At 44.9% G+C, this 116,128-nt stretch overlaps 1 protein-coding gene across 1 annotated transcript; it reads right to left on the minus strand.

The window, feature by feature from the left end:
- Positions 1 to 27,421: 27,421 nt before the first annotated feature.
- Positions 27,422 to 108,674, minus strand: PROC (protein C, inactivator of coagulation factors Va and VIIIa). The gene is made up of 9 exons (XM_040348873.1): positions 108,499 to 108,674; positions 106,656 to 106,745; positions 59,776 to 59,936; positions 59,661 to 59,685; positions 59,462 to 59,572; positions 56,866 to 57,006; positions 48,619 to 48,716; positions 29,533 to 29,656; positions 27,422 to 28,152 (listed from the first exon to the last, which is right to left on the minus strand). The coding sequence occupies exons 2-9, from the start codon at positions 106,741 to 106,743 to the stop codon at positions 27,551 to 27,553; spliced, it is 1,350 nt and encodes a 449-aa protein (XP_040204807.1). The 5' UTR covers positions 106,744 to 106,745; positions 108,499 to 108,674; the 3' UTR covers positions 27,422 to 27,550.
- Between the last annotated feature and the right edge of the window lie 7,454 nt (positions 108,675 to 116,128).

Consider the following 116,128-nt stretch of genomic DNA (forward strand, 5'->3'; position numbering starts at 1 on the left):
TTATCTCCAGCTCTATGGTGATTACGGTACCCAATGACCCATCTCTCACTCCCAAGACAGTCGCCATTGAGCCTCTCTTTACTATGGGAAATAGTCTGGATACCCGGATTGAAAACCACCTGCCACCAGGTACACCCGATCCCTCATAGAGGCTGCACCCTTTCTCCCTCCTCTATCAATTCAGTAATTAGACCATGTTATCCTTCACCCCTACAAAACAAACTGCCCTCACCCTTCAGACAGGACTCCCATGAAAGACAGGAGTCTAGTGCCACCCTGGGGCACTGATATTCTTGGCATGCAAGTCACAGACCACCAGTTAAGGTACCCAAGTAATCTAGGACAGGGAGGACACCTATGGATATTAACTGAGGAGAATACTGCATGCCCACATATATATCGGAAGTGAGGGCCTCTGGAACAGCCAAGAGCTGATATCACCTCATACAATCTTCCTGCACACCTTTTCTCCAGACTCAACCCAAAAACTATACAATACGAGGCCATACCTATGCACTTTCAACTCGTATGCCACCAGGCAGGCCCTCGTACTACATGTCTGCCGTTAACTCTAAAAGAAATTGGAAATCAAGAATTGCATAATGTGTATCCAGCTCAAGGCAACGGGTGCTGACCAATAGACTAAGAAAATTCCCTTGTAGCACTGAGGCAATGCAACCTTGTACAGCCAGGCTTAACAGCGGGGGGGGGGAGTTTAAGAAGTCCTAAAAACACAAGTCTGGCCAAAGTAACATTAGGATTTTACCTATTGGATCTATGGAACTACACATGTCAGCATGGCTGATCTTGGGTAAATAAGAAAACCATATGCCACGGATCTATGGCCGATCCATTTCAACCGCTGGAGAATACCCCAAAACCCTTGTAACACTAAGTGTGGTACCCCTGAATGCTACTTAGCCTAATATATGTGTTAGAGTGCCAATTATCCCTTGCAGTCTTACTCAATTTTTCATAAAAAACTAATACACGGACCTCAGTTAGTTGGTTCTGCTATTCAGTGGATCAGCACATGTAACCCCCACTAGGTGGTCCAAAAACATAGCCAAATGGACTGACCACTAGACGTTCCAACTAGATAATGGTCATGCAAACCTAAACCTTGTGAAACCCGACCGACTAACCAACCTAAAGATTTCCTCTTATTCTGAAATCCTGAAAAACACAGTTATCGATTCTGAGGGATAAAACACAAAATAAAAGTTTAGTAATAAACATTCAATTTTTTCTTAACCTGGAAACAAAAAACAATGGTTATATATCTGTAACAAGACATTATCATATAAAACACAAATATACATTACATTATATTACATAAACCGTGCACTTTCTTTTAAAATACCAAAAATTGTTGAGCTCAACGTTTCATTAATATGTATTACTATAATACATATTAATGCCATATGGATTTTTGTTCTATGGTATACCAATAATTCCCCCCTAAAAAATGTATTCACCATGGTTAAAAATGAGCAGTTTTAAAACAAACACATTTTTTATACGTTTCCCTTTTGTCTTGCAAGACAGTCCTACTTCATCACAACGTTTTCGCAGAACCTTCTGTAAAGAAAAACAAACAAATTTTTGTAATTGCCCTTTTCAATTCACCATTACAGAATGCAGGTCATTTGCAAGTCAATAAGCTCTCTTTTTCCACTCTCCCAGACCTAGAGAAAAAAAGGAGACCTGGAGAAAAAAAAAAAAAGGAGACCTGGAGAAAAAAAAAAAGAGACCTGGAGAAAAAAAGGAGGGGGGGTAAGTTGGGCTGTCAGCAGCAGAGAACACACGTCACACACTCTCACAGAATAGAAGGATCTCACACATTTCCGCAAAACCTGTTTAGCTAGGTCAAATATGACCTCAAGACCTTACACAGATCCACATGTTCTATATCCTACTTAAACCCATAACCTCTGTTTATCACTTCAAGTTTTAGGCTCTCTGGGAATGTGGATTCTCTATTAAAAATACTCACCTCATCAGTTCTGATATCCTACCATCCCTGCCCTCCAAGCATCTCGCATTTCTCTTAAAAATACAGTTTCCAGTCTAGCGATTCCCATCATTTATATATTTTACAGCCCAAGGTCCATATTTATCTATCATTTCTTCCCTCGGAGTCACGTGGTAAGGTTCCCCACAGTAACTCTGTTTTGAAGCGATTCGATTTCCCATCTTTTTACGAATGTAGGACTTTGAGCTGATCCCGCAACCCTTAGAGGGCGCTTATATTCCAAAGCTAGCTACACTTTGACATGATTGGGTCGGCGGGTACCTCCCCCGTCCACCTTTACCGATTTTTTTTCACTACTTGCCAGAACAATCCATGTACTGATTATAGTCCTTCAAAAAATTAGCACCGGAGATTTTCCAAACCAAACGGTTCAACCTCCCCGCAGACGTTCCAAAGTATTCTAAAAGAAATGCTTACTGTACAACAGGGCTTCCCAAGCGTTAAGCATGATTAGACCCTATTGGCTTGTACTACAGGAGGCAATTTTAACTGACGAACCCCTAATTACACTATGATTTTTTTTTTTAGTTACAATATAGCCAGTGTTTCCAGATTCAATTACACCGCTTACAATCCCCAGTTATTTGTTTAAACAGAGGAATAGATTCACATACATCCAGATAATTCAGTGTGATTTTAGTCTCCGCTTCCACTGATGCGATTTGCCATGCGACTTTGGACCCAAAGTCGCATTACAACTCGCAGCCCCTTGATTTCAATAGCACCCATTCCAATCTATGTGGCTCAATCCTGCAGCGACCGATAAAGGTACCTGCACCATTTTGATGCGACTTCTGGATCAAAAAAACGCATTCAAAGCCACACCACAGTCGCACTAAAGCTGCATTTCCAAATCGCACCCTGAATCAGGCCACATTGGAGTTGCACCAGTGGAAACGCAGCCCAAAAGCATAGGTGCTGACAACAACTGAAAATTAACATTTGTGAGATGGATAGGGAAGCTTTGCTCAACAAGAAAAAGCTTCATTAAGCAGCTACCATGGATCTGGCCTTTATCACAGTATACAGCAACCAATACCAACAATTGGAAAAGATCTTCAAATAGTATTGGCCCATTTTGCGAGAGCACAGAACTTTAGCAGCGGTATTGCCATCACGACCCAGACTCACCCACCGCAGAGCACCAACACCACTAACACACCCCGTCCACAATGCACTCGATCCCCCCAGGGAAGCGAACACCTGTCCAGAACCTGAAGGACTCCACGGATGCCAGAGATACCCACCGTGCAAAACAAATAAACCCCAGCCTCGGAGAAAAACAACATTCAAGTCCCATGTACCCAATAGAGAATTCCAGACAAAATAACATATTACTTGTAATAGCACCCATGTGACCTACGTCATAGAGTGCCGCTGCCGACTCCAGTATGTGGGCCGTATCACCAGACCCTTACGTGTAAGAACACGTGAGCACATCCAAAACATACGTAATGGATTCCCAAAACATAGTCTCTCTAGACATTTTGAGGAAAAACATCATAAGGATCCATCTTGCCTCACGTTCTATGGGGTTCACATTATTAAAGACCACTGGCGGGGGCAACAAGAAGATCCAGGTCTCACAAAATGAGACCCGTTGGATACACAGGTTGGGGTCTCTAGTTCCTAGAGGCCTCAACCTGGATATTCATTTGAACTGCTTTATTTCTAATTTTAAATGTTTTTTTTATCACAAGTCACTTCTCTTTGCTGGCCTGCACAGGGTCCTGACTTTATTCATTCATCTATTTCTCCTACTATCGTGGAGGTTTCTTGGACACCAACTATTGGTGGAGGTTCACCAACTGAGTCACATAGGTTTAATAACCACTACACCCACACCTTATTGAATATTAATCATTATAGCGGCGCCATCGCCCCACTGTTTATTTACAAAAGCATAGGTGTGTTTCACTCACAAAGATTGGCCTAATCTTATTCAAAGGGTCAACTGCATAGACGCACACAGGCCCAGATTCACAGTCAGCGGGGTAAATTTGTGCGGGTGTAACGTATCCGCTCTACGCTACGCCTCTGCAACCCAGACGGGCAAGCGCTGTATTCTCAAAGCACTAGCTCTGTAAGTTGCGGCGGCGTAGCGCAAATCAGCTGGCGCAAGCCCGCCTAATTCAAATCTGGATCAGGGGCGTGTTTTTTTTTTTTTTTTTTTTTTTTTTAAATCTACTGTGACTCGACGTGATAGGCGTTTTTACCGAACGGCGCATGCGCCGTCCGTGGAATTTCCCAGTGTACATTGCTCCAAAGTATGCTGCAAGGACGTCATTGATTTTGACGTGAACGTAGATGACGTCCAGCCCCATTCACGGATGACTTACGCAAACTACGTAACTTTTTCAAATTTCGACGCGGGAACGACAGCCATACTTATGCTTCATATACCAGGGGCAACTATACGCCGGGAAAAGCCTAACGTAACTTTACTGCGTCGGCCGGGCGTACTTTCGGGAATTCGCGTATCTAGCTAATTTGCATACTCAACGCGGAATTCGACGGAAGCGCCACCTAGTGGTCAGAAAAAAAAAAAAAAAAATAATATGCAGTTACGATCCGACGGTGTAAGAGACCTGCGCCTGTCGGATCTTATGGATATCTATGCGTGAGCGATTCTAAGAATCAGGCGCATAGATACGACGGCTCGGATTAGGACCCACGGCTGCGCACCTGGCGTTGCGCCGTTTTAAGTCCTTTCTGAACCTGGGCCACTGTCTCCAAGATTCCAAACAGAAATCCCTGCTACAATTTCATTCTATATATATATATCTACATTATTCAAAATCAGTCTCATCAACCCATTCGCATAGACAAAAAGAAAAGGTTAAGTTCTGAAGAGTAAGTTTGTTAGGTATTCAGACAGGTTAAAACAAAATAGACCTAAACCAGTTCTGTCTACCATACAATAAATCATATCTATCCAAACTTTAAACCCTCCTCACTACACGGGGCACCATCTTGTCATAGAAAAATTAATAACGCACGTACATAATCAATAATCAGAGAAATATTAATATCGCACGTGAATAATTAAGATAAGCTATAAAAATCTTTTTGTCTATATAAAAATTAAAACAAAGAATAGCGCTGCGAAAAAGAGAAAAGTATTACATTTATTGATACAGAGAAGAAACTTGTATTACTCTAATATTTACAACTATAACATAAAGGATATCACTTGTTAAAACAGAGAGGATATTGCTGAATGCTGATACAACATACATTTATGGCTATAGAGAATTCAACAATAAGTAATACTAAGTGGTAGAGAGAGACAGAGAGACAGAGGGAGAGAGAGAGAGAGAGAGAGACAGAGGGAGAGAGAGAGAGAGAGAGAGAGAGACAGAGGGAGAGAGAGAGAGAGAGAGAGAGACAGAGAGAGAGACAGAGACAGAGAGACAGACAGAGAGAGAGAGAGAGAGAGAGAGACAGAGGGAGAGAGAGAGAGAGAGAGAGAGAGACAGAGGGAGAGAGAGAGAGAGAGAGAGAGAGAGACAGAGAGAGATTACATCACCAGACTTTTAGGTCAGCTCCTTCATCATGCTTCAGTCTGCTTGGTCAAGGCATCATACACTGAACTCTGTCAAGCTGACTTGACTGGCTTTATACCCTTCAGACTACACCTTTTCCCTCAAGTTCCCGAGGATTCGATTGGTTGCCTCTATGAGTCTTTTCAGTAATGACCCCCAACCGGTAACCTCCTCTTGACACCTACCAACTTCCCTTGTGATCACCCACTCACATATTTCCCACACTTAGTATCTCACAAGGACATCATTGGACATGTTCAATTAACACAGGGAGACCTATTGTGTTCCTTAATCAGACAGAAGATGAAAGTAACCTCTCTTAATATACACACACACCTGGTATTATTATCTAAATAACACAGTTCAACTAAATGTGGTCTTCATACAGGAGGTTGCAGGAAATTCTCTTAATTCAATGAGGGACAATTCCTATCAGATTCCACCCCCCCATTGAGATAACATCCTTATGCTAACGTAGGTTCAAAAGCCTTTTGTTTGGTGAACTTTAACACTGGGTCACGCTGTTGACAAAAAAAACCTGTCCCAGTCACATTAATAAAAAACCTTGTAACCGAACGACATATACCTCTTCATACAGATTTTTCATATGGATATGAAAAATCTCTACCACAGGCCACAGTCCTTTATTGGGGGTTAAAAGCATACAAGTAAAATCATGAAAATGTCTTTAACCTTTATAACCATAAGTAAATAAATACTGCAACTGTTTGAAATAAATATCAAACAGCAAAGATCAATTAAAGAGACTCCAGGTGAATGTAACAGGCCAATAAAGTTTTTATCCACACTGTCCACCCACAATAGTGGATGACAATACCCCCCCCCCCCAAAAAAGGAAAGCAGCGACAAAGGGAGGGGAGGGTGGGACAGCTGGACATGATTTAAAGGGGTTGTAAAGACAAAAATATTTTCCTCTTAAATTAAAGTCTGACAGTAGCTGATAAAGTAAAAAGTAATGTTTTGCATTATAACTAGTTTGATACCTGTTGAAATCGAGCTGTTTTATTCACCTCCGTCACTCTTGAATCATTATTCTCACTGACTTCCTGGTTTGCGGTGCGCATTCATTCTTGCTACATCATGGCCTAATGAGAACTACAGTTCCCATTAGGCTTAGCCTCCATGCCTGTGAGGGATAAGAGAGCATCTTTATGCAGGGCTGTAGTCATAGGGAGGGGGTGAGCACATTCTGCTTTCCACCATGCAAAACAGCTCAGATGCTGGTGGAAAGCAAGAAGAGGAGTGACAGGAAATGGCATTTTCAAACCTGGATTACTGCATTTTGGAGGTCAAAAGGAAAAACGAGGTAAGTGATATTTAAATGCTCTAGCTTACAGCAATCAATTGATCTAATAAAAAACGAACCTTTAGTGTTCCTTTAAGCTCTATCTGCTGACTAACAACTCAGGGATATGTGAAGCAGTTGATAGCTGAAATTCTGACTGGATACAGCAGGGGGGGGGGGACTAAAACAGACAAAGGGAAAGCCTGTGGATTGCCTGCAATTCCAGAATATTGATGGGTACCAACCCCTCCTGCAGAGACCAAGTGCCCTGCACCAAAAAGTGATACAGAACTAACCCCCACCCCATTAAGCTGGAATCCTTCGTCAGTGCCTTCTGAGAGAGGGGGAGAAAGACTTCCCTGTCTCCAACCACTGGAAAAACATCCACCAGTCCAGAGACTGTAGTGTGCTGGCATGTTAAGGCCATCGGAGAGTCTAACCTTAAAAACATTCGGCAGCAGAAGTCTGGAATAAAACTCAGCAAAGGTAGTGGCATAGCATGGGTTGTCAGCACTCTGGGCAAGTTATTTGCGCCCCTAACCCGTGGACTTTTAGCACTACCTGAGTCCCTTTCACTAGTACAGTAATAAACTGTGGTTATGGAAACGCAAAGGGTTCCTCCACTCACATTCTGAGACGCTAATTGGCTTCCCACAGCATTTATTATTGGTTGGTGGGCAGCCAATCAGAGGCACAGGGCACAAGCTATGAATAATATCCGTATCCCCCACCCCCCATACACAAGTGACAGAAAGGGAAGGGGGAGAAGGAGGGATGGAGGAGGTTGTGTTCCTTTAGGTACTACAGAGGTCTGTACTCTCTCTATACCTGGGTTTATGATGTGTTTGCTTTTTGTACATCGATCTGGTCTGCACTACATGAAGTTTACAGTAAGGGCTTATTCACACTATCGGTTGGAGGGTGGTAAGACCCTGCAGTTGAGTCGCACTTTTACCAAACCCCAACCACTACTCCCTTTAGCTAAACCCCCCGTGTGTCCATTTGGGGCACAGTGTGATCGAGAACTCTAGTTGGGTCTGCCTAACCCAATTTACTATACAACCACTCCGAAATTAGCATTTCCTTTTGACACTGTTTTCTGGATTCTGTGTGTGTGGTTTGTGCTGAAGAAGTGAAGGGGCTCTTTTCACTTGGGACATTAATGTTTGTGATCAATATCCTTCAACTTTAAGACTGCTAGACTTTAGTAAGAGTATTTCACAGACCATTGCTAGATAGTTTGAGGTGGGAGTTGTTATGTGCTTGTATGGGACTATTTCTGGGTATATTTGCCTGATGTGCCCTGGTCATTCCTTGTGACACTGACATTGGATATAACACTGTTTTCACTGATCATACAGCACTTTGTTACCCAGATTTAAGTGTGATTGCTTTCCCATGTCTCTAAGTTACCAGGCAGTCATACTTCTCCCAGCCAGGCTTGTGGAACTATTATTGGCCACCATTGCTACCATGCCCAGCTCCTTTGTATTGTTTGTATTATGTGTATCTTGCAGGAAGACTGGGGGCATGGCAGAGAGGGGAGGGGAAATTCCTCCAACAGCCTCTCCTGCTGATAAGGTGGTCTATTGTTCAAATGTTTGATTTACCTGCGTGTCCCTTATTTTTTTTAGATTTAATTTCTCTTTATTGTTTTCCGTTTTCTTTTTATACAAAAAAGTGGAACAAATTACAAGTAGATGATGCACATTATCTAATACACCATATACATGAATAAAGCAATCGTGTAATTTATAAATCAGCTAGTTTCATGTGTTCCCTCCCTCCCCCCTTCCCTCCCCCCCCTTCCACCCCCCTATTAACATTATAGGAATTTAAAGGAGAAGAGAGAAAAAGAGAAAAAAAAAAGAAAGAGAAAGGAAAAGGAAAAAAAATCCTAGTAGGAGGTATCCTCGTCTGGGCTGTCGAATGATCAAGCACAGGAGAGTAGATTAAGGGGAGGGCAGGAGAAAGAAAGCCCAAGGGGTATTGCCAATAAGCAAGCCAAGAGTGTTGGAGAGTGAGGAGGCCTTGCTTTTCCTCAACAACAGTCCACAGCTATGAAGAAGTTTTGGCACCCAGTGGGGAAAAAGGATTTTCAGACCCCCTGTACCGGTTATCTATCCAAGGGGAATCCCATTTCTCTTAGCCACGGCCCCCACACTCTTCTAAATCTACCATAATTTCCCTGCTTAATAAAGGCCACCCTTTCACACCATATCAGAGCATTGATTGTTTCAACCCAGTTTTCAACAGATGGCGGGGCATGCGCTTGCCATCTCTGAGCTATCAGCTTCCGAGCTTGGAATAAGCACCTAAGTACACTTTCCATAGCTCCTGGAGGAATTCTATGGGCTTCCATACCTCCTAACAAGCAGGTTATAGCCTCCGGCTCTAAGGAGGTTTTAAAAATTTTGTTAATCCTGTTTATCACTTCTGTCCAGTATCTAAAAAGCTTCGGGCATCTCCAGAACATATGAATAAGATCCCCAGATGTCTTGCACCTGGGGCATTCATCACTCTGGTTCCAACCTAGAAAAAACATTTTTTTAGGGGTGTGGTAAACCCGGTGCAATAGAAATAAATGGGACAATCTCTGTGCTGGAGCGATTGACACCAATGTCCCTCTATATAAAATATCGTTCCATTGCTCCGAGGTTAGCAACCCAATATCTTTTTCCCATCTTTCTCGGCTCTTAGACGCCCCACTTTGGCTTATAGATTTAGTGCCGAGTTGGTCATATAGTACCGAGATTTGGCCTTTCGTGATATTCGTTTGAATTGTCTTAAGAAGCGCGGGAATATGTGTCCTAATCATTGGGTAAGCCTTAAACTGGGTCTGGAGGGCATGTCTGATCTGTAAATAACTAAAAAAAGTTTTGTTTGGTACATCATATTCTTCTCTCAGTTTCGAAAACGTTTTAATAAGGTTGCCCTCATACATATGTAGTAGCCGTGTTATTCCTTGAATCTCCCAAATTCTGGGGATTTCTAAATCTTTAAGTTCCGTTAAGTTCTTATTGTGCGAAAGGGGAGCAAACTCAGTTATCCCAATATAGCCCAACAAAGCTTTCGTAGTCTGCCACACTTTGTTAATTAGCCTTATAGTCGGGCATTGGTAGACAAATGAGTTTGCCTCCAGGGCTTCTATTAGAATTTTATGTGGGGCCCTTAATAGCATTAACCTAAAGCAGTTATTACCAAAATTTAGGTTACCACAGCCCGCTAATTGCTGTAGCTGAGCCGCCAGGAAATATGATCTTGGGTGTGGAACCGCCATCCCCCCTTCCTTCACCGGGAGCTGCATCGTCTGCAATCTGATTCTGGACTGGCCTCCCTTCCACATTAACTCCCTAAATAATGTTTCAAGTCGTTTAAACCATATTTGGTTTAACCAAATTGGAGAGTTGTGTAGCACATATAGTATCTGGGGGAGCCAGATCATTTTTATCAGGTTGCATCTCCCAGCTACAGAGAGGGGGAGCCGGTTCCAAATGTCTTTTTTTAATTTCAGTTTTAACAATAGTGGAGCTATATTGTTACTGGTGTACTCCTTAGCCTCGCTAGTAATCCAAACCCCTAAATACTTCAGTTTTGTTGTAATTCTCAGCTGGGGTATCTCGGCAGTTGTCTGTTCCCCTATTGGATCTATTGGAAGTAGAGCCGATTTATCCCAGTTGACAATTAGTCCCGAAAACCTTCCAAATTCCTTTACCATTCGGACCACTGGAGCCAGCGATCTATCCACATCTCCTAAGAAAAACAGGACATCGTCCGCATAGAGCGATATCCTGTCTTCCTCCGCGCCCCTTCTAAACCCCAGTATATCTTTGTTTAGTCTAGCTTTAATAGCAAGAGGTTCCATTGCCAATGCAAACAAGAGTGGGGAGAGGGGACAACCCTGTCTCGTTCCTCTTTCAAGTTTGAATATATCTGAGGCTTCACCGTTTATTTTTATTTTTGCTCTTGGTTCGTTATATAAGAGTTTGACCCACTTGGTAAATATTGGACCAAATCCAAAACTTTCCAATACCTTCCATAGGTATGGCCATTCGATGCTGTCAAACGCTTTGGCGGCATCCAAAGCCAACAGAGCTCTAGGCCTATCGATGTCAGTGGGGATCTGGATATTTAGGAAGGCCCTTCTGATGTTTATGCTAGTTGACCTGTTCGGGATGAACCCTGATTGGTCAGAATGGATAAGGCTCTCTATGCACCCTTTTAAACGATTTGCCAATACCTTGGCAAGGATTTTTGCATCTGTACAGAGCAATGAGATTGGGCGATAAGAGGAAGGGTCTAATTTATCTTTTCCCTCCTTATGGATTACCACAACCGTTGCCTCCATCATAGAGGACGGTAGCTGTCCCTCCTGAAACGCGCTTTCCAATGTCTGAAGCAGTTCTGGTAGCAAAATTGCACCATACCGCTTATAGATCTCTATTGGGAGACCGTCAGGGCCAGGCGATTTATGGTTAGACATCCCCTCCATCACCAGCCGGAGTTCCTCCAATGTAACAGGGGACTCCAGTTTCTCCCTATCGTCGTCTGACAGAGTTGGAACCGGAGTTCCACGAAAAAAGGACTCCATACCTTCACTTCCTCCCTTGGACTTGTAAAGAGATTTATCTGCGTGTCCCTTATTGTTGATTGGACAGTTGTCCCCTCCCTGAATCAAAGGGAGGGGGAGTCGTTTCCTGAGTGTAAACCTTTGTTTGAATAAACAGTTTTGATGTTTTTCACCCTACACCGAGTTACGACTAGTGACTGGGTGGGCTAAAGGGTCTTGGATCGTGTGGTATCGGACAGAGGAAGCGTTTATGGTGGACATAGTCCCGTTGAGGATCGGGGTCCATCACAAGGTCATTTTCTTTTCCTCTGTGTGGATTTCTGTAATAATTTCTGTCTCCTCCTACAAGACACACAATGGGCTAGAAAAAGCCACCACTCCTGTCTGACCGCCCAAGGAGTATCAAACAGTCTCTTTGGATTTTTTATTTTTTTAAGTCAGCAACTACAAACACTGTAGCTGCTGACTTTTAAGAAATAGCACTTACCTGTCTAGGGATCCAGTGCTGTCCTCGCCTGGGCCAGTTCTTTGCCGGTTTAGGGTTTAGGGTGCTGGGGCACAGCCATGTTTACTCTGGAAAGCCGATTGTGACTCCCTGTGGCTTCACAGCCGGCTCCCCACCTCGCATGCACAAGTCGCAATGCACTGTGTGAATAGACCCGCCAAAAGAAAAGTCATGAAGAGAATCAAACTCATACTAGAAAAATCCATATTTATAAAAGTATGTTTGAAAAGCAGATCACATGTGTACTTTCCATGTAGGTAGGCTCTGTTGTGTCCCTTCTTACATGCCTTAAACCCCAGGCCATATACTAGATCCGGGGCTGTGTGCAGCAGTGTTGATGTACTTCCTTGATACCAATTGGTGAATTTTTGGTGTAATCAACTTTCTTATGTACCCAAGGCTAAAATGCCAAAGTGTGCTCACTTGGCCAAGCTTTGATGGATGATTGGATCCACGGGCCTTACTGTATATAGTATCTGTGATGCATTTGCCTATATGTCTCAGTTTAATTCTCCCTGCTTGCCATGTGTGATTCAGTCCTCGGCTAACAGGTTATTGACGTGCTAATGTCCCCTCACTATTTCTAAAGGTTAATTGATCTATTGTGTTGTGTGAAGGAGATCTGTGTTTAAGTGGCTTGTGTTAAATATTCTGATTGCTCCATTGTGGTAATTATCTCTCTATATGCGGGGTCGAACTGTCTAGTTAATGTATTCAGTACAACTAGTAATCAGCGTCACTGATCGGCTCCGTCGTGTCTGCCTAATCATCTGTATGGAAGCCCCAGTGTGAGGGGGCGGAGATTTGTCATTGTAACAGTTTTGGAAATTACATATAAGCTGTGTGTTATAACATTAAAGTCTGTCTTGTTCTAGCAGTAAGCCTGGACTCATGTGTGGCTTAATGGGCGATCTCAGGAATATTCCTCCTAGTGGAATATTGGGTGATGTTCTTATGGAAGAAGGGAATCTTTGACGGGGATATCATACCAATACCGTCACAATTGGTGGCAGCAGTGGGATTTTCCCTTCTATTCCCCTTTACACCCGGATTCCAAGCAGACACTGGAAGAACTACTGGAAGTTCGTGGAAGGATTGCTAGCAACAAAACCAAGCGGGTCATCATAGCAGAATTAATGGAGCTAGACCAGGAGAACGGGATTGCAGCAACGCCAGCAGTACAAGAGATGGAGAGACCAGTGATTCAGGAGGAGTCACCAACCAACAAGCTAATGAGAGAGAAGCTAGCTTGGTTCGGTCCGAACCCAACGCCGGATGTGGTGCTGAAAGTGATGGACCTGTTAGTAAACGCAGAGCTACAGAAGGCTAAAGAAATAAGAGACGCAGAGCTACAGTTAAAACTGGCAGCAGTCCAACAAGCAGCCGCACATTCTCCAAACAGTGAGTACAGCACAGCAGACGCAAGGAAGATTCCGTTTAGCGCTTTTAAAGCTTTTGATGAAAAGGACTGTGAGATTGATAACTACCTGGCAGACTTTGAGCGACAATGTAACCTGCACCGAATAGCTAGAAGAGAGTGGGTTGCAATATTGTCAGGCAAACTGTCAGGCAAAGCTTCTGATGCTTTCCGGACCGTGCCAGATCAGGATATCCATAGCTACGCCAGGGTTAAAGAAGCGCTCCTGGCTCGTTATGCAGTAACCCCAGTGTCCCACCGACAGAAGTTCAGGGACTCACGCAAAACCACGAAAGACTCTTACGCGGAATGGGCATGCCAGTTGTCCCTGTCGGCCTCTAACTGGGTTAACAGCAGCCAGGCCACCACCGCAGAGGACATTTTGCAACTAATGCTCCTGGAGCAATTTTACAATCACATCCAGATGGACGTCAAAGATTGGGTGAGAGATCGCAGGCCCATGACTCTACCAGAGGCCGCAAAATTGGTGGATGAATATGCGGATACTCGCAAGACAAACCAGGTCACACCATGGGTACAACCTCCACGACCAACGGCGCCCTCACACCCACCAGCCGCTAGATACCAACCTCCTAACAGACCGGTGACATCTAGCCCTCGCTATCCACGCCAGCAGGACAACGAACAACGCTGCTTCCGGTGCAAACAGCTGGGTCACTTCAAGCAGAATTGCCCCCTGAATGACAACACCAGGTCAAATTGGTCTCAACCTGGGTACCGCCCACCAGCAGCAGCCCATTGTGTAGACTCAGCTTGGGATCTCCAGGAGCTGGGTCCGGAAGAACCATTGGACACCATTTACGAAGTCCTCACGGTACAATCTGGTATTACGGTCAACAGGGAACACCATTGTCAGCTGGTCATGGGCGACAGCCATGAGCCGGAGGGGCCCTGGAGGGAGCTGGGCAGAAAGAGGCACCCACCAAGAAGAAGAGGTCCTGGAAGCCGTATAACAAGCTGACCTGGGAGGAGAAGAAGCGACTGGAGGAGAGGGAGTCGCAGCGGGCGTCCCAGATGCGGGCCGAGATGTTCGCCAAGGGCCCACCGGTGGCCCCTTACACCACCACCCAGTTCCTGATGATGAAGGACCACGTGGAGAGCCTGCAGGACATGAGCAAGCAGGAGCTGATCCGTGAGTACATAGAGCTGGAGGAGTGCATAAGCCGCATGGAGGAGGAGAACAACCACCTGAGGTCACAGCAGGCTGACCCCCCCAGGCTTCATGAACTGGAGATGGAGCTGGAGAAGCTCAAAGAGGAGAACTGGGGGCTGCGGAGGGAGCAGAGGGTGGCTGACCCTATTGGGCCCTGATTCCCCCCCCCCGAACTCTGAGCACCAGTGCTACAGCATTTCAACAAATATAACTTTTTCTTTTTTTTTTTATCTCCTGTGATTGTCACTTCAGAGCCATAACCTGCCCCTCCCATAGCGGAACACCTAGATGGCGGCGCACAGACCCATTCGTCGTCTTCACACTGACTTCTGGTGACTCTGCAGATCACACAAAGACTTGGGGACTGAACGGCGTGTGATCTGACGACCCGGTGGCATACCTGAGTCGGAAGCAGTTGCCAAGGGAGGTCAGTCATGCCAAACGGAGTTAACCTTGGACTAAAAGCTCTGAACCCGTCAACCCTACTGGACCAGGAAAGGTCCAACCGGGTTTGCCGTAGCAGGGAGAAAAAGGGGGGCCATTGTAATGCATTTGCCTATATGTCTCAGTTTAATTCTCCCTGCTTGCCATGTGTGATTCAGTCCTCGGCTAACAGGTTATTGACGTGCTAATGTCCCCTCACTATTTCTAAAGGTTAATTGATCTATTGTGTTGTGTGAAGGAGATCTGTGTTTAAGTGGCTTGTGTTAATTATTCTGATTGCTCCATTGTGGTAATTATCTCTCTATATGCGGGGTCGAACTGTCTAGTTAATGTATTCAGTACAACTAGTAATCAGCGTCACTGATCGGCTCCGTCGTGTCTGCCTAATCATCTGTATGGAAGCCCCAGTGTGAGGGGGCGGAGATTTGTCATTGTAACAGTTTTGGAAATTACATATAAGCTGTGTGTTATAACATTAAAGTCTGTCTTGTTCTAGCAGTAAGCCTGGACTCATGTGTGGCTTAATGGGCGATCTCAGCAGTGGCGTCCCGTCCATAGGGGGCGCATGGGCGCCGCCCCCCCTCTCCCCAAAGCCAGTAAAAAAAAAAAAAAAAAAAAAATGAAAAAAAAAATTTTTTTTTGGGCCCTTTAAGAAAAAAAAAAGGTCCTTTAAGACGGTGCATGTTCAGGGTGAGCGCCGGTCAAAGACTCAGAGCACTGCTATAGCATCATTGAAGCGTCATGCCAATGCAGCAGGCAAGACGCTTCATTTGCAGTTTTTTTTTAAGCTCTGTGGCTATGTGCTGTGCGCCATGAGCCAATCACTCTCCAGTGTCTCCACTCTCCTCTCTAATTGGGTCCTGCTGCTTCCTCACTGCAGAAGGAAATGGGCGGTGCTTTCCCCAGGGCAGTGTTACTTCGGTTTTGACTCCAGGAGGACTCCAAGGTAATTAACTTTATTAAAATACTTTATTTGTCTCATTGTCTGTCCTGTCCAGTGTCCCTGTCCAGCACCTTATGCTGTATGCTCAGCCTGTACTGTGATCGGACTGAGAGAGGACAGGAGGGAGGGGGAGGGTGCCGTGCTTCACATCTCCTGTCTGTGTGTGAGGGCTTAGAGTACCTGCGTCCTGCAGCTGTGCTTTACAAATCTCTTATCTCTGTCTGTCTATCTAATCTATCTGACTGTCCTGCCTCTCTCTCTCTCTCTCTCTCTCTCTCTCTCTCTCTCTCTCTCTCTCTCTCTCTCTCTCTCTCTCTCTCTCTCTCTCTCTCTCTTTAATTATCTATCTATCTCTCTATCTATCTATAGCCATATCTATCTATCTATAGCCATATCTATCTATCTATCTATCTCTCTATCTATCTATAGCCATATCTATCTATCTATAGCCATATCTATCTATCTATCTATCTATCTATCTATCTATCTATCTATCTATCTATCTATCTATCTATCTATCTATAGCCATATCTATCTATCTATCTATCTATCTATCTATCTATCTATCTATCTCTCTTTCTATAGATCTATCTATCTATCTATCTATAGCTCTATCTATAGCTCTATCTATCTATCTCTCGATCTATAGATCTATCTATCTCTCTCTATCTATCTATCTCTCTATCTATAGCTCTATGTCTCTATCTATCTATGTCTCTATCTATCTATAGCTCTATCTATAGCTCTATCTATCTATCTCTCGATCTATAGATCTATCTATCTCTCTCTATCTATCTATCTATCTCTCTATCTATAGCTCTATGTCTCTATCTATCTATCTATAGCTCTATCTATCTCTCTCTCTCTCTATAGATCTATCTCTCTCTCTCTCTCTATAGATCTATGTCTCTATCTATCTATCTATCTATCTATCTATCTATCTATCTATCTATCTATCTATCTATCTATCTATCTATCTATTAGCTACCTCTGTCTAATTATCTATCTATTTATCTATCTAATTATCTGTCTGTCTATCTATATCTATCTGTCTGTTTAATTATCTATCTATCTATCTATCTATCTATCTATCTATCTATCTATCTATCTATCTATCTATCTATAGCTACCTGCCTAATTATCTATTTATCTATCTAATTATCTATCTATATCTATATGTCTGTCTGTTTAATTATCTATCTATCTATCTATATCTCTATGTCTCTATCTATCTATCTATCTATCTATCTATTTGTCTGTCTATCTAATTATCTATAGCTAGCTGTCTGTCTGATTATCTATCTATCTATCTATCTATCTATCTATCTATATCCATCTAATTATCTATCTATATCTATATATCTGTCTGTTTAATTATCTATCTACAGCTCTATCTCTTTATCTATCTACAGCTCTATCTATCTATCTATCTATCTATCTATCTATCTATCTATCTATCTATCTATCTATCTATCTATCTATCTATCGCTCTCCCTCTCTCTCTCTCTCTCTTTCTCTGTCTCTCTCTATCTGTTTAATTGTCTGTCTATCTATCTATCTATCTATCTATCGCTCTCTATCTAATTATCTATCTATATCTGTCTGTCTGATTATCTATCTATCTATCTATCTATCGATCTATCTATCGATCTATCTAATTATCTATATCTATATGTCTGTCTAATTATCTATCTATCTAATTATCTATAGCTCTATCTCTCTCCCCCTCCCTCCCTCCATCTATCTATCTGTTTAATTATCTATTTATCTATAGCTCTATCTAGCTATGTCTCTCTATCTATCTATCTGTCTGTCTGTCTATCTAATTATCTATCTAATTATATATAGCTCTATCTCTCGCTCCCTCCCCCTCCCTCTATCTATCCATCTATCTATCTATAGCTATCTGCCTAATTATCTATTTATCTATCTAATTATCTATCTATCTATCTATCTATCTATCTATCTATCTATCTATTTGTTTTATTATCTGTCTGTCTATCTATCTATCTGTCTCTCTGTCTGTCTGCAGGTCCCATTGTCTGCGAGTGGCGGGGGGGGGGGGGGTTGACTGGGGTTTTGTTTGCGCCCCCCCAAAAAAATAGAGCACCAGCCGCCACTGGGAATATTCCTCCTAGTGGAATATTGGGTGATGTTCTTATGGAAGAAGGGAATCTTTGACGGGGATATCATACCAATACCGTCACAGTATCCTCCAGAGAATATGGAAGAATGGATTCCCAGGCTAATAATCTCTTAAACATGAGAAAACAGAAGGCCACACCTGCTTCTCCCGAAGATCCCCCAAAAAAACGGTCCAGTGGAAGCCCGTCTACTGGGTGGTATCCATAGCGGGGTTTTCGCTCTAGTAAAAATCCTGCGCAGTGCACTTTTACAACCCTCCACAGCCACACCTGGAGATTCAAGTACAGCTCACCCAGTACCTTTTTTTTCTACCCACCGAGAACCCAAAATATAGGGGAGAAGACAGAAAATTTCTATCAGGTTTGTACAGGAGACAAAACAGCAAAGGAGAGTAACATCGGCTCCAGAATCAGAAGATTTTTGGTGGTTTTGTATCCCAAAACACACATGGCTGTATTGGAGTGAGAGTAGTCGATCTCGGGCCTAAGGCATTTGAATTATACCCATCAGGCTTGAACACTACAAGAGGGAATCTCTAAATATGGTATTCCTGACAATTTGACCAAATGACTAGGTGGTCTCTATAGCCCTCAAAACGCTCATGTCTTCCAGCCTTTTCTACTAGAGACCCTCATCTACAGTACCATATACAGTACCAAAGCCTACTCTTTGGCACATCATCCCCCCAGAAACTTTTCAAAGGAGCTAGTTGCAATTTTTGGCTTTGGGAGAAGGGGTTACATATCCTGCACTAACAAGACGATACATTATTCCTGCCTCATCACAATGAAGCGCTCCAGACTCACCTACAGGGAATAGTGGGCACTTTGGTGAACTACGGTTGCCGAGTGGACTACCAGCAAAGAAAATTATATACCTTTGGGCCTTGTTTGGTACCCATAAAAAGGGGTTGTCTCCCCTTTCGGAAGAAATCACTCTAATCATGGCCTAAATATGGTGGCAAGCAGAACCTTGTCAGCAGCAGAATACCCGAGTCTCCTGGAGTTATTCTCCTCCCGCAACTCAATGGTGCAGGGATCATGATAGCATCTCCCCACTTTTCAGCAGGGGATTCCCTCTCCACGAGAAGGATGGAATTCTTGTCACAGAAGACTCTGATTTATGATGGTAGGTAAGTCCTCATAACCTATGAAATCACTGCCAGCTTGGTTCCATCTCTTGTCTCACTCTTGCATCAGAAGGCAAGCCATCTGGATTGGGGTGCCCACTTCCAAAGTCGGTTGTTCCAGGGCACATGGCAGTTCAATACAGAGAACTTAAAATCCAACGTTCAGTAGTTAGGCAATGTCTCGCCTACGCATCCTCTGAGAGGCAAATCCATTTCGCATGTGTGGCACTGTACAGGTCAGTCATTAATTCATTCAAGAGGGGGACACACATCTCAGATCATCATCCAAGGAAGTAGCCCTGATAATACTCAGGCCGGAAGAAGCTTCACCAGCCTCAGAGCATCTGACAGTCCAGTTCTCCGGAATTATCTGACAGATAACCTATCAGAATTTTTTAACACCACCAACGTTTGGTCCTTAGTCCAGCAAACTTTCCAATGGTCTGTCCCCAATAAGATAGTCCTTAGATAAAGTTTATTTTTTTCCTGGTATATTTCCTCTTAATACCAAAGCACCTCGCTTTTTCGCAAAATTTTCCAGTCTGGGGATAGGCGGGGATGGAGGCCCCTTTCTGACTAGGCGCCATCGCCTAGCAGAAAGACAAATATCCGTCTGAGCGGTAATTCCTTCTTTTTCAAAAAGGTCTGTGTTCATCCTACTGTTCAAGTTGTCCCTTGGCGGTCCTTTCAGTTTCACACAATCGTAAGTTCGGGGAAGGCCTCTTCCATCCACATCCAGAGAGTCGGGAGTTGAGCATCCGGAAAACTAAGCGGAGGAAGCGATTACAATTCAGTTGCTTCCACGGAATGGTACAACATGCTTCAAGCCAGAAAATTCCACCAATAACACCTACGACAGGATTTGGAAGAAGTTTTGAAATTCCACAAAACTAGCTGTGGTAATTCGGTAATTCCCGACTAGATTTAGTTCTGGGGTTTAGCTCCCTGGAAGTTCTGGTCTCAGCCTTTTTTAGCCTTGACAGACATCAAATGGGTTTTGGATCTGCTGTTAGAGCGTTTCCTAAAGACAATTCTTTGTTTATCTGGAGCCATTACGTCCAAAGGAAGATCGACCTTTGGTATTTAGTGCGTTTGCAGCTTTTCTACTTGCATAGGCACAAGATCGCTCTCTAGAAGACATTACTCTCAAAGCAAATTTCTTTTTCTTAAGTCACCATCATCGTTGGCTAAAGAGTCTCGGAAATCCAGACTCTAAAGGAGAAGGTCTCCGGTATTACGTTCTTCCAAGCAAGGTGCTCCTCTGATAATTTTCACCAGTTCGTGTCTAAGAATTCCCTCTACAGACCACCTTGGCCAGGAATGGGTGCTTCCAGCTTTTAGGGAAAGATTCGACAACCCCGAAGCTGGACATGGCATGGTCACTCAGACTTTGCAGTAGTCTGACACAACACTTCTCATAAGATCAGCAGGCTTCCTCTTGGATCCTTAACGACATTAAAAAATATAAACACGAAGGACAACTTTGGCAAGTTCGATCATTCATCTCATTCGGTGGATATATCAAGCTAGTGGTCCTCCGGTTCCAAAATCAATGAGTGTTCACTCTACGCAGGGAATGCCTTTTTCCTGGGTGGCAAAATGGTCGTCTTTTACCTCATTCATATCCTACTATGGTCTAGTCCTGGTTGCAATTGCTCCCCAAGACTTACATAAAAAAAGAAGCAAAGGGGCTTCATAGCTGTCTGATCTATAATCAAAAGTAAAAATATTTTGGGCAGCTACCCTCCCTGTAAGCGAGTTACATACCATATGTATGCTACCATGAAAGGCACCAGGAAAATGGAGAATTGAATACTTACCTTTCCGTAATTTTCCTTTCCTGGTGCCTATCCATGGCAGCATACGCCCTCCCTTTTTATAATCCTTAAATGTTTGAGTCTAGTTACAAGAATGGTGTATGGGGGGGCAGACATTCTTTTAAAGAGTTATAATTGGTCCTGTGGGTTGGTTGGGGGCGGAGTAACCAACCATATGTATGCTGCCATGGATAGGCACCAGGAAAGGAAAATTACGGAAAGGTAGGTATTCAATTTTCCGTTTTCTTTCACTCATGGTTAGTGTTTGGCTGAAGCCATTTATTATTAATCAACTGTGTTTACTCCTTTTTTTTAAATCATAATCACAACAGAAACGACCCAAATGACCCTGATCAAAAGTTTACATACCCTGGTAATTTTGGCCTGATAACATGCACACAAGTTGACACAAAGGGGTTAGAATGGCTATTAAAGGTAACCATCCTCACCTGTGATCTGTTTGCTTGTAATTAGTGTGTGTGTGTGTGTGTGTGTGTGTGTGTGTGTGTGTATAAAAGGTCAATGAGTTTCTGAAATCCTGATAGACCCTTGCATCTTTCATCCAGTGCTGCACTGACATTTCTGGATTCTGAGTTATGGGGAAAGCAAAAGAATTGTCGAAGGATCTGCGGGAAAAGGTAGTTGAACTGTATAAAACAGGAAAGGGATATAAAAATATATCCAAGGAATTAAGAATGTCAATCAGCAGTCCTCACACTCTAATCAAGAAGTGGAAAAAACAATAAAGTCATTAAGCGCTAAAAATGGCAGTCATTGAGGGATATATATATAGTCTTGTCATAAATGTAAGAAAATGACCGGACCCCAGTGCAGCTGCCAACTTCTGGAGAAAAGTAAACAAAAATGAGCAACAAAAGTAGCTGGTCTGGTCCCATCGAGCGCAGCCATTGGCTTGCGCTGCTGTCAATCACATCCAATGAGGCGGGGCTGAGTAGTTCTTGCGGGGGGGAGCCGAGACAGCTGCCGAGGGACCCCAGAAGACCAGGATCAGGGCCACTGTGTGCAAAACGAGCTACACAGTGAGTGAGTGAGTGAGTGAGTGAGAAACTTGTAAAGCGCAACACATGCGAACTGAATCGCCTCTGGGCGCTGTATCCATTTCCAGTGGAGGTAAGTATAACCTGTTTGTTATTTTGTTTTTAAATAACGGGAACCTTTAGTGTCCCTTTAAGAACTGGGGTATGTAAACTTTTGATTAGGGGTATTTGAGTAGTTTCTGTTCTAGTTGATTTAAAAATAGTAAACACATTTGATTGCTAATAAATGGCTTCAGCCAAACACTAACCTTGAGTAAAAGAAAGAAAAGTTTGTTTTATTCATATTCTCTGAAAAATGGCCAAGAAATCATACATTCTGCCAGGGTTGGTAAACTTATGAGCTCAACTGTATATTGAGTTTACCAAATGTTAGATGTGATGGCTGTATTGGTTTTCTTTTTTAGGATTTATTTTCTTTATGTTCACCTGGGGATCCTGTCAGTAAGTCTGTTGTTTATCAGCAGAACAGGCTCTCTTGCAGATGTAGCAGTTAGAGGAATGAAACAACCCATTTACCACTGACAGGGATGCAGATTTTATTCATACCTATAAAACCTTTATCTCAAAAGAAAAACAACTTTTGTTGTAATTGTTTGTGTAACTGCAATGTGAGCTGGAGTGTGGTTTCAATTTGTTAGTGTATCTAAATCTGCTAGTACATCTAACACTCCCCTCCCCCAGACTGACAATGCTGCTGTCCAAAGGTGCCCCTGTGCTCCTTCATCCAGAGTGGTGGCACGTTAATACAGGAGGTGTGTCACTGGCCAGATCACCAGGTGAAAACAGAGGGCAAAAAGCCTGAAAAGAGAAAACAAATACAGCCATCTAAAGATTGGTAAGCTGCAATATATTACATTTTTGGTTTTGGGTTTAACCACTTGACCACTGGGCACTTAAACCCACTTAACAACCAGACCAATTTTCAGCTTTCGGTGCTCTCACATTTTGAATGACAATTACTCAGTCATACAACACTGTACCCAAATGAAATTTTTGTCCTTTTTTTCACACAAATAGAGCTTTATTTTGGTGGTATTTGATCACCTCTGCGGTTTTTTTTTCCACTATAAATGAAAAAAGAATGAAAATGTTGTAAAAAAAAAAAGAATTTTTCTTCATTTCTATTATAAAATGTTGTAAAAAGTACTTTTTCTTCATAATAGGTGGTACTGGTGGGCACAGGCGGCACTGGTGGGTACAGACGGCACTGATGTGGCACTGCAGTGGCGCAGATGAGCACTGATGGGCACTGGTGTGGCACAGATGTGGAACTGCTGGGCACTAAAACTTCATGTCCAGCAGATGAATGGCTCACACATAAGGAATTTCCCCTACTCGGCTCAGTGTCTGGCTCACTTCCACAATCATTAACGCAGCACATAGGGAGGTGTGTACATTTGTGATCACGCCATCATTGGATGGCGCGATCACGTGGTAAAGAGCCGCATTCATTGGCCCTTTACCGCGATCCTTGTTGCTGCGGGTCCCGTGGACCCGGCGAGCACAGACGATCGCGTGTGCGCGCCCAAAGGGGGGCGCGCGGGAGCGGTTCTCTGGGAGGACTTCCATGGACGTCCTCCCAGAGTTAAGGAACCGCCTTGTAGCCGTAATTCGGCTATGGGGCGGTGATTAAGTGGTTAATATCACTTTAATTAACATTATGGTAACCAAAATTGTTCTTCGATCTAGGAGGTAGATTATAACACATCCATAGTGTGAATTTTATTGTGCAAGTTTTCCTTTAATAATGACACTAAAAAAAAATTCTAATATAAAATAAATGCAGTGCTACAAAAAGAAAGGGCCTGTTTACTAGTGTTGCTCACGAATATTCGCATTGCGAATATTCGACTCGAATATAGCATATTCGAGAAATCGCGCTATATTTCGAATTTCGCGGTGAATATTCGCAATTCCGAATATTCGCATTTTTTCAATTTGATTTTTAAAACAGATCACATCCTATCGACGTCTAAAAGCATTGCTGGTATGATTAGAGACCCTGGGCCGAGTAGCTAAGCTGAGGCGATCCTATTATGTTGCCAAATTGAAAAAAAAAAAATTGCGATTTTTCGCTATTGCGAATGCGAAAATGATTGCGAATTTTCGATAACTGTGGTAGGAGAACTCTGATTGTCTCTGATGCAAAAGGGGGGTGCTTTGTGTATGTGTATGTTATGAATATTTGTATGTTTGATATTATTATTTTTTGTAAGAAGGAAAAAATTGCGCATACCTTAAAAAAGGGGAGAATACAGCAGCAACTCAAAAATGTTATACAACATAAATTAATACAAGACAGAAAATGGAGTCGCTCTACAAGAATAAAAAATATGTCTAGTGACAAGACATGTGGGCAAATTATAAAATAAGCAAGCGCAAATAACTTGTGAAATACACAGTGAAACAAATATATAAAGAAATATAGTCCCAATAATAGAAAAATAATCTTTCATAAAAATGTCTTTGATATGTGAAGTGAAAAAAAGTCCAAAGCATGCAGCATGAACGTGTTCAATCTTCAAGGTGTTTGATTGACAAACGGCTGTGACAGATGGATAGAGTAAAGAATCACCACCAATGCAAAACACTTTTTATTTTCTATTGTAAAATATCAAGAATATTCTGAGCCAATCAGAGTGCTCCTTCCGCATTTGCCGAATATTCGCAATTATTTTGTATTGTAAAATATCAAGAATATTCTGAGCCAATCAGAGTGCTCCTTCTGCATTTGCCGAATATTCGCAATTATTTTGTATTGTAAAATATCAAGAATATTCTGAGCCAATCAGAGTGCTCCTTCTGCATTTGCCGAATATTCGCAATTATTTTGTATTGTAAAATATCAAGAATATTCTGAGCCAATCAGAGTGCTCCTTCCGCATTTGCCGAATATTCGCAATTATTTTGTATTGTAAAATATCACGAATATTCTGAGCCAATCAGAGTGCTCCTACAGCATTTCTCGAAATTGCGCAATAAATATCGCATTCGCATGTTGCGATATTTCGATAAAATATCACGAATATTCTGAGCCAATCAGAGCGCTCCTCCAGCATTTCTCGAAATTGCGCAATAAATATCGCATTCGCATGTTGCGATATTTCGATAAAATATCACGAATATTCTGAGCCAATCAGAGTGCTCCTACCGCAGTTATCAAAAAATCGCAATTATTTTCGCATTCGCAATAGCGAAAAATCGCAATCATTTACTTTCGATAAAATATCACGAATATTCGAATTTAGCGAATATATCTCGAATATTCGAATATATATTCGAGATATATCGCGAAATCGAATATGGCATATTCTGCTCAACACTACTGTTTACATTTGTGTTAACCGTCTGAAGTGCAATCCACTGTGGACCATTCTTCAGAGGGTGTTTGTCAGGTGGTGTTATGTCACAGCCTCACTGCCTGTTTTAGCCTCCAAATGATCAAACCACCACGCCGCAACCACATGCATTTTACATGGTTGCGTCATGGCCCTGTTCACTTGAATGTGTGGCATTTGGCAAAAGGTATTGCCTGCCAGATGCAACAGTGTGGATCATTTTTGCTGTGTTGCAGGATTGTGTGTATATCCCCATGTTGCTGCCTTTTCAGCATATGGGGAGCGTTTGGGGGAGTAAAAAAGCCCCTTAACCGCATATTTTTATCACCTCTTCCTCCCTCCCAACCACAAGTGTAGACTATAAACACTATTTTTATAAGTTTCATATAAATGATAAATATTAATCCCTAAGTTTAGCCTAAAATACAAACATAAACATCAGAACAAGGGACATAACTCACACTTAATATAATGTGTCTCTTGTGCTGATTCTTCTTGGTTTAGAAGAAGTTTTGCACTTTCCTACCCACCCGCCATAATATTTAGATGCAGCAGGGGTTAATACAACTAAAGGGCTGTCAGGAGCTTTCTGCCTTGTCATTCATTGAAGCTGTACAATAGCTTCTATAGATGACACAGGATCTCTGAATGGGGGGACTGGCGGGTGATTGAGAGGTCTGGCTCTTCCATTAAGAGATCCTTCGTCAGTCATGTCTGTAGGGTTGGCATCTATGAATGGCACAGTGGGGAGTAAGGTGTGGGAATTGTCAAGTTTCACAGGAAGATTACAGCATCGGGGGGGGCTTGGGTGGTTTTATGGGGGATAGGAAAGAGGAAAATTTCTCCTAAATCAAGAAGAATCAGCATAAGGGACACATACTAGGCTATCAAAAAATATAGCTAAAAATTCACCGTTAACTGCTTGCAGACCAGCGCACCACTATATACGTCGACAGCATGGCACGGACAGGCAGAAGTACGTATATATATATGTCCCCTTTAAGAAGCCGGCATTGTGGGCTTGCGTGCCCGCCGGGAACTCAGTGACTCTGACCGCAGGTCCCGCGGACTCGATGTCCGCGGGCATACCTGCGATCATGTCATGGTGAGGAAGAATGGGGAAATGCTTTTGTAAACAAGCATTTCCCCAGCCTTCCTAGTGACAGGACAGTGTACACAGCTTCCTGTAATCGGAAGCTGTGATCACTGTAGTGTCACAGTAAGCCCATCCCCCCTACAGTTAGAACATGTCCCTAGGCATTCTTAACCCCTTCAGCGCCACCTAGTGGTTAACCCCTTCACTGCCAGTGTAATTTTCACAGTAATCAGTGCATTTTTATAGCACTGATGGCTGTTAAAATGACAATGGTCCTAAAAATGTGTCAAAAGTGTCCGATGAGTCCGCCATAATGTCGCAGTCATGATAAAAATCGCTGATCGCCGCCATTACTAGTAAAAAAAATAAAATATTAATAAAAATGCCATAAAACTATTTTGTAGACGCTATAACTTTTGCACAAACCGATCAATAAACGCATATCAAAAATATGTAGAAAAATACATATCGGCCTAAACTGAGGAAAACAAAAATGTTTCTTTTATTTCTTTTTTGGGGATATTTATTATGGCAAAATTGTCACTCTTTTTTTTGTTTATAGTGCAAACAATTAAAATTGCAGAGGTGATCAAATACCACCAAAAGAAAGCTCTATTTGTGGGAAAAAAGGATGTAAATTTTGTTTGGAAACAACATCGCATGACCGCGCAATTGTCAGTTAAAGCGACGCAGTGCCGAATCGTAAAAAGTGGCCCGGTCATTGACCAGCAAGCAAAATGGTCCGGGGCTTAAGTGGTTAATTGATGGCAAATAAGGGTTAAACAGACATAACACTAAATTGTGAATGAAGGCCCCCTGACCACAGTGTCCAGCCCTGGTTTGCAATTAACAATTATTGACACCCAAGTCTCTAATCTTTTACAATAATACAGAAAAAGTATGGCATTGATTATGATCTTTATTGCATTTCTTTATAAAATGCTGGCAAATAGTTAAAACAATGTTTTTCATGAGAATTATCGCACTTGTCTTTAAATGAGTTGCAGTAGTTGTTTTCTAATAGACGATTATCTTTCAGTTTTTTTTTTGTGACTCGGCTTCACTTTTTTCAACTCAGTCTCATAGTTTGCCATGGTCTGATCTATCCAGTCAAGGTAATAATGAACTTTAGTGTAAACTCCAAAATTATCCAGCCGTCCACAACCCTCTCCCCAACTCACCAGCCCAGCAAGAAACCAGGTATCACCAAATCTAATCACCATGGGCCCCCCACTGTCCCCACTGCATGCATCCTGACTGTCTCCCAGGGTTCCTGCACATAGCATATTACCTGTTATTCTGCCACGCATAACATCTGAACAGTTGTTTTGGGAGACTATAGGGACCTGTATATAGCTAAGGATCGTTGTGCGGTTGCGATAGGTTTGATCCTGGTACCCCCAGCCAGTTACAATTGTCTCTGTGCCCTCTAATGTCAGGTTTCTTTCAGCAAGTCCATAGCTTGGTAGACAAATGGGCAGCACATATTTGTTATACACAGCAGCCTGGTTAAGACGCATAAGAGCAATGTCATTATTGACTTCCGCAGGGTCAAACTTGGGATGAGGGAAAAGCTTGGTGACTGCAATTTGCTGCTCTGTGTCTTCCAGAATCCGGCGGTCGTATTCACCTGTAATAAAATGTGTTTCAAGAATGAATAAGAGAGGGTAGGTATCAAAAATTACTTTTTCTGCAGGAATATAGCAGAGATATATGATACATTAATAATGACTACAACAAATCAAATATAGAATTTTATTTTATTTTATTTACAGTCTTTAAAGGAAGGCCAGAGTTTTGTTAAAAAGTATCCACAAGTAAATTATGTAAATCCTTTCAAGACTTTAATTCAATTAATTTAAGCTGATCCGTTTGGAATGGGGAGTACACTTTTGAGTAGAGTGTCCACTAGCCAAAAACCGAAGTATAACAGTTAGAACAATATCCTCGGGGCATTATATTTAGTATGCACTAAGTTTGTAAAAATTTGTGAAGTGGTTTAATGACAAATTATTCTCCATCATTTAGTAATTTCAAATTCAATGCGCTCTAAAACATTTTTTTTTTTTATTACTCTTTATTTAAAGAAAGACATAGTTTGACAAACCCAACCCTGGATCAAAACACCTCAGATGAAGCTGAGTGACATATTTGTAAATGAACACAAATGACTGTTAGACCAGCCATACATGGTTCAAATCTTGGTTTAGCAGGAACCATCCGAGATTCGAACGGTTAATGAGCAGACTGAATGTATCAAGTTGATCAAGCAATCAATTTGGGTACAACCAGCCTGCCGGATTCTCTTGTGATTATCGCTAGCGGCTGCTACATCCGCTAAAGTGATAATCACTGTCTTCTCCCTGAGGGGATGTCTTCCACCGCTCACCCCTGCCAAGAGAAGACAATTGCTGATTTCCCTGTCAAAACTGCCTGTGTTGATGGGGGAATCGTGTGGCTTTCTTTCCTGCAACTCATGGTGTATGGCCTGCCTTACAATAATTTTGTGAAGGCAAGCAACCTCTCGTTGGATATACAGAACGCAATGCAAGGAAATAAAATAAAATAAAGAATAAGACTTGCGCCCAAACATGTATATAAAGCCTCTAAGGCCTGTTGCTGTTTCCTGGTGCCTTCTAAATTTTTTTTAATGGATTTAATCAAAAGGGGAGAAAACTGAAGAAAAAAAAAGGGGGGGGTGGGGAGAGAGGGGAAATGTGTCAAAGGGAGGGACAAATCAGAAGACACCTAACCAAGGCGTATGGTACAGAACCAACAATAACTCTACTGTATCTAGCCAGTAACGCAGAGCCATGAGGTAAAATCTTCTATAGCATTTATTTTGTCTGTCAAATTGGTCTAAATGGAGGCTGTTCTAATCAAATTTTTTTTATGAGGGGGAAGTTAAAATTCGACAGGGTGTCACAAGAACATATCTGAGTCCATGTTGCCATAATTCTTAGACAAGTAATAAGCACAACACAAAAAGGTAGAATAAACAGGTACATACCGAGCCGTACATAGAACTTTGCATCATTTGGAGCTCCTTTGAAGCAGTGTGCTGCCGTGAGGACCCAGTATGGGTGAATAAGAACTCCGCCACAGAAAAACTTCTTACCATGAACAAGTAAAGCCTGAAATCACAAGAAAAAGCAGACAGTGCAAATTTCAACCGTAGTGCTAAATCAATGGAGATGATAGCACAAACCCCCTGTTGAAGAGAGTAGGAAGCATCTGTAGTAATGAATACATCTCAACTTTGGGCCCTTTCACGCAAACATGTCCGTGTACAGGCTCCACTTTGCTCAGCGGGGATCGCTCTGTCGATCCCCGCTGAGCAGGCAGATGACAGGTCTGTCTCTGCACACTGTGCGGGCACTGACCTGTCAGAGTGCTGCTCTCCCCTATGGGGGATCGGGTGAAGACGGACCGTAGAGTCCATTTTCATCTGATCCGATCAGCCAGACGGATGGAAAATAGGTTTTCCATCTGTCACACTTTAGCAGATCGGAGCGGGTCAGATGTCAGCGGGCATGACACCGCTCCATATAGGTGCACGGAGCGTCCGTTTATGTCCGCCTACAAAACTGACAGGCGGTCAGATTAGAAAGAGGGGCACCATTTAGCACAAAGTAGGAAGGCAAAGGCTACACCCCCGATAAGCTCCCTGGTACTTAAAAATGATTGGGTGAACCTACAAGTGATACTTTTCACCAGTACCTTTTGTCACTATTGCAACAATTAGTGCATTAATAGTTGGTTGGATAAAAGTCTAGTATAGTAAAAAAAATAAAAAATTAAACGGTCTATACATCAGACCACAAAGAGGGGCAACTGAGGAGGAAAGAGAGACATTTGGGAGCTATGTTAATAAAATGGTGGGTATTCCAGCAGAGATTACATAAATAGCGTTCTAGTGATAAAACAGAGTACAGTGCAGTCAAGCATATCCATCAAATCTGCAATTCCGTTATAGACACATCAGCCATGGAGGCAGGGCCGTCTTTAATATGGTTTGTGCCCTGGGCAAGAATTTTTTTTGGGCCCCCCTCCAGCTTATTTTGGGCCTGGCTGGTTCACATGTATAATTTGGCGGTTCTCATTTGTGCAGGTACAGCAGCCCATTGATTTGAATGGGCTGCCATGCCTTCGTTTCCTGCAGAAAAAAAGGTGCATTCAGCATTTTAAAAATACAGTTGCCTTGAAATCCATTCTGCTTTTGCACCATGCTACTTACCTGCAGTTCTTGCACACACAAACGCACTGTGTTTTTAAAAGCGTGAACTAAACGTCTAAAAATGCAGCAAGTTTGACAGTGCGGGAACTGCAGATAAGTCACAGCAGACAGCAGAATGGACAGACAGTGCTGTATTTCAGTGCTTGATGGGCATAGGCGTGAGGCATGAGGCATGCGCTTTTCTTTGCAGGAAAATACATGTGAACCAGCCAGGCCCAAAATAAGCCCATCAAGCAGTTAAATACAGACATTAATGCCATGTGCTCTGAGGCCTTACTCAGCATGGACTGCAGGTCTGGTCTGTGATTTAAAGAGTTCCTCTATTTTACACATGGCATGGCATGGGGTCCCATGGTGCTAAAGCAGAATGGACAGACGGTGCTGTGACCCCATCCCATGCCATGTGTAAAATAGAGGAACTTTTTTAAAACACTGACTAGACCTGCAGTGAATCATCAAATATTATAAAGACTTTGGGCACACTCTACAGAAAACTTCTATTTACAATATAGATTAGCAAACAGTGACATACCTTGAGGAGCAGGAAGAAGTTAGCCTCGGGAAGAGCAAACTGGGGATGTTATAAAATCACATTCTAATTCACTTTTATATACAAGCAGCACCCAGTGGCAGGAAGGGAGAAGTGCACGTCTAAAGGGAAGCCAGGGGTGCTGTACATTTTAAAACACCGGGAAGGGAAGCAGTACTGTCACTGGCTGCGTGCCGCTGATGATTTTCAGCCTGATTTGTGGGCAGCACAGGGGTTTAACGGGCGGCAGGGCCGCCATCAGGAATTATGGGGCCACTTACACAGCTTCAGGCATGGGCCCCCTGGAGCAGAGAACCGGGGGGGGGGGTGCTGCCGCCTGAAATTGAGAAGCAGGGGGGGCTGCCACGAATTTAGAAGCGGGGGGCCCTTTACAAAAAAGAAATAAAGAAAGAAATAAAGAAAAATATATAAAAAAAAGGGGTGTAGCCATGTGGGGCCCTGGGGACCTCTGGGCCCTTTAATAAAAAGAAAAAATATATATATATATATATATATATATATATATATATATTTTTTTTTTTTTTTTTTTAAAGGGGGTTGCCATCTGGGGCCCTGGGGACCTCTGGGCGCTTTAATAATTTTTTTTATAAAAATAAATTAAAAAAAAAGGGGGGTTGCCATCCGGGACCTCTGGGCCCTTTAATAAAAAATAAAATATATATTTAATATAAAAAAGAAACATTTATAAAAAAAAGGGGGGGTTGCCATCCAGGGCCCTGGGGACCTTTGGGCCCTTTAATAATAATAATAACATATATATATATATATATATATATATATATATATATATATATATATATATATATATATATAAAAATAAAAGAAATAATGAGATATATATAAAAAGATTTTTTTTATAAAAAAAAGGGGGGTTGTCATCCGGGGCCCTGGGGAACTACGGGCCCCTGGGGACCCCAGACCTCTAAAAAAAAATTGTCCCTTTAATAAAAAAATATATATTAAATTTTTTTTTATTTAAATATAAATAAAAAAAAGGGGGGGTTGCCATCTGGGGCCCTGGGGGCCTCCGGACCCCTAAAAAAAAAAAAATTTTTCAAAGGGGGTTGCTTTGGGCCCCCAACATTGACAGGGCCCTGGGCAGCTGCCCCATTTGCCCTGTGGTAAAGACGGCCCTGCATGGAGGTGTGTCCTAGGCTGCCCCTAAAAATTTTTGAAGATTGCAGAATGTACACTGAGCTGCACATGTGCAGGCCATTTTACATTCCCTCATGCTGCCTGGGTGCTAGGGTGACTGCACTACTGCGCATGTGTGGGAGTGACATCATCCCACACTGGCCAATCAAGATGGCCGAAGATCGGCAGCTGGAAGAAGTCGGGGAGAAGATGCTGGCGGAGGGAATGGACTTTCTGTGTGTCGGACCGTCTGCACTTATGTAAGCATTTTTACCTTATATTCTGCTTTAAATCTATATGCACTCTTTACACTCTTTGTTCTACTTCACCATGCTTTTGAGCCATAAAAGTTAGAGATGAAGTATCTAATGAACTTCCAGTCTGACACTGGTAGAGTTGCTATCTTTTCTGGAAAATATACTAGCCTTACCATATTTTTAAGTATTATTTTCTTAATAATATTGCCAGCAAGTCACATTTTTACTGTCCAGGGTGGTAAAATACTGGTCAGCTACTAGGTTAAATGGGAGGAATTAATAAAAAGACTCTCAGACAAGATCAATCTTAACTGGTGCCGCTGTCCTTAAAAACCAATCAGCTACTAACTTTCATTTTTTTCCACACAGCTTAGAAAATTAATATTCTGCATGCCAGTTGAAACAAAATAGAGACAAAATAGAGACATGTGTCACTGTTCTCACAGTGCAGCTTGACTCCCCTAGATAAAAGCAACTGGTGTATCAGTCCTCCCAAAGGCACTGCTTAGCATAAAAAAAAACAGGCAGCCTGAAAGACATCCCAGGCATGTTCCCAATATACAGTTAAAGGGCTTTGCAATGCCACCAAACTTATCCCATTTCTTGCTGGCAAGGATGACAACTAATTTAATTAGAAGGATATTACATTATACATTATAGGGTATATGTCGAGATTTATTTCTAGGAGGGCCATGGCAGGGGTGAGATCCATCAAAATGCCAGTGAGATCTGCTAAAAACACAGAGACCGTATTCCAGAAACTGTATACATTTTTACAACTTCATAGGGTATGGTGAAGATTTCCTATTTGATCATTGCATCTCCAACAATTTGGCGAAGCTGTGGGATATATCCTTGATAGCCTATATGGCATCATATACCATCTGTTTAAATTTTTTGGTGAGTTATCCCAGTGATCAGTACAAGAGGAAGCCTTCCTGAATATTAAAATAACTTTCCTCCATTGGGTACCTGTGAAAGTCTGACATAAATCTTTTTCCCACTTGAGCATATGGGGGTTCTTGTAGTCTGTGGGGTATGTGGTGAGAAGGTTGTAAAATAAAGAGATACCTCTCACTCTTTGGTCTCTATAGTTTGTTAAGTATTGCCAAATTGTGGTCGGGATAGTTATGTTATTATGGGGAAGGAAGTTTTTTGGTCTAGAACGTTTTTCTATTTTACCTAATACCAATTCTTTATATCTTACAGGTAGCTCATTATAGAAGTTGTATCCCTGTTTGACCCATTCTGTTGATGTAATGCGGATTTTGCAGTAGTCTATTATTTTTACTGGCATTTGTACTGTAACATTGTCCTAAATTTTTGATTTGGATAAAACGTGTTTCCACGCTATCAATGTGGCTCTAATACTGGTTAAATTGGGGATGTTGATTTTTTTAAGTAAGTGGCTGGCCATAGAAAGTGCATACATGTCATGTCCTAGTGTTGCCTCCCTTTCAATAGTTGCCCATAAATTGCAAATAATCCCAATCCTCCCACTATTTTGTTGGAAGACAGTATAGAAAATGCTACTCTGGGTTTTTTCCCATTCCAGATAAAAAATGTAAGTTTCTTATTAATTTGTGTGAAAAATTAGTTACGCTTACCGGTAACGTCTTTTCCAGTAGTATTTCAGGACAGCCACAATTGAGAGATAGGCTCCGGTCAGCTGGGGAGACACAAGAACACATTAATAACCTACTATTATATAACATTATCATGTTGCGTCCTGGTCATTTATGAGACTTCCCAATTTTTCGGGTGGGTAACTAGGGCTGTCCTAAAAGACTACTGGAAAAGACGTTACCGGTAAGCGTAACTCTAATTTTCCCCTTTCGTCTTTCAGGACAGTCACAATTGAGAGCATAGACAGGCACTTACCAGCTAGGGTGGGACTACAGCTTGCAGAACCTTTCGCCCAAAGGCTTGCTCACCTGCCGACACCAGGTCCACTCTGTAGTGTTTTACGAAAGTGGCATAGCTGGACCATGTTGCTGCCTTGCATATCTGTTCTGGTGTTGCTCCAGCCTTTTCTGCCTGAGAAGCTGCCAAAGCTTGGGTAGAGTGTGCCTTTATCCCTGCAGGGATCTCTTTACCAGCCAAAGTATATGCCTGTCCAATGGTTACTCTGAGCCATCTGGCAATTGTGCGTCGAGACGCTTTGTATCCTTTTCTGGCACCAGAAAATAAAATAAACAATGAGTCTGACTTTCTAAATGCTTTTGTCAGCTCTAGGTAGTGCAGGATGCATCCCCTGACATCCAAAGTACTGAACCGTAATTCCCCTTCACCTGAGGGATTGGGATAAATGGAAGGTAGAAATACCTCCTGACTTCTATGGAATTTCGAGGTCACCTTTGGTAAAAATGCTGGATCGGTCTTAAAAATGACCCAATCTGGAAAAATAACGCAAAAAGGGGGTCTAACAGATAGGGTCTCCATCTCGCTGACCCTCCTAGCAGTGGTCACTGCAACCAAAAATACTGTTTTCAAGGTCAGCTCCTTTAGTAGACACTTGTTTAAGGGCTCAAAGGGAGTACCCGTGAGGGTCTGTAACACTAAGGATAGGTCCCAACTGGGGAAGGGAGGGCCCTGAGTTGGTCTCTGTCTAGAAAGTGCCCTGAAAAAACTGACTACCCAGGGGTTGGAGGCCAAGGGTTTTTCTAAATATGCACTAAGTGCTGAAATCTGACCTTTGAGGGTACTTACGGAAAGTCCCTTATCTGCTCCACACTGTAGGAATTCTAGAATGGCTGTGGGGCTCTGCACTGAACAGGAGCATCCTATGCACCACTTGTTAAAGCGAAGCCAAACTTTCCTGTAAATTCTGCAAGTCTTCTTTTTCCTGCTATTAAGGAGGGTGGCAATCAATCCTTCTGAAAACCCTTTGGATTTTAGCTTCCACTTGTGTACCTGCGGGCAGAGGACTGGGCCTTGTGAGAGGAGATCCTCTCGCGGTGGTAGGAATAAGGGAGGTCCCACAGCCAGCTGTTAGAGGATCGGGAACCAAGCTCTCTTGTACCAGGAACCAAGCTCTCTTGGGCCAATGTGGTGCCACTAGGATCAGGGAAGTGTTTTCCATCTGAAAATTCCTCAGAACTGCGGGTAATAGTACCGGTGGCGGGAATGCGTAACACATTCTGAACTGCCCATTTTGGGTCAGTGCATCTACCCCCCCTGTGCTCCCTCTCCTTTGTTTAGAGAGAAAAAACAGGGGGCTTTTCGCGTTTTCTTTGGACGCGAAGAGGTCCACCTCCGGTGGTCCCCATCTCTTGGCTAAGAGACAGAAGACCTCCTGATTGAGGGCCCATTCGCTCTCCCTCAGTTGTCTTCGACTGAGAAAGTCTGCCATCACATTTTTCTCTCCTCTCAGAAAGACTGCTGAGAGTGAGAGAGTGTTGATCTCGGCCCAGCCCAGAATGTCTGCTGCTAGGGCTGACAGAACTCCGCTCGGAGCCGCCACGGCCGAAGAATTGTCCGACCTTACCTGAGTGTGGTGTCCCCGGAGTTCTTCCTGGAAAAACCTGAGGGCTAGACCAACTGCCCTCAGCTCCTTCCAATTGGACGATCTCTTTAGTTCTTCGCACTTCCAGATGCCCTGTGCTAAAAGGGATCCCAGGTGTGCCCCCCAGCCCTTGCCACTTGCGTGGTTACCACCTGAGACAACGGGATAAGCCACAGACGTCCCTGCGACAGGTTTGTAACCTTCCTCCACCACCAGAGGGATCTTTTTACCTGATCTGATACCTGGACTAAGGTGTCTAGGACCTCTAGACTGTGATCCCAGACCCTAAGAACATAGGCCTGCAGGGGGCGAAAGTGAAAGCCTGCCCATTGGACTGCTGAGAGGGTAAACGTCAACAGTCCTAATGTTGACATCAGAGATCTTATCAAGACCTGTTGACTGCCCTGGATGGAGGCCACTCCATCGGGAGGAATACTCTTAAAAGGGTTGAGTCCAACAGGTACCCCAGGTAAGTGATACGTTGTGACGGGATCAGGCTGGATTTCTCCAAGTTCAGTAGCCACCCCAGGTCTGCTAGGACCTTTTTTGTAATATCCAGGTCTCTGGATAGCTGCTCTGGGGACGCGGCAAATAGAAGCAGGTCGTCCAGGTAAGCTATAATGGACACTCCCTGGAGTCGCAGAAATGCCATGGGTTCTGCTAGGACTTTGGTAAATATACGGGGAGATGAGGGTAGCCGAATGGCAGGGCTTGGAAATGTAGATGTACTACTGTTCCATCTAGGTCCACCACTAGTCGCAGAAAACTCAGAGCTTTCTGCGATCGGGACGTGTAAGTACACGTCTCTGAGGTCCAGAGATACCATAAAGCAGTTGTGGGGGAGAAGGGCTCTGACTGTGAATATCGACTCCATGCAGAATTTTTTGTACGCAATGGATCTGTTCAGAGGTTTCAAATTCAGAATTAGTCTGTATTTTCCTGAGGGTTTCTTCACAACGAAAATGTGTGAATAAAATCCCTTCCCTTCCTCCGTCTCTGGAACTCTGAGGACTACACTTTGATCCTCTAGCTCTCTTAAGGCCCCCAGCAAGGCTTCAGATTTTTCCTTGCCTCTGTGTAGCTGTGTGACTAGGTATATCTGGGGGGGGGGGTGGTCTTGCAAATTCCAGATGGTACCCCCTTCTTATGACTGCCAGGATGAACCGGTTGGGGGAAATTGCCTCCCACTGTGGGAGAAAGGCCCCCAGTCTTCCTCCCACCCTGACTGGGGAGTCATGGGTTTTTAGGGGGCTGGTCAGGAGGGCGAAAAATTGCCCCTCCTCTGCCCCTGCCTCTAGGGGTCCAAGCCTTCTTCTGCCCTTCAGGCTTGGGAGCCCCTTTTGTCTTTGCGGACGAAACCCCTTCCTTGCCTGCACCAGGGCCTTCCGTTTAGGAGGAAAGGACTTATTTTTGTCTGCCGTGCGGTCTAGAACTGTCTCTAGACCTGGGCCAAAGAGTACGTCTCCCGTAAGGGGTATCCCACATAGCTTGGTTTTAGAGGTGCTGTCCCCTGGCCAAGTTTTGAGCCAGAGGGCTCTTCTGGCAGAGTTAGCCAGGGAGGCCGACATGTGGACTGATTCCACTGAGGCGTCTGCTATGAAAGCGATTCCTCGCAGGATTGTAGGGAAGGAGGATAAGATGGTTTCCTTAGCCGTTCCTGCCTCAATGTGCTCTTGTATCTTAGAGAGCCAATGCTCTAAGTTGCGGGCCACAACTGTAACAGCCAGTTCAGGTTTTAGATTCCCCATTGTAGAGTCCCATGTCTTTTTCAAGAGGGAATCTATCCTCTTGTCCATGACATTGGCCAGGGTTTCCATGTCCTCAAACGCTAAATCGTTGTTTCTGGAAACCTGGGAGAAGGCCGAGTCTAATTTGGGGGTCTTGTTCCAAATAGACGTGGGATCATCCGAAAAGTGGAATCTCCTTTTTAGGGATCTAGAAAAAAAAAGTGTTTTTTCTATTCGGGATCCTGCCACTCCTCCTTAATTGTGTCAATCAGTACCTTGTGTACTGGGAAGACCTTTTTCTTCTGTTCCCCCAGACCCTTGTACATTTGGTCATGGAGGGTCAGAGTTTTTTTGTCAGCCTGAATGCCGAGGGTTGTGTAAATTGCCCCCAAGAGGTCCTCTACCTCGTCCAGTGACAATTTATATCTGGAGGATTTCCTGGACTCCCCGTCCCGGTCCTCTCCTTCTGACACTTCCTGGGAATCAGAGGTGGCACTATCTGGAAGGGCATGGTCCACCTGGGAAGGGCCTGCAGGATCATCTGTCGTAACTGTAGTAGCAGGTATGGCAGGTGCAGAGCCCTGGGCCTGTGGCTGGGTTGTAACCTGGGTAGGAACAGTGGGAAGCTGCAACTTTTCAAAAAGGGATTTAAAGGATGAAAAGGTAGATGAGAGCTCCTTAACTGAGGCTGCTAATCCAGACTCCTGTTCTAAATCCCTTTCCCCGACAAAAGTCTGTATGCATTCTCTACATAAAACCTTGGTTCAAGACTCTGCTAGAGTGTCCCTACAGGTGGCACATTTCTTTTTAGAGCTATGTGTCCTTCCACCACCCGCTTTTTCAACGGCTTTCTGAAATACAGGAAAAAAGGCAGAAAAAAACAGCACATTTAAAACATGGTTACAACCCTGGGAGTGCGCTAGTCACCTAAAAAATGCTGGAACTAGGGCCTCCCCCCCCCTGACCAGCCAGGGGGTTTGCCTCCCCATAGAATGAACCACATATGGGGGGGCAATCCTAAGATAGAGAGGACCCTCCCCAGGGTGCTTCTTCCTTAGGGCTGGCTGGAGGTAGCGTCCGTTGTCTGGGCTTGCTCCGGAGATGCTGCCGACATGACTGCAGGTGGCTGCTTGCTGCAGAGTCTCACATCGCCTGTGTGAGTTCACGACTTTCCTCAAGCGTGCCTGAACCAGAAGTCGTGGGTCAAAGGGGAAGCATCCGCCCTTTCGCCGGAGAGGACGTCACCCGCCGTCCGGCCCGCCTGGCTCAAAAAAATGCGGCCTGTAGAATGTACAGTGCAAGCTGAGCTGCTTCCCCTGCTGCGGCCCTGTGGACGTGATAGGGGTCCCCCGCAACCTACTGCCTACTGGTGGCTTTAAAACCGGTGGGTATGTACCACACCTCTAATACCCTGGAAGTCCCTGCTTCCCTTTAGGTATCTGAATGGCCTCAGTCCCCTGACTGCTCAGCCTGGTTCCTTGCACAGTGTCTCCCCACCGGAGGAAACACTAACAACTGAGGTCTGGCAGGGGGAAGTGAGAATTTATGTGCTGGCGCAGTGTTTTCTAAAGGAAGAGGAGGCTATCTCTCAATTGTGGCTGTCCTGAAAGACGAAAGGGGAAAATTTATTAGGAATAATTGTAGGGAGGAAGTGGAAATAATATAATATTTTGGGTAGTGTTTGCATTTTAAAGGCTGCTATTCTCCCTACCCATGTGAGTTGTGTTTTTTGAATATTTTGAAGATCTTTTTGCACTAATTCTAGGAGTGTGGGGAAGTTGATTTCATACAATTTGGAGGGAGGAAACGTAAGTTTAATCCCTAAATATGATAAAGAAGTTGTGTCCCAGTTAAAACCGTATTTGTCTTGCAGTTTTTTAATTTGGTCAGAGGTTAGGTTCATTGTTAATACATTACATTTGTTTTTGTTAATTTTGTAGTAGGATATTTTGCCATAAAGGTCTAGTATACTTTGTGCAGCAGGTAATCAGGGCCGGACTGGGAGTAAAAACCAGCCCTGGAAAACATTTCATACCAGCCCCATAGCATTATTATACCAGCCCAACATCATAACGTCATTATTTTTTTGTTCATAAAAGAGAAAACCATACATTTTAAAGAAACATTTAAAGAGTGTATTATATAAAGATAAGACAGATATGAAAGCACATAGGGCTAGGGAGATTATATAATGTTACACAGTGGAACCTCGGATTACGAGCATAATCCGTTCCAGGAGAAGCTCGTAATCCAAATTACCCACATATCAAAGTGAGTTTCCGCATTGAAGTTAATGGAAACGAAAATAATTTGTTCCGCATTGACTTCAATTGCATGCAATACCGCATGTGGCCAGAGGTGGGGGGCGCCGGAGAGCATCGGAGACACTCGGAAATGTCACTTGCCACTTGTCACCAGATTCAGCATGTCACTTGCCACTTATCCCCTCACCAGATTCAGCATGTCACTTGTCACTTGGACTGGGTGACAGCAGGGGGACTGGGCGACAGCAGGGGGACTGGGCGACAGCAGAGGACTGGGCGACAGCAAGGGGACTGGGCGACAGCAAGGGGACTGGGCGACAGAGGACTTGGCGACAGCAGGGGACTGGGTTACAGAGGACTGGGTGACAGAGGACTGGGTGACAGCAGGCTGGGTGACAGCAGGGGACTGGGTGACAGAGGGGGGACTTGGACTGGGTGACAGCAGGGGGACTGGGCGACAACAGGGGGACTGGGCGACAGCAGGGGGACTGGCTGACAGCAGTGGACTGGGCGACAGCAAGGGGACTGGGTGACAGAGGACTTAGCGACAGCAGGGGACTGGGTGACAGCAGGCTGGGTGACAGCAGGGGACTGGGTGACAGAGGGCTGGGTGACAGAGGACTGGGTGACAAAGGACTGGGTGACAAAGGACTGGGTGACAGCAGGGGACTGGGTGACAGCAGGGGACTGGGTGACAGCAGGGGACTGGGTGACAGCAGGGGACTGGGTGACAGAGGACTGGGTGACAGCAGGGGACTGGGTGACAGAGGTCTGGGTGACAGTGGGCTGGGTGACAGCAGGGGGCTGGGTAACAGAGGGCTGGGTGACAGGGACAGAGGGCTGGGTGACAGAGGGCTGGGTGACAGAGGGCTCGGTGACAGAGGGCTGGGTGACAGAGGGCTGGGTGACAGGGGACTGGGTGACAGGGTGACAGAGGGCTGGGTGACAGGGGACTGGGTGACAGAGGCTGGGTGACAGGGGGCTGGGTGACAGGGGGCTGGGTGACAGGGGGCTGGGTGACAGAGGGCTGGGTGACAGAGGCTGGGTGACAGGGACTGGGTGACAGGGACTGGGTGACAGGGACTGGGTGACAGGGACTGGGTGACAGAGGCTGGGTGACAGAGGCTGGGAGACAGAGAGGCTGGGTGACAGAGGGACTGGGTGACAGAGGGACTGGGTGACAGAGGCTGGGTGACAGAGGGACTGGGTGACAGAGGGACTGGGTGACAGAGGGACTGGGTGACAGGGACTGGGTGACAGGGGACTGGGTGACAGAGGCTGGGTGACAGGGACTGGGTGACAGAGGCTGGGTGACAGAGGACTGGGTGACAGAGGACTGGGTGACAGAGGACTGGGTGACAGAGGCTGGGTGACAGAGGCTGGGTGACAGAGGACTGGGTGACAGAGGCTGGGTGACAGGGACTGGGTGACAGAGGCTGGGTGACAGGGACTGGGTGACAGAGGCTGGGTGACAGGGACTGGGTGACAGAGGCTGGGTGACAGGGGACTGGGTGACAGGGACTGGGTGACAGAGGCTGGGTGACAGGGGACTGGGTGACAGAGGCTGGGTGACAGAGGCTGGGTGACAGAGGCTGGGTGACAGGGACTGGGTGACAGGGACTGGGTGACAGAGGCTGGGTGACAGAGGCTGGGTGACAGGGACTGGGTGACAGAGGCTGGGTGACAGAGGCTGGGTGACAGGGACTGGGTGACAGAGGCTGGGTGACAGGGACTGGGTGACAGAGACTGGGTGACAGGGACTGGGTGACAGAGACTGGGTGACAGGGACTGGGTGACAGGTACTGGGTGACAGAGACTGGGTGACAGAGACTGGGTGACAGAGGCTGGGTGACAGGGACTGGGTGACAGGGACTGGGTGACAGAGGCTGGGTGACAGAGGCTGGGTGACAGGGACTGGGTGACAGGGACTGGGTGACAGAGGCTGGGTGACAGGGACTGGGTGACAGAGGCTGGGTGACAGGGACTGGGTGACAGGGACTGGGTGACAGAGGCTGGGTGACAGAGGCTGGGTGACAGGGGACTGGGTGACAGAGGCTGGGTGACAGGGACTGGGTGACAGGGACTGGGTCACAGAGGCTGGGTGACAGCGGCTGGATGACAGGGGCTGGGTGACAGAGGCTGGGTGACAGAGGCTGGGTGACAGAGGCTGGGTGACAGGGACTGGGTGACAGAGGCTGGGTGACAGGGACTGGGTGACAGGGACTGGGTGACAGGGACTGGGTGACAGAGGCTGGGTGACAGGGACTGGGTGACGGAGGCTGGGTGACGGAGGCTGGGTGACGGAGGCTGGGTGACGGAGGCTGGGTGACAGGGACTGGGTGACAGAGGCTGGGTGACAGGGACTGGGTGACAGAGGCTGGGTGACGGAGGCTGGGTGACGGAGGCTGGGTGACGGAGGCTGGGTGACGGAGGCTGGGTGACAGGGACTGGGTGACAGAGACTGGGTGACAGAGGCTGGGTGACAGAGACTGGGTGACAGAGGCTGGGTGACAGAGGCTGGGTGACAGAGGCTGGGTGACAGGGACTGGGTGACAGGGACTGGGTGACAGAGGCTGGGTGACAGGGACTGGGTGACAGAGACTGGGTGACAGAGGCTGGGTGACAGAGACTGGGTGACAGAGGATGGGTGACGGAGGCAGGGTGACAGAGGCTGGGTGACAGAGGCTGGGTGACAGAGGCTGGGTGACAGGGACTGGGTGACAGAGGCTGGGTGACAGAGGCTGGGTGACAGAGGCTGGGTGACAGGGACTGGGTGACAGAGACTGGGTGACGGAGGCTGGGTGACGGAGGCTGGGTGACGGAGGCTGGGTGACGGAGGCTGGGTGACAGGGACTGGGTGACAGAGGCTGGGTGACAGGGACTGGGTGACAGAGGCTGGGTGACAGGGACTGGGTGACAGAGGCTGGGTGACAGGGACTGGGTGACAGAGGCTGGGTGACAGGGACTGGGTGACGGAGGCTGGGTGACAGAGGCTGGGTGACGGAGGCTGGGTGACGGAGGCTGGGTGACGGAGGCTGGGTGACGGAGGCTGGGTGACGGAGGCTGGGTGACAGGGACTGGGTGACAGAGGCTGGGTGACAGAGGCTGGGTGACAGGGACTGGGTGACAGAGACTGGGTGACAGGGACTGGGTGACAGGGACTGGGTGACAGAGGCTGGGTGACAGAGGCTGGGTGACAGAGGCTGGGTGACAGAGGCTGGGTGACAGAGGCTGGGTGACAGGGACTGGGTGACAGAGGCTGGGTGACAGGGACTGGGTGACAGAGGCTGGGTGACAGGGACTGGGTGACAGAGGCTGGGTGACAGGGACTGGGTGACAGGGACTGGGTGACAGAGACTGGGTGACAGAGGCTGGGTGACAGAGGCTGGGTGACAGAGACTGGGTGACAGAGGCTGGGTGACAGGGACTGGGTGACAGGGACTGGGTGACAGAGACTGGGTGACAGAGGCTGGGTGACAGAGACTGGGTGACAGAGACTGGGTGACAGAGGCTGGGTGACAGAGACTGGGTGACAGAGGCTGGGTGACAGAGACTGGGTGACAGAGGCTGGGTGACAGAGACTGGGTGACAGAGGCTGGGTGACGGAGGCAGGGTGACAGAGGCTGGGTGACAGAGGCTGGGTGACAGAGGCTGGGTGACAGGGGCTGGGTGACAGAGGCTGGGTGACAGGGACTGGGTGACAGAGACTGGGTGACAGAGGCTGGGTGACAGAGGCTGGGTGACAGAGGCTGGGTGACAGGGACTGGGTGACAGGGACTGGGTGACGGAGGCTGGGTGACGGAGGCAGGGTGACGGAGGCAGGGTGACGGAGGCAGGGTGACGGAGGCAGGGTGACGGAGGCAGGGTGACGGAGGCTGGGTGACAGAGGCTGGGTGACAGGGACTGGGTGACAGAGACTGGGTGACAGAGGCTGGGTGACAGAGGCTGGGTGACAGAGGCTGGGTGACAGGGACTGGGTGACAGGGACTGGGTGACGGAGGCTGGGTGACAGAGGCTGGGTGACAGAGACTGGGTGACAGAGGCTGGGTGACAGAGGCTGGGTGACAGAGGCTGGGTGACAGAGGCTGGGTGACAGAGGCTGGGTGACAGGGACTGGGTGACAGGGACTGGGTGACAGGGACTGGGTGACGGAGGCTGGGTGACGGAGGCAGGGTGACGGAGGCAGGGTGACGGAGGCAGGGTGACGGAGGCAGGGTGACGGAGGCTGGGTGACAGAGGCTGGGTGACAGGGACTGGGTGACAGAGACTGGGTGACAGAGGCTGGGTGACAGGGACTGGGTGACAGGGACTGGGTGACAGGGACTGGGTGACGGAGGCTGGGTGACGGAGGCAGGGTGACGGAGGCAGGGTGACGGAGGCAGGGTGACGGAGGCTGGGTGACAGAGGCTGGGTGACAGGGACTGGGTGACAGGGACTGGGTGACAGAGGCTGGGTGACAGGGACTGGGTGACAGAGGCTGGGTGACAGGGACTGGGTGACGGAGGCTGGGTGACAGGGACTGGGTGACAGAGGCTGGGTGACAGGGACTGGGTGACAGAGACTGGGTGACAGAGACTGGGTGACAGAGGCTGGGTGACAGAGACTGGGTGACAGAGGCTGGGTGACGGAGGCAGGGTGACAGAGGCTGGGTGACAGAGGCTGGGTGACAGAGGCTGGGTGACAGGGGCTGGGTGACAGAGGCTGGGTGACAGGGACTGGGTGACAGAGACTGGGTGACAGAGGCTGGGTGACAGAGGCTGGGTGACAGAGGCTGGGTGACAGGGACTGGGTGACAGGGACTGGGTGACGGAGGCTGGGTGACGGAGGCAGGGTGACGGAGGCAGGGTGACGGAGGCAGGGTGACGGAGGCTGGGTGACAGAGGCTGGGTGACAGGGGCTGGGTGACAGAGGCTGGGTGACAGGGGCTGGGTGACAGAGGCTGGGTGACAGGGACTGGGTGACAGGGACTGGGTGACAGAGGCTGGGTGACAGAGACTGGGTGACAGAGACTGGGTGACAGAGACTGGGTGACAGAGGCTGGGTGACGGAGGCAGGGTGACAGAGGCTGGGTGACAGAGACTGGGTGACAGAGACTGGGTGACAGAGACTGGGTGACAGAGACTGGGTGACAGAGGCTGGGTGACGGAGGCTGGGTGACGGAGGCTGGGTGACGGAGGCTGGGTGACAGGGACTGGGTGACGGAGACTGGGTGACGGAGGCTGGGTGACGGAGGCTGGGTGACGGAGGCTGGGTGACGGAGGCTGGGTGACGGAGGCTGGGTGACGGAGGCTGGGTGACAGAGGCTGGGTGACGGAGGCTGGGTGACGGAGGCTGGGTGACAGAGGCTGGGTGACGGAGGCTGGGTGACGGAGGCTGGGTGACGGAGGCTGGGTGACAGGGTAGAGAGAGATTATACAGTCCAGATTACAATTTGCAGGGGCAGCAAAGGTGACAGAGAAAGGGGGGTGCACCATGCAACCCCCCCCCCCTTTCTCTGTCACCTTTGCTGCCCCTTCAAATTGTAATCTGGACTGTATAATCTCTCTGACCATTGCATGGTCAAACCCCCCCTCTGCACCTACCTTTTCTGCCTTCTGCTCCAAGGGTGGCCAGCGCCGTTCACATCTTCTCCTCTGCGGCTCTGCCTTCACACGTGTAGAAACATAGTGGGCGGTGCTGGCGCCGCACAGGACGATGGGACGTTCAGTTCTCCTGCTCGGCTCCTCCCCTCCCTCCATCAGCATGATCGCTCCAGTCATTTCACACAGCGGCGCGGGAAGGAACGTGTCAGTGAAGCGGCGAGCATGGCGGCCGCAACCCGCCGGCGGCCGGCCCGCCGCTGCTTATAGACATCACACTGGAGTGGCTAATCATATCGCACGCAGGGGTACAATTGTAAAGTGCGGCCGCGATGGTGGCCGCGGCCCACAGCTGACGCTGACCTGATAAATTTGACTGACACAGCAGGCGGCCTACCGGGAATTTTCCCGCTATCCCGGTAGGCCAGTCCGGCCCTGCAGGTAATGATGCGTCTGGGTTAGTTAATGATAATATAATATCATCCGCAAATAGTCAGATTTTGTGTTCGTATTGTTCTATTTTTATACCTTTTTAATGTACGGGTTTATTCGTATGGATTCTGCCAAAGGTTCAATTGCTAATGAAAATATCAGGGGGGATAGAGGGCACCCTTGTCTAGTTCCATTAGTGAGAATATTTTTGAGATTGTGCCTGATGTAGATACTCTGGCCGAAGGTTGCGTATAGAGTGACATAATAGCAGTATGAATAAATCCCTTGAATCCAAATTTTGTTAATGCCTTAGATATGTAGTCCCAGTGCATTCGAACTTGCCAGGCTTTTATACCATTACCTGCTATAAGGTTCAGATGACGCCTAACTGCAGGAGGAGATATCTGCTCCATACTGTCAGGATCCACCCTCTGAGGGACGCCAGTACTGCGGCCCAAAGATCACATAACACCAGCAGAGAAAGGCTCTCCTAAGGCCTTGTACACACGAGCGGATCTGTCCGATGAAAACGGTCCACGGACCGTTTTCATCGGACATGTCCGCTAGCAGATTTTGGTCTGATGGTTGTACACACCATCAAACCAAAATCCCCGCGGACAGAGAACGCGGTGGCGTATACGACACCGACGTTCTCTGACGCGGAAGTTCAATGCTTCCGCTCATGCGTCGAATCACTTCGACGTCATGCACGGGTTCTCGGGCGAGCGGATGAGTCATACTGACCATCGGACATGGTTCCAGCGGACATGTTTCTTAGCATGCTAAGAAACATTTGTCCGCTGGAAACCTGTCCGATCCGCCGGAAAATTGTCCGGTCGGCCGTACAGACGACCGAACATGTCCGCGGAAACTGGTCCGCGGACCAGTTTCAGCAGACATGTTCGGTCGTGTGTACGAGGCCTGACAGTTCCAAACTGCCAGGAGACACCTGCTGGTGGACATCAGTACTGCATGCCAAATATCATATAGTATTACCAGCGGGTGGAACCTTTTCTGACAGTGTGTGTGTGTGTGTGTGTGTGTGTGTGTATGTGTGTATATATGTGTGTATATATATATATATATATTTATTTATTTATTTTTCCCCCCCAAGAGGTGCAAAGCCTAGGAGCTTCTATTTTACATCTCTTCGAACAACTGACCAGCATAGGTTCAAACCAACAGGACCTTTACCATTTGCTTCAGGTTGAAGTCTGTAATATTGAATTGTTATGGTTAAAAGAAGAAACCATTTCAAGACACCACGTGATAGAGGGAAATCTTACAGACTATTTGACAAAATATGATAAATGCATGATATAAATTAAGGATTGAAAAAAAAAGATTAATACAATTAAAAATGAAAATTTCACTGCAGTGAAAGTGTCTCATAGGGGTTGATTTACTAAAACTGGGGAGTGCAAAATCTAGTTTAGCTCTGCATAGAGAGCAGCTTTTCAGTTTTATTGTCAAAGTTTATTTAACCACTTAAGGACCGCCTAACGTCGATATACGTTGGCAGAATGGCACGGCTGGGCATAAGCACTTACAGGTATGTCCCCTTTAAGATGCCCAGCCGTGGGTCCCGTGTGCACCGTGGACCCGATCGCCGCCATAGGTAAGGGGATAGGTAAGTGTAAACAAACCTTTCCCTGTTCTTCCTAGTGAGAGTGTCACTGATCGTCTGTTCCCTGTGATAGGGAACGACGATCAATAACATCACACGCCAAGCCACGCCCCCACACAGTAAGAATCACTCACTAGGAAACACTTAACCCCTTTAGCGTCCCCTACAGGTTAACCCCTTCACTGCCAGTGTCATTTTCACAGTAACAGTGCATTTTTATAGCACTGATCACTGTAAAAATGACAATGGTCTTAAAAATGTGTCAAAAGTGTCCGCTATAATATTGCAGTCACGATAAAAATCACAGATCGCCGCCATTGCTAGCAAAAAAAAATTATTAATAAAAATGCCCAAAAAAATATCCTATTTTGTAGACACTAACTTTTGCTCAAACCAATCAATAAACGCTTATTGCATTTTTTTTTACCAAAAATATGTAGAAGAATATGTATCGCTCTAAACGGAGGAAAAAAAATTGTTATATATATTTTTTGGGGATATTTATTTTTGTTGATAGCGCATAAAATAAAAACCGCAGAGGTGATCAAATACCACCAAAAGAAAGCTCTATTTGTGGTAAAAAAAAAGGACGTCAATTTTGTTTAAAACGACGCAGTGCCGAATCGCAAAAAGGTACCTGGTCCTTTAGCAACAAAATGGTCCGGGGCTTAAGTGGTTAAACAAGCTGAAGTTAGAAGCGGATTGGTATTTACCACAAGGTGCAGAATGAACCATTTTGTTTTGTAGACAATGCCAATTTATAATAAATATTAAGATTACGAACCTGCCATGGACTGTCCCCCTTGCGCCCTTTCTTTGCTCCTGTGAGACGGGCTGAGTAGTCATAGTCAATGATTTTACTTCTGCCACAAGGAAAATCCCCTGTAAGATATCAGATATATGTATTCTGTTTAGCACAACATGCACCTAATGTATAACATTTTTTTATTTCTTCCCCATAGTTCCGTTATATGTATTTATGCTCCGATTGCTGCAGTTCAAGGAGTTATTCTGTTAGTGCTGGGAAATCTGGTCTGGGATTAGGACAAGTCAAAATAGAAGAGATTTGATTGTGGTGCTCCTGACACAAGGCAATACGAGTATAAAGCAGAAGAGGTGGTCTTAAATTTAAGTTTAAAAGGTAAACTCATTTTAGTGACTAAGAGTTCTTAGGCTGGTGGAGAACTATGGAAGCTGAATCCAAAAAAGGCAAGCAGAGGGCATTTCAATCCATGTATGACCCGCTTAACCACTACGCAGTCCCTAAATATCCTTCCACTCCTGTACATAGTTCTCACTGTCATACTCTCCACACTCCTCTCCTGTACATAGTGCCCACTGTCATACTCTCCACACTTCTCTCCTATACATAGTGCACACTGTCATACCCTTCACACTCCTCTCCTTTACATAGTGCCTGCTGTCATACACTTCTCTTCTGTACATAATGCCAACTGTTGCACCCTCCACACTCCTCTCCTATACATAGTGCCCACTATCATACCGTCCACATTCCTCTCCTGTACATACTGCCCACTGTTATACCCTCCACACTCCTCTCCTGTATATACTGCCCCATCATACCCTTTACACTTCTCTCTGTTACATACTACCCCCTGTCATACCCCCACACTCCTCCTGTACACACTGCCCACTGTCATCCCCTCCACACTTCTCTCCTGTACATACTGCCCACTGTCATACCCTTCACACGCCTCTCCTGTACATAGTGTCTTTTGCCGTACCCTTTGCACTCCTCTCCTGTACATAATGCCTACTGTTAGACCCTCCACATTCCTCTCCCTCACCTGCACATACTTCCCACTTATATACCGTCAATACTCCTCCCCTATGTCGCTTACCCACAAAAACAGTTCTTTAAAATTATACTGAATACCCTCAATGTTACCAGCTCTAAAATGGGCACACTTTTGTTAGTTCAACTAAAGGAAATCTCAGTTCTCATATTTGTTCTGCCCCATTATTAGTACTCATTTAATTTTGTGATTACTACTATGATGTATAGAGGAACATAGGGGATCTCAGCTACTCTAAATATAGCACTTGTATAAAAAAGTGTCCCTGAAAATATTTTTTAAATGTTGGCAACTATGCACTTAGGCACTGCCCAAGGGCCACCACCCACTGGGTCAGTAGGAGCCCCATGAGAGGCTCCTAGGATCCTGTGATATTAAAGCGGTAGTAAACTTTCCTGACATTACTACTTTTTAGAGGCCCTGGGGTAGGTTATGCCACAATGTACAAGTATACAGAGCATATTAGCACATTAGGGTACACTTAAATTTTCAAACTGAGCCCTCCAGTGCTGCGCTGTGATGAATAAGGCGGGGCCCGGGCACTTCCATCTTCACCCGATCTTCCTTCTGGGTTCTGTGCCTTTGGTCACTTGCCTTGGCCGGGCTGCGTTGATGTAATTTCCACGCATTTATTTATTATTTATAAAAGGCCCCACCAAAATCCTCAGCACCAGGCCCATGATGTTCTTAATCTGGCCCTGCCTATGCTTAGCAGTTGTACAGTTCGGCTGTCACCAGAGACATGATGTGAGAGCAAGTATCCATCTTTAGGCGATACAGAATAAATAGCTATGTATCACTTCTGTCTCTGCGTGTTTGATGATGGCGGATTACTGTGCACTCCATTTGTCTCTCTTTTATTGATTTCGTTTTTATTCATGATTATTCATTGCAATTTTGATTGAATTTTTCTTTTCTTATTTCTACCTTATTATTTTTTTGGTATGTTTCTAGTTGCCTGAAATCCAATAGTGTTATTATTTTGTGGACCGATCATCATCTGAGCGGTGTTCACATTTCTTTCTGGCTCACATGTTAAACATGTTTGAGAAAAAACCTTGAAACCTTTAAGCTGGGAAAATAACCCTTTGGGATAACCATCCCTGAATGGATGAAAAGAGGTGCATCCAATGATAAAGAGACTGTTGCTTTTCCAATCAACATCTAAGCCAGAGTGTCTTGCAGATTTGGACAGAAGACAAGGTTACATGAGACATAACTCAGCTGTAATCCAGTGCTGCATTGCACAGAAAAATGTATATTACAATCATTTGGACAATGTCATGAAAAACTGAGTGGCAATGCCAGTAGCGAACAGATCCATGCTTAGGGAGTTTAACTAGTCAGCCAAAAGCTGGGAAAGAAGTGCATGGGTTAAAAGGCAGAGCCCACCAAGAAGTGAAATGAGAAATTGTTTCTAATTTCTTGTCAGTAGGGTCCCTAAAAGAAAGCAGCATTTTCTATGACAATGGTCAAAGCTTTTTAAGGCGAGACACAAGAGGAGTGGACCATTTAGTAACAAATTCCTTCACAAAGAAATAGACTGCATAGAACCAAATAGGGCTAAGACGTTGTTTGTCGGGGTATTTCCAATCTTTGTAGATAAAATCATTTAGGTCTATAAGAAATGACCCTAGACATCATGTTGGAGGAAGGAGCAGTAGAGTCTTCTAATTTTAGAGTGGAATGTACTGCCTGGATTAAAACGGTTTCCTTCCATTTTGGTAAAAAATGCGGACTAAAATTCAGCTATCAGAATCTCATCTGCTACTAGGGAATTGAAGGGTTCAGCATCCAAAAATGAGTCCTCTGGAGGATCTCTGAAAGAATCAGAGATATTAGGCACCTCTGTTTCAGACTCCCCAAAGAGGGTATAATGTCAGCACTGTGTGTGAGAGTCACTGACAGTCTGTCACTTGGTGCCACAACCTGGGAACACTGGTGTGCAGGAGGCTGTCATTAGATTAGGGTGATTAAATAGAACCTATGCCCCCTTATATCAGATGTCCATATATCAGATGTCCCAATCAGAGTTCCCCTTTACATCAGGAGTCCTTATGAGAGTCCCTCTTTACATGTTGAGTACTTATCAGAGTCTCCCTTTATGTCACATTCCAATCAGAGTGCCCCCTTACATCAGGGTTCCCATCTGAGTGCCTCTTTACATCAGGTTTTCCTATCAGAGTGTCCCTTACATCAGGTTCTTCATCAGAGTGCCCCTTTACATCAGAGTCACCATCAGAGTGCCCCGTTACTACAGATTTCCCCATCAGTTCCTCCCCATACATCAGGTGTCCTCATCACTGTGCCCCCTTACAGTGTCCCCATCAGAGAACCCCCATAAATCAGTGCCCCCTTCAGAGTGCCCTCTTACTTCAGATTTCCCCATCTGAAGCCCCTTACATCAGTCTCCCCATCAGAAACCCCCTCTTATATGATCAGTTATGCCCATCAGCGTGCCCCTATACATCAGGTGTCCCCATTAGAGTGCCCCTTTACATCAGATGTCCCCATTAAAGTGTCTCCTTACATCAGGTGTCACCATCAGAGAGTCCCCTTACAACAGGTGTCCCCATCAAAGTGCTCCCTTACATGGATTGTCCCCATCAGTGTGCCTCCTTACATGAACTTTCTGGTGACTGACTGGTTCGTGGATCAGTGGATGCACTCTCAGAGACTTGGGGGCACAACTGAAATCTGGGAGGCATAGCCCACCCCAGCATCCTCCTCCAGCCAGCCCTGTAGCATAAGAGAAATAAATATTTGGTCTCTTAAGGACACTAAATTATTCTGAGCAGATATGAGGGCTTTTAGCCTCAAGGGCATGGACTTCAGTTTTGAATAGTGTCCATTTATCCTGTGGGCTGCAGAATAACCATAGGTTTCTTGCTATCAAGCTGCATCATCCAGTGCATTATCCAGTGGACAATAGAGGAAAACCTGTTTGCTGGACATACACTTTATGTGTTCGAGGGAGGTGGAGGGTTACGTCTTAAGAGGTTGCTTAGAGTTTCACAATACGATGGCATGCTGTTTATACAGACATTGGCACAACAACCATTCTCATACATTATATTGTTGATTAGCAGTTGTGTCACTGGATGTCAATATTATGTTTAATGTAATGTTACATAGTTAGTCATGTTGAAAAAAGACACATCCAGTTCAACCATGTTCTTTTTTGTGGAACAACATGGTTATGTTGTAATTTCCTGTTGTATCTAATAAAAGCAAGAAGGGCTCCCTCCATGTCACCAGCAACATCTAATTAGTCTAAAACATATCTGCAGCAGCTTTCCAAAAATATGCATACCAACCAAGGGGAGTGGCTCATCACAGGCTCCACTGCAAAGTCCCCAGGTTCTGGTGCAGCTTTTTACATTCCAACAAATCAATCAGAAAAAAAATGAATCACTGCACCAATGTTTTTTAATAGATAGTAGAAGGTGATCACTTATAACATGTATCACCCTGAAAAGCACTTTGTCACAGACAGAAATGTCTCGGTTGAACCCTTGCTACGAACCAATAAATAAGAAAAGGTGCTGCAGCCGCAGTGCCTTGATTCTTTTATTTTTTTGACTGAAGCTGCTTTAGGGCAGTGGTTCACAACCTTTCTAGTGCAAAAACGGAGTGACGACTAATTTTGGGATGTCAACCGTCGCACCGCAGTTCGAAGAGTCTGCAGCTTCTCCCCCGGGAGAAACACCCTTGCCACTGAGAAGTTCAGAATCAACCCCAGATATTCTAGGCGTTGAGTCGGTACCAATACTGACTTCTGAGTGTTTAGCACCCAACCAAAGTCTTGGAGGGTCTGACAGGTTATCGACACGCCCTCCTTTAATTCTGAGCTTGAAGTGACCCTCAGAAGAAGGTCATCCAAGTAGCCCATGATAGCGATGCCACGCTGTCTTAGAAGGGCCAGAATCGGGGTGAGCACCTTGTTGAACACCCTCGATGCTAATGCCAGGCCAAAAGGGAGAGCCACAAATTGATAGTGGTCCTCCCCGACCGCAAAACGCAGAAATCTCTGATGCCTGGTGCATATGGGGACATGCGTCTAAGGACGCCAGAAAATCCCCCGGATGGAGAGCAGCGACAACAGAGGGAACCAACTCCATCCGGAATCTTTGTACTTTCACAAAGCAATTGAGGGCCTTGAGATCCAGGATTGGACGAACCCCATCCTTCTTTGGTACTACGAACAGATTTAAATAAAACCCCTGAAACCGTTCCTGCACTGGGACAGGTATGATCACCCCGCGTACCAGGAGATCCTGAACCGCACCCAACAGGGCATCCCGACGAGTCGGATGAAGCTGGAGGTTGGAGGGAAAAAATCTGTTCAGTGGGCAAGAGAGAAACTGTCTTGTACCCTGTAGAAATTATTTTGCAAACCCACCGGTCGGAGAGCAGAGACATCCACCGGGCCGTGAATTCGCAAAGCCGTCCCCCCACCTGAGAGACTGGCAGGGCAGACCTTCATGCAGACGCAGATTTATCTGCAGGCTTGTTGGGCTTGCGAAACCAGGGATGCTTCTGTCTTTCAGAAGGCACTTTATTGGCCTGGGATCGTTTGCCTGCCACACTGGGCGGACGAAAAAAACATTTGTGTGAAGGATGCTCCTTACCCTTTTTGGAGTGTGGGAGCAGCGTGCTCTTACCTCCTGTGGCATCCTTTATAATGTCATCCAGAGAGGCTCCAAAAACTCTGTCGCCCTTAAAGGGCAAATCCATCAGGGCTTTCTTGGAAGATTGGTCCGCAGACCAACGCTTTAGCCAGATCAAGCGGTGTAACACCACCGCATAGATCGAGGCTCTAGACAGCAAGGGAATCGTATCCAAGGCTGATTTACAGACTAATTTAAGACCCTGTACCAACTTGTCGGCCAGAGCCACCTCGTCCGAGGGGGTCTGTCTTTCCTTTAACCCATGGTGCAGCAATTTTGCCCATTCAGTGAGAGTCTGAGACACCAGGGCCCTAACCACAGTCGGACACACTGCTGAGCCCTCCACCGTGTACAGGTAGTGCGTGACTGCCTCAGCCTTCTTGTCCGCAGGGTCCTTGAAAGCAGGAGCCCCTTCCACCGGAATCGTGGTTACCTTGTTTAATCTGGACACAGGGGGGTCCACTATCGGGGGAGAGGTCCATTTTTTCAGGAAACTCTCCTCAAAGTGGTAACGAACCGCCAAACTTTTAGGGACCGAAAAAACCTTCTGTGGTTTGTCCCACTCCTTGTATAAAAGTTTGTCTAGATAAGCCACACAAGGAAACACCTTAGTATTGCGGGTCGGCTTACGGAACCCGAAAGGGACCAACAACTCTGCTGCTTCCACAGACTCCTACATCTTTAGAGTATCTCGCACTGCAGTGATAAGATCACCTACCAGAGCCCTGTCGCGTGCTGACTTGGACCTGGAGTCATCCTCACTGTTCGACCGGTCGCGGTCCACATCCTCAGACATGTCAGAACCAGGGCCATGAGCCAGAGCTGGGCCCGGTTACACATCAGAGTTTTCCCCTGGAAGATATCCCCTCCTAGCTGCCACAGATCCAAGGGGCCCCCCAGAGAACTCGCCACCCTAGAATGGACACCGCACAGCTGCCGTCTGCCTCCCGCCTGAGATTGCTCTCTCCACAGCTGCCCGTGTCAGTCTGACCCTCCGCGGGGTGTATCTGCTAGTTCGCACCATTCAAATGAACGATAGAGGCCAAAAGACCTCAACAAAATGGCCGCCGAGCAGCCACACTGTAGCAAGGCGCGCGGCACAAGAAAATGGCCACTGAGCGGCAAATAGAGGCAAAAACAGCGGCCGCATGGAGGGAGAAGACACACAGGTATGTAAACAATCCTTACAATGGCCACCCATTAGCACCCCAGTAAACGGCCCCACAGCGCAGTTCCCCACCACAGATGGAGCCCCCCAGTCGGACCCCCAGCCACCAGCAGCTAGCCTAGCTCACAGAGCCCAGGGAGGAGGGAAGGGAGGGAGGAAAGAAAAGAAGGGTGGGACCCTCTACTCTACCTCCCCGGGAATGCCCAGCTATGTCTTTTTGCCGGAGCAGGGTGAATGCTACTTACCCATCCTGCGTGGATTACGCTGGAAGCATCCCAGACAGACCATCTTCCGCGCGGTTATGGAGGTGACTGTCGGTCTGGCACGCTGTGACTCGGACAGATAGCCTGGTCATATGCATGCCCCGAAGCGTATAGCTCACCGGCCACCCCTGGAGTGACGAGGTATGTCGTGGACGACCCAGTGCATAGCTAAGGTCGGCACATGCTCGATGGCCGAAACTGGGGAGACTACAAGGATCTGGGATTCAGCCTGTCACCCAGTCGGCAGTTGATCACAGATCACAGGAAAAAAAATAGAAATAAACCTCCAGGCCTCTGGGCCCGAAGGGAGCCATGTCCTTCTCCTTTTCTAGGCAGATGCAGGGAGAGGGGTTGTACCCAGAGGTACCGCCCCTTGGGCGGTACTGTACAGTGTTTAATGCGATAAACACTTTCTAACAAGTTTTATGCCTAGTCCACTCCTAATTGAAGGCTAATACCCACAAGTCAAGAATGCTGCTGTGTCCGTCCATGAATGGAAGAGAAAATAGGTTTGGGTGGGCTACCAGGGAAGGAAGGGGCAGTAACATAGGACAGGTTAGACCTTGTCTCAATAAACCCCCCCCCCCCCCAACAATTAAAGCCATCCTACTAGCAAAAGACAGCAGTCTTACGTGGCCTCACTTAATATTGCACAGCCACAGTCCCCATCATAGGTTCATGCACACAATTTTCTAATTCATGGTTACAATATTGCTGGAAACTGTATTCCAAGAGGCTTGCACTTTATCACAGCCCCAGAACCATCTTAACTATGGCTCCAATGTCAAATACTGCCATCTTGCCAAGGGGCAGATGTTTACAAGCCTACATACTGCCACCACCCTCTGCTACCATATTTCTTATAGTGATTACCCTGTTAATGGTCAGTGTAGGTTGTATAAGCTGCTTATTGGAGGGGGCAGCTGCTGCACCCCATTACTCCCTGGGTGTGCCATGAATTACAGTCATTGGACTTAACCTCAACCTATCCATCATATTAGAGGGGGTTACATTCCTTTATGAAGCAGTCACATTTTTTTTTACTTCATTAGAGCAAATGGAACATGTGAATGTAGCATGCCAACTTATGTTTTTGGTGTGATGGGAACTTACCATTTGGCTTACAGCTGCGACCATCATCCTGCAGCTGGTACCCAGTGGCACAGCTGCATGTCCGAGATGTGTCATTTGCAATCTCTGTACAGAAGTGTGTGCAGCCTCCATTATTCAATGAGCAGCTGTGATGGGTCACCTCTAAGAGTGGAAAGAATAGGTTATGCTGTTAGTAAACACTTAAGTTAGTGCAAATCCTCTTAATGCTGCTGAACGCTACTGTGCAGGTCAAAGTTGAGGGCTGTTAATCACTAAATGACTTCAACCTGAGCCTGTGATTAAGTGGAATGCAGTAATTTAAGAATACTTTCAGAAATAGAAGTGTTAATGGTTTATTTTTATCAATTAACAAAATGGTAAGTAAATGAACAGAAGAGAAATCCAAATCAAATCAATATTTGGTGTGATCACCCTTTGCCCTTTCTTCTTGATAGACTTGCACACAGTTTTGAAAGGTACTTGGCAGGCAGATATTCTGTAGATGTAGGCTGCCTCAAATACTTCTGTCTCTTCATGTAATCCCAGACAGACTCGATGTTGAAATCCAGGTTCCAGGATGCCTTGTTCTTTACGCTGAAGATAGTTCCTAATGCCATTGGCTATATGTTTGTGGTTGATGCCCCACTTTAAAATAAACTTGGGGCCAATCAAACACCTCCCTGGTGGAATGGCATGATGGATAAGTATCTGCCTGTAATTCTCAGTATTGAGGACACCATTGATCAGGAAGAGTTGGGGAGCGTAGACACAGTGGTTAACCAAGGAAACCTAATGCAGCATATGAAAGACAATCTTGCTTACTTCCCTTCAATAACAGAAGATGTTCAGCAGTGTCATCAACACAGAACTGGTTGGACCCAGGTACACCCATCTCCTGTCTGGAAGAAGTCTGGCCAGAAGTGGTCTTCATGGAAGAATTGTGGCCAAAAAGCCATACTGCCTACATAGAAACAAGGCTAAGCGACTCAACTGTCCACAAAATGTGTCTGTAGCCAAAGGCAGTTTGATTGCCAAGGGATGGATAGCAAAACAATCATGAGTGTCTGCAGGCAAAAGTGAAGCATGGTGAAGGTTCCTTGCAAGTTCGGGGCTGCATTTCTGCAAATGGAGTTGGAGATTTGGTCAGGATCAATGGTGTTCTCAATGCTGAGCCATACCATCAGGGAGGCATGTGATTGGCCCCAAATTTATTCTGCAGCAGGACAATGACCCCAAACATACAGCCAATGTCATTAAGAACTATCTTCAGCGTAAAGATGATAAAGAAGTCCTGGAAGTGATGGTTTGGCCCCACAGAGCCCTGATCTCAACATCATCGAGTCCGTCTGGGATCACATAAAGAAACAGAAGGATTTGAGACAGCCTACATCCACAGAAGATCTGTGGTTAGTCCTCCAAGATGTTTGGAACATCTTACCTACTGAGTTCCTTTAAAATCTGTGGATCTAGAGGAATTGATGCTGTTTTGAAGGAAAAGGGTGGTCACACCAAATATTGATTTGATTTTCTTTCTACACACACAATGGTATATACAGTATATATATTTTTTTGTTCTCATGTTCAACAATCTCCAATTTAGCATATTATACTATATGTCAGAGTGGTTGTTTGTTTTTGAGCTGGTATGGAGATACAGTCTACTACAGGAAAATGTGGCTGAAGCTTTAAAGTTTAAATGTGGCCAGGGATAATAACTCCTCACCTCAAAGAATGTCCTCACCCCCTTTACCTAATCACTGCACTAATTTAAATAATACAACCTAATCTAAATGCCCCATGACGTGCCTTGTCTGAAATCTCCTCTTTTATGAGCTTGTAGAGTGGGATGTCCTTCTACCAGGACTTTCCCATTATCTGTCCATCGGCTGGGTAGTGACATAACCACAATGGGCAGCTACAAGACCAATGCAGTGGTGGATCACCAGTCTAAATGTAGAAGAGGTGCTACGATGAGTAGAAAACCTTATCATTTTTTTTATATATATTATGAATGGGCAGGAGGGGAGTTGGAAGGAGTGACGGAGGAATGGGGTGAGCAACAAATTTGTCCAGAGATGGGTTTAAAAAAATATACTGTAATGCCATGTACACACGGTCAGAATTTCTGACAAGAAGAGTTTGTTGTGAGGTTTTTTTCGTAAATTCTGACCGTTTGTAGGCTCCATCTGACTTTTTCTGTTGGAATTTCCGACAGTAAAAATTTGAGAGCTGGTTATCAATTTTTCCGACGCGCAAAAAAACATGCATGCTCGGAATCAATTCGATGCATGCTCCGAATCATTGAACTTCATTTTTCTCGGCTAGTTGTAGTGTTGTACGTCACCGTGTTCTTGACGGTCTAAATTTTGTGTGACCGTGTATGCAACACAAGTTTGAGCCAAAATTCTGTCGGAAAAGAATCCACGGTTTTCTTGTCGGAATTTCCGATCGTGTGTTCGTGGCATAAGGATTCAGTAAGCTCACTCGGGGCTTTATAGAGTCAACCAATTGTTGTCCTCACCTTAGGCTGCTTTCTTATGAATATAGGTTCATCTTCTCCACAGTAGCTTTAACAGCTAAATGAAGCGTCAGTCAGTAAGTTGCTCCAAGTACTCACCATAAGCACAGAATTTTCCTTCCCAGCCCCCATTGCAAGTACAGTCAAATTTTCCTATGCCATCCTTACAGACAGCATTTACACATGGATTGGAAAGGCACTGATCCCCATCTGTAACAACAAGATGTTTAAACCTGAGATTCTTTGTAAGTTCCTATACATGCTTTATTTTAGCTAACTTCTTCAGACTGTAACTTACCAAAGTACTTTGACCAAAAGTTAAGCTAGAAATAAAAAATAAAAAAATGTTACCAATAAGTACGATATATCAGCAATAAGTATTACGATAAGAGCCAAATAAAAAAATCTCTTACAGTTTCCTCCCGGGTCTCAAATATCTCATTTGCTTCTTCTAGGTCACATCTTTCCTCGTAGCATTCTCTCTCCAGTGACCCAGGTTTCATCTCTTCAAAGAAACCATTTGCTCTTTTCCGAACTTTGAGCACACGATTCGCATCCTGACTATTGTAAAAGACTGGAAAGTAAATAAGAGTCAGTTCGTTGAATTCTGTAACACTTCACATTTAATTTTAGGTAAAAAAAAAAGAGATCTTTTAGAATCGCTTAAACCAGTTAACTCCCCCGACCCCAACTTAACTATTACTAAACTCCAACAACAAAAATAATATATATTGATGTGGTGGCTGCATTTGTTTTTCCAGGCTAAGAACAAAGAAAGTACAGAAAATGCCTATTGTTCTTGCTAGAAATGCACTGTTCTTGTAAACTGGCAATCTTGCCTTCTCCCCATGTAAATGGCCTAATGGCCTGGGTGGCCACCAAAAGACAGGAAATGTGTTATGCATAAGATTACCAGGTAAAAAAAGAAAGGAGAATGCCTGAAAGAAAAAAGAATACAGTCATTTCATCTAACTAAGAGGAGACTAATCGAGGAAGGTTCAAAAGGCTAAGTTCACCCTTGGTAACATGTTATATGTTACACCTGTATTTAGGGTGTAACATGTAATATATGTTACTATTAAGCACCCGCCACCCCCCCTCACCCCGGCTGTGATAGCGGGCATAGGATCCTTGCACTCATTGTCACATTTAAAAAATGGAGCAGTTGTGGGGTGTTCCGTTGACACATCTGCGCCATTCACTCACAGGGATCTGTAAATGATAAAACTACAAGTCCCATCTTCCACGGATTTGAGGCTTCAATTGACTTTCAATAAACTGATCTGCACGCTCGTAGTTCATTCATTCTTCCTCTAGCTTTTTAAACAGAAATGATGTACAGGCACAAAGCAGGAGAAAGACTTTGCATGAGCCTCACCTTGCACCTGCAAAATCATATGGATTGATAATTTTTATATTATAGGTGAACTTACCCTTTAAATGGTTTGGCAATTGCAATTTTTATCACTGAAGTCATAGGCGATAGGTCTGACTGTTTTAAGTGTGTTTTAGCATATAGGGGAGAAAATTATTTTTTCATCCCCTGTAGATTTTGTAAGTTTGTCCACTATAAAATAAAATACAATACAAATACAAATAAATTAAGGGTCCATCTTTTTTATCATAATGAATGAATGATGTCTTCACAAATTCTGAGCAAATTTTCAATATACAGGGATAGTAATGCAAAAGTCCCAGTGCTGCAAATTCCCAAACAGTGCCACACAATGGTGATCAACCTCAGTGTAATATATATGCCCTCACCTTGGATCATGGACCTACAGTGGGGAAAATGATTATTTAATCCCCTGCAGATTTTGTAAGTTTGTCCACTTACAAAGAAATGAAGGGTCAACAAACTAGACACCTTTTTGGCCTTGGCATTGAGAAAGACCAAATATACCCCAAAACATATCCGTTAAAATAACTACAGATGTCTGTAGAATTAAAAATTCTTAATGTATTCCATAAAAAACCTTTCTGAACTATACAAGGATACTAATACATATTAGATCAATCTCATCGAACTACACTTTTATCCACTGATCATCTTCCTTCAATCTCCCCATCCCAGCAGGAAACTCAAGAATATCCCATCATTGAAATAGAACTGCAAGCCGCTATAAAATCACTCAAGCTACAAAAACTTACTATAAAAGTTTCATACTCCTACTATCTCCTCTCACTGCCTTTATTTCTATGACCCACAAATCTAACACAGATGATACATCTTAGGCCCCATACACACGATAGAATCCATCCGCTGAAAAATCCCAGCGAATGGGTTTCAGCGGATAGATCCTATGGTGTGTACACTCCAGCGGATCTGTTTCCGCGGATATTTATCCCCTGGGATGGATTTCCAGCGGATAAATATTTGATGACATGCTATCAAATCTATCCGCTGGAATCCATCCCAACGGATGGATCCGCTGGTCTGTACAGACTCACCGGATCCATCCGTCCGAAGGGATCCCCCGCATGCGTCGTAATGATTCGACGCATGCGTGGAATTCCTTATATGACAGCGTCGCGCACGTCGCCGCGTCATAATCGCGGCGACGGCGCGACACGTCATCGCCAGAGGATTTCGGCGCGGATTTCGATTCGATGGTGAGTACACTCCATCGCATCAAAATCCGCGCAAATCCTCGAGAGGATTTATCCGAGGATACGGTCCGCTGGACCGTATACGCGGATAAATCCTTTCGTGTGTATGGGGCCCAAGTCTAATTATAGACCAATATCAATCCTTAATAGGGATGAGCTTCGTGTTCGAGTCGAACGTGAGTATGTTACATCGTCTGTTCGACCGTTCGTCGAAATACGAGCGTTACGGGCCGTTCGCGCCAAATTCGAGTGGCGTGTCACGGCCCATAATTCACTGCGGCATCACAGTGCATTGCTGGCTGATGATTGGCCAAGCGTGCACTATGACCCGCATGCTTGGCCAATCACAGCTTGCAAAAAACGGAGAGCCAAAATTGGCCAAAGCCAGGGTGGCTTTGGACAATTATGTCTCAGGGGGTTTAGTACACGCCCCACACTATAAAAGGCCGCCTGCAGGTCGGTCTTGTGTAGTGTGTTGCGGCGGTGGTTAGAGACAGAGAGAGAAAGAGAGAGAGAGTGTCATTTTTTTCTAGGTAGATAGAGCAGGCAGGCTAGTCAGTTAAAGTTACAGTGTGGGAAGAGCGCATGCGCGGGCGGCGGGAGCGGATGCATTCCTAGACGGCTCCGCACACTCCCGGCACTTTGTGCTTTTTTTAGCAGCCCTCCTAACCTGTTCACCCTCGGACGATATCGGGCAGTTAGAGCTTTCCACGGAGACCCGCTCCATGTCCACCCGGTCGGCAGGGAAGATCGGCGATTCCTGCTGTCAGTCTCGTGGGTCCTGGAAGGATTCCAAGATGACGACCAGCACTAGCGCCATGCGGGCGGACAAGAAACAGACGCAGCAACAGCCACAGATATAGAAGCAGGGGAATAAAGGGAAGCCCCCTAACTCAGGGGCTCGCAACATGCTCCCAGCTACAGTCCCTCAGACTTCAGGTAAGCTGACCGATCCTCCTTGTGCTTCATCCAGTCCTGCCAAATCTCCTTCATAGGCTCCTCTGTCATCTCCAAGCCATGCTTCCCACACTTCCTCTGACATCTTCCACAGCCAGACCAGTGATCAGGATGTAGACATTGACAATATACAGCCTGGTAGCCAGGATGCAGATCCTGGTAGTCCTGAAGGATCCCTAGCTTCTTTACCTGCACCGCTGCCATATTCTCCTGACACTATTCTTCTTGCACGCTTTGCAGATATGCTGCAAAGAGAGTTGGGGAAAGCTACCACTAAACTGGCTGCCGACATAAAGCGAGATTTTCAGGAGCTGGGCTGTCGCCTAGACAGCATTGAATCCAAGGTTGATGACAGTGTTAATAGAGTGGCGCAAAATTCCACCATGATTACTGAACTTGATCGCCTAGAAGACGCTTACGCTAAAATTGATGATCTTGAAAACCGCGCCAGGCGATATAACTCCTGTATCCGTGGTCTGCCAGAAACGGTTAAAGATTTCTCTTCTGTCGCTTATTCTTTAATGCGATCTGCTATCCCAGATATTGATAAATCCACTTGGAAATTTACCGTATTCACAGGGCCCTAGTTCCTATGAAACCTGACAGGCCTCCCAGAGATGTGATTGTGAAACCTCACTTCTTCAGGGTCAAAGATTGGTCTTGAGGTATGCCAGGGAACACCCGGATTTGGAAATTGAAGGTAACAAAATCCAGATCATTGCGGACATTTCCCAAGCTACCATTCAAAAACGAAGAGCGTTTAAACCTTTGCTTTCGTCTTTGGTTCAATGTGACATTCGCTATCGATGGAATTATCCTTTCCGTTTACAATTTACCTACAACAATAGATCATACTCCTTTACCACGTTTGCGGAAGAACCTTATGGGGATGTTGGGAACCTGGTCGTTAAGTAAAGAGTATCTGTATCCAATGGGATTACCTCTGAACAAATCTGTTTGTAGATTTGATTTTGGGCCTAAGTATGTGGGAGAGTTGCACGCTTCCTCAGCTATGTGTTAGAGTGAACTAAATGTGTTCACCTTTCTTTGATCACACCTGGTAGGAAAGCCATTCATTACGATTCTGCCTAGAGATAGAGCCATTAGCAGAGATGATTCAATAGTTGACTCGTATTATAGAATTTAGAAGGGGTGTGGAAGAGGATAACTTAGCTATGTACTGTATGTTGCTGTTCTTGTTGAACACTCAATCCTCTCTTGAACATGCAATGTCACTGATTGAGGAGTATGGGTCTACATATCAACTGGGACAAGTCAATAATTCTTCCTATAAACCCCCTGTTACATAGTTACATAGTTAGTCAGGTTGAAAAAAGACACAAGTCCATCCAGTTCAACCACAAAAAAATAAACAAAATAAACACAGTACAATCCCATACACCCAACTCCATACCCACAGTTTATCCAGAGGAAGGCAAAAAACCCCAGCAGAGAATGATCCAATTTGCTACAGCAGGGGGAAAAATTCCTTCCTGATCCCCCGAGAGGCAATCGGATTTACCCTGGATCAACTTTACCTATAAATGTCAGTATTCAGTTATATTATGTACATTTAGGAAAGAATCCAGGCCTTTCTTAAAGCAATCTACTGAGCCAGCCAGTTCAAGCTGTCTTGCATACACACTGTGCAGACCAAATTCCGACTGTCCAAAATGCAGTGACGTAAAACACTAAGACTAGCTGAGAAAAACTAAGTTCAATGCTTCCGAGCATGCGTCGACTTGATTCTGAGCATGCATGTTTTTTTCTCTGTCGGAGTTCCACACAGACGATCGGAATTTCCGATTTTTTTCCATCGGCAATATATATTGTACAGGACCCAAGGTTTGGTCCTGAACAGATGCTATATAGCACCAGTATTTGGGTTGTGGTCCCTTTAAGAGAGCTGTAAAAGTGTTCAGGGGTCACCCAGAATGGGTGAGAAATTCCCGGCAATAGAGTTAATCCAGAGAGGACTGGCTCTCAGCCCTCTTTGTCTTGATAGAGAGTCATTTGGGGCCCTGAATTTCGGAGGCTCTAAAGTGATATTCGGGTGGGAAAGTACCTCCACCCCTGACCACTGGGAGTCAGCACACAGGGGGTTAAGACCTTCAGAGAACAGCTAATAAGACAGGAAGTGGTGCTAGAGGTGTGGTGAGGAGGAGTATGGGATTGCGCCTGTTGTGATGAGCTGCGTGTCTGCTGGAAGCTGCTAAGGATTCAGCAAGGACTCTTGAAGTTCTGGAGCGAAGACCCATCTACAAAAAACTGTATGTGCCTTTTCTTTAATTTGTTTTGTGCTGAGGACAAGCAGACTTTATTTTATGCTGAAGCTAAGCGGATTTAGTTTTATAGTTTTCCTGTGTGCTGAATGAAGCTTTATTTTTGGTTTGTTTACAAATAAAAGCCTTTTTGTTCAAGATCAAACGGTTTATGCACTTGGCCCCATGGAGCTATAATCCCCAAAACTTTACAACTGGTGGAGAATACATCCAAAGTGCATTTGCAGCCGCAAAAAATGTTTAAAAACTAAAAACTGACATTTAAAGAGACGGTGTGCTTATGGCATGTCTTGGGTGAAGTTAGCTCAGACATTGCAAGCAGCAGGCAAAGGCATGGAGGAGGTCATCAAGGCTTTGGCACAAGCCACTGTGACCGAGCAGCAAGCTTCAGCAGAGGCAAACCGTTGCCATGAGGAAGCGATGGCTCAGCAGCAGGCCCTGGCACAGGCTATAGGTACCCAGCAGGAAAGCACACAGCTGCTAGCCACCCAGTTTGCAGCCCAGCAGGAGTCCACTCAAGCACAGGTGGCTGCAGGAGGCAGTACAGCGACTGGCTTAGGGACGAGAGCAATCGGTCGTGGCCACTGGCAACCAAGCGTCTGTGAGAGCCAGCCATTTCTTACAAAAGCAAACTCCCAGCGATGATGTAGAGGCCTTTCTCACTACCTTTAAAAGGATAGCAGAGAGAGAGGGGTGGCCCTATGACCAATGGGCTGGCATTATCTCCCCTTTCCTCACCGGTGACCCACAAAAGGCCTATTTTGACCTCCCATCTGAGCACATCAGCGACTATGAGTGGCTGAAGTCAGAGATCCCGGCCCGTCCAGACGAAGCTACGCACTTAACGTTGCTAAACGCGTTGACATCATGCAGTGTCGGACGCCGCAGAATCCATTCCCCGACTAAGCGGGAGATATGAGAGGGGAGACAAAACTCGGGCGTTGCAAGTAACCGCGAGTGCTTTACAAACAAAATAGCCTGATGCCAATGAACAAGAGGAACATAAGCACAGGATCAGTTCATACACCTTACGGCTCGGCAACCTACCAACCTGCTACTCAGTAAAGGCGCATCTGGACATTGCAGACACCGGTACATAGGATATTTTTCCAAAAGAAGGTAGAAGACTTTGCCGCATGTTACAATCTCTTAATCCATGGAGGTGGTAAGATTGTTAACACTTTACAGTGTCTAAGCCGCAGTGTATGTGCCTATGAACAGTGAAACTGTCAGCTACGAAGATTTTTGAACGTAGCTGAACAGAGAATATCTCGGTATCATTTATACTGATTGATCTAAGATGTGCATTTCAGCCTAGGCTCCTTGCTGTTTCTCTTGTGTCCCATATCCATCAGAGGTGATTGTATCAGAACTTTGGGAGCTAACATCCATAAGGAAATCTTTCCTCTTTCAAACAGCCCATACATAGGACAATCCGGTCTTTGCAATCCTCAGTGTTATTACATTTTCAGGACAATTGCAGTTCTCTGGCACCTCAATTACTGCTATAGGATCAAGCTTCGAGCAATCAGATATCATTAGCTAGCCCCTTGTTTATACCATCCAACATTCATTATCAACCCCTTCTCCCGTGGGGACGCACATACTGGTAGTTCCATATTTTTTTCAGTATTATTTACGAATATACACAGTGATTTTACCGCATGGGAACCTCAGTAAGTGCGATCCAATTTTGGCGTCCGGACTGCCTCAGTTATATGTTGTCCATGTTAGTCAATGTTTTTTATGTGTTGTTTGTTTGCGCACTAACAATAGACTAGGTCTATTGGTGCAACACTTGCTGGCAATTGCCAGTTGGTTTTTAGGATTAGCTATTGTTAGCCCACATGTTGTAAATTATTTACTCCAGTATTATCAAACTTTTGTATTTTTTCAATAAACTTTTTTTGACCTATTATACTTTCCGTCACTGCCTTAGTAGCTCCTTATATCCCTGGGGGTATTCCTTTCTTGGTTTCCTCCTGTGGGATATTACCTCCAATTTTTATGGGAAGTGACCACAGCCGTCCGGGCTCAGAGGGTGCATCGCTGGCGGTACAAACCTGACCGACCACCCAGGTCCCAAATGCACGAACTAGTACAGCTGGTCAAAAAATGGCTGCAGCCAGAAAAGTTGTCCGGCCCACAAATGATGGAATGGGTGGTGATGGACTGGTACCTGTGGTCCCTGCCAGATGACCTACAGCGCTGGGTAAGCGATGGAGACCCTGCAACTGCTGACCAGCTGGTTGAGTTGGTCGAAAGGTATACTGTGGTAGAGGACCTGATTGGGCCTGCCAAGCGTCGGGAACCGACACCAAGGGCGACCAGACCGGTCACAGCACCTAGGAGAGAAGCCCTGCCAGACATTGGAACCTGCAAGCCTGTGTCATTTTCTGCAGAAACACAAAGGTTGGTTCCTGTCCCAAGGATGGGGGACCTACAGTGTTGGTGATGTCGGTCCTGGGGGCATACCCGGGCACAATGCCCACTTCAGGAGGAGCCTATGGACTGCGGGACTGTTCGGAGAAGCTCCTATGTGCAAAGAGCGTGTGCCACTCATCTTGATCTGGCTGCAGGGCGGTTCGAGTGTGAAGTGTGGGTGAACCACCTTCCTGCCAGGGCTCTACTAGACTCCGGTAGCATGGTAACACTTGTACATGCCAGGGTGGTCGGGAGACTCGGCCCAGTAAATAATATTTTACAGGTAGTGTGTATCCATGGGAACACCAGAGAGTACCCCCTGGTCCCGGTGACTGTTTCCTATGGCCGTACCGCAGTTACACAAGAGGTTGGGGGTGGTAAAAAGTTTAATACATGACATCATAGTGGGGCGGGACTGTCCACTATTTCTCAAACTATGGAACCAGGTACAGATGAGGCTGCCAGGAGAACTGGGGACACTGGGTCTGGAAGGGACAGAGTCTGAAGGGTCCGGGCCTGAAACCTCCACAACACACCCCTCTAATATGGAGATACCCATCACTAATAATAAAGTTGCAGAGAATGCTAATTTGGATGATAATGCCCCTGTTCCAAGCCACAAAATCGAGTTGATCTCTCAGGGGGGAAAATCTTCCCATTACAAGTTATGCTGGAGGCGGATGATGAGGAGCTCTCCCCGGTTGAGGAGGATGAAGGGGAAACATCCTCAAGGCCAGTGCATCCAGACCTGGATGTATCCAGGGGTCCATTTGGCACAGTCCAATTACAGGATCCTACCTTGGTCAATGCCCGAGAGCAGGTTTCTGTTATTGATGGGGTCTCACAAATGCCAGGTGCAGATCAGAGGTTTCCTCATTTTGCGTTGAAGGAGGACTTGGTATATCGAGTGTCTGAGAGCCGAGGGGAAACTGTAGAGCAGTTGCTGGTTCCCCATCCGTATAGGCGAATGCTCCTTGATCTAGCCCACAACGACGCACTGGGAGGACACCTGGGGGTGGAGAAGCCAGGATAACCAACCAGTTTTACTGGCCAGAGGTGAAGGCCAAGGTTAAAAGATATTGTGCATCTTGTCCCATTTGCCAGCTAACTGTCCCAGTGCCCCACTAAAGAAACCCTCTAGTACCCTTGCCAATTGCTATGGATCTTGTGGGACCCCTGCTAAAGTCTGCAAGGGGGAACCAATACATATTAGTCATCCTAGATTACGCAACTAGGTATCCAGAAGCAGTCCCTTTGAGGAAAACTTCCCCTAAGGCCATTGCCCGGGAATTATTTCAAATGTTCTCACGAACTGGGTTCCCCAAAGAGACACTGACAGACCAGGGCACCCCTTTTATGTCAAAGGTGATGGCGGACTTGTGAAAACCGCTTTAGATTAAGCAGTTGCGGACATCCGCCTATCACCCGCAGACCGATGGCTTAGTTGAGAGGTTTAATAAAAGTCCATGTTGAAAAGAGTGGTCCAGAAAGATGGGAAGGATTGGGATATGTTACTCCCTGCCCTGTTGTTTGCCATCCGGGAGGTTCCACAAGCATCCACGGGGCTTCTCACCGTTTGAGCTAGTGTATGGACGAAGGCCCCGGGGGTTGCTCGATCTAGTAAAGGAAACGTGGGAAAGAGAGTCCTCACTGCATGAAACCGTGGTAGAGCATATCTCTCAAATGCGAGAGAGGGTAGCTATGATGTCGCTGGTGAGGGAGCACATGCAAAAGGCTCAGGATGCCCAAAGAGTGTATAACCGGTCGGCTAAAATTAGACAGTTTCAAGTGAGAGACCGGGTGGCTGTTCTAATACCCACGGTGGAGAGCAAATTCTTGGCCAAGTGGCAAGGTCCGTTTGAGGTAGTAGAGAAAGTGGGTGAGGTGAATTACAAGGTACACCAGCCAGGAAAAAGAAAACCATACCAGATCTATCATGTAAATTTGTTGAAACCTTGGAGAGAACAGGTATCCGCGGTGGTAGGGGTACAGTCAGGGGACCATGCAGGGATCGACCTGGTGCAGGTTGCTGCTACCCTAACTAGGCCCCAAATCCAGCAGGTAAAAGAGTTTCTGCAAAGAAATAGGGACATGTTTTCAAGGTTGCCTGGTCTGAATAGACTGGGGGGATTTAGAGAGGGGAAGGTGATATTAGCTGGTGATTTTAATTTTGTTTTCGACCCAGCATTAGATACCGAACCCACGTCATTAAGGTCAGTAAGAAAATATCTTAGAGCAATTAAACATAAATTACATCAAATGCACCTAGTAGAGACATGGAGAATTCTACATCCGAGAGATAAGGATTTTACTACTCATCTGTACATAGGTCATACTCTAGAATAGACCATATCCTTCTAGATCATTGCTGTTGGAGGGACTGAGAAGGGTAGAAATAAAATCAATAACTCTCTCTGATCATGCTCCGGTTGAGATGACACTGGAGATAGGGGAGATCCCGGCCTCGCTGGGGAGATTGGAGAATAGATGAATCCCTCTTAAAATGACACCGGGATAGCAGATGACCTAGAAAAGGATATGGTCTATTTTTTAAAGAAAATTATATTGAGGTATGGGCGGGGTCTAGCTGAGCGGTAATGCCGAGCTAGAGCTCCGCTCCGTGAGGGAGAAAGACCACGGATAACCGGTGCATAACAGAGACAAAAACTAGCAGGACTGAGAGATTATAGCTCCGGAAGGTGAGGGGTACCATTCAGTACAAAAATGGTGTTGGGGGGTGCCAGAAGCAAGCCCAAATCGAACCCCTGCAGCGCAGCCCAGCAAACTAAGGGCACAGCTAAAAAGGCGCTAGTCACCTCAGCCACCTCAGAGGCTCTCCTCACAGGGAAGGAGAAGAAGCGCACATTAAAGCACATGAAACCTGTCATCTCTGAGTGGACATTAAAGCGGTTCTCCACCCTAAAGTGGAGTCCCGCTGATCGGAACCCTCCCCCCTCCGGTGTCACATTTGACACCTTTCAGGGGGGAGGGGGGTGCAGACACCTGTCTAAAGACAGGTATTTGCACCCACTTCCGGCCACACGCTACGGGCGAAAGACGGGTTTTTCTGACTTCCCGTCTGTCGCCCGTTGTGTGCTGGGAACACTCGGCTCCCAGCACACAGCGTGTGAGCCAATCGGCGGGCGCAGCGCGACTCGCGCATGCGCCATAGGGAACCGGGCAGTGAAGCCGCAGCGCTTCACTTCCTGGTTCCCTCAGCGTGGATGGAGGGGGGAGCAGCAGAGAGACGAGCGATCGCTCGTGCTCTGCTGCGATCAGCGCTGGACTCCAGGACAGGTAAGTGTCCTAATATTAAAAGTCAGCAGCTGCAGTATTTGTAGCTGCTGGCTTTTAATATTTTTTCCCCGTGGCACATCCGCTTTAAGCTCAGATAGTGAAAATTAGGGGTTATCTGACACCTCACAAATGAATATACAGAGTGCAGCTGTACCCTCAGAGCTATTGCACCAGTTTGAGAGAATGCTGAATAGAGCACAGAAGCGCACCTCAGACACAATCACCTCAAACCTCACTAAGGAAATAAGGGATTTGGGTAGCCGCACTGAGACCTTAGAATTAAAAGTAGAAGAGATAGAAATTACCACACAAGATTGCCAGTCTGAAATAGACACTCTTAAGGAGGAAAACCTATCTCTTCAAAACAGACTGGAAGATTTTGAAAATCGCGCCAGGAGGTCAAATTTAAGGTTCAGGGGAATACCAGAGACTGTCCTAGATCTTCCAGGAACTACACTAGCAATATGCCAGGAATTATTGCCGGGATTGCCTATAGAACGGTTAGAATTTGACAGAGTCCACAGGGCTCTTGCCCCAAAGAAAGCGGAGGGACCCTCCAGGGACATTATCGCCAAATTCCACTACTACAAGACAAAAGAACAGATTCTGGAAGCAGCCAGAGAAAAAAGCAGCCTATCATTCCAAGGACACAGCTACCAGATATTTGCTGACATATCGCAGCTGACTATTACCAAACGGCGAGCAATGAAGCCTCTCTTAATGGAACTTCAGCACCATCATATCAAGTACCAATGGGGATTCCCCTTTTCCCTACGGTTCACTTATCAGGGCACAAAAATTGTTTGCAGGTCGCCTGACCAGTTACATCAAGCCCTTTTGGATCTCAAGCTTATCGAGAGTTCTACAACTACCAGCACATCTCGCAGAAGAACAGCTTCCACATCCTCCCACAACAATCCCGTTCGACCTGAGAAGAACAATGGCATACAACACACCAACAAGCGGGGCAGATTTGCACCCCAATCCCAAGATCAAGAAGACACTATGGACTGACTACTTTCCAGAAGAACCACTAATGTTCACCACATCCTATCCACAAATGTAACCCAGGAGAAGAATCCCACATCCTAAATGGACTGATAATCTTTTTTTCTTCAGCTTTTTATCTGTTTTTATACTTATTTTTATTTTTAATATTAACTTTTTATTATTTTACTTTTTCTCTCCCCTCTCCTTCCCCCCCCCTCTTCGCCTTCGGGCGGGGTCCTTCTGAGGGGGGGTTATCTCAAATCTGTTATCCACCCCTCTGGGTTTTCCTAATTCAATTCCCGCCCTGCAATCCATAGACTCTTCCAATACCCTGTCCCTTTCCTCTGTGTATACTCTATGCCTATATCCAATCTGCCCTAACCTAATGATTCTTGTATCCCCTGCACTATAGGGAACCTGGTCTATACCATCCCCTCAGGTGCAAAGTCTACCCCTATATTACACTTGCTTTAAGTAGGTTTACTTAGAACTTAGTTACATTTTCCCCCTTTTACCATCCCAAGAACGCTGGCACAATGCAGAAATGTGTCATTGATTTGCCAATTCGCAACCACCCTAAAAATCCAAATAAATATTAGGTATTAGACTGTATTCTACATTATATCGCAACAAAATAGGCATGCCCCCATCCAAACCCAAATTCATGTCATCAGTTGGCCTCAATATGAATCCCCGTAGCTGCATAGTCCACATTGCTACAAAGATATTTCCTCAGATCCTAAATACTACTCAACACCCTGACACAACATTACTGTCAGGCATGAATTAAGGCCGAGACACTCGGCAAATTTGCCAGGCTCATCATCGTAGAAATCATCCCCCCCTCCCCTTCGCATGCACTGTGTAGTGCATGGTACTAGTCACATTATGCTCGAAACCTAGCCACAACTAGTCACAAGACAAGCACCACTTTAGGTGCTTAACGGAGTACTTAAAAAGCGGTTCTCCAGCGCACGGAAACAACATGCGCCTCTCTAAGATCTCCTCGGGTCCCCACGCTATTATGTGGAGACCTGACGGGATCCCTCTTTCCCCTGGCGGGAGATATTCTCCCCTGTCACGGGCAAACCGAATGTATCTTTTTTGCTCACTGTTGATTGCATATACACTAACATGTTCTGTTTTTCACTTCCCTTTTAAGGTTGTTTTTTCCGGACCCCCACTCCCCTATTTTTTCCCTAGATCTGCAGGGATTGGGCTGACCAGTCACTTCAAAGAACATTACGGTAAGACTGGTGGGGAGGTTAAGCTACCATGGCACCACTGAACTTATTGTCTCTAAATGTGCAGGGCCTCAATGTACCGCAGAAAAGAACTAAAGCTTTCAGAGCATTTCAGGCCAAGAAAGCCCATATTGTCTGCCTTCAGGAGACCCATTTTACCAGTAGCACAACCCCTAAATTTTACAACCCCTCATACCCACAAGTTTTCACAGCTTCTGCCAATGTTAAAAAAAGGGGAACCCTAATATCATTTCACCGCAACACACCCGTTACACTGACATCTGAAATCAAGGATCCAGAGGGCAGATATCTTATCTTAACTGGCCAAATTCTAGACTCTATTATGCCCCCAACCTCAATCCATTACCCTTTCTATCACACCTCTTCCAAACGGTTATGGCCCACAAAATAGGCACTCTTCTCATATGCGGAGACTCCAACCAGGTACTCCTTCCCCTTTTGGACAAAACCCCATACGCCCCACCTAAGCATTTAGCTAAATGGACCCTTCCCAACCTTTTATCCAAACATAACCTGATAGACTCCTGGAGAGAATCCAATCCTACAAAACGAAATTACACATATTTTTCAAACCCACACCAATCGTTTAGCCGAATCGACCATATATTTGTGACTATCGGTATGGCACCGGAAATACTAAATTCAAGCATTATACCCATCCCCTGGTCAGACCACAATGCGGTTTGTACCACGATAGCATCTGCAATTCCTAAAAAGCACGATCCCACTTGGTACCTTCCTGAGATTTTACTTAAGCACCCAGCTCACAGCCTGATAATTGAACAAGCCCTAAAGGAATACCTAGATCATAACATAAGCCCAGAAATATCTTCCCTCATGTTATGGGAGGCACACAAACCAGTTCTCAGAGGAACATTTCAACGGCAACTTGGGATCCTCAAAAGGGAGAGATTACAGATGGCAAGGAAACTAGAAGCAGAATACAATTTAGCCTTTTTGGCCCTACAAGACATTCAAATGCCCACTAACAGAAAACGTTTAGATAAAGCACGCCTAGAATATGATTTGTTCTTAACAGACTCAGCTAATAGGATATGTAATAGAACTAGACATGCTTTTTATAAACAGGCGAATAAACCGGGGTCATACATGGCTAGAGCACTAAACTCACTCAACAAGACCTTTAAACCCATAAAACTAAAATTAGCCAATAATGTTCTCTCCAGCAATCCACTCAAAATAGTTCAGAAATTTAGTTCACATCTAAAATCACTTTACTCAGAAAATAGCACATTCGATGAGATGGAAGCAAACTCCTTCTTTTCACAAATTAATCTCCCACATTTGAGTCAGTCACAAAAAAACACAACTAGAAGAGCCCATTACTCAGGAAGATGTAGACTTTGCCATTCAGGAACTTAAACTTAATAAAAGGCCAGGACCAGATGGGTTCTCTGCACGATATTTCAAAAAATTCAACAAATTACTCTCTCCAAGATTGGCAGACGCATTTAACAATCTATTAGAACATAAGACTTTTAGGCCAGAATCACTATTAGCAACGATATGTATGATCCCCAAACCACGAACAGATGATACACTCAGCACCAACTACTGGCCCATATCTATGTTAAATACTGACATAAAATTATTAGGCAAAATATTAGCCACCCGCCTCAATAAAATCATAGGCAGTCTGATCCACCGAGACCAAGTAGGCTTTATGCCCTCCCGACAAGCAGGCGATAATGTACGAAGAGCTTGCCTTTTAGCTCACATTGCAAGAAAGAGGGGCATTCCAGCGTGTTTCCTCTCTCTGGATATTAAACAGGCTTTCGACTCTGTCTCCTGGTCGTATCTAAATTTCACCCTCCAGAAATGGGGTTTTGGCCCAAATTTCACTAAATGGGTCATGGAACTTTATAATAATCCGAAGGCTTACGTGAAATACGCAGGTTATAAGTCGGAGACTTTTGATATCAGGAGAGGAACACGTCAGGGATGCCCATTGTCCCCACTATTATTCGCCCTACTAATTGAACCGCTTGCCCAAAAAATTAGATCAGACCCCACTATTTTAGGCATTGAACTAGGTGGATATAAGCACAAGCTATGTTTATTTGCGGACGACATTCTTTTATTTCTTTCTTCCCCACAAGTCACAGGCCCAAATCTCATCCCAATCCTAAATCGATTCGCATCATTCTCAGGTCTAGTCATCAACCCTAAAAAATGCTTAGCTTTAAATATATCCCTCTCCAAGATAGAACTAAGTGCGGCCAAAATAGGTCTTCCATTTGTATGGCCGGAAAAAAGCATTCCATACTTAGGAACACATCTCACAGCGGACACTTCTGACTTATTCTCACATAATTATCCACACCTCTTAAAACAAATAACAAACCTCTTAAAATCCTGGACCCAACTCCCATTGTCGTGGATAGGAAGAATTAACGCAATAAAGATGACCGTACTCCCAAAATTATTATACCTTTTCAGAGTACTGCCTATCCCGGTACCTGCTTATTTCTTAAGAGTAGTACAGAAGAGGGCATCGGAGTTTGTCTGGGGTTCATCCAGACCTAGAATAAAGGCGCAAACACTACATCTCCCCAAAACACATGGAGGGCTAGGATACCCAAACTTTGCAAACTACTATAGAGCAGCACAAATATCAACCCTAGCCAAATATCACGCGAGTAAGGAATCACCTCTATGGGTAGTGATAGAAGCATCTGAGTGCGACCCCATCCCACCAGCTAATTTGCTTTGGATCCCCCCTAAGCTACGAAGAAACATAAACAACCCCATTATCAAGCACACGCTCTCTCTGTGGGACAGATTCAAAACTAAATATTTCTTGATATCCTCTCATAATCCTATGCTCTCATTCTACAAAAACCCGGCATTCTACCCAGCTTGGGTCTTCCCTAACACGTTTAAGGAATGGGTAAAAAAGGATTGTCTATATGTCTATACATTTTTAGAACCAACTGGTATCATGTCTTTCTCATCAATATGCAAAAAATATGGTATCCCACAAACAGAACTTTTTAGATATTTCCAAATAAAAAACTTCATAGACTCACAGGTGACCTCTACATTCCCACAAACACAAATGTCCCCTTTTGAATATATATGTAAAGACAATCCACATGCAAGAGGTACGATATCTGTTCTCTACTCCCATTCACTTACTAAAACCAGTATGTCAAAGTTATCGTATGTACAGAAATGGGAAGAAGATTTAAATCTTGAACTTAACACCTCTGACTGGAACCAAATTTGGCAAAATACTAAAGCAGCCTCCTCCAACGTTACGGCTTCGGAAACGAACTATAAAGTGCTATCGAGATGGTATCTTGTGCCTGGTAAGATTGCCAAATACGTTCCAAACTACTCTGGACATTGTTATAGGGGATGTCTAACCACGGGTACATTTTTTCACACTTGGTGGTCGTGTCCTAAAGCTCAGGCATTCTGGGAAAAGATCTTTGATGTAGCAAACATTCTGACCAAAACAAAAATCACCCTGGATCCTAAAATAGCCCTATTGAATCTAAATCCCATTAATTTACCACGCACGCAATTCAAACTGCTACTGCAATTCTTCACGGCGGCCAAGCAGGCCCTTGCAAAGGCTTGGAAAACCCCAAACCTTTCAGTGGAAGAAGTAAAAAATAGAATGAATAACGCAATGACGCACGCCAAAATGGAGGCGTTGGAATCCGACACGATCACTAATTTTGAAAAATTATGGAACCTGTGGATATTGTACGCTGTACCTGTAAACTTTAATGATGGGGTGTTGATGCCATGGTAGCTTGCCCAATGTGCACGATCATTGTACATTCTATTTAATGACAATGGACCCGGTCCAATCCCTGCAGACCTTATGATTTACCCCTCTTCCCACCCCATATTTCCCTTCCCCATACCAGTTTATGTGCAAGATTTTTTCCTTATACTTTTTGCAATTAGCACAGAAAAGGTAGCATATTTTAGTATCCTTTATCTTTAGATGTTGAAACTTGTTTTAGTTAGAAACACAATGATGTTCGTATATTTTGAACTTGGAAGCATGGTGGCGAAGACAGATTATATACATCGAACATTTAATTTCCCAAGCTGTTTCTGACTTTGCCAAAACCGTATGGTAATGTTTATTTCTTTTTTACCTTCAATACTAGAGTTAAAATAATATGATGTACGTACAAAATGTCATGCCTGTTAAGAAATATTACCACTCATATGCTACATGTACATTTTACTTTGCATTTACTAAATAAAGATAATATTGACAAGGAAAATTATATTGAAAACGTTCCCCCATCTATTCTATGGGAAACACATAAAGTGTATATGAGAGGAAGGATGATAGCTGAAAAGGCCAAGAGGAAGAAAATTAGGCAGGCTCATAAACAAATATTATTGGAAGAAATTCAGGACCTAGAACAGAAACATAAAGAACGTCAGGAAGAGCAAACCTTGATAATATTGACTGGGAAGAGAGAAAAGTTAAGAGACCTATTGGAACAAGAAACAAAATGGGTATTTAATAACTTAGATAAGAAAATCTATACCAAGGGAAATAAACCTGGGAATTTATTGGCAAGGATAATTAAACCTAGAAACACACAGAATTTTATATCTAAAATAAAAGATAAAGAAGAGATAAGGCATTCTACGAAGGATATACTGTATTTATTGGCGTATAACACTCACTTTTTTACCCTGAAAATAGAGGGTAAACTGTGCATGCGTGTTATACACAGGGGGGCTGTGGAAAGTTTTTTTTCTGAAACTTCCCTCTTAAAGTTAAGGTGCGTGTTATACGCCTGTGTGTGTTATACGCCAATAAATACGGTAATTAAAATTTTTCAAGAATACTATTAAAATCTATATAAAGTAAATAAAGAACAAGGTCCAATAGAGATACAGAGTTGAAGAAAGAGAAAATTAAACAATATTTAGAAAATAATAATTTCCCGGCAATAGCAGAAGAAGATATTAATAAATTAGATAAGGAAATCTCAAGGGAAGAAATAAGTCAAACAATTAAAAATATTAAAATGGGAGAGTCCCGGCCCAGACGGGTATACTTCGTTATACTATAAGAGATACATGGACACCCTGATACCGTACTTTCAGGAGTATATGAACTCCATAGGGGGAGGCATAATAATGCGTGAGGAATCTTTGAGTGCCCACATAACTCTTGTAGGGAAGGATGATAAAGATCCCTCATTATGTGCCAGCTATAGGCCTATATCCTTGATCAATGTCGATATTAAGATCTATGTGAAAATTCTGGCCGAAAGATTAAAATCTTATCTGCCAGGACTGATAGATAGGGATCAGGTAGGGTTTGTACCAGGGAGGGAATCAAGGGATAATATCTTAAGAGCTTTGCTTTTTTTGGCTTTTTGTATCAAAAGTAAAGTACCAGTTTTGTTTCTGTCATTAGATGCCAAAAAGGCATTTGACAGACTAGACTGGGAATTTATGTTAGCAACAATGAGACACATAGGACTAGGCCAGAATATGCTCAGATGGACAGAAGCACTGTACTCTAAACCCTCGGCACAGGTACGTGTAAATGGAACCCTATCAGACAGATTCCCACTTTTTAAATGGGACTCGTCAAGGATACCCGCTTTCACCCCTTCTTTTGTTCTTTCTTTAGAGCCATTATTAGCAACTATACGAACCAACCAGGAGATAGAGGGGGTGAAGGTGGATGGGAGGAAACATAAGATCTCTGCGTTCGCGGATGATATGATGCTGTATGTATCAAATCCAAGACAGACATTACCAAAGATCATAGAGGAATATGAAAAGTACGGGGAGATTTCAAATCTAAAAATTAATAAAGAGAAAACTGAGATATTAAGTATATCCTAGAGGCCGAGAGAACGCAGAGGCCTTGGGTCCCTTTACCCATTTGCATGGCAACAGAAGGGGATGAAATATCTAGGGTTATATTAGTAACGAGACGAGGAACTCGACGTGCCAAGCACGTCGAGTTTCTCTGTCGTGTGTACGAGGCCTAATAAAGAACGGGATCTATATAAAGATAACTATGTGCCCTTATTAAATAATATAAAATTAGAATTGAAGGGATATCCGATAGTTTTTCTATTGTGGCTGGGTAGAATAAATATTATTAAGATGATGATACTGCCTAAAGCCTTGTATATCTTCCAAACACTTCCGATAAAAATCCCAGATAAATACTTTGAAATATTGGGGACGATAATAAAGAGGTTTATATGGAAAGAAAGGAAGCCACGCATATCAGTTGAGATATTGACCAGACCTAGACAGGAGGGAGGATTATACTTACCAGATTTTAAAAGATACTACGAGGCAACCGTATTAAAAAGGATAATGGACTGGGTCCAGGTAGATGGACAAAAAAAATGGGTGGGAGTAGAGGAGAACCTGAGTAAAAGGGATCTGGGAAAGATAATATGGATTCCAAAACAATATAGAGGTCTCTCTAAAGAGAAACCATCAATAACAAAAGAAACCCTGAGGCCCCGTACACACGGTCGGACAAAACCGATGAGAATGGTCCGACGGACCATTTTCATCGGTTCACCGCTAAAGTGGCCTGACGGCCTGATATGCGTACACACCATCGTTCCAAAAACCGATCGGGTCAGAACACAGTGACGTCAAACACACGACGTGCTGAATAAAACTAAGTTCAATGCTTCCAAGCATGCGTCGACTTGATTCTGAGCATGCGCGGGTTTTGAACCGATGCTTTTCTGTACTAACTATCGGTTTGGACCGATCGGGCAGCGGTCCATCGGTTCGGTTTTGAAGCATTTTTAAAAATTTTGGACCGAAGGTAAACAGACCGATGGGCTATATACATGGTCGGTTTGGACCGATGAAACTGAACCTCAGTCCATTCTCATCGGTTTTGTCCGACCGTGTGTACGGGGCCTTAGAATATGGGATAGAGTATGTAAAATAAAGAAGTGGCAGTGTAACAGTCCGATGTTGCCCCTCACGGGTACGGACTACTTCCCGCCAGGAAAGGAGGGAGGAGCGCATCTGTGGTGGGCAACCTTGGACACATTAAAATTGAAAGATATATTGAAAGGGAAATACTTTATGCTCAATCCTAGAAATACAGGAAAAATATGGATTTACTCTAGGGGATACATAGAGATATAGACAAGTTCAACAATTTGTAAATTCTCTACCGAAACCCCTGCGATCTATGAGGGAGTTAAACCCTTGGGAAAAACTAGTAGAACAAGTTGGAAGGGGAAAACAGGGGATATCGTGTATATATATATATATATATATATATATATATATATATATATATATATATATAGGGTTTTTATACCTTCAAGAGGACATTGAAAATCCTAGAAAGTTGGGAATTAGAATTGAATCAAACAATAACAGAGGAAAAGAAGAGACAAGTCATAGAATATGTCCATTCCACATCAATAGAGGCAAAAGTAAAAGAGATGAATTATAAGCTCTTAACCAAATGGTATTATGTTCCAATGAAACTCCATAGAATAAACAAGGAGGCATCACCTTTGTGTCGGAGACGGTGTGGGATGGAGGGGACACGTGCCCAAATATGGTGGCAATGCCCATTGATACAGGTGTATATTGGAGGGAGGTTTTAGGGTTGATAAAAATGATTAGCGGAATAGAAGTGAAACAAGATCCCTGGTATTGCCTGTTCCATAACACAGGATTAACAAGGAAAAAATATAGAATGTCTTTGGTCCCATACCTATTCAGGGCCGGCCCTATAATGGGACCGGGTGGTACCATGGGTACCAGGCGGCACTTTTAGGGGGGCGGCATACGCCAGCCCGCTCCGCTGCCTGGGGAGCGCGGCACCGGGCTGCCAGCGTGCTCCCCTCCCTCCTCCTCCTCTCCTTTCCGTAGGCGGCTCTCTTTTTCGGTCACCGCAGCCACTGGAGTTCCCTGTCGATGTCCATGCCCCCTTCCTCCTCCTGTCAGAGGAGGAGAGCGGAACACCCGAAGATCGGAGCGGCTGTCTCTGTGTGCAGAGAGACCAGCAGGCAGCGGCGCAGTGATGCGGGGGGGGGGCGGTTCGTGCAGTGCTGTGCCGTGCCTGAAGTGTTCCAGTTCTCCTGTCCAACTCCTGCCTGCTGCCCAAGCCTGACATGACATGCTCTTTTCTCCACTGTCCTGTCCTCTCCAGCCGCCGCCTGGGTATTTTTAGTTAGCCTGATGGCGGGGGTGGTTTGTCCAAAGGGAGTGTCTATACTAATTGAGGGGGGGTGGTTTGTCCAAGGGGGGTGTCTGTACTAATTGAGGGGGGGTGGTTTGTCGAGGGGGTTCTGTACTAATGGAGGGGGGTGGTTTGTTCGGGGGTGTGTCTGTACTAATGGAGGGGGGGTGGTTTGTACTAATGATGGAGGGGGGTGGTTTTCCTGGGGGGGTCTGAACTAATGGAGGGGGGTGGTTTGTTCTGGGGGGTCTGTACTAATGAAGGGGGGTGGTTTGTCCAAGGGGGGGTGTCTGTACTAATGGAGGGGTGGTTTGTCCAAGGGAGGGTCTGTACTAATTGAGGGGGGATGGTTTGCCAAGGGGGTCTGTACTAATGGAGATGGGTGGTTTGTCCAGTGGGGGTGTCTACTAATGGAGGGGGAGTGGTTTGTCGAGGGGGGTCTGTACTAATGATGGAGGGGGGGTGGTTTTCCTAGGGGGGGTCTGCACTAATGGAGGGGGGTGGTTTGTGGGGGGTCTGTACTAATGGAGGGGGGTGGTTTGTCCTGGGGGGTCTGTATTAATGGAGGGGGCTTTGTTCTGGGGGGTCTGTACTAAAGGAGGGGGGGTTTGTTCTGGGGGTCTGTACTAATGAAGGGGGTGGTTTGTCCGGGGGGCAGGGCCATCTTTTCCATTGGGCACGCTGGGCAGTTGCCCGGGGGCCCCGCTTGCCTGGGGGGCCCCACCGACTGCCCAGCAACCCCAGTAAAAAATTATGGAGAGTGATGGGTTAGAACTGCCCATGCCCAGTTCGCAGAAATCACAGAGAAGATCCGGTCCTCCACGAGTGCGGGGGGTTGCTGATGTAAGGGGGGAGTGAATGCAAAAATGTAAGGGGGCACTGATATTAAGGTTCCCCCTCCTATATTAGTGACCCCCCTTACCTTAGTGTATTTAATCTAAGGAAGGTGGTCTCTGGTCACCAGAGTACCCCCCACATCAGAGTCTGCAGGATTCCCCCTTACAATGCAAGGGGGAACTCAGTCTGCGGACCCTGATGTAAGTGGGAAAGAGAAAGCAGTGGACTCTGATATAAGGTTGTCTCTGGTCACCAGAGCCCCCCTCCACATCGGAGTTCCCCCCTTAGATCATGATCTGCAGCGTTCCCCTTTACATAAGAGTTCCCTTTCACTGTAAGGGGGAATCCTGCAGACTCTGATGTAAGAGGAAACTCTGTGCTGGCTGGGTTATTGTAACCTAACCTTCATGTCAATGAAGACATTTTTTTTTTTTACTTTTGTTTAACTTAAACACATTTCTAATAGCACTAGCTATATGTTTATAGTTTAAATACTGACATTTGCATTGTTGGGCACTGAAAACTGTAATTTTAGGTACTTTTTTTGCAGTGGCAGTAAAAAATGTGGTTCTACCAGTAAATGTTATGATTTTTGTCAGTAATTCTCGTGCGTAATTGTGTAGACAGGGCCCCAGTGCACTGTATTGCCCGGGGGCCTATAATGCTCTTAAGATGACACTGCCGGGGGGCAGTACTAATGGAGGGGGGTGGTTTGTTCTGGGGGGGGTCTGTACTAATGGAGGGGGGGTGGTTTGTTCTGGGGGTCTGCACTAATGTAGGGGTGGTGGTTTGTCCTGGTGGTCTGTACTAATGGAGGGGGGTTGGTTCTGACGTGGCAAGTGACAATCCGCAGCGTGTGGCAGGTGACTTGGCAAATGACAACCCGCAACGTGTGGCAGGTGACGTAAGTGACCATCCCCAACATGTGGCAAGTGACAATTTGCAATGTATGGCAGGTGACAACCCGCATCTGGTGGTGGAGTCTGAAGCAAAACTGTAAGTAAAAACACACATCACAAGTTGTATGAGACATGAGAGCCTGAGAGAGACTTGCCTTGCCCAGCCCTGATCATCCACTTAAGGACCGGAAGGATTTGCCCACTTAATGACCAGGCCATTTTTTGCAATACGGCACTGTGTCGCTTAAACTGACTATTGCGCGGTTGTGCGGCATTGTACCCAAATAAAATTGATGTCCTTTTTTCCCCACAAATAGAGCTTTCTTTTGGTGATATTTGATTACCTCTGCGGTTTTTATTTTTTGGGCTATAAACAACAAAAAAACGACAATTTAAAAAAATATATATATATTTTGAACTTTTTGCTATAATAAATATCCCCAAAATTTATAAAAAAAAATCTTCAGTTTAGGCCGATATGTATTCATCTACATATTTTTGGTACCAAAAAAAATACAATTAGCGTACATTGATTAGTTTGCGCAAAAGACATCGTGGCCGCCGGCAATTTACAGGTCCCTTTATACTCCTGGATATATATAGAGCCCTGACAGGTCCTTTTATACGCCTATATGCATGTATAGAGCCATGACAGGTGCTCTTTATACTCCTATACATGTATAGAGCCATGACGGGTCCCCTTTAGTTATCATGATATAAAATAATGAATGTGGGGGGCCTTTTGGTTGGCGTAATTTTTTTTTGGGGGGGGGGGGCAGCATTTCATTCTTGGTCCCAGGCAGCACAATGTCTTGGGCCGGCACTGTACCTATTGAATGGGGCTAAAGTGCTAATTCCAAGGAACTGGAAAGAAAAAAAAATATAGAATGTCTTTGGTCCCATACCTATTGAATGGGGCTAAAGTGTTAATTCCAAGGAACTGGAAAGAAAAAAAAATATAGAATGTCTTTGGTCCCATACCTATTGAATGGGGCTAAAGTGTTAATTCCAAGGAACTGGAAAGAAAAAAAAGCGATTGGAGAATGGTTAAGAGAGATTGACAGAATTAGATTGATGGAGGAGTTACTATCAAATCATAATGAGTGTAGGAACAAATTTAATAAGGTCTGGAGAGGGTGGGGGGAGTTTAGGGAATCAGAGGTATATATGGAGGGGATCGGGGATAGGAGGAGGGGAGGGACCTATATCATGGGTCTTCCCCCCTTCCTTGTTTATTTTATCTCCTCCTTTATTTTGTAGGAGATCCGACATATATATATGTTTTCACTTTTTAATAGGCTTTGATAAGGAGCCTTTATAAATCATTATAGGTACAACCCCCCCACCCCCTTTTTTTTTCTTTCCTCCTTCGCTCCTTTCCTCTCTTCCCTCTCCTTAATGCACTCTCGTTTGATTTATTTAGAATCTGCTCTCTTACTTTTCTTTTTCCTCCCCTCCTCTATATCAGTGGACATAGACTAGGGGAGTATATGTTGGGGTATATTTTATATAAAAAGAGTAGACTTTCTAGTAGGATAACTACCAGGATCAATAATACATTTTAATATTGGGGGTATATTGAGACTGTGGAAAAAGAAAAGAAACTGCGCTAAGATACCATTAACCAAACAAAGTGAAAAAAAGGAAAGGAAACCTCCGGCCCCTGGAAGAAGTACGTTTTTTTTACGAAACGGACGTAGGGCGGATCGGCGCTCTGTCGTCACCCAAACAAGCTCCAAACGTTCCCCAGTGGACGGGTGTCTGTGAATTTGTGTTCCGGCCGGCACATCAGATTCAAGGCGATCTTTTTACTGCATTTCTGTAAGTGCATTACTTTTTAAAAATAAATCTTTTTATCCTTTTAATACACTATGTGGAGCCTCTATCATTGTTTTTACATGGTGGATATTGCCATCATCACTTGTGAATGAGACCCAATTGGATCACGCACGTCTGAACTACATGACTGGGAGTGATTGCCCTTTTATATGCTGTTCATGATTCCCTGTAATAAGGGATCATGGAGTTCTGGTAAGAATCCAATCATTAGACTGGTGGAGGATTGTATCACTGTTTCTTTTGGTCACGTTATCTACTACATGATATTTGGCACAACTCACGGGTGTTCTGATGAAATCTTCGTCAATAATTTATGGACTTTTTCGTGATAGTTTATAAATTCAATATAGGGATGCACCGAAATGGAAATTTCAGAACCGAAACGAAACCGAAAAAAAAAAAATTCAGTCCGAAACCGCGTGGCTGCGTTGGATGGGCACAGTGGTGACGTGTGTTGGTACAGTGGTGACGTGTGATGGGCAGTGGCTGCGTTTGATGGGCACAGTGGGGACGTGTGTTGGAACAGTTGCTGCATGTGATGGGCACAGTGGCTACGTTTGATGGGCACAGTGGCTGCGTTTGATGGGAACAGTGGCTGCATGTGATGGCACAGTGGCGACCTGTGTTGGCACAGTGGCTGCATGTGATGGCACAGTGAGGCTGCAATTGATGTTGTTTTTGGTAGTCAGAGAAGGCAAGCATGGCTCAATAACACAGAAACGTTTTTGTGTTATTGAGCCATGCTTGCCTTCTCTGACTACCAAAAAAACATCAATTGCAGCCTCACTGAGCCACTGTGAAAAAATGTTATTAAATGCAGATAACATTTTTTTTTTTATCTGCCATTTTTTCATTAAGAAAGTGCTGGTCAGTATTAAGTTAACCACTCCCCCCAATCCAGCCATTTTGTTTGTTAAAGCGTGGGTTCACCCTATAAAAAAATTCTAACACTACATCCAGCCCAGTTTTGCAAATAAAATTACACTGACCTTTTTTTTTTTTTTTTTTTTCGCCGTAGATAGCGTTTATCCTTAGAATTCACCACGGCTTCCGGGTAGGGAATCCTGCGGGAGTGGGCGTTCCTATTGACATGCCAATTGATTGACATGCTAAACGACGGCGCATACAGCGCGTCACGACTTCCCGAAAGAAGCTCGGGTCGGCTCTATTCGGCGCCGGTGCCGAATAGAGCCGAGCCGACCCGAGCTTCTTTCAGGAAGTCGTGACTCGCTGTATGCGCCGTCGTTTAGCATGTCAATCAATTGGCATGTCAATAGAAACTCCCACTCCCGCGGGATTCCCTACCCGGAAGCCGCGGTGAATTCTAACGATAAACAATATCTACGGCGAAAAAAAAAAAAAAGGTCAGTGTAATTTTATTTGCAGAACTGGGCTGGATGTAGTGTTAGAAATTTTTTATAGGGTGAACCTAACAGGTTCTGTTCTGCTTACTTTTTTAGCAGCACAGCTCCCTCCCTGCCCAGCGCTCCGAGTCCTCCATCGCCTCCGGCTACATTTGTACAAGAACCTGCCACCCCTCCTATACGCAATGGTACCGCCCATGGAGGGCGGTCATTATCGGCAATTTTAAATGTATTTCGGCATGTCTCCCAAATTGCTATTTTCGGGCGATATGTAACGGCCACCGATATATCGGTGCATCCCTATAATTTACATTTACTTGTTCTGTTTAATTTGATTATCAGCCTCTGTTCATATATGTTTTAATTGAAATGTATACACTGCTGGTATCACTATAACAATGTTTATTAACACTGATGGGTGTTGATATGGCCATATAGCGCTCTCTAGTGGCTACCCACTCCCATCACCCAATATATATTTTTTTGATACAGCTATATATATATAGCATTATATATTATTGGCTTATAAAAATCACTACTTGGTGTTTTCAATAGGTTCTTTTGTTTAGAGTTAGTGCGATTTATATTTTTCCCACATATTGAGACTGTGTTTGTGTTCTATGTATGTGTGTTTTATGTATATTTATGTATATTTATATTGAAAGGTATGAATTGTAATGTTGAAAAAGTCTAAAAGAAATTTAAAGGGGTTGTAAAGACAAAAATATTTTCCTCTTAAATTAAAGTCTGACAGTAGCTAGTTTGATACCTGTTGAAATCGAGCTGTTTTATTTACCTCCGTCACTCCTGAATCCTTATTCTCACTGACTTCCTGGTTTGTGGTGCGCATTCAATTTTTGCTACATCCATCACGGCCTAATGGGAACTACAGTTCCCATTAGGCTTAGCCTCCATGCCTGTGAGGGATAAGAGAGCATCTTCACGCAGGGCTGTAGTCATAGGGAGGGGGTGAGCACATTCTGCTTTCCACCATGCAAAACGGCTCAGATGCTGGTGGAAAGCAAGAAGAGGAGTGACAGGAAATGGCATTTTCAAACCTGGATTACTGTATTTTGGAGGTCAAAAGGAAAAACGAGGTAAGTGATATTTAAATGCTCTAGCTTACAGCAATCAATTGATCTAATAAAAAAACAAACCTTTAGTGTTCCTTTAAACACAGGGTTGCCCAGTCTCACCAACATCATCGAGCATGACATTGTAACCGAGTCCAATGTAAAAATTTGGTTAAAGCCTTACCGTATCCCAGAAGCTAATAGGGTGGCAGTATCTGAAGAAGTTAAAAGAATGCTCGAGCTTGGAGTCATTGAAGAGTCTTGGAGTGAGTGGTCGAGTCCAATCGTGTTGGTACCCAAACCCAACGGCACCCTCCGCTTCTGCAACGACTTCAGAAAACTTAATGAAGTCTCCAAGTTTGATGCATATCACATGCCACGGGTAGATGAGCTAATTGAGAGGTTGGGTCCTGCCAGGTATATCGCCACGCTGGACCTCACAAAAAGGTACTGGCAGATTCCCCTGACCAAGGAAGCCAGGGAGAAAACAGCCTTCTCTACCCCGGAAGGCCATTTCCAATACAAAAGAATGCCATTTGGTCTACACTCTGCCCCTGCCACGTTCCAAAGGGCCGTGGACAAAACTTTGCGTCTATATCAACGGTACTCTTCCATCTACCTAGATGACATTTTCAGCACTGATTGGGAGTCCCATCTTCCCCGGGTTCAGGCAGTTGTAGACTCCTTGAGAAGAGCAGGGTTCACCATCAATCTGGATAAGTGTGCAATTGGGGTAGAGGAAGCCAATGACCTAGGGTACATTGTGGATAGAGGGCTGGCGAAGCCCCAACTGAGTAAGATGGAAGCCAGACTGGCCCCGTCCCCTAACCAAGAAGCAGGTCAGAGCATTTTTGGGCATAGTCGGCTACTATAGGAGCTTTGTCCCCAACTTCACCACCATTGCTGCACCGCTGACTGACTTGACCAAGGGGAGAAAGTCAGTGATGATAAAGTGGAATGCTGAGGCCGAAAAAAGTTTTCAAAAGCTTAAGACGGCATTGTGCCAGGATCCGGTGCTTGCAGCTCCGGATTTTTCGAAGGATTTTGTAGTGCAAACAGATGCTTCAAGTGAAGGGTTGGGAGTGGTCCTGTCTCAGGAAATCAATGGGGAAGAGCACCCCGTCGTTTTTCTTAGTAGAAAGCCGACGGCAGCTGAGAAAAACTACACTGTGGTAGAACAGGAGTGTCTTGCCATCAAGAGGGCTTTGGACTCCCTACGATATTTCCTCCTAGGTAGGAGGTTTCGCTTGGTGTCAGACCACTCTCCCCTTACCTGGATGAGGCAGAACAAGCACATCAATGCCAGGGTAACAAGGTGGTTCCTTTCTCTCCAGGAGTTCAATTTCGTGGTAGAGCACAGACCCGGGAGACAACATCAGAATGCCGATGCCCTCTCCCGAGTCCATTGTATGATGTCGAGTGGTGTCTCCAACACCTCCACGTTGAGGAGGGGGGGGGATATGTACAGGACGCCAAAGTTGGGTCCTGGAAGGGTGCTATATAGCACCAGTATTTGGGTTGTGGTCCCTTTAAGAGAGCTGTGATAGTGTTCAGGGGTCACCCAGAATGGGTGAGGGATTCCCGGCAATAGCGTTAATCCAGAGAGGACTGGCTCGCAGTCCTCTCTGTGATGATAGAGAGTCATTTGGGGCCCGGAATTTCGGAGGCTCTAAAGTGATATTCGGGTGGGAAAGAGCCTCCACCCCTGACCACTGGGAGTCAGCACACAGGGGGTTAAGACCTCCAGAGAACAGAGTCCTGTGGAGCTATAATCCCCAAAACTTTACAATATATATTTTATATATATATATATATATATATATATATATATATATATATATATATATATAATTTGGGGGTTCTGAGTAATTTTATAGCAACAAAATTATGATTTTTACATGTAGGAGAGAAGTGTCAGAATTGGCCTGGGTGGCAAGGGGTTAATCACAATAAGTAAGTAATATACAAATAATTATTATATATTGTTTCTAAGGTAATTTACTATATTTTCAAGATCTGTACTCAAGCAGGTGGCTTAACGAACAAATTACTGAAGTTGGAAGTTATAACTGGTGGTTGAAGCCTCTAAATCCAGCAGACGACTACTGACATTTATTTTTATTTCGGCTAAGATCTCCATTGCCAGAAACTGGAAGTCAGCGCCTCTCCCATTTGAACAGCTTAAGGGCAAATTATCTTGGCTGATGTTAAATGAGAGGTTGTCAGCTCTGACACAAGATAAAATGAAATTTTTTCATCAGGTGTGGGATCCTTGGATTTGCTACCTCACTAATGACACCAGTATGCGTGGTGCTTAGTTTTAGTTCTAATTTTCAGCTCTGTGGCTTGGAAATGCTGATCCGTGGCTCCTCCCCTTCCCCCCCCTTTTTCTTTTTCTCTCCTTCCTAACTCTTTCCTTTCTATCTTATTCTCTCTCTCTCTGATTTCATTGTCCCTGCTACCGTTTTATATCTCTATTAGTCTGAACGGATTAAGCCCATGTAGGGTTTGCTAGGCTCTAATATCATCTTTCCTGGCTTGTCCGCATTGTACGATCATTGTCGGTCAATCATCCGAAGCTGAGGGAAATATTTGTTTTTTGCTCGTTTATGCATTCTCTGTTGGATTTCTTATTTTATTTTTTGTTTTTCTTTTGATGATGTTTTCATGATATTCCAACTGAGAGTTTTGGGCATCAGAACCCTTGGTATTGAAATCCCATATGCTGTTGTGACTGTACAATGACTAGATACGCTTCTTGTCTGTTTATACCACTATGTCTTTTCTAATAAAAACATTGAAACATAACATGATCAGATTTACTTTGATAAACTCACTGTGTGCGACTCAAGTGATTTCAGAGTAATTCTCCAGGGCCTGATGAGATAAGAGGAGCCAACTTGGTCAGATCGTAGTCTATTAAACCAAGAATGGTTTCACCCCAACAACAGGCCCTTTACCTAACCGGTAATGCCCTGTGTCCCAGGAACACGGCACACCACTGATCGCTGAACTGTGTGCCCCCATAGGCAACCATGTGCCGCAAGAATTGGAAAACATCATATGATATCCTCCCAGAACGGTAGTGCTCACGCCAATTCATCATTTTACTATAGTAAAGTAGTTTAACACTTTGTGAGGTGGGGAGGGTGGAGAATAGGCCCTCCCAATATAAAGTATTACAATTTCTCTTTGAGAAGCATAATCCACTGTATGCACTAGAGCAGGGCTCAAAATTTAAAGTCCCAAGCTACTAGCCAGGCCTCAAGTGTTACTCGCCACCAGTTGGCCCGCTCCTAATTCCGCCCTCATAAATGATCTCAGGAAATTACATTTAAATGTTTTATGCAGAATTAAGTTACAAAAACAAAATTTTAACAACCACTTTATCCCTGCCCAACAATGCACCCTTGCATCCTGTTTAATTTGTTCATAAATGTCCTGGGGGATGGGGTAAGCAGTGCAATCTCTGTACAAGGGCGGATCCAGAGTCTAGTCTCGGGAGGGGCACTGCCAGAAAATAAGGTGTTGCTTACAGAACTCAATTAGGTGTCCGATGTGTCCGCTGCAATGTTGCAGTACCGCTAAAAAATCAATGATCGCCGCCATTACTAGTAAAAAATATTTAAATATAAATGCCATAAATCTATCCCATAGTTTGTAGACGATTGTCAGGGACTGCAGACATGGTACAAGAGATGGTCAGAGACTGCAGACATGGTACAAGAGATGGTCAGAGACTGCAGACGTGGTACAAGAGATAGTCAGAGACTGCAGACATGGTACAAGAGATAGTCAGAGAATGCAGACATGGTACAAGAGATGGTCAGAGACTGCAGACATGGTACAAGAGATGGTCAGAGACTGCAGACATGGTACAAGAGATGGTCAGAGACTGCAGACGTGGTACAAGGGATGGTCAGAGACTGCAGGCATGGTACAAGGGATGGTCAGAGACTGCAGAAGTGGTATAAGAGATGGTCAGAGACTGCAGACGTGGTACAGGAGATGGTCAGAGACTGCAGACGTGGTACAAGGGATGGTCAGAGACTGCAAATGTGGTACAAGGGATGGTCAGAGACTGCAGACGTGGTATAAGAGATGGTCAGAGACTGCAGGCATGGTACAAGGGATGGTCAGAGACTGCAGACGTGGTATAAAAGATGGTCAGAGACTGCAGGCATGGTACAAGGGATGGTCAGAGACTGCAGACGTGGTATAAGAGATGGTCAGAGACTGCAGGCATGGTACAAGGGATGGTCAGAGACTGCAGACGTGGTATAAGAGATGTTCAGAGACTGCAGGCATGGTACAAGGGATGGTCAGAGACTGAACACATGGTACAAGAGATCAATGCAGCCTCATCAGTGCCCACCATTGCAGCCTCACTGTGCATATGAATGCAGCCCCACCTTTGTGTATAAATTCAGTCCCACTTTTGTATATTAATGCAGTCCCACTTTTGTATATCAATGCAGACCCACTTTTGTATATCAATGCAGACCCACTTTTGTATATCAATGCAGACCCACTTTTGTATATCAATGCAGACCCACTTTTGTATATCAATGCAGCCCCACTTGTGTCTATGAATGCAGTCCCACTTTTGTATATGAATGCAGTCCCACTTTTGTATATGAATGCAGTCCCACTTTTGTATATGCATGCAGTCCCACTTTTGTATATACATGCAGTCCCACTTCTGTATATGAATGCAGCCCCACTTTTGTCTATTAATGCAGCCACACTGTGCATGGCACTCACCATGGCATTGCCTCGATCACACACAGCAGGTATCTCCTCTCCCGACGTGTGTCATGGAACAAACAGGAGCTGTAGGTCTGTGTTCGGCTCTAGCAAAGTCCCACCCTAGACGGGCTTGTGTGATAGACAAAACACTGATTCAATCAGTGTTCCATCTCCATCTACTATCACACGAGCAGGTCTAGCACAGGCAGCACAGCCGAACACAGATCCAGCTCTCACACACAGCCAGAGATGCCCGGTGTCATACACGCAGGAGAGAGGGGGAGCGCTGCAGTCAGCTACAGCTCAAAGCAGCCTACCAGCCCTGGTGATGAGAGAGGGAGAGAGAGTTAGAGACTTGGCAGCGGGAGCTGCAGGCACCGCAAAGCAGTTTAAAAGCCAATGTGACATGATTGCCTCGGGGGGGAGAGCAATTGCCATGTTGCCATGTTGCCCCCCCCCCCTGGATCCGCCGTTGCCACAAAGCAGTTTAAAAAAAAATAGTAAAAAAAAATATATATATATATATATATTTTTTTTTTTAAAGCCAATATGACATGATTGCCTCGGGGGGGAGCAATTGCCATGTTGCCCCCCCCCCCCTGGATCCGCCGTTGCCACAAAGCAGTTTAAAAAAAAAATAGTAAAAAAAAAAGCCAATGTGACATGATTGCCTCGGGGGGGGGGCAATTGCCCTTTTGCCCTTTTGCCCCACCCTGGATCCGCCGTTGCCACAAAGCAGTTTAAAAAAAAATAGTAAAAAAATAAAAAAAAAAGAATTTTTTTTTTTTTTTTTAAAGCCAATGTGACATGATTGCCTCGGGGGGGGCAATTGCCCTGTTGCCCCCCCCTGGATCCGCCGTTGTCTCTGTATTTGCAGACGAAACTAAGCCAAGCAGGGCAATAACTTCTCTGCAGGATGTGAAAACCTTGCAAAAAGATCTGAACAAATTAATGGGGTGGGCAACTACATCACAAATACTGTCAATGTAGAAAAATGTAAAATAATGCATTTGGGTGGCAAAATAATGAATGTAATCTATACACTGGGGAGAGAACCTCTGGGGGAATCTAGGATGGAAAAGGACCTGGGGGTCCTAGTAGATAATAGGCTCAGCAATGCCATGCAATGCCAAGCTGCTGCTAACAAAGCAAAGAGAATATTGGCATGCATTAAAAAGGGGATTAACTCCAGAGATAAAAAGATAATTCTCTCACTCTACAAGACTCTGGTCTGGCCGCACCTAGAGTATGCTGTCCAGTTCTGGGCAGACCTCAGGAAGGATGTATTGGAAATGGACCGAGTACAAAGAAGGGCAACAAAGCTAATAAAGGGTCTGGGGGATATTAGTTATGAGGAAAGGCTGCAAGCACTGAACTTATTCTCTCTGGAGAAGAGATGCTTGAGAGGGGATATGATTTAAATTTACAAATACTATACCGGTGACCCCACAATAGGGATAAAACTTTTTTTGCGGAAGGGAGTTTAACAAGACACATGGCCACTCATTAAAATTAGAAGAAAAGAGGTTTAATCTTAAACTACGTGGAGTGTTCTTTACTGTAAAAGCTGCTAGAATGTGGAATTCCCTTCCACAGGCGGTGGTCTCAGTGTGGGGCATCGCTAGTTTCCAGGAACCAATAGATAAGCACCTGAACGATCACAACCACAACGACCACAACAACAACCAAGGGATATACAAGGTAATACTGACATATAGTCACACACATAGGTTGGACTTGATAGACTTGTGTCTTTTTTCAACCTCGCCTACTATGTAACTAAGTAATGTCTGGTACATAATCAATCCAGACACTGAAAAAGTCTCAAACGTGTGGCATCATCATACTCAGGAGAAGGAGTGGAATGTGTTCTGGGGTGGAATTCTAATTATGCTGAAGCTGTGTTCGAGAAATATCTTATTAAATTGACAAATTTGTGTAAAAAAAATATATATTTACATTTTCTTTCTGCATTTTCCAAAAACGTTTGAAAAGACTCACCACGCCTCCTAAAAATACCTCGGGTTGTTTTTTTCTCCAAAATGGGGTCATTTTATGGGCATTTCCACTGTCCTGGTGCTGCAGGGCCTCCAAAAATTTGATAGGTAGTCAGGAAATTAGATGTGAAATTTATGCCCCTAGAAAGCCAAAAGGTGCTCTTTGGATTTTGGGCCCCTCTGTGTGACTAGGCTGTGAATAAATCTCATGCATGTGGCATCACCAAACTCGGGAGGAGTAGCAAAATGTGTTTTTGGGTGTATTTCTAAGTATGCCTATGATGTGTGTTAGAAATATCCGATTAATTGACAACTTAGTGTAAAAAAAAAAAAAATACATTGCAGTGTTTGCTTTCTAAAATAGGGCAATTTTGTGGGTGTTTTCAATGTCCTGGTCCTCCAGAGTTTACAAAAATGTGATAGGTGAAAAGGAAATTAGATGCATAATTTATGCCTCTGGAACATCTGAAGGTGCTCGTAAGATTTTGGGCCCCTCTATGCATCTAGGTTGTGAAAAAATCTCACACATGTGGTGTCCCCATACTCAGGAGGCATAGCAGAATGTGCTTTGGTGTGTAATTTAAATACACTCATGCTGTGTGTGAGAAATAACTTTTTAAAATAAAAACTTTGTGAACAATTTTTCAAAAAATTGTGTCAAAAATGACTACTTCAAAAAAACTCACATGCCTCATACTAAATACCTAGGACTGTCTACTTTCCAAAAAGGGGTCGTTTGGGGGTATTTGTCCTGTCCTGGCATTGTAGGGCCTCAAAAAAATAAGACAGGCAGTCGCTAAGTCAGAACTATTCAGATCAATTTTCAAAACTGCATATACCATATTTTGTAGACTATATAACTTTCACACAGACTAACAAATATACACCGACATGGGTTATTCTAACCCAGAATATATTTTTGCCTAAATTTATGAAGAAAGATTATTTATTTGCAAAATCTTAAAACAAACTAAAAAATATATTTTTTTCTCAAAAATGTCTGCCTTTTTTCTTTTTTTTTTAATAAGATAAAAAGCCCAGTGGTGATTAAATTCCACCAAAAGAAAGCTCCATCTGTCTCAAAAATTATAAAAATTTCATTTGGGTACAGTGTTGTATGACTAATTGTCAATCAAATTATGACAGTGCTGAAAGCTGAAAAATACGACGGTGTATCTCCAGATACGCCATTGTAAGTCCGAATGGCCGCCGTCGTATCTATGCGCCTGATTCATAGAATCAGTTACGCATAGATTTGGCCAAGATATGAGCGGCGTAAGTCTCCTATGCCGTCGTATCTTGGGTTGCAATAATTACGCTTGCCGCTAGGTGGCGCTTTCATTGATTTCCGCATCGAATATGTAAATGAGCAAGATACGCCGATTCACGAACGTACGTACGCCCGTCGCAATTAGTTACGCCATTTATGCAAGACATACGCTGGCGTAAAGATAAAGCTGGTCTCTAGGTGGCGCAGCCCATGCAAAGTATGGACGTCGGAACAAGCATATCTTTTTACGTCGTTTGCGTAAGTCGTACGCGAATAGGGCTATGCGTAAGTTACGTTCACGTCACAGGAATTGAGCCGACGTATCTTTGGGCGTAAATACGACGTGATACTGAGCATGCGCCGTTCGTTCGGCCATGCATCTACATGGGATCAAGCCTCATTTAAATACAACACGCCCCCTACCAGCCTACTTTGAATTATGCGTGCTTACGCCGGCCCATTTACGCTACGCCGCCGCAACTTAGGACGCAAGTGCTTTGTGAATACAGCACTTGCCTCTCTAAGTTGCGGCGGCGTAGCGTAATCACGATACGCTACGCCCGCACAACGTAGAACGGTCGTACGTGAATCTAGGCCAAAAAGTCTTTAAAATATTCCAGCAACTGTTAGTACATTTTCAGCTAATCAACAACTATTTTTCCAATAGATACATGATGCATTGCAAGTTCAAAGTTGTAGTTTGGATATAAATATTGCATCAACTGCAAATTATGAATTCTGTAGAACTGGCTACCTATACTAAGGCGTTGATATCCCACACACATCTATTGCCAAAATATCTGACGTAAATGGGAAGGAGACGTGGGTAGTATTACACATGAAAAACGGGATGTAGTTTTGAACTCATTATCAAAGGCAACTATCTCCGACATCAAGAGTTACACAACATTTTATACTGCAAAGCATGTAAAGGACACCTAAATCTCTGTATGCAATGGCTGCTCTGGAGGATCAGTGGTATATTAACTGCGGGAGAGAACAAGGAGACCTGATATATTTATTTTGAAATGCCGTAAATTAATGTGGTACTGGCAAGATATTATATAATATAACAACCAGATTTTTCATATAAAGTCAGAGTGTAGCCCTCTTTTGTTTAATTTGGGGTATCTAGATATAGATGCTCAGGAGTATTATATTGTAGAGTCTGTTACACAACTATGAATTGTGGCTGTAAAATTATTTGCAAGAAAGTTGGTATCTCAAGTTCCACCTCAAATGCTGAATAGCTTGCAGAAATAAAGCTGACGCAAGAGAAACTCACTTTTCAACACAGAGGGTGAAGAAATTGGTGGAAATCTGATCTGGCTGGATTGAGAAGCATTATATGAGATACTATTGGGATAAAATATGGGCAAGGTAAGAGAGTGTACAGTAGGACAGGGTCTCCCTGGCTTCTCCAAGATATACAGTATGTTATATATGATATATGTTATAGCAGTGGTTTTTAACTATTTAACTTTCTTGTTAGAGACTGATGCGGACATGATACAAGAGATGTTCAGAGACTGCGGACATGATACAAAAGATGATCAGAGACTGCATACATGATGCAAGAGATGCTCAGAGACTGCACACTAGTTCTAGCTAGCTCAGCTGATTGTTAAAAAAGATTTCTGCAATACTCTGGATTCGTTTCAGTCTGTCACTGGTATCATTCTTTTTATGTCCCTCTAGAGATAACATTCCTGTTTAATTCACTAGTACTCACCTGATGCCATAGAGAAGTCCTCAGTGCTGGCTTGCAGCAAAGGCTATTGGAGGAGCAGCTGCTGTGAAGTCAGTGCAGCTGCCCTCCTCCTCTGTGTCCTAGGGTGCAGTGTAGTTAGTAAAGGAAGCGAATAATGCTGAAAACTTCTACCAGCTTCTGTATTTACAAATAACAAGTCAGAAAGCACAGGACCATTGAGTACTGCCATGTTATGGAAAATATATATATATTTGTGTGTGTGTGTGTGTGTGTGTGTGTGTGTGTGTGTGTGTGTGTGTGTGTATGCACACATACATACACACACACAGTGGGGACAATTATTATTTAATCCCCTGCAGATTTTGAACGTTTCCCCACTTACAAAGAAATTAAGGCCCCATGCACACGAGACGCTGCTAAACTCGAGTTCAGAGGCATTTGGGCATTTTTTTCAACTGCCCCTGAACACATTTAATGTTATCCTATGTGTCCATGCACACAATCACGTTTTTTGGCGTTTCAAAGCAGTTGGGTTTAGGGCCGTTTTTCCAAACCCAAAATTTTGGGTTCAGAAGCATTCAGCTTTCGCGTTTTAGACGCAAATCGCGGCAAATCGCGGTACCGGCGTTTTGCCGCGATTTCGTCTATAGGCGTTTTTAAAGGTGACCTATTTTTTTACATTAGAAATCTCAAAAATGATGGCAAATGATGAAAAACCATAAAAAAAAACATAAAAAATGTAATTGCTTGTATTGCATTGTGGACAATCCACAACTTGTGGCAGGTGACGTGGCCAGTGGACAATCCACAACTTGCGGCAGGTGACGTGGCCAGGTGAAGTGGCCAGTGGACAATCCACAACTTGTGGCAGGTGGGGTGGCCAGGTGACATGGCAGATGACGTGGCAAGTGGGCAATACACAACTTGAGGCAGGTGACGTGGCAAGTGGACAATCCACAACTTGTTGTAGGTAACATGGCCAGGTGATGTGGCAGGTGACGTGGCCAGGTGCCGTGGCCAGTGGACAATCCACAACTTGTGGCAGGTGGCGTGGCCAGGTGACGTGGCAAGTGGACAATTCACAACTTGGCAGGTGACGTGGCCAGTTGATGTGGCAGGTGACGTGGCCAGTGGACAATCCACAACTTGTGGCAGGTGACGTGGCCAGGTGACGTGGCAGGTGATGTGGCCAGGTGACGTGGCAGGTGACGTGGCCAGGTGACATGGCAAGTGGACAATCCACAACTTGTGGCAGGTGACGTGGCCAGGTGACATGGCAGGTGACGTGGCAGGTGGCGTGGCCAGTGAACAATCCACAACTTGTGGCAGGTGGCGTGGCCAGGTGACGTGGCAAGTGGACAATCCACAACTTGTGGCAGGTGACGTGGCCAGGTGACGTGGCAGGTGACGTGGCAGGTGGCGTGGCCAGTGGACAATCCACAACTTGTGGCAGGTGGCGTGGCCAGGTGACGTGGCAATTGGACAATCCACAACTTGTGGCAGGTGACGTGGCCAGGTGACGTGGCAGGTGACGTGGCAAGTGGACAATTCACAACTTGGCAGGTGAGGTAGCCAGTTGATGTGGCAGGTGACGTGGCCAGTGGCCAATCCACAACTTGTGGCAGGTGACGTGGCCAGTTGACGTGGCAGGTGACGTGGCCAGTGGACAATCCACAACTTGTGGCAGGTGACGTGGCCAGGTGACGAGGCAGGTGATGTGGCCAGGTGACATGGCAGGTGACGTGGCCAGGTGACGTGGCCAGTGGACAATCCACAACTTGTGGCAGGTGATGTGGCCAGGTGACATGGCCAGGTGACATGGCAGGTGACGTGGCCAGGTGACGTGGCCAGTGGACAATCCGCAACTTGTGGCAGGTGACGTGGCCAGTTGACGTGGCAGGTGACGTGGCCAGTGGACAATCCACAACTTGTGGCAGGTGACGTGGCCAGGTGATGTGGCAGGTGACGTGGCCAGGTGACATGGCAAGTGGACAATCCACAACTTGCGGCAGGTGACATGGCCAGGTGACGTGGCCAGTGGACAATCCACAACTTGTGGCAGGTGGGGTGGCCAGGTGACATGGCAGATGACGTGGCAAGTGGACAATACACAACTTGAGGCAGGTGACGTGGCCAGGTGATGTGGCAGGTGACGTGGCCAGGTGACGTGGCCAGTGGACAATCCACAACTTGTGGCAGGTGACGTGGCCAGTTGACGTGGCAGGTGGCATGGCCAGTGGACAATCCACAACTTGTGGCAGGTGACGTGGCCAGGTGACGTGGCCAGGTGACGTGGCAGGTGACATAGCCAGGTGACATGGCCGGTGGACAATCCACAGCTTGTGGCAGGTGGCGTGGCCAGGTGATGTGGCAAGTGGACAATTCACAACTTGGCAGGTGACGTGGCCAGTTGATGTGGCAGGTGACGTGGCCAGTGGACAATCCACAACTTGTGGCAGGTGATGTGGCCAGGTGACGTGGCAGGTGATGTGGCCAGGTGACGTGGCCAGGTGACGTGGCAAGTGGACAATCCACAACTGGTGGCAGGTGACGTGGCCAGGTGACGTGGCCAGGTGACGTGGCAGGTGACATAGCCAGGTGACGTGGCCAGTGGACAATCCACAACTTGTGGCAGGTGGCGTGGCCAGGTGATGTGGCAAGTGGACAATTCACAACTTGGCAGGTGACGTGGCCAGTTGATGTGGCAGGTGACGTGGCCAGTGGACAATCCACAACTTGTGCCAGGTGACGTGGCAGGTGATGTGGCCAGGTGACGTGGCCAGGTGACGTGGCAAGTGACACGCTAAATACACGTACACTGCTGCTCTCTCAGCTGCTCTGGTCTCACAAAATAGCTGAAATGGTTAAACAATATTGTTTTTTGAGCTTAGGGAGGGTCTTATGATGTTTCTTAACCAAATGCTTATAAACGCAAACGCGGTAAAACGCGGTAAATCGCGGTAAAACGCAGCGAAATTCGCGGCAAAAACGGGCGTTTTGAACGCCGGTTTTTGCGTTTGAAAACTTGTGTTTAGATGAGTTTGCATTTGCTTCTCGTGTGCATGGGGCCTAAGGGTCTATAACTTTTTATCATAGGTGTATTTTAAATGATAGAGATATCATATCAACCAAAAATCCTGAAAGAAATACACATGCAACAAATGCTATAATTTAGGTTGCAGTTCAGTGAGTAAAATAAGTATTTGATCCTCAAGCAAAACATCACTTAGTACTTGGCGGAGAAACCCTTGTTAGCAAGCACAGAGGTAAGACGTTTCTTGTAGGTGGTTACCAGGTTTGCACGCATCTCAGGAGGGATTTTGGTCCACTCTTCTTTACAGATCTTCTCTAAATCCTTAAAGTTTCTTGGCTGTCACTTGGCAACTCAAAGTTTCAGCCTCCGCCATACATTTTCTATAGGATTAAGGTCTGGAGACTGACTAGGCCACTCCATAAGCTTAATGTGCTTCTACTTGAGCCACTCATTTGTTGCCTTGGCGGTATGTTTTGGGTTCATTGGCATGATTGTACATGTGCCTTCTTGAGGAGGGGGACTCACCGTGTTTGGAGTAAGAAAAATGCTGACTATGACCTTAAAAACACCAAGCACAGAAGTGGAAACATTATGCTTTGGGACTGTTTTTCTGCTAAAGGTACAGACTGACTTTGCCGCATTGAGGGGCCAATGGATGGGGCCATGTATTGTAAAATCTAGGATGAGAACCTTCTTCCCTCAGCCAGAACCACTGAAGATGGGTCATGGATGGGTCTTTCAGCATGACAATGACCCAAAACTTATGGTTAAGAAGAAGCACATTAGGGTCATGGAGTGGCCTAGACAGTCTCCAGACCTTAATCCTATATAAAATTTATGGAGTGAGTTGAAACGTCAAGTTGCCAAGTGACAGCCAAGAAACCTTAAGGATTTAGAGAAGATCTGTAAAGAAGAGTGGACCAAAATCCCTCCTGAAATGTGTGCAAACCTGGTCACCAACTACAAGAAACTTCTTGCCTCTGTGCTTGCCAACAAGGGTTTCTCCACCAAGTACTAAGTCATGTTTTGCTTGGGAATCAAAAATGTATTTTACTCACTGAACTGCAACTCTTTTTAACATTTGTATCATGTGTTTTTTCTGAATTTTTGGTTGATATTCTGGGGCAGATCCACGTAGATCGGCGCATTATTCCGCCGGGCGTAGCGTATCTAAGATACACTACGCCGCCGTAACTTACTTTTTTTTCGAATTCTCAAAGAATTTGCGCTGTAAGTTACGGCGGCGTAGTGTATCTTTGGCGGCGTAAGGGCGCGGAATTCAAATGGATGTGATGGGGGTGTGTTTTATGTAAATACGTCGTGACCTGATGTAAACAACGTTTTTTTTTTAACGCCACATGTGCCTTCCGTGGGGGTATCCCAGTGCGCATGCTCGAAATTAAACCGGAACAAGCCAATGTTTATGACGGTGACGTCATTCTACGCAAATCCCTATTCGAAATTTGATGAGGGAACGACGGCCATACTTAACATTGAGTACGCCTCATAATAGCAGGGGTAACTATACGCTGGAAAAAGCCGAACGCATACGACGTAAAAAAATGCGCCGGACGTACGTTCGTGGATTGCTGTAACTAGCTAATTTGCATACTCAACGTGGAATTCGAGGGAAACGCCACCTAGCGGCCGGCGGAAAAAATGCACCTAAGATCCGACGGCGTACTAAGACGTACGCCTGTCGGATCGTTCCCAGATGCAGTCGTATCTTGTTTTGTAGATACAAAACAAAGATATGACGCGGGAACTTTAAAATTACGCGGCGTATCAATAGATACGCCGGCGTAATTCTTTTGTGGATCTGCCCCTCTGTGTCTATCATTTAAAATGCGCCTTTAATAAAAAAAATTCTAGACCCTTCACTTTTTTGTAAGTGGTCAAACTTACAAAATCTGCAGGGGAGCAAATAAATAATTATTTCCACTATATATATATATATATATATATATATATATATATATATATATATTTATTTATTAGGGTTGTCCCAATACCGATACTAGTATCGGTATCGGGACCGATACCAAGCATTTTCCCGAGTACTTGTACTCGGGGAAAATGCTCCGATACTTTACTGATACCTGACTCTCCCTCCATGCTCCTGTGCCCCCCCTCCGTGCCGCTGCTGTTCTGCTCTCCCCCTCTGTGCCGCTGCCGTCCTCTGTTCTCCCTCTCCGTGCCGCTGCCATCCTCTGTTCTCCCCCTCTGTGCCGCTGCCGTCCTCTGTTCTCCCCCTCCGTGCCGCTGCCGTCCTCTGTTCTCCCCCTCCGTGCCTCTGCCGTCCTCTGTTCCCCCCCTCCGTGCCACTGCCGTTCTTTGTTCTCCCCCTCCGTGCCGCTGCCGTCCTCTGTTTTGCTCTCCCCCTCCATGCAGCTGCCGTCCTTTGTTCTCCCCCTCCGTGCCGCTGCCGTCCTCTGTTTTGCTCTCCCCCTCCGTGCCGCTGCTTCCCCCCTCCGTGATCTGTGTCCCCCCTCCGTGCCGCTGCTTCCCCCCTCCGTGATCTGTGTCCCCCCTCCGTGCCGCTGCCGTCCTCTGTTTTGCTCTCCGCCTCCATGCCGCTGCTTCCCCCCTCCATGATCTGTGTCCCCCCTCCGTGCCGCTGCTTCCCCCCTCCGTGATTTGTGTCCCCCCTCCGTGTCCTCCTCCGCCCCCTCTGTCAGGATGGAGAGCGGCGGTAGGAGCCGCTAAACCCGGCTCCTACCTTTTCTGAATGAACAGAGTCAGTGATCACTGACTCTGTCCATTCATATGACTGAGCATTGTAAACTGTGTTTACGATGCTTTAGTTTATGAATGGATAGGAGCGTCTGTCTCCTGTCCATTCATTTCCAGTGCAGCTGAGAAAGGGACTGGGGAATCCGTTAAGACCTCTGATATCTCACCAAAGCCCCCCAACAGGACTAATTTAAAAAAAAAGAAAAGAAATTGCAATAAATAAGTTAAAAAATAAAATGTAAATAATAATAATAATAATAATATTAGAAAAAAAACACACACTGACAATCCACTACCCCCCCCCCCCCCCAAAAAAATAAAAATCACTGTAAAAAAAAAAAATTGTGTAAAAAATAAAAAAATAAAATACTGTCACATGACATTAAAAAAAAAGTATCGGTATTCGGTATCGACGAGTACTTGAAAAAAAAGTATCGGTACTTGTACTCGGTCTCAAAAAAGTGGTATCGGGACAACCTTAATATATATATATATACACACACACACACACACACACACACAAACAGCTGGCAACATTACAGTACATGATTCTTCATCAAATAATAGTACACCCAAAGGAGATTTTTTAGTTAGAAGTGGAGAATGGGCTGAGCATTCTTATGTAATTACCCCAACTGTGCAATCTCTCCATTACTGTCCAAAAAAGAGGTTTGGGATTTCACACTTTTCTGTGTTCCATCTCCTTCTCTGCCATTCTCTATAATAAGCTTTCTCCCTTGCAGTTAGAAAAAATATCACTATCCCCCACACCTGCCCTCTCCCAGACATTTAGGACACCCCTCTTGGGGCCATCTTCTGGACCCATTTGCTTGGCCATACACTGCCAGAGAACATTCACACTGGTATTTGTTTCACCCAACATTTATTTTATTTCATGTTAACAGAAACTATCCACTTGGAGAGCTATGCATTTGTTTTTGTACAATATTTACAAAGTCATAATGTTAAATCAAAAGACTTCTTACATCAAAGAATTTTAAAGAAAAGCACATAAAATAAATAAAAAGACCAACAGGGAGCAAGGATATTACAATAGTGTATAAAACGGCCTACTATACACTGCTTAGCGCCACTTGGATATAAATACCTATGCAAAACCAAGAGTAAAGAATGACAATCTAAATATAAAATTATCTGCTAATTAAATAACAGACAACCTAAACGGAAGCAGCTGTTTAAAAAAGAAAACATATACAAAATAGCACTCTAACGCTTATTGCTAAAAAGGTAAGTCCATTCAATAAAATAGAGCACAAACAGCGCTGATCTCTAGGTGGTGTTGGCACTCCCACCAAAAAGTCTAAAATAGATGTAAAACAGCAGATGAAAAATGTCCAAGAAAGAGTGTTGAAAAAGAAGAATGTAGCAGCGTGCACCTTCCACCAAAATCCTCTCAATCCACCACTTGTGAACACTCGCCCCGTCGGGGTTCAAACTCACCACAATAAAGTAAATGATACCCCTTAAGTGAATCAAACTTCATTGACCATGGACCTCTGCAGATAACATCTATCATGGAACCACTTGCAATAAGGAACCTCAGGTAAGACAAGCAAAAACAGAAGAAGCTACCATAGCGTAATCCAGTTTTTAATTAGCATAGACCCTCAAGACCCATTACATCAGGCTCCCCTATATATTAAACATACATCAAAATAGACAAAAATGAACATTTGGAAAGTCACCAGATCCATATGCGATCGGCATCTGTGTTTCCTGCTCACACCACCGACAGGATATCCGGCAGAACCGAAGCTTCCTAATCCCGCTTCAGTGGAGCGCAAGAATCTTTCCTACATGTCGCATAGCCAGCGCCCTGACTAGTTTCGTCATTAAGCAGACTTCTACGGAGGGCGTCGAAACTATCCACTTGGAGAGCTATGCATTTGTTTTTGTACAATATTTACAAAGTCATAATGTTAAATCAAAAGACTTCTTACATCAAAGAATTTTAAAGAAAAGCACATAAAATAAATAAAAAGACCAACAGGGAGCAAGGATACTGTCCCCCTACAGCTGCCCCTACCAGGTGCTTAAAGACAGTTTCTCACCAAGCTAATTCTTGAAATATATTACCCTGATATACAGTGAATCCGAAAACTATTCACAGTGCTTCACTGTTTCTACATTTAATTATGTTACAACCTTATTTTAAAATAGATTATATTTATTATTTTCCTCAAAATTCTACAAACCATACCCCATAATGACAATGTGAAAGAAAATTGTTTGAAATCTTTGCAAATTTATTAAAAATAAAAAAATAAAAAATCCCATGTACATAAGTTTTCACAGCCTTTTCTCAAAACTTTGCTGAAGCACCTTTGGCTCCAATTACAGCCTCAAGTCATTTTGAGTATGATGCTACAAGCTTGGCACACCTATTTTTGGGCATTTTCTCACATTCTTCTTTGCAGGACCTCTCAAGTTCCATTAGATTGGATGAGAAGCGTTGGTGCACAGCCATTTTCAGATCTCTTCAGAGATGTTCAATCGGGTTCAAGTCTTGGCTCTGGCTGGGCCACTTAAGGTCATACACAGAGTTTTCCTGTAGCCACTCCTTTGTCATCTTGGCTGTGTGCTTAGGGTCGTTGTCCTTTTGGAAGATGAACATTTGCCCTAGTCTGAGTTTCAGAGTGCTCTGGAGCAGGTTTTCCATCAAGAAAATCTCTGTACATTGCTGCATTCATCTTTCTCTCAATCCTGACTAGTCTCCCAGTTTCTGCCGCTAAAAAACATCCCCAAAGCATGATGCTGCCACCAACATGCTTCACTGTAGGGATGGTATTGGCCAGGTGATGAGCCCTGCCTGGTTTCCTCCAAATATGACGCTTGCCATTCAGGCCAAAGAGTATAATCTTTTTTTGCATCAGAACAGTCCTTCAGATGTCTTTTGGCAAACTCCAGACAGGCAGTCATGTGCCTTTAACGGAGTGCCTTCCATCTGGCCACTCTACCATTCATGCCTGATTGGTAGAGTGCTGCAGAGATGGTTGTTCTTCTAAAAGGTTCTCCTCTCTCCACAGAGAAATGCTGAAGCTCTGTCAGAGTGACTAAGGCCCTTCTCCCCCGATCACTAAGTTTGGCTGGGTGGCCCACTCTGGGAAGAGTCCTGGTAGTTCCAAACTTGTTCAATTTACAGTTGATGGAGGCCCCTGTTATCATTGGGGCCTTCAATGCTGCAGACATTTTTCTGTATCCTTCCCCAGATTCCTTGGACTTCATGGCTTGGTTTGTGCTCTGACATGCACTGTTAACTGCAAGAACTTATATAGACAGATAGGTACCTTTTCAAATCATGTCCAATCCACTGAATTTACCATAGGTGGACTCCAAAAAAGTTGTAGAAACACCTCAAGGACGATCAGTGTAAACAGGATGCACCTGAGCTCAAATTTGAGTGGCATGGCAAAGGCTGTGAATACTTATGTACATGTGATTTTTTTTCTTTTTTATTTTTAATAAATTTGAAAAGATTTCAAACAAACTTCTTTCACATTGTCATTATGGGGTATTGTTTGTAGAATTTTGGGGAAAATAGTGAATTTAATCCATTTTGAAAAAGGCTGTAACATAACAAAATGTGGAAAAGGGGAAGCACTGTGAATACTTTCCGGATGCACTGTATATAAGAAGTCAACAAGCCATTTTACTCCCCAGTATCTACAAAAAAACAAGTGTCTGAGTTGGACAGAACTTTTAATTTCAATCATGATACAACTGACACTACACGCTTACTTGTGCTGCTATAAGCAGGTAGGATGGTAAAGCTGGTGATGCTAAGGAGAAGAATCCACCACATCGTACACAGGAACCGATATCTCATATCTGTGGTACATGTATGATAAAAAAATAAATACAGAACAGAATAGAAAGTCAAAAGTCAGCCAAATCCTGTTCTAGGACAGTGGACATATCTGTGAATTTAGGGGAATTTTGTTTACACTGGGCCGGATTCAGGTAGAATTGCCCATTATTTACAGAGGCGCAGGGCAACGTTTTTTCCCTGCGCCCCCGCAAATTTGCTCCGCTGCCCTTGATTCACGGAGCGCGCCGGCAAAATGCCCGGCGCAGGAGCACGCAATTTAAATGATCCCGTAGGGGGCGGGAATCATTTAAATTAGGCGCGTTCCCGCGCCGCTCGTAGAGCGCATGCTCCGTCGGGAAACTTTCCCGACGTGCATTGCGGCAAATGACGTTGCAAGGACGTCATTTGCGTCAAAGTGAACGTGAATGGCGTCCAGCGCCATTCACGATTCACTTACGCAAAGTACGTAAAATTCGAATTTCGCGACGCGGGAACGACGGGTATACGTAACATGGGCTGCCCCTGCTAATAGCAGGGGCAGCCTTGCGCGGAAACCGCCGTACGTAAACGACGTAAATTGCGTACGCAGGGCTCGCGCAATGTTGTGAATCGGTGTTAGTATGCAATTTGCATACTATACACTGAGCACAACATGAACGCCACCTAGCGTCCACCGCAAGAATGCAGCCTAAGATATGCGGGCATAAGGGCCTTATGCCGCGCAGATCTTAGGCTGCAGTCGGCGTAACGAGGTTCCTGAATCAGGAGCACTCGTTACGCCGGGGCAAGTAAGCAATTGCGCTGTGTAACCTATGGTTACACAGGCGCAATTGCTTATTGAATCCACCCCACTGTATATGTACAGTATAGTATTAGTAAAGCTAATGGTATGTTATCAGTGATTTTTGTAGTACTGCTTACACATGCTCTTGAATGAGGTGCCTGAGCAGGCAGAACACATGCCATGGCCACAATGCTTTGCACCATCTATCAAACTTTGGGCAATGGGTCAATAGGAGTGCACCAAGTCTGCAAGCTTGGCTTGCAGTCATGTTTTTTACAAAATAAAAAAAAAAACACAGGCATTCAAGAGGCATCAGGATTGCTTTGTGAACACCTGACAGCCACTGCTATACTTCCCTCTAAAAACCAATCCCCCATTGGTTGCTTTTCAGGGGGTGTTAGGCATTGCCACCCAAAAAAAGAGCCCTGAAAGTTTTCAGTAGTTTACCTATCACCATGCCATAGTGATTGGGTGTTTTTCCTGCTCATGCTACAAGGTCTCCCAGTTTATAACACATAGCAGAGTTTTCTTTTTAGCATAATTAATACTGATTGTAGCAGGCTTCTTTTACCAGCTCGGACATCTCATACAAACACTGAAGCATGATGAGTGATGGCAGAAAAAGATCAAGTGTTTGAGTCTGCCCCTTTTTTTATTTAATTTTTTTAACTTTTTTACCCTTTTGTCTAAGCATAGATCTATATTTGTCCCACACATTATTAAATTCCCTTCCTGTTGACTGACTCACTACTTCTGTTGAAAAAAATACTGCACTATAAATGCCATACACAGCTTGAATTTTGGTTCATTCAGCAACCCCCAGCTTGGCAAAAGTTGTCTATTCAATCGACTTTTGTCAAAGGAGCAAGACAGAAAATTGTCGGCTGAACAGCGCCTGCATCCTATCGGATGCTTCAATAAATTTGGGTTTGTGAGATACAGTCTTGATTGCATTATATAAATCACACAAAACACAACAAAAAACTTACAAATCACTGCTGTATGGATCCCTTGGATCGGTCTTGTGTTGTCAGTTGGATTCCTTGTGTCTTACAAGCTTTTAGACACTTTGCTTGTGGACTTCAATTTCAGCCATAAGCGGTAGATCACATTCTGGTTAATCCATAACCTCAAATATTGATTCTATGTCCTGTCCTTCTCTGTGCAAACAAAAGAGAGTCTCCAAAATACTGCAACCCTACGTGGGATGGGACGAGGACAAGTGTATAAAACACAAAATAATATCCATGATCATCTGAACATTATACAATAAAATATAATACACACTTGATACCTACTAATCATTACCCAAGTCTTGGGACGGGTCCGAATATCATTTATTGTTTATATTAATATTACAGGCTTTCTATTGTAGAGTAAATTCCTGACTAAGCTGAGTGGCTGATTAGAAATAAATAAAGCACAACATGCAGCCATATTTATTTTTTGCACTCCTTTATATATGGATAACATAGAACATAGTATAAAGGAAACTTTCTCTTGAAAAAGCTCCTTGTACCAGCAAAATGTTGGGTAGCAATGCTTGGATTCTTGAATGATGCAGACTGGTGGTAATAGCAGAGACAATTTAAATGGAATTATTTGGATGGTGGCATTGCAGATCCAGGGACAAAAGAACAGAAGGCACATATTGAATGCTGTATATGACTGTTGGCAGTGCCAGGACAAGGTCATCTAGATCCCAGGGCGAACATGCCAAACTGTAACCCCTACCAAGATGTATGAGCATTAGGTGTCACCAAAAATCCCCCCACAAAAAACACTGAACATTAATCTGCATGTTTACCCCAAGCATAAATCCCCCCCCCTCCCACCTCTTTTTCTTCCCCGGATGCAGCGCTTGAATTTGAATTGGCCGCCGTGTTCCGCTCCTGGGACCCGCCCCCTCTGACGCCACAAGTAAACTCCTTAGAAAGTCATGTGCGTCAGAGGGGGTGGGGTCACAGAGCGTCACACGGTGGGGGAATTCAATTTCAAGCGCGCCGTCCGGAGAAGAAGAAGCCGCCGCAGCTTCCAATTGAAGTTCCCGCCGTGTCACACTCATGTGACCCCGCCCCCCTCTGACGCACATATGCCACACGCGGACTTTCATATGAGTTAACCTGTGGCGTCAGAGGGGGGCGTGTCCCAGGAGCGGGAACACGGCGGGATCTTCAATTTCAAGCGCAGCACCCAGAAGATCAAGAAGATGCGGGACGAGAAGGTCGACGGACAGAGAAGAAGATGGGAGAAGATGGCAAGACGGCAAGATGTGGACGAGAAGACCCAAGAAAGAAGCAGAGGAAGAAACCCGAATGAAAGAAGAAGAAGGAACCGCGGAAAGAAGATTTTATTAAAAGATTTGTCAAAAACCGGCTACTGTCATTTTTCACACTTTTGTCACTTTTTTTTGGTAAAATGGTAGAGGTACAATGTGCCCCATTACCATTTCACATAGGGGGGGGGGCGGGATCTGGGGGTCCCCTTTGTTAAAGGGGTCTTCCAGATTCTGATAAGCCCCCCGCCCGCAGACCCCCACAACCACCGGGCAAGGGTTGTGGGGATGAGGCCCTTGTCCCCATCAACATGGGGACATCCTCCCCATGTTGAGGGCATGTGGCCTGGTGCGCTTCAGGAGAGGGGGGCCGCACTCTGTCCCCCCCTCTTTTCTGCGGCCGGCCAGGTCAACGTGCTCGGATAAGGGTCTGGTGTGGATTTTTAGGGGGACTCCACACCATTTTTTTTTTATTTGGGGTGGAGTTCCCCTTAAAATCCACACCAGACCTGAAGGGCCTGGTATGGATATTTGGGGGGACCCCACGCCATTTTGTTTTGTTTTTTACGGCGGGGTTCCCCTTAATATCCATTCCAGACCTGAAGGGCCTGGTAATTTAATTTGGGGGGACCCCCATACATTTTTTTAGTTTTAATGAGCAATGACTGTATTCTTTATAGCCATGAGTACTTTAAAATTACTTTTTTTTTCACTTCAGAAATGACATCTTGTACAGGGACAGTTCTAAGCATGGGAAACATGCGTGTAAACCCCCTCCCCCCTGTATGAAATTTAAAGGAATATTTCACTTTTATTATTTCACTTTAACCACTTCCATACCGCGCCTATTCTGGGACTTCTCTCCTCCATGTAAAAATTGTATTTTGTTCCTGGGAAATTACTCAGGACCCCCAAACATTATCTATAATTTTTTAGCAGACACCCTAGGGAATAAAGTGGCGGTCAATTTTTATTTGATTTCCAAAGGTATTTGCGGAATCATTTTTCTAACGCCTTTTTTTTTGGTCCATGAATTAAAAAATAACAAAACAGTAAAGTTAGCCCAATTTTTATGGATAATGTGAAAGATGATGTTACACCGAGTAAATAGATACCAACTTGTCACGCTTTAATATTGCAAATACTCATGGAATGGCGCCAAACTTCGGGACATAAAAATATCCATAGGCGATGCTTGATTTTTTTTACAGGTGACCAGTTCAGAGTTACAGAGGAGGTCTAGGGCTAGAATTATTGCTCTCGTTCTAACGCACGCGTCAATACCTCACATGTGTGGTTTGAATGGTGTTTACATATGTGGGCGGGACTTACATGCATATTCGCTTCTGAGTGCGAGCTTCTAGGGACAGGGGCGTTTTTTTTTTTTATTATTTATTTTTTCCTCGTATTTTTCTTCTTGCACTTTTTTGTCACTTTTTTTTATTTTGGATCACTTTTCTTCCTATTACAAGGAATGTAAACATCCCTTGTAATAGGACTAGTGTGTGACAGGTCCTCTTTATGGAGAGAGGCGGGGTCAATAAGGCTGGAAAGCATGGTATTGGAAAAAAAAAAAGATCTCATGCTTTCAGCTGCAATCATGTTCGTTCAGCACAGTGGTGTAGTGTATAGCACTTTGGCCTAGCAGCAAAAGGGTCGCTGGTTCGAATCCCGCCCGTGACACCATCTGCATGGAGTTTGCATGTTCTCCCTGTGCCTGCGTGGGTTTCCTCCCACAATATAAAAATCCAATAATACTTGGTTTCTGTCGAATGGTCAAAAGAATATTCGCCAGAACGTCGAATCTTTGTTGGTTCCTGTCTAACGGACCGTCGAATCTGTACGCCGAATCGTACATTTCTGTTCGAATATTCCGCCTACAAGAATTCTAATGTTCAGACAAATCTTTCACCGCTCCATGACAAAGCGCTGAAGTACAGCGTGAAACGCGTCGGCCTATACTGTACCTTTTTGCTTGCGGTGAATGCATGTGCATTTGAAAATAAAGACCTAATTTGTTTTAGTCATTTTGGAGTGCGGCCGTCCAGAATTTTTTTCGTCCATTTGCAAGAATTCTAATGTTGTATGACTAGTAATAATGTCGAATCTATTCTCTATAATGTCGAATCTATTTTCTCATAAATCGAAATCTATTCTCTGTAATGTCGAATCTATTATTTCTATAGTGTCGAATCTTTTCTCTATGATGTCGAATCTTTTCCCTATAATGTCGAATCTCTCTATATCGAATTTTCGAAAATAAAGCATTTTTTATGTCGGATCTTTCGGTTTTCGTTTCTTGCACTTTCGTTATCGTTTGTTAGAACGATAACGAAAAAAAAAGATTTTCGGACGAAAATGCATTCTAACGAAAACAAATGCACATGTCTAATGCTTATCTCTGCTCCAACAGTCCTGTGAGGTCCCTCACTGGTGCCAGCTTCTTATCCCTAGCAATGTTCCAATGCCATCCTGATTGGCCGGGGCCTTATGACTTAACCTCCACACATGCACAGAAGATGGGAAATCCTTGCACACAGGCTCCATGCTAGTAAGGTAAACTAAGCTATGCTTGTGCAGCTCAGTGTAGATTTTTAAGAGGACTGTAGATTTATTTTATTACAGAAGACACATTGCATGTCTCTTCTGCAATACAGAACCTGTCTGCTTACAACTTCAGCGCTATGGTATAATGAGAAGAAAAAATATAGCGAGGAAGTATCAGAATACCAACAACTGTAGAGAACATGCGGGTCAACATCACTGAGCAGACAGGACAGACCAGGGGTTGGAAAGTCAGCCTTATGCCTGTGAATTTCAGAGTTGTGTGATTTGTCACTAACAGATAAACTGATAGTAACGGATGAAAACACATTTAAAAGTAAAAAAATACATTTAACTTTGATATGCATCTACATGCCTTCATATGTGAAGGAAGCCTACATATGGGGACTTCAATTTTTGATCATAGACCAGAGTGGGCTGTTGCAATATTCTCACATCACAGCTGGAATTTACAAAAGTCCAAAGCAACCACTGATAACATTATTTGTACACCACATCCGGAATGCCATTTGCACACCATACAATTTACACACAAAGCCTGAGAAAACAGCATTCATATTAACACAAGCTACAATAACTCCGCAATCATCTGAAATGGCCAAGGATATCATTACAGCCATTACATACAAGTCATTAAGTATATCTTAAAGTTAACCTGTCATTAGAGAAATATTGGGGCAGCTACTGCAGACTTCCACCTCAAAATGCTAGTTACTTGGCTGTTTTTGACCCTCTGGATTCAGAGCTTTATAAAAACACTGACTTTGAAGAGGTGTGCAGATCAGGAAAGCCAGATAAAAGTTTTCAGTATTTACTTATTTTGTGTCAGTAATTGAAAATTAATTTAAAGGACAGCATAAAAAACAGGTAACTAGCATTTCCACAAGATGACTTTAGCAATGGCATCTTACATGCTAATCTTGTGACCACTTTGTTTAAGACACATACCGTAGGTAAAGCAGAGGTTGAGCATTTGCACTGGGAAATGTTGCTGGTTTCTACCATTATTGGTATGTTGTTGCCACCTTGTGGTAGAACCCCGAAACTATCCTTTTCCAATCCATAATAATCATACTGCTGGAAATCAGAGTTTCCAAACGGTGTCAGGTTCAGGATTTGTCAGATTTAATATTATAAACAACAATAAAACACACACATATATATCACACAGTAAAACCTTGCTTTGAGAGTAACTTGGTTTAAGAGCATTTTGCAAGACAAGCAAAATGGTTTATAACAAATTTTGTCTTGATATACAAGCGATGTCTTGATATAAGAGAAGGAAAAGAAAGGTAACCCCCCGGATGGGACTTTGAAGGCCAAAACACAATATGGATGTAAAAAGTAGTTTATTGGGACAAAATGGACCTATTGACATTGGCTCTGAACGTACATTCAGCACCTAAGTACATACAGACATATATAAAACATATTCCATATCTAAATGGAATCACCAAAAAGCAATGTGTGTGCCGGATGGCAAAACGAAAAAACAGAACATAATACAATAACAACGTAAACTGTAACATCAAAAACACTCTCCAAATGGTAGATGCTGCCCGACGCGTTTCTGGTTTGTATCAAACCATCATCAGGGGCTTCAGGAGTGGATATTATGCGAGATTTGACATTTCGCAGATAGAGTGGATGTGGATTTCCCCAGCGTTGTTCGTGTGCAAGAGTTATATGCAGGAGAGGATAGAAAATGATAGCTTCATAACGAACGCTCCCGAAGAATGGAACTCCAAGACCTGCTGATATGTATGCAGACAGGTCGTTGTCCAGATGCCCATGGAACTCATAGGACAAATTTCTATATTGGTCAAAATGGACCCTGAAGAATGGAACTCCAAGACCTGCTGATATGTATGGAGACAGGTAGTTGTCCAGATGCCCATGGAATTCATAGGACAAATTTCCATATTGGTCAAAATGGACCTGGGAGGTTGTGAGGATGGCTAGGGGCGTTATCCCCATGTGTGGATGGGTGCCGGTACGCTATCCTCTCCTGCATATAACTCATGCACACGAACAACGCTGGGGAAATCCACATCCACTCTATCTGCGAATGTCAAATCTCGCATAATATCCACTCCTGAAGCCCCTGATGACGGTTTGATACAAACCAGAAACGCGTCAGGCAGCATCTACCATTTGGAAAGTGTTTTTGATGTTACAGTTTACGTTGTTATTGTATTATGTTCTGTTTTTTCTTTTTGCCATCCGGCACACGCATTGCTTTTTGGTGATTCCATTTGTATATGGAATATGTTTTATATATGTCTGTATGTACTTAGGTGCTGAGCCAATGTCAATAGGTCCATTTTGTCCCAATAAACTACTTTTTACATCCATATTGTGTTTTGGCCTTCAAAGTCCCATCCGGGGGGTTACCTTTCTTTTCCTATATACCAGGGATGTGGCCATTATCACAACCGTTGGATTCAGTAGCACCTCCTCCTATATCTGATATAAGAGTAGCGTCATGTCACAACTGAGTATAAAAAAGAAGAGAGGAGCCTCTAAGTGTAATTTGCCTCTAAGTGTAACCTGACGTCACCATGCTCCAGCTGACTGGCCCGAGCCACGGCTGGAAGATAGCTTGTTTTTAGAGTTGAAAATATGTTTATTAGAATTTGAACAAGTTATACATGAACAGCATAAGGTGTCACAGTCAGGGTACAGTCATGAATACGTAGTGGTAGAGAGTCAGCCCAATGGCTATCGCCCACAGCAGGACTCCCACCAGCATATAACACAACAGGAACAATTATGACAAGAACCCGAAACAAAAAATTGTGAGCGGCCAAAATGGCCTCTTAGTAGGTGACAACATTGCAACCAGAGTCTCCAGGAAGGAAACAATAAAATCAACAGAAAAAAATGACACATAGGACAAAAAAGAACCAAGGCCGAAAAAAAAAAACAAGAAAAATAAGAATAAAAATGGGGGGGGGGGGGGTAAGAATCAGGGGCATGAGAGGGGGCGGGGAGGAAGGGGGAAGGAGAGAAGAAAGAGAGAGAATATAAGGAAAGGAGGGGAGAGGAAAGAAAACCAGAGGGGGATCATGGGGGAGTGTGAGAGTTGCTGAGGGGGCAAATGGAAGAAACAATGTAAATAAAGTGTGGGGGGGAACCTAGTTTATCTTAAGGAGGTGACACAGACGTAGGCAGTCAGGGGTGATCATGGTTGGGTGGACAACATGTTCGCCAGGGTGTCAGAGGAAGAGAAGTGGAGCCAGACGAGCCATAGCATTGTATACTTATCAAAAGTGTCGTTGTCAAGAGCCAGCATCTCCTCCATTCTCATGGTATCGTTCATAATAGAGACCCAGCGTGACAATGGAGGAGTTGCGGTCGACTTCCAGTAGGAAGGTATGAGCTGTCTTGCTGAAGACATGACGAAACGGAGGAGGCTCCGCCTCTGCGATTTAACAGAACCAGGCAGGATAGAGAGAAGAGCAATTTTAGGTGAGGGAACCAGTGATTTATCGTAGACTTTGTTGTAACATTCAAATACCTGAGTCCAGAAGGGGCGGATCCTCTCACAATCCCACCAGACATGTAGATAAGTCCCCACAGCAGCGGAACATCGCCAACAGGATGCCGGGGTGGACGGAAATATTTTGTGCAACATGGAGGGAACCCTGTACCATCTTGACAGAATCTTGTAGTTTTTTTCCTGTGCGTAGCAGGAGATCGTGGACTTGTGAGTAAAGTAAAACGAAGTCTGCCAGTCTGCCTGCCGGATGTCCTCACCCAGATCTGCAGACCACATC

This window comes from Rana temporaria, chromosome 4, assembly GCF_905171775.1.
Source record: "Rana temporaria chromosome 4, aRanTem1.1, whole genome shotgun sequence".
NCBI lineage: Eukaryota > Metazoa > Chordata > Amphibia > Anura > Ranidae > Rana > Rana temporaria.

Excerpts from the sequence above, each read along its gene's own strand:
- PROC (XM_040348873.1), bottom strand. The coding sequence starts at position 106,743 with ATGAGATATCGGTTCCTGTGTACGATGTGGTGGATTCTTCTCCTTAGC. Across the intron at positions 59,573-59,660 it reads CTTTTGGTCAAAGTACTTTG|ATGGGGATCAGTGCCTTTCC; the intron begins GTAAGTTACAGT and ends TTGTTGTTACAG. Across the intron at positions 29,657-48,618 it reads AGGGGGACAGTCCATGGCAG|GCTTTACTTGTTCATGGTAA; the intron begins GTTCGTAATCTT and ends TTGTGATTTCAG.